At 45.5% G+C, this 144,179-nt stretch overlaps 2 protein-coding genes and 1 long non-coding RNA gene across 7 annotated transcripts in view; 2 read left to right on the top strand and 1 right to left on the bottom strand.

Annotated features, from left to right (window-relative positions):
- C5H20orf194 (chromosome 5 C20orf194 homolog) overlaps positions 1–13,431 on the top strand; it is a 130,564-nt gene extending 117,133 nt beyond the window's left edge. For both annotated transcript variants that reach the window (XM_034772594.1, XM_034772593.1), the window contains exons 33-37: positions 63–137; positions 346–548; positions 3,018–3,083; positions 6,508–6,601; positions 9,325–13,431. In XM_034772594.1, coding sequence (XP_034628485.1) covers positions 63–137; positions 346–548; positions 3,018–3,083; positions 6,508–6,601; positions 9,325–9,437 — 551 coding nt within the window. In that variant the 3' untranslated portion in view covers positions 9,438–13,431. The remainder of the gene's footprint in view (positions 1–62; positions 138–345; positions 549–3,017; positions 3,084–6,507; positions 6,602–9,324) is intronic.
- Positions 13,432–52,593: 39,162 nt separating this feature from the next.
- LOC117878429 (kyphoscoliosis peptidase-like) lies at positions 52,594–82,491 on the bottom strand. Of its 3 annotated transcripts, XM_034772605.1 has the most exons (8): positions 82,386–82,466; positions 79,090–79,146; positions 75,521–76,176; positions 72,049–72,166; positions 71,678–71,795; positions 71,019–71,210; positions 67,212–67,402; positions 52,594–58,657 (listed from the first exon to the last, which is right to left on the bottom strand). In XM_034772605.1, the coding sequence occupies exons 3-8, from the start codon at positions 76,148–76,150 to the stop codon at positions 57,342–57,344; spliced, it is 2,565 nt and encodes an 854-aa protein (XP_034628496.1). In that variant the 5' UTR covers positions 76,151–76,176; positions 79,090–79,146; positions 82,386–82,466; the 3' UTR covers positions 52,594–57,341. The 3 variants fall into 3 exon arrangements, with proteins under 3 accessions (XP_034628496.1, XP_034628495.1, XP_034628497.1); XM_034772604.1 differs by lacking the exon at positions 79,090–79,146 and having other exon boundaries at positions 82,386–82,491; XM_034772606.1 differs by lacking the exons at positions 79,090–79,146; positions 82,386–82,466 and adding an exon at positions 79,898–79,931.
- Positions 82,492–82,666: 175 nt separating this feature from the next.
- LOC117877546 lies at positions 82,667–122,412 on the top strand. 2 transcript variants are annotated; one of them, XR_004645748.1, is made up of 5 exons: positions 82,667–82,763; positions 115,586–115,751; positions 116,560–116,720; positions 120,488–120,619; positions 122,373–122,412. It is a non-coding gene; the product is annotated as an uncharacterized LOC117877546 (long non-coding RNA). The 2 variants fall into 2 exon arrangements; XR_004645747.1 differs by lacking the exon at positions 122,373–122,412 and having other exon boundaries at positions 82,668–82,763; positions 120,488–121,027.
- Positions 122,413–144,179: the final 21,767 nt, after the last annotated feature.

Raw genomic sequence — 144,179 nt, 5'->3', positions numbered from 1 at the left:
GAGCTGCACCAGGGAAGAGAAAAATAAGTTGAATAACCTGTTTTTGTTTTTATTTCATACAGCAATTAAGTCATCAATTAAGTCAAGTCCTTTTTCTGGAAACATATACCACATTTTGGGCAAAGTTAAGTTTTCAGGTAACTGTAGTATACTTCGTATGCATGGTCTTGAGATTACACTACTTGTTTTCACCTACTCCGAGGATACTAAAATATATCATTTGTAGTTGTTTGGTTCGTAAAGGAACCATACACATCTATGCACATATGCTACCTATTAAAATAATTGAGATAAGTCAGCTATATCAGCCCACTATATAAAGAAAATATCTTCTCTTTTTGGTAGATTCTGATAAGATGATAGAAGTCTGTCATAACACATCATCTAATTCATTAAGCCTTGTGCCTGTTCAGGAGGGGCCTACTCCTCCTGATTCAAGAAATGATAACCGAGATCGCAGCGGTCAGCAAGAGTGCTTCCTTGTGTTCATTGGCTGCTCTCTTAAGGAAGAGGATATAAAAGACTGGCTCAGACAAACTGCAAAGCAGGTTTGTGGACATACAACTGTTGGGATTTTTTTCTGTGTTGCCTGGTTTAAAAATCCAAAGAGAAATTTGAGTGTTTTAATATTCTTATTGTTAAAGTAGACTGGAAACTGATTAACTATGTCCTGCATAGCGCGCACATGATTCTACTATTAGAAATGATCTTTTCAACAAGATGGCTGAAAAGGCTTACCGGTGCCACCTGTAATTTGAACTTTATTTTTAAAACATGTCGCAGCATATTCACGGTGAGAACTCTTTGCTGCAGAATACTCCATAGCAAATTGAGTCTGCGAGTATGTCCCAAGAAGACTTGGACTGAGACATGGTTGTCCTTTATATGGGTGGGGTCCAGAGTCGCTTAAGCTCAGACAGACAATTCAGTGTGTGGAATCTGCACTTGGGTATAATGATAATGAGCAGAAGTGACCACTATAGTTAGTGTATAACTGTTTCCATTCCTCCCTCCTGTTCTCGATTGCTCAAATTTTGATCTTTTGGGCTTACACTTTCCAGGCTTGGTCTGTGCTTGACAGTGAAGATTTAAAAAAAAAAAAAAGGTTTTGAGCCAAAACTGTTCAGCTATTTTTCATCATGAGACAATTTTTTTGGTGGAAGGGGAAGTGTTCTCTTCCCCTTTTTAAAACATTTTGCAAACTGCTGTGGAAAGAAAGTGTAAATATAGCATGGAAATAACCTGTGTTCAAAACCTGGTTTTGATTTACACTGCCTTGAAAATCGTATGTTCAGGTTTTTTTGCTACGTTTGTAAAGTGGGCTGTTAAGTAAGTCCAAAATGTGTATATGTGCGTGGCTAACATAGCACATGGTGAAGAGTAAAGGGTTGGGGGATGCACTTTGTAAGATGGACAAGGGTGTCTGGTTTCTGAGGGTACGTCTTCACTACTCACCGGATCGACGGGTAGTAATCGATCTATCGGGGATCGATGTATTGCGTCTCATTTAGACGCGATTAATCAATCCCCGAACGCGCTCCCGGTCGACTCTGAAACTCCACCAGAGCGAGAGGCGGAAGCAGAGTTGACGGGGTAGCTGCGGCTGTCGATCCCTCGCCGTGAGGACCCGAGGAAAATCGATCTAAGATACATCGACTTCAGCTACACTGTTCTCGTAGCTGAAGTTGCCTATCTTAGATTGATTCCACCCCCCTTCCCCCAGTGTAGAACAGCTGAGATAGTATAGGGACTGCAATCAGTGCTCCTGTAGGCTTTTTAGATGCTGTGACCAGTCTGAGCTCCTGAGGAGTATGGGAAAAGATGTTGTTACGGTGCTTTCCAATCAAATAGTTCCAAAGTACTGGCGAGTGACTCTTTGAATTCTTTTTTTAAAGAAAACTCCATGCAAAAACTGAAAATATTACAGCACTTGAACCAGGAACCATTAAAATTATGATTGCACACATTGCATTAACTCTAGCTCCTTGTCCATACACATTTTGGTACAATCTTTAATTAGATGGTCCTGATTTCTCTGATGCAAAAAAAAAAAAAAATGTAATATATTGTAACTATAAATTTGCATGTGTAGCGTCTTGGAATGCAGCGTAGGCTGAGAAGTTGACTCTGCTCCTTCTATTCCTCCAGCCTGGGGCGTGGTTTCTTTTTAAGTGGGAAATGTACGTGCTGTATGTACACAAATGTTATTTCTAAATCATGCTTCTGCTTACATGCCAACGGCATTTGTCCGTTCTGAGACGGAGTTCATGGAAGATTGGACGTTTTAAAAATAAGCAAATTTCTCCAAGGATGAAAAACTCAGCTGTGATTGAGCTGAATTTAATCAGACCTTGAAAATAAAAGCATAATCTTTGGACTGAGAACAAATATGAGAGATTTTAACTCAACCAGTAACGCTCTCAAAAATGTACAAACCTCTGTAAATGGGATTTATAATGAAAGTGCCTTCTCATCCCCAACAACATCAAAAGTAGAGACTGATTCAGGGGTTTTAAATAATTTAGTATTTTAGTTTCTGCATATTGCCTAAAGAATTGAGGTATAGGCCTCTTTATTAAGTCTAAAAACTTGATTGCTCTGCCTCTTATGTGATTTTTGTGTTTTTTACAATAGCTTATTTAACTAGTTTAGTTAAAATACCTTCAGAATTTTTGTTCTATTCTGTTAACTAAACCACATTTATATAAGATTCTTGAGTTTTTTACACTTGTATTTGTAAAAATTGAATCTAGAGTGCCTTAAGTAAACAAAGCAATTCAATAACCGTGTCCACTTATTAGCATTCATATACATTTTTTAAAAATACCTTGTGTTAGGATTAACCACAATTATCTGTGGTTACATATTGCTGCCTTTCTCATATTTGTTGTAGTTGTACTTTTCTGGTTGCTTGCTTTTTTGTGGGGTTTTTTGTTTTTTTTGGTACCTTAATTATAACATAATGTGATGTTGCCATGAGCATGAAAAGCATTATTGGTATCTGAATCTATGTATAGAAACCTCAGAGGAAAGCCCTGAAAACCAGAGGAATGCTGACTCTGCAGGAGATCAAAAACATTCATGTAAGTACAAGCCATTAGCATCAAGGCTTCGTTTTGACCCTCACTTCCTTAAGTACCCATGTATATGATAGAAGACTATAGCAAGAACTGTGTTCTAAGTTTCTGACTTGATGCATGCAAAATTATTTTTCCTGATGTTGTTAAGCTTCCAGGTAAGTGGTAACAGAGGGTCCTGTGGCACCTTTGAGACTAACAGAAGTATTGGGAGCATAAGCTTTCGTGGGTAAGAACCTCACTTCTTGCATCTGAAGAAGTGAGGTTCTTACCCACGAAAACTTATGCTCCCTATACTTCTGTTAGTCTCAAAGGTGCCACAGGACCCTCTGTTGCTTTTTACAGATTCAGACTAACACGGCTACCCCTCTGATACTTGACAGATAAGTGGTGGGAGTGTTGTGTAATTGCATTAGTTTCCAAATAACCCAATTCCATAATAGTTTTGGAAGTGGGAGCATGGGGCTATCACATCATAGCAATAATCACATTTTCAGAATAATGATGGATGTATTTCCATTAATTCTTGGTAGCTATATAGATACATACTGTTTGCTCATCTCTGCTGTCCTCTGCATGTGAGGGGCAAAAATAAACTCATTTAAGATAGTTCTTCCTGTGGACACTCTATTAGAGTGCCCTTGCAGCTGCTACTGTTAAGCTGTGCTTTGCTGGTCTTTCTGCTGGTACAGCCTGTTTTTAGACCAACCGGGAGTATTTACAAGTTACTCTGTGGCTTCCTGTTGGAATAGAAGGTGATTAAACACTAAAACCTCCTATATGAAATGTGGAGTTTGTCAGGGAAGCATTTGGCCATGTCACAGGACTGGAAAAAGATCCTTATAATCATAAGCACTTAGTGCCTCAATCTTAGATGTTTGCCCTTTAGTATATATCTTGAAGTGGTAATGCATCTGGAATAGAACCATATATCTCTAGTCAATAAAAAGCAGGAAAGAAAATGGATTTAAGGATCTGATATGGGAAACTAATAGTACTTGTATTTACATGGCAAGCTATTCAGCATTTTTGAGCCTATACTCTTCTTGCTTTTTAATGCAAGTTTATTTTGATTATCTGTCCTCACAACAAATATATGGATAGTTACAGGAGATCTTTGTGGAGAGTCAGTTTGGGAAATGGCACAGGGTGCAAAGCTGTTAAAGGGACAGCCCAATGATTACGTGCAACTTATTTCAAAATATATCAATTTTAAATTGAATTAAACAAATGTTTGATAAAAGCTTCATGTTACCGAGGTCTATATATGTTTCAAAATTAGTTTGAAATGCAGTGAAGTCTATGCAACAGGCTGCCTTAGGAAACCTGTCATAAGAGACCATCCAAAAGCAACCCAAAACTACCTTTATTATAAGGTCACCTCCATGAAGCAACCTGTTTCTTAGTTCTTTAAATAGTTAAGACATATTTTAATGTGTTTTTAAAGCATTCTCTATTCTGCAAATAAGGACAATTACAATACATTATACTACCATGACTCAGTGACTCCACTCCTCACCCCGCTTTTGTTGCTTAAGGAATTAGTGCTCATGCCACCATTCTCTTAAATGGAATGAGGACTGATGTACAGAGTGCACAGAGTATTTATAGTTGCTTGTGCAATGAGCGTTCCCTCATTTCCTAGGCAATCGTGGAGATACAGTCCGAGATGTTCAGATATTAGGGGGACAGGAGTGATGTAAGCACCCTGGCTGTTAGATCTAGATTCTCAATTAATAAAAGATTAGAGGGTAATGTAATTGATGCAAATCAACATGGGTTTATGGAAAATTGGTTCTGTCTAACTTGATCTCTTGTTTGAGATTACACGTTTGATTGAGAGATCATAGTGTTGACATAATATACTGAGACTTCTGTAAGGCTTTGACAGACATGACATTTCAATTAAAAACCTAGGATGACCTAAAACTAACATGGCATATATTAAATGGATTAAAAGCTGGCTAACTGTCAGGTCTCAATGTAATTGTAAATGGGGAAAAGTGATCCAGGAGGTATGGTTCCAGGGAGGTGCTGCAGGGATCAGTCCTTGGCTCTATTTTATTAGTGATGTGGAAGAAAACATGGGCATCATTGCTAAAGTTTGCAGATGATACAGATTTGGGGTAGTGGTAAATAATGAAGAAGACAGGTAACTGATACGGAGCTATCTGGATTGCTTGGTAAACTGGGCACGAGCAAACAATATGCATTTTAATATGGCTAAATGTAAATATATACATCAAGGAACAAAGAATGTAGGCCACACAATGGGGGACTCTACACTGGGAAACAGTAACTCAGAAAAAGATGTAGGGGTCATAGTGGATAATCAGCTGAACATGTGCTCCCAATGTGATGTCCAAAAGAGCTGATGTGATGCTGGGATATATAAATAGGGGAATCTCAAGTGGGAGTAAAGAGGTTATTTTACCTCTGTATTTGGCACTGGTACAACTGTGTTTGGTGTTTGCAGTTTTGGTGTCCACAATACAGAAGGTTGTAGATAATTTGGAGAGGGTTCAAAGAAGAGCCACGAGAATGATTCAAGGATTAAAAAATATGTTTTATAGTGATTGAGCTCTTTGTGTCTATCTATTTAGCTTAACAAAGAGACGGTTATGGGTGACTTCAGTACAATCTATAAGTATCTACATGGGGAACAAATTTAATAGGGTCTTGAATCTAGCAGAGAAACACATACATTGATCCAATGGCTGGAAGATTTACCAAGGCTCATGATGGATTCTCCATCACTGACAATTTTTAAATCGATTGGATGTTTTTCTAAAATATGTGCACTAGGAATAATTTTGGGGAAGTTTCGTGGCCTGTTATACACAAGATCAGACTAGACGATCACAGTGGTCCCTTCTGGCCTTGGAAACTATTAATCTATTCCAGATTGAGATGAACAGGGCCAGTCCGTGTCTCTTGAGTGGTTTGTCTGGAGACACAAGAAGATAGCCCTGTATCAGTTAACATTAACGGCTTGTTCAGACTAGGATAAAAGGCATATTTTAAAATTATATTAGCTAAAATGGGGCAGGGCTAACTTGCCCTTTCCAAACTAGTGTTGCATTGTTTAGGCTAACAAGTTTTAAGAATATACCATTTATCCTAATCTAGACATGCCCTTAGGGTCCTCTTTTACAACCAAGAGGATAATAAATGTTTTGGGTTTTTTTCTCAATTTTCCTAGTAGAAAATTAAATTACAAGGTAATAGTTAAAGATACTGCAATCATGTTAGTATTTAAGCCTGTTTTGCAAGAGTCTACCTCATTTAAACAAAAGGTCAAGCACTTTTGTACTGGGTTGGTAAGTTTCTGAAAAGAGGCATCCCCCTTCTGTTTAACTGCATAGATTTACATACCCATGTTTTAGACTGCCTACATGTCTAATGGTACAGTATTTGCCTTTGAATGCAGATGAAGCGCCACTTGGATCCACTTCCAGCTGGTTACTTTTACAATGGAACTCAGTTTGTGAATTTCTTTGGGGACAAGATGGATTACCATCCACGTATCCTTTAATATGTATTTAAATTCATGAGTATTTTTGTAGAAAGTATGCTGCAGATGTAGACAAAGCTGACGTGGAATTTTGAGGCAGAGCATTATCCTTAAAAGAGCCAACTGACTAGCTGGTGATCATGCATAGTGAAAGTTTTTGATGTTTTAAATCAGCATATGACCATTTGCCGTATCAGGCTTTAACATTAATAGATCACTCCTACAGTCACCGTGTAAGAAGCTGAATTGAACAAACCATAGGTCATTAGATCATCTAGAAAATCAAGTACACTATAATCCTGATTTTTTCAAAACCCTTGTTATCTGAATCCCTTCTGTCTCCATGCTCCGCATTAGGATAATGTGGAGGTTCAGATGATAGAGCAGAGACCCCCGGCCCTGGTGGAGGCCACCCTGTTGCTGAACAGCCTTTGCAGCAGCCCAGGAAGCCTTGTGCAGCCCTCCTGTCATGGGACTGAGTGAGTGGAGCCATGACAGCAGAGCTGCAAGGGCCCCTGCAGGGCTGGTGACACCTGATCCCTGCATGTGCAAGGGCCTGATGGGGCAGATCGACGCAATGGCCAGAAGTCTCCACTTTGCCCCATCAGGGCCGCAGCCTTCCTCTCCTCCCCACCCCACTCCCCACCCCTTGCGCTTGCAGCAATCAAGAGGGTAGTCCTGGTGTCATGGGAGTGAGTGAGCCCGGCCATGAGCGACAGAGGGCTCCCTGCACTGCCACTCCTGCCCTCTCAATTATCCAAACTCCTGATTATCCAAACAAAATCTGTGTCTTCTGCGGTTTTCAGATAATTGGAAGCATACTTATACCAAAAAAAAAAAAAAAAATCTCAATTTAAACCAAATAATCCCTTAACTACCTTTCAATATAATGTGTCACAAAAAGAATATATACTTGGAGAAACCCCCCAAAAAAGACAGCAAGATCTCTGGCTACAAAAATATCTCATTCTTGTTCCTTGGATGTTGAAGTTTCATTAATGTAAAAAACCTTCTAGCCTGATTGATGTGGAAAAACCTCACATGCCTAGGAACTAATCACTGTATCTTCAGAGTGCGCACACAAATAAAATCAGAAGCATGTGCGTGATTACCCTCCAGTATTACTTGTGAATTAAAATATGGCTGCACTTGCTTCATTATTTAAAAACCCTTGCTTGGGTTCTGCACCCTTTACTTGATACCAGCAACCAGCTATGGCGAGCATACGCTGAACTCTGAAATTAGCTATCTTTGTTTTCTTAGATCAGCAGAATTGGTTCCTTGTCAGGACAAAATAAAATATACCAAGATCCAAGGGGCTTTTTTTAGTTTTTCCTGAATCACGCTGATTACTTTTTTTACCTGAATTGGAGTATTGGATTTTCTCTCAATATTTGGCAATAACTCCAGAGTCATATTAACAGACCCCCCACTGTACAATTCCTCATGTGTTTATCACATTTTCTAATATTTTTGTCCTAAGATTCTCTCTAAACTATTATTATTTATTATTTATTTGTATTATTGTAGTGCCTAGGAACATTTGCATTAGGTGCTGAACAAAGAGACCATCAGTCACAAAATCTTACCTCAAGTCTCCTTTTATGTTCTCAATTCTGTTTTTTATTTCTTGATCTTCAGTAACTGATTGATTGTAATTTACTTGGAAAGCTGCAGGTGGATACTTCAGTTCTTCTTTGAGCAAGAGGGCCCACTTGTCCTTCCACAACTTCTGTGGCACTTAAATTTAATTTTTAAATCATCAGACCTCTCTTCCCTTCTTGGATAAATTCCCTAATCATGGTCATTTGGTAGAACAGTTAAGGGAAATCAAAGCAGCACATATGCTAAAACCTTGTTCATGAATATTAATCTTGATATTTCTGCTGGTGGGATTTAGTGACTTTTTTGCTTATTGAAACCTACTTAATCAAATTCATGTACACCTCTACCTCGATATAACGCTGTCCTCGGGAGCCAAAAAATTTACTGTGTTATAGGTGAAACCGCGTTATATCGAACTTGCTGTACCGCATTATATCCAAATTTGTGTTATCGGGTGGCGTTATATGGGGGTAGAGGTGTAATTCTGGTGTGCAAGACCAAATAATGGATGAGACTATCCCAAATAATGTACCACAGCATCAACCACCCTTTCACAGCCATTAAAACAGTCTAATAACAGGAATAATACCCTCTTTCTCATTTACTATCCCCTCCTAAATGCAATCCAGTACAAATGGAACATACTTCCAGGGTCCAGATACTGTGTGATGGGTCTACATTTTTTTTTTTTGGAGTAAATTTAAAAGCCAGATTGAAAAATCAGCTGGTGATAGGAATCCTGTTTTACAGAACTTTACCCAGGGACATCAGATTGAAGCTTGGGATGATTTTAGAGAGGCAACGGTTGGGGCAGAGACTGGATATCCTGGAGATATCCTTACTGTCACTTACCTGACCTGCTGGTGTTTCACACAGCCCTGATTATTTTTTCCTATTGAGATTAAGAAAGTTACCTATGTAACTCTTGCAGTCTCTTTGAGGAAGCGTACTGATAGTCCGTTCTGACTCCGGAATATGCTAATACATTGTATTATTGCCCACAGAGGAAAATTCATCCTGTTGATATGCAGAGCTAACTAGTTCAATTGCTTACTTAGTCCAACCTGTTCTGATTCTAGTGCACATTTTTATTTGGATGAATACTTTTCCTTAGTATTTCGACATCAGTAATGGACCAGTTCATGAACGACTACTTGGAAGAAGCTAACAGAGAAATCGAAAAGTACAACAGAGAGCTCGAAGAACAAGAATATCATGACCTCTTTGAGCAGAAGACATAAGCATGCATGTTTGTGGTATTAAATACACATAAATGTGGATTTCTAAACTGTCATCTGACTATCAGTAACCGAAAAATGCTGACAGCCTTGCTGGTTAACAAGAAAATGAAAAGTAAAATGTTAGTTTTTAGCAGTTTTAAAATGAAACTTCATTCCTGTAAAGCTGGCATTTTAATCTGGTAACTACTTAGTTGTTTGTACAGTCTGGTTCACATCCACTTCATCTTAATTCCAGATCATAAAAAGCATCACCTGGAATTTCTCTGTTTAGCAGTGGAAATACTACATGTTCAAAACAAAACTATGTCCTAATAGCCCTGTGTATGAGCAGTGAAATTGGTCTGTGGTACAGATAATCAAAAACCTGGAGCTCATTTCTTTCAATGTTCTATCAGACTTCCTGTACAGAATGTACACAGGTGTCCATAAATGAAAAAGTGGCCAACACTGGTTACGCCCTGAAGTATTTCAGTATGAGAGTTTGAGTGTTCCTAAAGCGAGAAATGGGGGAACACTTGAAAAGCTCTGATCACCTGATCTTGCTGCTGCTGTCAATGGCTCATTTTCTCCTGTGATACTATCGTTATCATGCAGAATGCATTACAGGCAGAGTGGTGTAACCTATGACCTGACATTGCTTGAGAGTAAAAGGGTTATCTTGTACATTTTCCTGTAGCCCCAACATCTGAGCAAATCATCTGGGGATGAGCAAGGTATCTTTTGGCTGAAGAGATGAGTTATTCGTCTACTCAATATGTTTTCAAAGGTAAAAAAGAACAGTAGAGAAATGCAAAACAGTACTTGAAGTACTTTATCTGTCAAGCTTTTAGGAGAATCTATGTGCCATAGCCTTCCACATAATTGAAACACTGGGTTTGATTTTTTTTTTGGTTCCGATTTGTTTTTTCAAGCTGATATTATAGTGAGAATGATGGCACCTTGTCCTCTAAATTAAACAAGAACTATTTTGAATATGACAACATAGAACGCTGGCCAAGACTCTGAGGTGGCTAACCTGCAGGCTACTGACCGACAGTATTGTAGAGCTTGTTACCTTGAAAAACAGATTACTGTAGCTCACTGTGTATTTGAAAATTAGTTTTGTGGAAACCAACCACGGCTGAACATTTTAACTTGCATACTCCTTTCCCTCAGGAACAGATCAGGATCAGCTTCTAGTGCATCTGTGACCTTTCTGTTGATCAGATGTATTTGATGCAATAAGAATTTATTGAAGGAATAATTCCGTATAGTATGCTTATAATAATGAAGCATAACTGGTGTTCATAAGCTCTTCTGTTAAGAAAAGGAAAACTAGATTGAACTCCTACAGTCAAGTGCAAGTCCACATAGAAATTTGATGCCTTAGTTAGGAAAGAAGTTCTTTAAATTTGGAATCTTAAATGGCTGAAATTTCAATTAGACCATAAAAATTGGAATACTTCAGATAAAATTTTAGTATACGTCACTACTAGCCTGTACTGTGATCATTAGGGTATACGGATTCCGTAAGAAAGTACAGTTTTTGAATTCCAGGTGGTGCAGCTTAGGATTTAAATGTTTGTAAGGCGGCTGCTTCGTTTTTTCGTGCTAGATGTTAAAAGCTTTCAGAATTTAGGCATTATCTTGCACACCACAGGACTTGAATAGGATAGACGTGTTTTCCTTATAAAGCACAGTGAGAGCCAGCAGTTTAGTTCCAAGTTTTGTATGCTTTCTGGGGCAACCCATATTGCAGGTATAGAGCATCATAATAAGGCTCGAGAATTATCTATGCATGGCTACACTTTAGTCTTTTAATATACTTAGTGCCTGGTAGGTAAACGTAGCTAACAGTTGATTTCTGGGGTGTTGTCAGTGTTTAGAAACTAAGTAAAATTGGCTATGGAAACTGCGTCTTAAGACAGGGTTGTGAAAATATAAAATTCTGTAGGTAATATTGCAAAAGGGGCATTTAGACAATAGAATAATTCTTTGCCAATATAACTTAGCGTAAACACTGTGTGCTCCTTTTTAGCCTAAATTGTCTAATCTGCAAAAGCCATATCTCTAGAATAGCTGTATGACTATGTAACGTCAGACATAAAATACCAGGAGCTGAGACAAATGGCACTCGGTTGACACTTTGTCTCAACTTGGAAATCAGTAACGGAGTAGGTTTTAAGTGCAATTGATAGATGAAGATACTGTAGTTTATACTCTGCTGAACTCTCTTTAAGAACTCTAATTTGTGCAGGTCTTGAAAATAAACATTGCTGGGCTGCCTCATCTGTGTTTAAAACCGAGATGCCCTGTGACCAAAACAGGAAATACTAAACTTATTAAATTGGGTTTATTGCTGCACAAATCAAGCTGTTTTTAAAGCCTGAATCAGAAGAGTTCACCACAACAAAGGCATAGTATAGATATTATATGCTGTACTGCATGCTGGGTGGTAACAATAACTGTGTAATATGATGAAGACCTTTCACCATACTGGTACTATTTCAATTAATCTATTTTGATATTGAAATAATTTGATTACCTCAGCTTTTAATGTTTAACTGTGATTTTTAAAAAAAAATTACCGAAATAGTGAAACTGTGACAATGATACCCTTTAAACATAGCAGTGCCTTGCATATGGCGCCATTGATGCACTAAGCGAATTATGGGAGTGGACGTCATGGGTTGTATTGCTTGCACCCTTTTTTTAAAGGAGAAACGGTTTTGGTGAAAGGACTTAAAATTAACCTAGTGAAGAATATTAGCACATATGGTTAAATCGTTTTTTAAAAAAACTCTTTGAGGACTAAAATGTATAAATACTTGATACTGCTGATGTTTTATAGCAGTTGCTGATTAATTTTACTTCCCACAGTCAGCAGCCCCCCCCTTTTTTTTAAGGGGGGAAATCGTAATTTTTGTATTCCTGTCAGAGATGTATATACCATGCTGAACCCTAACTGCAGGGGAATCTGGTTTTTATTTTTTGAAGTTGAGATAAGAATTGGGTTAATCCTAAATATCTAGTTTTGGAAATTTTTAGCTACTGTAAAACAAAAAAAGCACCATCTCTCGATAAGCTGCAAATGTTCAAATAAGTAAAAAGTGCCATTATACTATCTTTTTACTGTATAATGAAAATGGAGAAGAGTAACTTTGTGTCCAGGCATTTCTGGTATTATGCTGAAGTGCTAAGAGTCCTCAAAGGGTTTATATGCTTTGCTGACCTTAACGTTAGCAGCTTGTGTTTTTTCTCACAGAGAATGAGTGTTGGTCAGAAGTTGCTGAAGTTATAGGGGGGTGAAAAATGTGACAAACTTAGCAAGGGAACACTTGCAACTTGAACTGAGCTGTGACCTAGGATTATTTCTTTGTAAAGCTGTGGAATTTGGTATTCCAGTTTTTACACATTTGTATTATTATTTAGCAAAAATGATTGCAGGGAGGATTTAAGTTGCAATTAAAAGTTCCCTAATAAGTTTTATATTGAGATTTTTCTGAATTTGCACAGATATAAGCTCTGGAATACCTTGTTTGGTATTCTTAAAAGGGAAAATTGTAACTAGTATAGTAAATCGTAAACTGTGAGTTGTTAGAACAACGTTGTTAATCTGATTTTAGATTGTTAAAAATGTACCTCAAAAGGCTAGTGAGAAATTGCTTCATTTTTACACAATTGTCAAATACTAATATAACAAATCTCACTTTACAATGTGCCAAAATTCACTTTTATACTAGTTTTCAATGCTTTAATATTTGCAACTTGTTAATTTAAAACTTGTATTTACAAACACTACTGTAACTTCAGTTAAACTGAATTGTGTGATTGAAGCTTTTTTGCTTATTGTATTTATTACACAACTTGATTCCGTAAATATATAAAATTACCTTTCCATTTATTTTTGTATTGTTTTACATGTTTATACCTGCAGTTCGTGTGATTTTTTTTTTTTTACAACTGTAATTCTAATGTCATGCTAAGAACCAATAAAGTATATCCATTTGTTGTCTTTCATTTGATTCTTTGACAAATTGAACAAGTTCATGGTTATTTAAGTTGTATTTTTTGAGGCTCTCAGCAGTCACTTTTTAAACTGAGGCTACATATAATTATGCATTAGACAGTTAACTAAAACAGAAACAAAATGCCACACGATCACTTGTAACTAAGCTCCCCGTGTACACTTAAAATCTTCATAATGAGTGATCTCTGTCAAGCAAAACAATAATATAAAGCCGCTGGTTTAATTTCAGACCATATAGTAAGCCTCTTAACTAGTTGGGTAAAGCTCATGCAAGTGATTTTTTTTTTTATTGTGCCTACTCAAGGCTTGCTTTTAACCAGTTGCACACTTGTAAAAATAATTATGGCCGTTCATTCTTTGAAAGCAAGAAATTTATTGCAAGTCTCAACAGCAAAATTGATTTTACTGTTTTTTGAAGCAAATTCACTTAACGTTCATCTCAGAATGTTAATAGCGGACTTCGTTGTAGTGAAAGTGTTTACATGTTTATGCACACGCTGGATAAGGGCTAAATCCCGTTCCTTTTATTCATGTAAGTAAGAGGAAGGACCACTCTTTGAGCAACTGATTTTATGTAAAAGGCTTGTCAGAACGTGTTTTTGATAATTTTGATGTATAATGTCGGTGATTGTTTATTCTTTAGTATTTTTTTCTATTTGTATCTATTTAAATTTTCACAGTTGCAGGAAACTGGGGAGGGCTCACACAATTATTTTATGACCGTAGATACTGAGATTCAATAACTCCAACTCTTCAAACACAAATTGTCAACATCACATGTCAAAATTACATTACAAAGTAAGTATCCTTAAATCAAACTCTAATGTCTCAAGCAGCATTTTTCTTTTGCCTTTCTTTGATTATCAATGGAAATATTTTTTCATCTGTGTGTAATGAAATCGACATTTATCGACATCTACTGATTAAAAATCTAATCCTTCCAAGCCTATGGAAATTAAATGTCAAATTCAATTTCCTTTAAGTTCAAAACTGTTCTATATATTCAGCAATATCGTTATTCCATATGCTCAGTATCTTTTCCAGCAACTTTATTTCATATTTGATATTAACTTTATGCAGTATTTTTTTAATTACCTTAATTTAATGCTTATGATTCATCATGCTTTAGGAATTATTTTGGGGAAGTTCTGATCTGTTATGCAGAAGGTTTGACTAATGATCGTAGTGGTCCCTTCTAGCCTGGGAATCTACGAGGTATTGATAGCACGAGCTATAGGGTGTGCTTTTGAACAGTTAGTTGTGCTTCCCATCTGGACCTGTAGTATGCTCATCCTGCTCTTCTTTATATGGGCTCCTCAGATGACCAACAGAGCTAAGGAAAAAGCCGTTTTCATTGTTAACCTGAGAGGGACCGACTACATTTTGCATCCAGTCCTCCAGAACTGAAAAACCACTCTGCTTCTCCCTCTTAAGAGAAAGAAAAGCTGCCCTCCCTTCATCCCCCCCCCGCCTGTATTTAAAAGTTTTATGCCTTTTCTTTCCCCGCTTTTTATACATCATGCTGAACTACTACATAGAAAGAGAGGATGAGCCTGAATATCTGAACACCCCTATCCCATTTGGGGGAAATTGTGAGCCATATGTGAAAAAGCTTTTACCAAAGAAGTGTGTTTTGGGTACACCTTTTTGTAAACAATGAAAAAAACATATGCATGTCCAACAGCATTAGACTGAAAACAGCTAGCTTCTTCACCTCAGCTCTGGATACCTAGTCTCTGCCCTGTCTATCGCTAGGGTTACAGCCATGCTCTCTCTCTCACTCACTCACTCTCTCTATATATATACACATACACACACTCTCTCTCTCTGCAGAGAACAACTGGATGAGAGAGCAAACTATAAAGGAACAAAACAAAAAACCACCCAAGCACTGTACAAACACTAGAGGAGAGACACATCTCAAACCAATTAGACTGGGAAAAGCCAGTGTTTTTAAATGAAAACCAGCTGCTCATTCTTTAAAAATAATTATCCCATTAGCCATTGACCGGCTGGATGACAGTATTGCTTCCTTACCAAATGATATTCTTCATTTGTCATTTTCTTAACCTCATTTTTTTTTTAATTTTTTACTAAAATCTTTCATGTCCACCTCTTTAAAATGGACACTGATCCCTGGTGGATATACAGCATGTTACGTTCTTCTTTGAGTGATTACTTGTGTATTCCACAGGTGTGCGTGCTCGCCGTGTGCACCAGTGTCAGAAGTTTTTCCCCTATCAGTACTTGTAGGGGAGCTCTCCCCATCCTCAGTTCCTTCTTGCTGCCAGTGAAGGTGCGTCGGACCTGCTCTGCTCCACCTTTGCCCCAGAACTCTTACCCATTCAGTGCATGGTGCCTGTAGTTAGTAGTTTGATTAGTTTAGTTTAGTTTTTAGTGTGCCCAGGCCGGGGCATGCCCCGTGCCCCGGGTTTTAAGTCGTGTGACGCTTGTAGGTGACCGATGCCAGTGAGTGATCCACACGTGGACTGTTTACGTTGTTTGGGTGAAACCCATCTCAGCGATTGCTGCAAGATTTGCAAGTCATTCAAGCCTCGCATTATGCGATGGTCTCCCAGACCAGGGAAAACGCCGGGTTCGGCAGGGCTGTGCTCTGTCCCGAATGTTTAACTCCTTTCCACCTCCAACAGATATGGCTTGGAATCACCTATTGTGGAATACACATGAGCAATCACTCGAAGAAGAGAAGACAGTTACCTTTTCTGTACCTGGTGTTCTTCAAGATGTTGCTCATGTCTATTCCACATCCCGCCCTCGTTCCCATCTGTCGGAGTTGTCTGGCAAGAAGGAACTGAGGGTTGGGGGAGTGCACAGCGCCCCTTATACCGTGCCATGGAAGCGCCACTCCAGGGGTCACTGGGGTGCTCCCCTACGGGTACTGCTAGGGGAAAAACTTCTGACACTGGTGCACGTGGTGAGCACGCACACCTACTGTGGAATAGACACGAGCAACACATCTCGAACACCAGTTACGGAAAAGGTAACTGTCTTTTATCCGTTCAAATCAACTCGCTGATAGTAATTTATGCAAGCAAGAAAGTCCCTGCCCTGGAGATCTATAACAAAACAATAAATGAATGAAATAAGAGGAGGTAGGCAGGGGTTGGGAAAGACCAAAATTCCAGTAAAAGGAGCATCTAGACAGTAGTCTTAGCTCACCACCTGCTATCAAGTGAAATTTCAGTTGATTTTTAAAGCAAGATAGATTGTTTCCCCCTTGACCAATCTGCCTTGAGGTGATGTAGCAGTCTGCCTGTCCTCATCCCTTAATTTCAAGTCAAAGGTAAGTTTCTGGTGCCCAATGTCAAATGCTTCCTCAATACCACTCAAAATATAGCATTAAAATTGGTGACAATCAGGAATTTTCCCCAGCTAAACAGGTCACCTTTGAAAGCACAGTAGTAATTTCTCTTTTTAAGTGTACCCTTTCTGAGCCCATTTTACAGTGCTGCTGGGTATGTGCAGTTGGCCTTGCTGTGCTGTACTAAAATCAAGAAGGGGTGGGCGGGGAGGGGAGTTTTCATCAGCTTTTTTGTATAATGGGCAATTTTTGCCCCTTAGTTTCTACCAGCCAGATCAAGAGTTTAGCCAGAATCCACCGAACAGTCTGACCATTACCTTTTAAATATTAGACCTCAGCATCCAGAAATTGTGCTGTTATTTTCAGAAATGCCATAAAGAACTTAGTCCCTGATCTGACAAACGCTTAGGAACGTGTTTAAAGTTAGGACCTTTGTGCTAGATGTAGTATAAGTTAAGTCAATAGGAGGTTTTCCACCAGGGACCAGGCCTTTAGATAGAAAATGCTGGTAAGTTAACGCTCAGTGTGATTTTTATCTTGCCATGTAGTCACTTCTTAATTGGATTTGAATAGCCAGCTTAAGCCATTCATAAAGGAGGATAAATTAAAGGTCATTTCATTCATTAAGTTTGTTTAGGCCTTGCAGAGTCCTCTTTTGAATGTCTACTTAGACAGTGTTTTGATGCTGTCTGTGCGCTTTCATCAATTACATTTTAGCCCTCCATTGGCAGACTTTATTGTCCCACTTGCCTCCTTTCTGCTCCACTTAGTTTTTGCTGCTTGGATTTACCCAACATTTCTATTTCGCTTGTATGCTTTAATCATATGGAGATATACCTATCTCCTAGAACTGGAAGGGACCTTGAAAGATCATGGAGTCCAGTCCCCTGCCTTCACAGCAGGACCAAGTACCGTCCCTGACAGATTTTTGCCCTAGATCCCTAAATGGCCCCCTCAAGGATTGAGCTCATAACCCTGGGTTTAGAAGGCCAATGCTCAAACCACTGAGCTAAACTGAGGTCAAACTGTAGGTGGCTGTAGAGGAAATGTGAAATTGTTTTAACCTGATTGTAAGGAAAATCCTATGCAAGGAGAAATGCTTTATTGAGAAACTACAGAAAATTGTTTTAATCCAGAATGTGCTGGTGCATGATTTACAAGATGCTTTTGGGATTGTGCTGGATTTCTGGATCCCTGGCATCAAGGGGTTAACAGTTCAAAAACCCTTGTTCAAGCTTAATCTTTAAAGGCTTGGAAGCCTGAATGTATGAAAGGATGTAAACTCTGGCAACTGTCAAGCCATCTGGAAGATTTCTAGAAAGGCTGCAACCCAACGTTTGTGTCACGTTTTCCTTTCAAAGGGAATGCATTTTTCTTTTAAATATTTTGATTTTAGGTGCTCCCAGGAAAAGAGACCTGTCTGCTACCCGAGTAATAACCAAAGGCCTGGTGAATAATCCAGTATGCTGGAGTACTTTTTTCTGCCCACAATAAATTGATAATCTTAAACTCCAGTTTCTCTGGCTGTTTCTGTAAATGTCAAGCTATTCCCCTGCCTCAGTTTTTATGTGGCTTTTTTTTTTTCTTGGTAGCAGGTAACTGGATATTATTTCTTGTTTTAAGTTGATGTATACTGATATTTCGACCAGTCGGGGTTTAGAAGTTAATACACTAAAATGTTATCCTTCCCACTTTTTTAAAAAAAAATCTCTACAAAAAATGTTGCCGTTTTGTGTATATGCCTTGGTAGCTGTCCAGTTTTGGTCCAACAACTTCTGCTTCCTTTCCACTTGAGCCATATATGCAGCTTTCTGTCCACTGAGTAGTCTAAAGAGGGTGGAGATCTGTTGTATTGAACTATTTTCCATTGAAAAAATAATCATAGCTCCAAGGGAAACCATTTATCTATGTATCCCAGGGGAGCTTGGGGGTTTACCTGTAACCTTTTGGAGACACGACATTGAATAAAAAAAGGGGTGGGGGGGGGCATTTACACTGGCTCAACCAAAGGGGATAGGGTTCCGTAGCATATGAAATATTTGTCACCGTAAACGCTGGACTCTGCTAGACAATTAAGCCTAAATCTGCCATCGCAGCAGAGCTTTTTGGAAGTGTTCTACTGAAGCTTATATCTTAAAGGAGGCCTGAAATGTGGTGGTCACAAAGGGCAGAGGATATGTGGGGGACCACTAAGGTTTCCATGAGGTCTCATGTTGGAGTCAAACTTGGAAACCCCCATTAACGTGGCCCTGGCATATTTTCAGGCTTTGTGAAAAGTTTTTGCCCTACAGCCTCCATGGTTTGTAGTTCTCAGGAGCAGAGCTGGTGACTTCACTGAGAGCTGCCTGTTGTTGGTTCTGGTTTAGTGTTGTATGAATAGGCAAATAAGTGATCATTGTCTTTATTTAAAATAATATTTAATAAAACCTCAGGAAACTTCCATATAGAAAATTCTTGGGGGGAGGATATAGAGCCCTTTTCAAACAGTCCTGACACTGTCATTAAAAGAAACCACTCAAAACCACAGCAACTCAGGAAATGTGCAACCTTCAGCTTAATTCTGTCCCTGTGTCCTCACCCACTCTTGATGCTTTCTCAGGCCTCCTTGGCCTTTCCATCATGGGCCATGTTCCATAGCTCTCCCCACCTACTTTGGCTAAGGTTTTTGGGAGCCGCACTCCAGGGTACCTCAAAGAGGCCTGGTTGCCAGGTTGGGTGCTTAGCATGTTCTGAAAATCAGGCCCTTTGGCCACCATGATGCCCCTCAAAAAAAACAGAGGCACCCAGAATGGCTAAACACTCTTGAAAATCAGGGCCTACATACACAGGTGGACAACCCATGACAACTATTCCTCCTGCTCCAGGCCATGTCTGGGTGACAGGCTACGATGATATTCCATCTTACCCTTCACATGTGGTCTCATGACAACACCATGCTTCACTCCACTCCTACTGTGGGCTGGAGAGCCCAACTTTCTATGCCTATCCCTTTGGTCCAAATGGAAACTTTGTTTACACTCCTGATAAGGTTCAAAGATCCCACCCGTCCCCTACTGTCCAGAGAGCCATCTTCACCCCCTTCCAATCTGCATATACTGGCTGTGGTCCCCATTCACCTGGCAGCTTTATTTCTTCCTCTCTGCCCCTGAAGAGGAGAGGGACCCAACCTGCGTGTAGTGCAGTTTGACAGCTTCCTGGTGTCTGAGTGTATTGGTGCATCTCGTGCACCTTTTGTTGCTCCATCTGGGTCCTATGCACTGCACTAGCAGCAGCCAGTGGCTGTCGGCCATCTGCTCTGGTGAGGTGAGGTCCCTTTCTGGCATAGGGGAGACATCTGCTGCATCTTAGGAGGGTCCCTATGCAGGGAATCCTTCCTTTCTCCTTCATAGCAGACAGGCCAGAAAAATGGATGCAGGTTATGCCATGCATCTGAATGTGAACTGTGAGCATTCAGCGGAGCATGAGTTCCCAGTGTGATGCTGTTGCCTAAAGGGCTGGGCATGGACTTGGCTGTATTAACAGGGTGGTACTGAGCAGGTGGAGGGAGGTGGTATTACTTCTGTATACAGCCTTGGTGAGACCTGCACTGGAATAATACCATGTCTAGTGATGTTGTCCATGCTCAAAAAAGGAGGATGAATAATTGGAGAGGATGCAGGGAGGAGCTACAAGAATGATTTGTGATGAGGAAAACATCCCTTACAGTGAGAGTCAAAGGATAGGTCTACACTGTAGCTTGGAAGCACTAGCTCTGATCATGCTAGCATGCTAAAAATAGCAGTAGAGATGGGAGTAGCGTGGGTGGCAGCTCAGGGTAGCCAGTGAGTACGTAGCGGGAGGGTCTGAGCGGATTTGCACTCAGGCGACTAGCCCGAACCACTCCCCATGCTTTGCTTGGCCATACTGATATTTTCATACACTAGCTCAGAGTTAGCATGTCTGTCTACTCCTGCTGGGAAGCACATTCTCAGGTGCAGTGTGGACGTATCCTTAGAAAGCTGGAGCTATCTAGCTTACTGAAGAGAAGGTTAGAAAGTGGCTTGATCATGCCGGGATAGCTCAGTGGTTTGAGTATTGGCCTGCTAAACCCAGGGTTGTGAGTTCAATCCTTGAGGGGGCCATTTAGGGAACTGGGGTGAGTATATAAAAAAATAAAAACTGTCTGGGGATTGGGCCTGCTTTGAGCCGGGGGTTGGACTAGATGATCTCCTGAGGTCCCTTCCAACACGGATATTCTATGATTCTATGCCCTGTAATTATTTACCTAAGGAGAAGATACCTGATAGTAATGGGCTCTTTGTGTGCTACAGTAAAGGCGAAGCATCCAAAAGGTAGCCGTTGAAGTCTGCAAGGTGCAGATTTGAGAGGGCAGTTAGCCATTGGTATAGACTACTGAGGGAGCTGCCTGACCTGCCATGACTTGGCATCTTTAAATTAAGACTGGATTTCTCTCTACAAGATCAACAAGGAGTCTGGTGGCACCTTAAAGACTAACAGATTTATTTGGGCATAAGCTTTCGTGAGTAAAAACCTCACTTCTTCGGATGCAGGTTTTTACTCACGAAAGCTTATGCCCAAATAAATCTGTTAGTCTTTAAGGTGCCACCAGACTCATTGTTGCTTTTGTAGATTTAGGCCTGGTCCCCACTAAGCCCCCACTTCGGACTAAGGTATGCAAATTCAGCTACGTTAACAACGTAGCTGAATTCGAAGTACCCTAGTCCGAACTTACCGCGGGTCCAGAAGCGGCAGGAAGGCTCCCCCGTCGATGCTGCGTACTCCTCTCGGCGAGCTGGAGTACCGGCGTCGACGGCGAGCACTTCCGGGATCGATTTATCGCGTCTTAACCAGACGTGATAAATCGATCCCAGAACATCGATTTCCTGCCGCCGGATCCTCCGGTAAGTGAAGACGTACCCACAGACTAACACGGCTACCCCCGATACTCTCTACAAGATAACGCTCTATTTTGACAACTAGTTCTTGAGCTAGATATAGGAATTGGTGGGTGAATTCTATGGCCTGTTATGTAGGAAGTCAGACTGGTCTCTTCTGGCCTTGCAATCTATGAATATACTCAACAGGGCAGAGGTTTTAGTTGTTCATGTGGTGAATGGTGAGAGCTTCCATACTGCAGATGGTGGGTGGGGATGGTTAGTATTCGAACCTTAACAGTGAATGTCATTTAGAATCTTCTTAATAAACTTGAACATGCCCTTTGAAATTAAATTTCTAGTAACGTACTTACCTTGGTACCTCCCGATCTTCTAGGGAGTCTGGTCATATTTGCAGAGGTTCCCAACACTGCTTAGCCATCAGTAAAACATTACGCCTGCCAAAGAACCTCGATTTGGAATTTCTTAGCCTGCACGTCTACATACGAACAGTGCTCTTTATTAGCTACTTGAATTACTAGTGGAATTGAAATGACACATTCACAACAGGAACTGTATGAAAATGGAACGCTTGTTTAAATGAATCGCCCTGTGCTCCCATTGTGCACATTCTGAGAGGTGCTCATGAGATAGCCCTATTGAATTGCTTAAAATAAACCTTCATACTAGTTGGCTGCCTAGGTAGGAAAGAAAACTCCCAACAGCAAGGCCCAGGAGATTTCAATAGCATTATTTCTCTGGTACAGACAAAAAGGCCTGGACTGTTCGTCTGAGTTACCCATTCATGACTAGGAAATCATTAGGCACACAATGTATTATATAGATCTCTGCGAAAGCCCCCAGCTCAAGTAAAACAGGAAATTTATAATGGTTAAAATTGAGCCTTCGGTTAACCCCTCCACAAATCTTCCATTTTTCTGTGTTATCAAAGTTAGCTCAATATTTGTTTTATATACATCCTGTTCCGGACTTTGACTCCTTCCACGGAGTGCACCTTCCTGCCTTCTATTATCTGATTTATTACAGAATCATTTTGCTTTGTAAGATTTCACTCCACCCGCTTTAACTCTTTATCTTGTCAACTTGAAAGCTGGGCCTTTCAATGGAGTGGGAGTCAATGTGTCACTTTTCCCCCTCCTGCCTTGTTGGCTTCTAAATAATCAGTCATTTGGGAGCTTATCTGCCTGCCCTGCTTCCCTATCTCTGCAGAGCCTGGCACCGACCCTACACGATGTGGATCAAGTCATAGCAGGTTTGGTTTTCTTTTAATTCAAGAGATTGACCAATAAAAGGATGTTTGAAAAGCAAAGGCAGATGCACTGTGATTAGTGTCTGCTGTGCCTTGTGAAGGCGTCACTTGCTTCACTGCACATAACACAGCCTTGCAGAATTGTCACCCAAATGCGTCAGCCCAGCCCCACTCAGCAGAATGATGGGGTGGGGGGAAGCTAATGACTTGCTCATCCAGAAAAACGAAACAAAACTTGCCCCAGGCAAGTAGAATTTTGCAAAAGATGACCCAATCCTTAATGTTTTCCATGTTCGTTGCACTGTGGTGTTCTTCATGCATGTGTATTGTGCCTAGGAGTAGCCCCCTTCATGGACCAGGAACCCACTGTGCTAGGTATGGCACAAACACGGAACAAAAAGATGGTCTCTGCGCCAAAGAGCTTGCCGTCTAAATAAAGGTATGAACGATTTGTTTAGCCTTTCATTGGATAGTCCTTTCTGTGCACGTCACACAGTTCTAGTCCACGCAGTCTGGCGAGACAGCCTTCAAACGGTCTGTCTACCCCAGCACTGCCATCGTTACAGCTTCCCTCAGAATGGCCCTGTGAGGTCCTTCTATATTATTCCCGTTTTACAGCAGGGAAAACGGAGTCAGAGGTGAAGTGGTGTACCCAAGGCCCCCAGGGAGTCAGTGGCAGAGTTCGGGTTGGAATGAAGGACAGGCGCAATTAGTGGGTGTATAACACTACCTCTGTTCAGCAGCACTCCACACTTCCCTTTACATGGGTATAAATAACTGCACAAAGGTGCAGCGCAATGGAAAATCAGACCTTCTGTGTACAAACCCACCTTTCTGGGTATAGATTCGCTGTGATCTAGGATTGAACTGGGAGCTGGTTCCCTCACCCAGCCTATACAGGCAAAGGCAAGCAGCTCTGGAAATCAATTTCTCCACCCAGACCCCCTGTGCCTAGCATCCATGCTGGTCTCACCATCTGACCTATGGCCGTATGGAGAACATGGGATGGCACTCCTGCCAGGACTTCTGGGAGTGGGGGTTCCCTGACAGGCAATTCTGAGCAGTCTACTGTTTTTCCTGATTGCTCAGGAGAGGGAAGGGAATTCCATATACAACTGGGACCTGCCATTGTGTTAGCATATACCCCAGCACTAAAATAGTTAAAAATGCCCTTCCTTTTCCCAGACACTGCTCAAGATTTAACCTCCTGCTCCTGCCCCTGGAGTCACTTGGGCAAACCCTGGGTAGCCCCATTGACTTCAGAGGCTCTGCCTGGGTAGGAGGGTCTGCCCAGGAGGGTCCAGGTGCAGCCTTGGGGCCTGAGATTCCTGAAAGATGCATTTGCAAATAAAGCCAGTTGGGAATTTTTTGACACAACCTTTTTAAATCAGAAAATGCCAATTTGTGCAAATGGAAACATTTCATGGGAATATATCCGTTTTGACGAGAAGCTTTCTCAGTCCATGCTGGAATTTCTGGTCAACATGAGAGAGAGACCCCCCAACCTTCACCAGGCCAAGAGCCTGGCAGTCACGGCACTCATTCGGGAGGTGGGAAACTCAAGTTCAAGGCTCCGGCCTGAATCAGGAAGAGCAGGGACTAGAACCTGGGTCTCCAGCACCTGAGGTGAAGGCCACTGCCTGGGAAGATTTTTGAAAGGACTTGGGTTTGTCCTGATACACAATGGGACATTTTTTTGAAATCTCAACCTTTTTTTGCAGGCCGAGCAGACTGTTTCCTGCTCTGCCCTATCTACAATCAAACATTTTACTTATTTAGGTTCCTGGTTTGCCAGTTTTTCCATCTTATTCAAGTTTGAACCCTGCCCTGAGCTCTTTGCGGGGGCTCCCTGGGAATATTTCACAATGTTCCCTGAGGGCAAAGAGCAAACACATCAGCAGCAGCAAAAAAAAAAAAAAAAAAAAAATCAGTGAGGTATTTATTTGGATCTCTACCTTTCGCAGTGTACAGCCGTTAGCAGTCCCTATGCACTGGTACAAAATCGTGGGCTTAGGTTTTTCCCCCCCGTTGACCTTCTTGTGAGAGTTGATTAAATTCAGAGGTGATCGAACACAGTGGTTCTCAACCAGGGGTCCAAGGCCCCCTTGGGGGCTGTGAGCAGGTTTCAGGGGAACCGCCGAGCAGGGCCAGCATTAGACTCGCGGCAGCCTAGGGTAGAAAGCTGAAGTCTCACTGCATGGGTCTGAAGCCTGGGGCCCTGAGCCCCGCCACCTGAAGCCTGAGCCATGTAGCTCCTATGGCATGAAGCCCCAGGCAATTGCCTGCTTGCTACCCCCTAATGCCGGCACTGGCTTTTATATGCAGAAAACCAGTACTTGTGGCACAAGTGGGCCGTAGAGTTTTTATAGCATGTTGGGGGGGGCCCTCAGAAAGAAAAAGGTTGAGAACCCCGGATCTAAGGGACATGCTCCTCGCTAGGTTGGTCTTCTCAGCATTTGTTGCCATGCAACAGAAACTGAATGGAGGTTTATTAACCATTATTTCTACATATAGCACCTCTCATGCACTCTCGCCGCGCTGGAGTTCCGGAGTTGATGGCAGAGCGGTCGGGGATAAACCGATCTGGTGGGTAGTGTAGATGTACCCTCAGCCTCCCCTAATGCAGGAAGTTATCTATTCCTTTGGTGGGCATAACCAGGCAGGCTTTCTCCCCAGCCCGCAAAGGACTCACTGCCCTGCCCATGGCTCTCTTTTCATCTGTTTTATGGTCCCAAACTTAAGCAAAACAAACAAACCTAGTTCCTCCGCTCAGCCTGGGCTGTTACTCCTGGTGGATTTCCCCCATTATGTCTCAGGGTCTCACTGCCTCCCCTCCCAGGGGACTCTGGCAGTCGGGCTGCTCCTGGTTCCTATTTCTGACTCACGACATCGCTTCCCCCTTCCCCAAGCCCAGCTGCCCTCTTTTAAATCTGGGTTAGATGATTGGCACAGGTGTGATGGCCCTGCTCCCTCAGTGTCACCCTGAGCCCAACTGAAAGCAGGGACTCGAACTCTTCTGGTGGCTGAATTGATGCAAACTTTGGTTGTTACAGTTGCTCCTGAAGTCCCCGTGTGAGATACGGGGCCCGTTTGTGCTGAGCACTATACCGAGTAACCAAGTGCTCATCGTACAGAGCCTCCAGTCTGAGCGCACAAAGGAGGTTTTAATATAGAGCCAGAGGGTTCGAAAGAACCACCAGGATTATCTAGTTTAGCCCCCTGCCAACATGCTGGAGTGGTAACTAAACCAGTGGTTCTCAACAGGTGTACGTGTACCCCGGGGGGTACCAAGAGGTTTTCCAGGGGATACATCAACTCGTGTAGATATTTGCCTAGTTTTCCAATAGGCTACATAAAAACCACTAGTGAAATCAGTACAAACTAAAATTTCATTCAGACAATGAGCTGTTTAAACTGCTCTATATTTTATACACTAAAATGTATGTATAATATTTATATTCAAATTGATTTATTATATAATTATATGGTAAAAATGAGTGTGAGCAGTTTTCCAGTACTAGTGAGCTGGGACATTTTTTTTCATATTTTGAGGTCTGATTTTGTAAGCCAGTAGTTTTTAAGTAAGGTGAAATGTGGGTGTACACAAGACAAATCAGACTCCTGAAAGGGGTACAGTAGACTGCAAACGTTGAGAACCACTGGTCTACACCAACCAAGACAGATAAGCCAGTGAAAGACCTTCCCCAACGTTCTTCAGTTTACCCACATTTTGCAGCGGGGGAACTGGATTGCAATGAGATTTAAATGATTTGCTGAGGGTCATGTGAGAAGCATGTGGCGGAGCCAGGAACCGAACGCAGTCGTCCTGAGTGCTAGCTTACTGCCTTAACCACAAAACCATCACTGCTTTCTAGTAAGAGAAGAGACTGTTTGCAAATGCCCAATGAAGGGGTTGTTTTTTTGTGGTGGAAGTTGGTGGCAGTAATGGGATATAGCTGAGTTAAGCTTTTACAATGCTGGATGGATACAGGTGGGACAAGACTTCCTCAACATTCCCCACTCCAATGTGTGTTTTTTTGTTTGTTTGTTTGTTTTAAGATATACATTTTAGATTCTTCTCTTTTGTCTTCTGGTTTTGAGCCTTCAGGTCACATTCCCATGTTTTCCCTTCAACTGCGAAGACTAGAAAAAAATTTAAATGGAAGCTGAGATTAAATAAGGTTTTCTAACGACAGCTGGGGTTATGTGATTGCATGGCTCCAGGTGCAGGGGCTCCACGTAAAACATCAGGTATTGTGAGAGTTAGCAACACTGCTGCTTCACACGGGAGGTCCACCCTGACCCATTTCCCTGATACCAAATAGCAGGCTTGACTTCCTGAATGTCTGCCCTTAGTTTTCCCATTAAACATAAAAGAAGACTGCCTACTTGTGCTATCTCCTTGGGAAGCAACTGGTTCCCTAGAGCTCACTTGCTCTCTGGCTGTAGGGTGGAGTGGTAAGGGCTGATGAGCAGTTCTAGAAGGGGGCTTTGCAGGTGCTGGAGGTAGCTTGCTCCACTCCATTATGCAAGAATGGAGAACCAAAAAGGGGGAAAATCTCATTAAGCGTTTGTCCGCACAGCAAGTTAGCAAGCGGCTAGCCAAGGTGTGAATCCACGGGGTGCTAACCTGTCATGTGGACCCTGCTACGGTGTGCTTTGATGCACTCTGTTTCAAACGTCAAACCACGCTACGGAACTTCTAGCGCACAGTAGCAGGGACCACATAGGAAGTGACTGTGCAGCAAGCTAGCGCTCTGCAGGTTCACACCTTGGCTTGCCACGCACTAATGATCTGTGTAGACAAGCCCTAAAACAGCTTGAGGTGGTGCTCCCTACCCCACTCCCCTTCGCAAAAAAAATAAAAAAGTACTGGACAAAAGTTGTATTGATGTGACTAGCTGCAGGTGGGTGTTCTTGGTAGGGGCTGTTGTGGTAGCTAGTCATGCCTGTAACTATGTAACAGGGTCTCTTGGCGTTTCTATTCACAATCCTTATTCCCTGCTGTTCGTGACCATTTATTCTGGCTGGAGCCCTGCACTTCAAAATCTTCAGTGTGGTAAGAACAAAAAATAAGCTCTCTCTGAAAGGGACGGGTGTCTCCTCCACGGTGCTTTATTTTGTTAAGTTCTGTGGCTGCAAAATAAAAGCCTTATCTGTGAGGTCCCTAGCGTGTGTGGATTTCAAACAAACCCTTAACGTTGTCGAGCATGCGGGTGTTGTGTTTGAATGAGAGAGAACGGTAGACGCTGCAGGAGGTTTGCGTATACTGGCTAATCAAGCATCAACACAAACAGTAGCCTTTTAAAATGTTTGTGTGAACATGCTCTCTCTTTTTATGCCTGTCCTCCTTCAAGTGGGCTCTGCATGTTCCCGTGGGTGCGATCAAAATGCCTGGGCTGTGAGTTTTCAGAACCTTCTGGAAAGCAATTGGATCCACTTGCCCCCTCTCTTCTCCTCAAATCTGGAGGGTTCCTTGGTAGGGTGACCAGATAGCAACTGTGGAAAAAACAGGACGGGGTGGGCGGTAATAGACACCTATATAAGAAAAAATCCCAAAAAACGGGACTGTCCCTTTAAAAATGGAACATCTGGTCACCCTATTCCTTGGGAATAAAAGCGGGGCTGGTCCTAACCACCCCTCAGTTCCTTTCTAACCACTGAACGTTCTGCAAGCTCGGCTCTCACGCAGTGTCCTCAGTGGGAAACCACCGAGGTGGAGAAGGAGGCTCTGTCACAGAACTTACAGACTGTCCTCAAGTCACCTCTTAACCCGCTCTTTGTTAAGCTAACTTGATGGAGCTCCTTGAGTCTGTCACTATAAGGCAGGTTTCTAATCCTTCTCATGAGTCTTCTCAGAACCCTCGTGACCTGTGGGCACCAGAACTGGGCCCAGTATTCAAGCAGCGGCCGCACCAGCGCCAGGTATGGAGGTAAAATAACCTCTCTGCTCCTACTCGAGAGTCCTCTGTTTTCTTTTTGCTCCTTTTCTGCCCTTCTGAGGCAAATGTTGTCCTCAGTCAGGTTTTTCTTTCAAAAGACGAGAGGAGATTCTCACCCAGCACAGGCTTTGTCGGGACCCGCAGGAGCCGCCGGCTGGGCCGCATCACACACCCCAAGGGACTGGGCCTGTCAACTAAGCTGGCACCAAATAAGTGGGGCGTTGGCTTTGAAGAGTGCCCTGCAGGAGCGGGGGAGGGTGGCTTCACTCGCTCCTGCTCATGGGAGAGCTCGTCAGGCTCAGGGTTTGTGTTGCCTGATCGCAGGGTGGCTGTGAGGGGAAAGAGGAGGGGACAGCACCAGGTGAAGCAATAGCTGACAGTAGCCATTGCTGGGATCTGACCCCCGTCTCTGCTGAAGGCTCTATTCAGCACTTTGAATCTTCCAGGCTCTGATCCACCCGTTCCCAGAGCGAGTTGATTTTGTGTGGGTGTGAGACAGGGACAATGGGAGGGTAATGAATGGGTGGGTACGAGCGCGATCCTGCTCCCACAGAAACAGATTGGGGTGGGGCAGAGGGATGGGTCTTGGGAAAACTGGTTCCATGCCCAGCTCTGGCATGGACGAGGTGTTTGATCCTTGGCACGCCACATAACTTCTATGCCTCATTTTCTGGAAAGTGCCGTCATTGCCAAGTAATGATTCTCATTAGTTATTAAACTCCCCGGGGAGACTCCCTTGATTCTATTGGGACTGCCCATGGAAGTGCAGTGTGTGTGTGTGTGCGTGCACACTTGTGGGATCGGGGTCTTATTTGTGGGGGATAGAAGGGGCAAAGCGCAGGATCAGCTGTGCATGTAGCAGCAGCAAAGGCTATAATTTCGCATAGCACCTCGGTTCGGGACAACCAGAGGCAGAATGGGGCTGCAAGAAACCCTATAAATATTCCACTTGAAATGAACCTAGCACGTAAAAAGGCCTCAAAAGGCAGGAAGGAATGGGGCAGTGACTGGGCATCCAATAGGGTGTGACTTGCCCCTTGATAAATACGTTGAATTAAATGAAAAATTATAAGATTTTTTTTTTTACTTTAAGCTGGCAGAGGGCTACGCTCGCCAGAGAGCTGTGACTGTGGCAGCAAGGTGTGGCTGATTCAGTTTTAAACTCAAGGACTAAAAACTAAACCAAACCAAAAAGCTATCATTGCAAAAGCACCACAATGAACGATAACACAGCCGAATATTTTCCCCTTCTCTAGCACCTTCCACTGCAGGAGCTCAGAGCATCTTACAATTAGTAAGCCCTCGTTACAACACTCCTGTGAGGTGGTTTGTAACGTAGGTAGGTCCGTTCCCCCCCCCCCTCCTGGGGGACCACAATCTCCAATTTCAAGAGACCGACTGAGGCACGCAGCAAGTAAATGATGTGCTCGGGGCCACAGGGTGTGAATGGCAGAGCCCACGAATTAGAGCCCACAGGTGAAATCTTGCTTCATTGAAATCAATGGGAGATTTGCCATCGACTTCACTGAGCCAGGATTTCACCCCAGATGCCTAGAGTCTTGCCATGTAACTTTCCTATTCTAGCTCTTCTACTGCCCCAATTGCTGTGGTATTTGAGTGTCCGTTTCCGTGGCATCTTTCCCTACCGGCTCTCCTTTCTAGTGGGAATAAGAGACCGTCATTCCCTTGTGGTGCGAGCGGCTTGCTTAAGATGACAGTTGTGAAAAGTTGGTCAGCACAGTAGCTCCGCTAGGCCCAGGGTGTTCTTGTAGCACTACATTGTGTGTAAAATTAAACGTTTTTACTTCACAGTTCAAGAGACACAGACAAGGTTTTCATCTCGGGGCCAAAAGACCAAAAACATCAAGACACTTTGATCGCAGCCTTTGATAGGCCGAAAGACGAGGTATGCTTGATCTTAGCTCTGAGTCGTCGAGAAGCTATTGTATTGTTCGGCCACAAGGTGGCGCTATGTGCAAAATACCTTATTTAAGCTAACCTCAGCCATACCTGGCAGAGCATTAAAGGATCTTACAGCAAACGCATCTGGTGTGCACCTTGCTCAGAGCTCTGTAGCCAGTCCCTATCGGGTACCTCATTGGGTTGTGCAAAAATTCCCTGTGCAAGACTGCCAGCTAGCCAGTGGCTGCTGCCATACCCCGCCATCCTGCGCACACGGTGTACCCCATTAGCCTGCTGAACCAATGTGACTATAGACACAGTTGCTGCAGAAGCTACCCTATTGATGTGCTACCCTACTGCATGTGAACGGGACACTCTCAGGGCCACCAGCGTGGTGATGGCTCTCTAGACCGTTCTCCTTCCAGATTCTATTCAGGGTCTCCGACTGCCTTCCCCACAGCTCTGAGAGCTGCTCCCCTGCCTGCCTTATGAGTAGACATTAAGGTCCTGCCCCATTTGTTACTAACGAGCCAGCGTGCTCTGTGTTTCTGCTCCCCCCCCACCACCACTAGCAGCAGGGGAGGAAAACTGAGCCCTCACTTCCTCTCTGTGCTCCATTCCCCAGGAAGGCTGAGACTTTGCAAATCATAAGAGCCACATGTGGATACCTAGTGGGCGGCTGGAGAGAAGGTGCTAGGAGTTGCTGGCTGGTAAAAGCAGCGTGGCCTTCTCCCGCCGTGGGGTTCCAGCTCAGTGCTGCCGAGCTCTGCACTGGAAATGCATAACTGCCTTGGCAGGGTGGGCTGAGAAGCGCTTGATGCTTTTGCTCTTGGAGAAAGGGACAGATCTGTTTCCTTCCTCCATGTGGGCAGAACAACTAAGTCCCCCCACCTTGCCGAGGGACTTGAACTGCTAGTTCCCACCTTTGTAAACCTTGACAGCAGCCAGAAACTCACCCAACTAGCCGCTATGCCAGCCAGCAATGCAGGAGAAGCTGAAGGCTGCCACTAACTCACGATCCTTCAAACTGTCGTCATTAAGCTCCAGAGTTGTCAGTCCCATTGAGACGAATCAGTTCACACCTCTCCCAGTTTTTGTTTGTCACCCTGCAGACCAGGCTCAGTTCATTCATCTGCCGTTTCCTTTCTATCCATAATGGCTAGAACTTCAGTGGTTTTTAAAGAAAGTTTTGATGGTGCAGAAATTAGTCGAGTCTCTGGCAAGTGGCATACCTGAGTCCCGCCCCCCAGCACAGTGCATGCTTGAAAGCCGTTGCCCCGCTCGGTTAGCTGTTTGTTCAGGGAGGATGTTGCAATTATCTGCAGCCAGTCTGCCATGGCGAAGCTTGGAGAGACAAGGTGGGGGAGGTAAAATCTTTTATTGAGCCAACTTCTGTTGGTGAGAGAGAGACAAGCTTTCGAGCCACATGGAGCTCTTTGGCTTCTCCCTGGAGAAGAGTTTTGTGTGGTTTGAAAGCTTGTCTCTTCCCCCCCTCCCCAACAGAAGCTGGTCCTGTAAAAGATATTACCTCCCCTGCCTTCTCTTTAATATCCTGGGACTGACACCACAGCTCCGCTGCGTGAACTGTGTCCTGACATTTGAGCACAATGCTAACCCTGTTAAAGAGCTGCTTGGGGCCTGAGTCAGGGCATTGGTAGCTGTGTGCCTAAATCCCCAGGCAGTCCCTTGAAACTGCTGCTGCCCGGGCCTCTCCTGTAGACTTTTTAAATCATTAGCTAGGCCGTTAATCTGTACGAGCACTTTGCATGCAAAACAGTGGGGAGAAATCAATCGTCTATTTAAAAGTTAGTGTCTTTTCCAACCAATGTAAACAGCCCCCCCGCCGTGGCTCTCGAGATGGTGTTCGGTGGGTATGGGCTCCATACCAACACAATGAGATCATTTCTGAGCGGGATTTTTGGCGTTCTCCAGAAAACCACGTCCATGCTTTGGCACAATGACTGGTCTGGAGCTGTAATGCTATGTTTATTAGGCAATGCCTCTGATGGGTTTCAAGTGATTCTGGCTGTTTTGCCTCCCCTAGCTAGTTCAGTTGTAGAAGTGGCTTCTTTCTGCCTTTAAATAAATAATCCTTACTTTTCTAATTCTTTTTAAAAGGAATTGAAAAGGGAAGGCCGCAGATTAGGGAGCTGTGTGTGTGTGTGTGTGTGTGTGTGTGTGTGTGTGTATATATGTGTCACTAAAAACCCAGGTGGAGCTACTATAAGGTGGGTGCATAACTGATTGGAAAACTGTTCGCAGAGAGTAGCTATCGGCGCTTCACTGTCCAGCAGAAGGGCCTATCGAGTGGGGTCCCGCAGGGATCAGTTCTGGGTCCAGTTCTGTTCAATATCTTCATCGATGATTGAGATAATAGCGCAGAGAGGACACTGATAAAGTTTGTGGATGCTACAAAGTTGGGTGGGGCTGCAAGTGCTTTGGAGCGGCAGCTCTCAACCAGGGGTCTGGGGCCTCCTGGGGGACAAGCAGCTTTCAGGGGATCTGCCAAGCAGGGCCAGTGTTACACTCACTGGGGCTCAGGGCGGAAAGCCAAAGCCCTGCCCCGCAAGGCTGAAGCCCAGGGCCCTGAGCCCTGCCACCCGGACCTGAAGACGAAGCCCGAGCACCTTGGTTTTGGGGGGCCCCGGATAATTGCCTTGCTTGCTATCCCGTAATGCTAGCCTGGGCTTTTATATGCAGAAAAACAGTTGTTGTGGCACAGGTGGGCCCTAGAGTTTTTATAGCATGTAGGGGTGGGCCTCAGAAAGCAAAAGGTTGAGAGCCCCTGCTTTGGAGGCTAGGACTAAATTCAAAATGATCTGCACAAACTGGAGAAATGGTTTGAAGCAAATAGGGTGAAATTCAATAAGGACAAATGCAAAGTACTCCACTTACGAAGGAACAATCAGTTGCACACATACAAAATGGGAAATGACGGCCTAGGATGAAGTACTGTAGAAAGGGATCTGGGGGTCATAGTGGAATCCCATCTAAATATGAGTCAACAGTGTAACACTGCTGCAAAAAAAGCAAACATCATTCTGGGATGTATTAGCAGGAATATTGTAAGCAAGACACGAGAAGTAGTAATTCTGCTCTACTCTGCACTGATTAGGCCTCAACGGGAGTATTGTGTCCAGTTCTGGGTGCCACATTTCAGGAAAGATGTGGAGAAAGGTCCAGAAAAGAGCAACAAAAATGATTACAGGTCTAGAAAACATGACCTATGAGGGAAGATTGAAAAAATCGGGTTTGTTTAGTCTGGAAAAGAGAAGATTGAGAGGGGACACAACAGTTTTCAAGTACATAAAAGGCTGTTACAAGGAAGAGGGAGGAAAAAAAATTCTATTTAATCTCTGAGGATAGGACAAGAAGCAATGGGCTTAAATTGCAGCAAGGGAGGTTTAGGTTGGACATTAGGAAAAACTTCCTGTCAGGGTGGTTAAGCACTGGAATAAATTGCCTAGGGAGGTTGTGGAATCTCCATCATTGGAGATTTTTAAGAGCAAGTTAGACAAACACCTGCCTGGCATAGTCTAGATAATACTTAGTCCTGCCTTGAGTGCAGGGAACTGGACTAGATGACCTCTCGAAGTCCCTTTCAGTCCTCTGATTCTATGAATGGGGATGCAGTTGGAGGTTGTAGAGGTGGGGGATGGCGGGTGGTGGTGGGGGCAGGGGAGAGGGAAGAGATGTATGCATTGGTAGGGATACTTTCTCCATATTTCTGACTAGGAGACTCTGGAATAACCCAAGTGATGACTGGCCTCTTCCCAACAACCTCTTGAGCCCAGTGTATGCTGGGAAAGGACTTTGGGTTCTGTTCTGTTCTAAACAGGCTGTTAGCCCACACAAATCACTGTAGTATCATCAGGTTTCAGAGTAGAAGCTGTGTTAGTCTGTATCCGCAAAAAGAACAGGAGTACTTGTGGCACCTTAGAGACTAACAAATGTATTAGTTAGTCTCTAAGGTGCCACAAGTACTCCTGTTCTTTTTTTTGTAGTATCATCCTTACTGAAAGGCACTGATTAAGCAGCATGACCAACAGGGTCAAGAGTTGTTTGTAGTGTTGTAGCCATGTTGGTCCCAGGATATTAGAGAGACAAGGTGGGTGTGGTCATATATTTCATTGGACCAACTCCTGTTTATGGAAGAGACAAGCTTTCAAGCTACGTAGAGCTCCTCTTCAGCGCTGGGGAAGGTACTCAAAAGTCTCAGCTGAATGCGAGATGGAACAGATGAGAGACCATTCAACGTGAAGTGGCTCATTAACACTGCTCCAGTCATAGGACAAACAAAGGGGGAGGAGGGAGTTAGTGGGTTACCAAGTGTAAATAAACTACAAATCCAGTGTCTTTATTAAAACCCATGTTTTTTAGTGTCTAGCAAAGTTTATGAATTTAAACTCCCAGGCTCACCTTTTGAAGGTGCTGGGCAGGTTTCCTTTGAGGATGAGGACTGAGAGGTCAGATATGAAGTGATCGCTTTGTGAAAAATGTTCGCCCATGAGTGATAGGGTGTTTGTCTTTTATCATTTTTCTGTGTGAGTTCATTTGAGAGCGTAGTCATTGTCTGGTTGCACCCAGAGAGTTGTTTTCCAGGCATGATGAGGTACACCACAGTTTTATGATAGGCATGTGTAGGACCCATGGATCCTGGCAGGTGTGTTGTGGGGGATATTGATCATTGTAGCAGTGGGGATATGGCTGCAGGTTTTGCATCTGCTGTTTTGAGTTGGTTTGTCCTGGCCTGTGGGGAGCGTGCTTCTGATGATGAGGCTGGGGGGGTTGTTTGAACGCCAGAAGAGGGTGTTCGGGAAAGATTTCTTTCAGGATGTGGTCCCCATTATAATTCTTTGTTGATCTCCCGTATGGGTTCCAGAGTGGGAGGGTTGTAGGTGACAAGTACGAGTGTGCAGTCCGAGGGTGGTTTTTCTGTATTGTACGAGGTTTTCTCAGAGGATTTGGGTGGCTCATTCTATGATGCAATTTTGTTCTTTGCTGTACCTCATCCAGTGCCCTACATTCCCCAATGACAACTCTAGAGGTGAAATCAGGCGATTGAATGAACTCTCACAGAAAAAAGGACAAAAAGACCTTATCACCCACGGCTGAACGCTTTTCACAAAGCAATCGCTCCATATCTGCCCTCTCAGCCCTCATGCTCAAAGGAAACCTGCCCAGCACCTTCAAAAGACGAGCCTGGGAGCTTAAATTCATAACTTTGCTAGACACTAAAAATCATGGTCTTAATAAAGACACTGGATGTATGGCTTATTACAGCAACCTGTAACCCACTAACCCCCCTTTTTGTCCTATGACCACAGAGGTGTTAATGGGCCACTTAACACATACCGTGAGAGTGAGTTCAATGTGAACCACTTATGCTAATCAGTGTGTTCCACCTTGTATTTAGTTGTGACACTCCATTTCCCAGAGCTCTGTGTAGTTTGAAAGCTTGTGCCCCTCTCACCAACAGACCCGTCCAATAAAAGATATGACCTCCCCCACCTTGTGTCTCTAATGGTCAAAAGTGGCTGCTCCTCTCCCCAGAGAAAATTGTGTGAAGCATCATGTGTGTCTTGGTTTGGTAGGGTTTATTTTTAATATGCACATGCTGTTCTGTGTGTGTTTAGAGAAGGCAGATCAAAGAAGCACCCTGTGATGTTGTACCCCATATTCTTCATAGAACTATAGTTATGATATGAATAGGGCATAAAGATGTTTTATGCAAGATGGATCGTGTGAGGTATTGAAAAGATTATGATCTACTGAATGTGTTTCTCCAATTTGTGGGCATGTATCATTTCTGTATCTGAAGTTTAGAATATTGACTATGTAACAATTACAACAGTGTGTGAACTTGGGGGAACGCCCACCAGACTGTAGGCAATCTGCCTCAGTGGGCCATTTAAGAAGGACAATAGAGCTTTGAAGATTTTTTTTTAATGGAGATATACCTATCTCCTAGAACTGGAAGGGATCCTGAAGGGAAATCGAGTCCAGTCCCCTGCCTTCACTAGCAGGACCAAATACTGATTTTGCCCCAGATCCCTAAGTGGTCCCCTCAAGGATTGAACTCACAACCCTGGGTTTAGAAGGCCAATGCTCAAACCACTGAGCTATCTCCCTCCCAATTTATCCCTCATCTTCCTGAGAAGCTTCCTGGGATGATGCTTTGACACTGCAGGGTCATGTGATGATTTCACCTGGTAGAGAGTACCATCTTGGACACTGCTGGTACTTTCCCACTGGAAACAAAGGATTCCTGCCTTATGTAAATCCTACTTAAGGCTGGGAAGGGAGTCATTCTACAGTTGGGTGTCCCCCTACTTGTGTGTGTGCTGGAAAGAAGCTGGTCACAGCAACACGGTGTGAGGGAGACCCAGGCTGGGGGGCAGGCAGGCCCAGTGGGACTCCAGCATATCCGGTGGCACCTCAAAAAGGGGAGTCCAACCCATCACACGCCCCTTACACTTGCAGTGAAAGGTGGGAAGATTTGTGATGGTCCCTTGTTCTTGGGAGAGTTTGTTCCACAGCCTTGGACTGGTCCATGACACAGCTCTGTCTCCTGCACAGACAAGCTGTATCTTCACTAGACTTTTAGTCAGGAGCAGTGGACGCTCCCTAAAAGTGTGTGTGTGGGGGGCCACTGGCACCTGAACCAGGGCCATGTCCCTCATGCTGCCTCTTCCTCCGAGGCCCCAACTCCACACTGCCTCCCCCCACAAGACCCTACCCCCTGCTCACTCCTCTCCACCCCCTCCCCCCATTGCTAGTCCTTATGGCCAGTAAAAAGTGGGAGGCCCATGGCCTCCCCCCCCCCCATTCCAGCACCTCTGCTTTTAGTCACTGGTAGGTGACTTCCAGTCTGGAAGCAGGGAGTAGGTAGGTGACAAGAAAACACAGACCAGGAGGAATAGTGGGAAGGCATTGAGGGCTTGCCAGCACTCAAATGGCTTAGCCATGCATCCACACTGTCGATTGGTCATGTTAGGCCAGGTCGAACTACAGACCTAGGTCGCTAGGGTGTGGATTTTTCATACACCTGAGTGATGTCGTTATACTGACCTGACCCCATGTGTAGACAGTGCTATGTTGACAGAAGGGCTTCTCCCATCAACCTAGCTTCTGCCTCTTGGGGAGGTGAATTAACTACGCTGATGGAAGACGCTCTCCCATTGGCATCGTAGTGTCTTCACTAAAGGGCTACAGCAGGACAGCTGCACTGGTGTACGTGAAGACAAGCCCTGGGCAACTCAAGTGAAAGTATCACTTGGGCTTTAGCCTACAACCCAGGACGGGCCGGCTAGCTTCAGTTTAAAGCACCATCACACTTGGATGAGAGGTTTTTGTGTGAAGATGGGAGTGGGGCTGGGGGGAACACCCAGGTTAGAACCTAAATTAACTCAGCAGTCAAGACAAGCTCTCAGTGCTGGGCGGGTACCCACGTAATGCCTGTGTGATCCTTAAAACTCAGACTTACTTCACTGTGTCTCGGCATTGATTGAGGGAGATTCCAGTAACCCGGGACCTAACCCAAGGCATGTTGTGTCCAGGTTCTATTATATCTCTGACTTCTTATCCTCTCCACTCAGATCTTGCTGCCTTGGAACATTAGTTTTGCTGGAAATTTGCCATATTTACTCTGAAGGCAAATGAGAAGTTGTCTGCAAACTTGAACCCTCTCGTGTCTGTATCCCTATCGAAATAGGCAGGACAAGTCATGTTATTTCAGGGACGCATTGAATGACCATAATTGTTAAATTTTGCTTTTAAGGCTTGAGGTTGCCAGGGTGGCAGCAATTTCAACTTAACGCCAGTCTCGTTTATGGTCAGCACTCAAAAGGGTTAAGCAACAGCAGCGACAGATTTCAGCTCACAAAATCTGGGCGGGGGGGATGCATGTTCCAGGCTGAAATCCAGCCTGACCCTCTGGCCTGAGGCAAACACTGTCGTGCTAGAGTGCTGGGCCGTCATTCTGGCTGCTTTTTTAAATTAAATTTGTTTTGCTTTTGTGTCTTTTAAGTCAGAGCCTTCCCATTAATTAAACATTGTAATTAGTCCAAATTGCCGTTGGTTTCCTCTCGCTTTTTTTAAAAGAAAAGCGAGTTCAAACGGTCTCCTTTTAAAGAAACAGAAAAGCAAAATGCACGCCGCTGATTCTGTGCACAACAGATGCTGGATTGCTGTCGAAGGCGTTTGTCAGCCTGGTATCGGTCTGTCCCCTCACCTGCACGGCACCCGTCCCGGTAGAACCTAAGCACCATTGCTGTAGTGTAAGCCCAGCACTGAAGGTGGATTTCTAGTTTCCTATTAATAACTTTTGTCAGTTGTGTAGCTCAAGGCTGCTTAATACTGTACACGTTCCTTTGACATCATCACTTGTCTTTGTCGAGGCTGTACCAGAACAGCAAATGATATCAAACCCCCCAGACCCCGATTCCGTTCCAAAAGCACTGATTTCGCTGCCTGCGTCTGCCGGGAACTCGAAGGGTACTGCTGAGCCCATATGCCTCATGCTGGAATGGTGCTTTGAGATCCCTAGCGGCTGAACCCTCCTTTCAGTATTGGAGGGAATTTCCAGTCGGCGCCGTCTGGAAGCAGCCACATCATTTCGCAGTTGGGCCCCGAGGCCAGGGGCGGAATGGAGGCAGAACGCCCTTGTCACAGTTCAGGGCAATTGCACCTATATTTCCTCTCTGTGATCCACAGCAGCTTTTCTCAAATCACTGCTCAGCATGTCATTTTAGTAAGATAACGTTTTCAGGGGAGCGTTTGACTTGGACAAGTGTGTGTGTGGTGGGGGGAATAGTTACGTCCTCTTTGTATTTAGTCATTTGGCCAGATCCTAAAACCCTCTTTGAGCAGTCGTGCTTTGACTAGGAAAGAAGATTTCCCCCTTATTTTACAAGTTGTACTAGAATTTGGAGATTGTAAACTGTCATGGTGTATTAAAGGTGTGTTAAAGCTATCACTTTAAGAGTAGAGGGTTTCCTCGTCCTGCTTACAGGCTAGGGTACTCTTGGCTTTTGGGCAGCCAGTCTGCAGAGAGCCAGCCTACAGCAAGGTGTAGGGTGAATTGTGTCTCTCTTTTAGGGAGCAGCCTGCTTTTCTCTCTCCCTGTTTTTGGGCTTTTTTGTGTTCTCATTCTGAATGCTTAAAAATTAAGGTAGTGTTACAGTGTAACCTTCCAGCAAGAGAATTTTATGTTTGTGCCTAACTTCTCTGTGTGTATGACCTGAAATATAATAGCTGTCATTTCAAAGAGCTCCTGAAGGACGAGGAGGACCAGCAGCAGCCGTCCACCAGGAGCCTATGGGATCAATCCAAAAGGAATGAACAAAGGCAGCTTAGTGCAACTCCCACACCCCCGCAGCAGCGGTTCCCAAACTGCAAGTCGCAACTCCAAGTGGGGTTGTGGCAAACCCGACTGCGTGGCGGATACCACAAATGCCATCCTCCATGCAGCATGACCTCGCCCGCAGCACACGTCTGCGAGGTCACACTACACGGGAGGTGCCATTTTGTAAAGCCTTTTTAAATGGCAGCCTCCAGGCCGTCGGGGGTCATGGGAACCAATGCATCTGAAAATGGGGTCATGCGGGGAAACGGTTTGGGAAAGCCAGGAATTCCACATACAGTCCGGGCTTTGTTCAGGCCACATTCTGACTCCCTTCCACCTCCATCAGCGTCTGCTCCACGTCACTGAGCCCTGCACAATGTAGCAGACAACCTGCAGCCACACGGCGCCCTGGATCCCTCGCTAGTGACTTCGGCCAGCAAGCGAACGGAGTCTACGGGACATTTGGCTTTTTTGTCACTCACTCCTGTATACTAGGCAGGAAGGAGGGTGTCACGGGATGAGCCGGCCCTTTAAGAGGGCTGGGGCCCAGGTGCACCCTGTGCCTGTCTCAGCCCACCTTCCCAGGTGAAGGAAACAGGTCCTGGGGTCACAGGGTAGAAGACTGGGGCTCAGAGCCAGGCCCGCTGGGGTATAGAGCATGTCCTGTGGGCAGGGAGGGGGCTAGAGACAAGAAGGGGTCTGAGAGAGGCAAGGGGAAAGCCCCTGGGGCCGCAGCCTGCACTGGGCTGGGGAGTTGCTGTTTGGGGGTTACTCATTTGTTTTCTGTCCAACCAGTAAATTATGCCCTGAGGCAAGGGCCCGAAACAGACTCTGGCATGGCACTGGTTCCTCGTTGGGCTGGTGAGAGAGCCCACCGCCTTACAGGGTCTTGTGGTTACAACCCTGGACTGGGACTCGGGCGTCTGACTCTGCCACAGCCTGCCTGTGTGGCCTTGGGCAAGTCATGACGTTTTTCTGTGCCTCTTTAAAACAGGAATCCTCCTTCCTTTGTCGTAACCATTTAGACCGTAACCCACTGGGGAAGGGACGGCCCCTCTGTGTGTTTATTGCCCCTGGTGCTGGGCGCTGTACGGTCCATAACAACTTGAGGGCCGAGGCATGGTGTGAGCAGAGCATCCCAATCAGGCAGTGTTGCCCAGAGCGGGGCTGTCTCACCTGTGAACTCACCTGTTGCTCAGATGTTTGCCAAATGCAAGGTGGATTGCGGTTTACAGCTTTAAAGAGCTTGAGTCTCTGGTGGCATTGATGGGAAATGCACAGGGCCCTGCTCGGTGGGAGGAGGGCTGGAGGGTACATTGTAAAATGACTGGTTCAGCCGAGGTAGGAAAATCAAACCAGACGCAGGAAGCGTTCCATAGGGGGTTATTGGCTGGGCAGGCAGCGGTGACTGATAACATTATGCCTAGTGTTTGGAGGGCTCTGAGACGAGACCACGAGCACCGATGCTATTGAAAGCTGAGGTTGGGTTTAATGATTTTATCCGTCGATAAAGCCCTTCCCAGACGCTGGTGGAGGCAGCTCATCTCGCCAGCAGACGAGTGAGAGGACAGAGTTATTTCTGTGCCACTGACTTCTTATGTCTCCAGTGTCCTGAATAGCAGGAAAAGTAAATGCGATGGGTGTGTGTGTGTGGAAACAGGGCTAAGGCCTTGTGCTAACTCCACACAGCCCATGACATGAGGCTGAATCAAAAGCCAGTTTCTGCTGCCTGGGCTTCTCAACCTGTCCCCCTCCGCCGTTCCCAGTACGGCAAGAGTAGGGTGCTTGTGCCACCTGCTGACACCTCTCTGACCTCCCTGGGGATCCTGGCCCCGGAACTGAGAACGCCTGACATAACAGAACACCACAGGGACTGGAGCTCATGGCTGGGGATGGCTCTTTCAAGGTAAAATAAAATAAAGTAGGAGAGCAAAAACAAAGCCAGTAAACACAATTGTTGCCTACCTCTGTTTTACACGTCCTTTGGTATCAGACCCCAGAAATGACTATTATCAGTCATGTTTTATTCACCCTTATTGTGGAATGGTCCATCCAAAATACACTGGCAGCGCATATAAAAAGAATGAACTCATCAAATGCATATCTAGCAAATATCTATCAATATTCAATACATCCTTAATTAAGGAGCTATGACTGTGCCATCATTATATAAGTTAAAGCAGTACCAGCATCTTTCCTTTCCCCCTTTAAAATTCCACCTGTCCATAGAGTGAGTTCTGTTGAACAACACACAGTTCCTGTAAAAGAGACTCGCCCTCTTCCTGCAGGAAAAGTGGAAATTGAAGACTCCAGTGCTGTTAAAACAAACCCTCCTCCTAAACTGTATTGAAAGTGTGTGGGTGAAAGTGAGGTCTGAGTATGGAAGTCAGCCATGTGCATAGGTTCCAACTCCGTGGATGCTCTGGGGCTGGAGCACCCACGGGGGAAAAAAAAGTGGGTGCTCAGAACCCATCAGCCACAGCTGTTTGGCGCCACTGCTGCCGATCAGCTGTTTGACGGCACCCCTGATGGAGCTAATTGGGGGTGCCACCAAACAGCTGTTTGGCCGCGCTGCTCAACAGCTGATCAGTGGCTCAGGGAAGGACTGGGGGAAGTGTGGAGGGGATGGGGGGCCGGGAAGAGGCGGGGTGAGGGTGGGGCCTTGGGTGAAGGGGCGGAATGGGGTGGGGCCTCAAGGCAGAGCGGGGGGTGGAGCACCCCCAGGGAAAACTAGAAGACAATGCCTATGATGTGCCCTCATTCTCTAAATTGTAACTGGAAAATGGAGTCGAACGCCTAGATTCATAGGGTTTAAGGCTAGAAGGGACCATTACATTGTCTTGTCTGAGCTCTTGTGTAGCGCAGGCCATGATATTTCACCCAGTTACATCTGTACTGATCCCAGTCACTTGTGTTTTGGCTAAAACATCTTCCAGAAAAGCGGCCAGGCTTGATTTGAAGACATCCATAGATGGAGAATCCACCACTTGCCTTGGCAGTCTGTTCCAATGGCTATTCACCCTCACTGTTAAAAATGCAGGCCTTGTTTTTAATGAGAAATTATCTGGCTTCATCTTCCAGCCATTGGACCTTAGGCTTTTCTCTGCTAGGTTAAAGAACCCATTCGTACCCATATTAATTCCTGTGAAGATACTTAGCCGTTGTAATCCAGTCACTTCTCAAGCGTCTTTCTGATACGCTAAACCGACTGAGATCTATACTTCTCTCTCTCAGGCATATTCTCCAGCGTTTTGCAGCCCTTTTCTGTACCCTCTCCAATTTTTGCCACAGCATTGCCCTGAGAGCTCATGTTGTTCCTTTTCCTGTATGACCGCTAAATCCTTTTCAGAGTCAGGGGGCAGGGGTGTGGAGAGAGGTTGAGGCAGGCAGGGAGCAGAGGGGGTTGGATGGGTTGGGAGTTCTGGGGGTCCTGTCGGGGCGGGGAGCAGTTGGATACGGCATGGGAGTCCCGGGGGTCTGTCTGGGGGCGAGGATGTGAATATGGGGTAGGGGTGTGGATAAGGGTCAGGGCAGTCAGGGGACAGGTAGCGTCCTAGGGGGCAGTTAGGGTGCGGGGTTCTCAGGCGGGGGCAGTTGGGACAAGAAGCAGGGAGACTTAGATAGGGGGTGGAGTCCTAGGGGGCAGTTAGTGGCAGGGGTCCCAGGAGGGGGCAGTCAGGTGACAAGGAGCAGGGGGGGGTTGGGGATTCTGAGGGGGGCAGATGGGGAGGTAAGTGGGAGGGAGTGGACGGGGGCAAGGCGGGGCTAGAGCAGGGCTCACCCCCCCTCCCCCGAGTGTCCTCTTTTTTGATTGTGGAAATATGGTAACCAAAGTACCCTGTGCTTGGATGTTTATAAGCTAAGAAGGATTGGGCCTAATCACCGCTTGGCTAGGAGACTCCTTAAGAAACCCTCCCTGGGTCACTGCTGATTAAATATGTGGCATTATCCAATAACACCTTGCCCGCTTCCTTTGGTGAGTGCTGTTTCTGGGAGACGCTGCATCTGCATTCCCAGCGCAGTAACCTAGGGCAGGCCTATACTTAAAACACGGCATTGACGCAGCTGCGCTTAAGGGAAGATGCTTCTATGCTGACAGGAGAGACCTCCCTGAGGTTAATGCACTTCCCTGAGAGGCGATAGCTGTGTCGGTGGGAGAAGATCTCCTGGCAACATAGTGCTGTCTACATGGGGGGGTTAGGTCAATCTATCTACGCTGCTTAGGGGGATGGAAAAATACACCCCCCTAAGCGACGCAGTTATATCAACATAGGTCTGTGGTGTAGACCAGACCCTCATTCCTGGAAATTCTATCACTTCTGCTTCCGGGAATGTCATAATCTGGTCGCGACACCCAGGGGCAAACGTGGTTAAGGCAGCGTCAACTATACCATACTGGAAGAAGATGTGGTCGCCTGCTTATCTCACTGGTCATGATTATCTCAGTGTTAACTTGTGCTCCTCCCGTTAATTGCATCCACCTCGTATCTCTCATCTTACTGTAAGGTTTATGGGGCAGGGTCCATCTCCAGTGTTTAGCACAATGTGGCCCTTACCTCTATGGGGCTTCTAGCTGCTACTGCAATATAAATAATATATTGTTGTGCCTTCGTGCAGGGTGGGATGGAGGAAAAACGTCCCTTCCTAGGGCAACACAAACTCAAGAGCGAAATCCAGCTGTCCCTAGTTACTAAGCTTTTATTGAAGGTAAACCAAATGGTGGATTTCTGCAAGCTACTTTCCTACGTAAGTCTTGAGAGGTTGACAGCCATGCACGATAAGAGAACACAGCAGAGCTAGCAGTGTAGGCTAAGTCAAAGATTTTTGTTCTGAAAGCTGTGTCAAGAGTCTGTTATCAGTTCAGCCCGTTTCGCCCATCTTACATCAAATAGTTCAGCTCTTAGTTTAATGCAGTCTGGAAGTTCTGCCATTTCTCTCTTATTCTCGTCAACCACCTTTCTGTAGCTATTTGGTTATGTAGCCATAGTGATGAAACACATGCGTTGGCCGCTGTTGCAAGAATGCTAAAGAGGCGTCTGTGTTTGGTTAATTTTGCAAATTGGGTTATTATCTTACATCATAGGCACTGGAATTTGGGAGACCTATTTGCATAGTGCTTACCTTAATGGGAACCTGATCTCAATCGGGTCTCTGCTTTCTACCATTATGCCAATGATAACTATTTGTTCTCATCCCAGGGGATTGTTCCATACATCATGGCACTCCCTCAAGCATTTGGCTGTGAATTTTGAGTCCCTGGTTTTGCAGAGTTTATGTGCAAAAATACCTGATCATCATTCTCCCCTGGTATTCTCTTCACAAGGGAGTGAACTTCCACTGCTTGTATCAGCAGCTGGCATTATATCCACCCAGTCGTCTGCAGAAATTTTCTGAATCCTCTTTTCCACTTCGCCTCACATCGTCAACATTGCCATACAGTTTGGGGTGGGAGTTGGGGGAGGAGAGTGTATCTGTTGGTTTGTTTTTACCAGAGATTTGATTATGTTGATATTTCCTTACATAGTCACTTCCTAGGGACTCATAGATTCCGAGGCCAGAAGGGACCATTTTGATTGTCTAGTCCAGCGGTTCTCAAACTGTGGGTCGGGACCCTGTTTTAATGGGGTTGCCAGGGCTGGCTTAGACTTGCTGCGGCCTGGGGCCGAAGCTCAAGCCCCACCGCCTGGGGCCCAAGCCCCACCGCCTGGGGCCGAAGCGGAAGCCCAAGGACTTCAGCCGTGGCCCCTGGGGCTCAGGTTACAGGGTCCCTGCGTGGGGCTGAAGCTCTTGAGCTTTGGCTTTGGCGCCTCCCCACCCAGGGCAGAGGGGGCTTGGGCAGGATCAGGCTTCAGTCCCCCCTCCTGGGGTCATGTAATACATGTTTGTTGTCAGAAAGGGGTCGTGGTGCAATGAAGTTTGAGAACCTCCTGGTCTAGTCTGACCTCCTGCACAACACAGACCAGAGAACTTCTCCAAACACCTCCATCCAAAAGATCTCCCATGGAAACGCCAAATAAAATTCCTCTTTTTCAGATAGATGTGGCTCTCGTAGTATGTGCAAGAGTTGAGCTCTGTTTGAACAGATAACATTTCTTACATATTTTAATCCTGTTAGTTTCTCTGCACCAGTCTTTTGTGAAATAAAGAACAACATCTGGGCTATTATACATGGGGTAAGTTTTGAAATATCTGTTGCAAGTGCTAGATGTTTCCCCATTTCTCTTTCCATGTTTTTAAAAGATTTTGACAACCCATGGATTTTTTTGGGGGGGAGGGAGGGATAAAGGGGGGGATATTTCCTTATTTGGTTGACCAGTAAATAGTCATTCTTTTAGTAGTAGTTGGACACCAGGTAACGCTAAGTTCCAAAATATCTGCTTCATGGGTATCTGCAAATCTTTGTTGTGGAGGTCCAGAGGGTTGTCACTGGAGATGAAGAATGGTCTTGTGTTTAAGGCATTCAGATGGGACTCGGGAACTCTGTGATCAGTTCCTGGCTCTGCTGCAGTGTGTAATTTGGGGCAAGTGGCAAGTCACACTGGGTATGTCTACACTGCAACTAGACACCTGTGCCAGCTGCCTTTGGCTCGGGCTAAGGGGCTGTTTAACTGTGGTGTAGACAAGGCTTCGTGGTGTAGACAAGGCTTCGTGCTGCAGCTTGAACTCTGGGAACATCCCACCTTGCAGGGTTCCCAAGTCTGGGCTCCAGCCCGAGCTGAACGTCTACATTGCGATTAGCCCGAGTCAGCTGGCCCTGGCCAGCCATGGCTTTTTAATTGCAGTGTAGACATGCTCTTAATCTCTCTGTGCCTCAGTTCCCTACCTGTACCACTGGGGTAGTAATAGTTCCTCTGTCTGCCTTGTCTATTTGCTTTGTACTGTCCATGGGGTAGGAACTCTCGATGCTAATTCTAATGGTCAGGCTGCTTCGCTGCTGAGATGTGCTGAGATGGCGGCTTGTCATGCTGACCAATATTGTCACATTATTTCCTGGTGTTTCCTTGTCGATCTGTCTGTATCCAGCTGTTGTCTTGTACATGGGTTATAAACTTTTGGGGGCAGGGACTTTTTGTTCCGTGTTTCGTACAGCGCCTAGACCAATGGGTCCTGCTCCATGACTGGTGCTCCTAGGTGCAATAGAGATAATGTGTCTGCACGCTGTCTAGAACAATGAAGCCCCGATCTCAGGTGAGGGGCTCTAGGTGCTACGGTAAATAATATATAATAATTTGTTACATTATGTTGAAGTGGAAAAGAAAAAAAAACAAAACCTGGTGCCAGGGACTCCAGCAATTGAAAGCAGCAAAGATTTCTCAGCAGTGTGTATCCATCCCTTAAACTGTCAATCATGGGAAGAACTGTCAGCCTGGGAGCTTTATTTTATTTGTGCGGTCACCTCACGTCTCATGCTCCCAGCATGATCTCATGGCGTAGAAAGCCATGTCGCTGGACAGGGTTGCACTTTTGGACTGTGAGTCATTCTGAGAGAGCCAGTCCACAGACCCTTGCTCCATATATTCTCCTCTGCAGCTCGTTAACAAAATCATTCTGAGGGAAATAGATTAAATTACATCTGCCAAAAACTCGGATCAGAGCGATTAAGTGTTGTATTCATGTTTAAACAAAGAAGTAAATAGAAGCCAATAAAAGCACCCAGAATCTCATAGACTTCTTCTTCACACCTCCTCAGTCCGCATTTCAAACCTCTGATATGCACATTTGAATGTGTGCAGCGTTGTTGTAGCTGTGTTAGTCCCAGGATATTAGAGAGACGAGGTGGGCAAGGTAATATTTTTATTGGACCAGTTTCTGTTGGTAAAAGAGACAAGGTTTTGAGCTAAACAGAGCTCTTCTTCGGGTCTGGGAAAGGTAACCAGAGTGTCACAGCTAACGACAAGGTGGAATAGATAGTTTAGCATAAGGAGTTAACATGTTCTAAGAAACCATTCAAGGAGAAGTGGCCAGTTAACATCCCTGTAGACATAAGACAAAAATAAGGGGTTAGTGGGTTACAGATGGTTATAATGAGCCATAAATTCAGTATCTTTATTAAGCCCTGTATATTTAGTGTCTAGCAAAGTTATGAATTTAAGCTCCTAGGCTCATCTTTTGAAGGTTTGTGCAGGGTTGTTTTGAGGATGAGGACTGAAAGGTTAGATGTGGAGTGATTGCTTTGAGTGTTCACCCACAGGTGATGTAGTATTTTTGTTTTTTATCACGTTTCTGTGAGTTCGTTGGAGAGTGCAGTGATTGTCTGGTCTCACCCATACAGTTTTTATTGGGACATTTAATGCGCTGGATGAAGTATGTTGTGATAGGCATGTGTAGGACCCACAGATCTTGAAAAAGGGTGTTGTGAGGGGTGTTGATCATCATAGTAGGGGAGATATGCTACAGGTTTTGCATCTGTTCTGGTAGGGTCCGGGGCCACTTTGAGTTGGTGTGTCCTGGTCTGTGTGGAGCTTGTCTGATGATGAACTTGGAGAGGTTATTTGAAGGTATTTTGTTCCCCAAAAGAATACAGTCAGATCCTGCTCAACATACTTGTTGCTACAGTACTCGTATATAGTGCCTGCCCCAAAGATATTAGGGGATCTCTGATTCAATGGGTGTTTCATAAATTCATAGAGTTTAAAGCCATAAGGGATTGTTAGATCATCTACTCTGATTGCCTGGATATCAGTGGCCACTAAGTTTCACCCAGTCACACTCTATACTGAGCCCAGCAACTTGGGTTAGATCCAAGCATTTCAGTCCTCAGGAGTGAACTGTTGTGCGCCCCAGGCGGAGAACAGGGGAGATTGAGGTGCTACCAATGGCAGGGAACTGACTAAGTGAGTCATGCTCAGATAATCGCGCGTTGGCCTGCTAAACCCAGGGTTGTGAGTTCAATCCTTGAGGGGGCGATTTGGGGATTTAGGTGGGGATTGGTCCCCCTTTGAGCAGGGGGTTGGACTAGATGACCTCCTGAGGTCCCTTCCAACCCTGAGATTCTATGAAAAATTGCAACAGGTGAACCACACCCATGCTGCAAAAGAAGGTAAACCGCCAAGTTCCCTGCCATTCTGATGTGTGGAGGAGATTCCTCCCCATCCCCAATCTGGCTATCAGTTTGATGCTGAGCATATGAGCAGTGCACATCAGCCCAGACATCTAGAAAGAAGATTCTCTATACCGCTTCAGTCCACGTACCCCTCTGCTGGCTGCTCTACGTAGGAGGATAAGCCCTTAATACTGTTACCAGCTAGTGGAGTTACTCCTTTAGCTTACACCCCCTTTCTTTTTAGCACTGAAAGTCCTGGGTTCAATTCCTGCTAGTGCCCCAAAGTTTGGACTTTGAATCAAAAAGAGGGGCACATCTAAGATGGTACCGTGACCAGCCTGGAGCTGGGGATAATATAGTTGTCTTGCCCCATCATACTTATTATAAGATTGCTTCTTTTGGACACCCCTTTGACTGATTTGGCTCACTCATGTGCATACGGAATCTTGCTAGGGACTCCTTGAACTAAAATCATAGAAATGTAGAGCTGGAAAGGACTTTGAGAGGCCAGTCCTCGTCACTGGGGCAGGACCAAGTACACCTACACCATCCCTGACAGGTGCTTGTCTAACCAGTTCTTAAAAACCTCCAATGACGGGGATTCCACAACCTCTGTTATTTCAGCCCTTAACTATTCTTAGACTTAGAAAGTTTTTCCTAATATCTAACCTAAACCTCCCTTGCTGCAGTTTAAGCCCATTAGTTCTTGTCGTACATTCCGGGGACAAGGAGAACAATTGATCACCATTCTCTTGATAACAGCCCTTAACATATTTGAAGACTGTCAGTCTTCTTTTCTCAAGACTAAACATGCCCATTTTTTTTAACCTTTCCTCAAAGGTCAGGTTTTCTAACCCTTTAGCATTTTTGTTGCTCTCCTTTGTGCTTCTCCAATTTGTCCACATCTTCCTTAAAGTGTAGCACCCATAACTGGACTTAGTACCGCAGCTGAGGCCTCATTAGTGCCAAGAAGAGCAGGACAATTATCTCTTGTGTCTTACATACGACACTCCTATTAATAAACCCCAGAATGACATTAATCTTTTTCACAACTGCATCACACTGCTGAGGCATGTTCAATTTGTGATCTACTGACTCCAGATCCTTTTCAGCAGTACTACTGCCTCGCCAGTTATTCTCCTTTTTGTAGTTGTGCGTTTGATTTTTCCTTCCGAAGTAGAGTGCTTTGTACTTGTCTTTACTGAATTTGGTCTTGTTGATTTCAGACCGATTCTCCAATTTGTCAAGGTTGTTTTGAATTCTAATCCTGTCTTCAAAGTTCTTGCAACCCCTTCCAGCTTGGCGTCGCCTTCAAATGTTGTAAGAGTGTGCTCCACACCCTTATCCCAGTCATTAACGAAAATATTGAATAGAAACGGCAGAGAACAATACGTGTTTCTTAACTGCAAGTACATGCTGTAATTTATAGTTACGTAACTTGATCCTAGTGCGGAGGTGGGGACCGCTGTAGAGGTGAGGATTTGATCTCTCACTGACTGGGTTTTATTTTTTCATGTGGAATGGAATTTGCTCTTGCTTTGTTATTTTTGGGCACGTAGTGTGTATAAGCTTTGTCAAAGCACCTAGAGCCTTGGGCAAGTGCTTTTGAGGTGTCTAAATCTAAATAAAAACAAAATGAAGACTAGGTGTATGCAATGCCTACGTCTACATAGAGAGGCAGTATGGTCCCATTGATGTCAATGGGAGTTGGGTGCATATATGCTTTCTGAAAACCCCACTAGGTGTCTGTCTGTATCTTTAGGTGCCTAGATAGCTTTAAAAATCTGGCCTTTTATTCTCTTTGTACCTCCGCTCCCAACCTGTGTAATGGGGATAATAGCAAATCACTTAAGGCTTGTCTGGCCTGAAAGTCTAATTAAACTGCCATAGTTATACTGCTATCACGCCCCGTGTGGACACTTATTCCAGAATAAGTCCACCTTCGAGCAGTTTTGCTTAAACCTACAGAATGGGGGAGTTGTCTCCTGGAAATCAGCGACTCTGAAAGGATTTAGGGGTTATAGTGGACAAGCCATGAAACGTGAGATCCCAGGACAATGCTGTGGCAGAAAGGGCCAATGAGGTTCTTGGCTGTATAAACAGGAATAGGAGTATTCTGTACTTGGCATTGGTGAGACCAGTTCTGGAGTGGCTGTCCCACTGTCTGGAGTCGCTTCTGATTGTGAATGCCAATCTCAGGGGCAGACTGTTACAAACCAGGGCACAAACCCCAAACTGGATGTGGGTTCTATGGTTAGATTTAATCAACTAAGGGTAGGTCCACGCTACCCGCCGGATCGGCGGGTAGCAATCGATTTATCGCATCTCATCTAGACGCGATAAATCAATCCCCGCTGTGCTCCCCGTCGACTCTGGAACTCCACCAGGGCGAGAGGTGGAAGTGGAGTCGACAGGGGAGCCGCGGCCGTCGATCCCGCGCCGGAAGGTAAGTTGAAATAAGATACGTGATATAGATGGTCCTTTACACCAAAAAAATCACAACAATATTCAGGTTACTTCCAATCCCAAAGGACCAGTCACTTATCCCAGGTCAATTGCACCTTAGAACTCACACCAAAGACAACGCTAGTAGCCAATCCTATAATAAACAAACTAAAGGTTTATTAACTAGGAAAAATAAATGAGTTATTTACAAGGTTAAAGCAGGTCAACATACACACACAAATGTTACAGTCTTAGGCTATGTCTACACTGCAGAGATTTGTCGCCAAAAGTTATGCCATTTTAATTAAAGCACTTTGCAAGTCCACACTATACTCCTTGTGCCAGCGGAGCATGTCCACACTAGGAGCTCTTGCATCAACATAGAGAGCTGTGGGGGAAGGGATAGCTCAGTGGTTTGAGCATTGGCCTGCTAAACCCAGGGTTATGAGTTCAGTCCTTGAGGGGGCCACTTAGGGATCTGAGGCAAAATCAGTACTTGATCCTGCTAGTGAAGGCAGGGGGCTTGACTCAATGACCATTTAGGGTCCCTTCCAGTTCTAGGAGATAGGATATTTCCATATATTATTAAAGAGCGGTGCACTGTGCAACTGCCCGCAGGGTGCTTTGAGAAAGGTTTGCAATGCCTCATGGGGCAGGTACAGTGTCACATGATGCAAGTTTTTCAAGTCCATTGTTCCATGGGTATCCTACTAGATTGCCAGCAGCTTTTAAACTTAAGTGTGAGGGGTGGGGAGGAGTGTGTGAGACAGGGAGTGTGTGTGTGTGTGTGTGTGCAGGGGTGACTGTGTGTTGGGGCAGTGTGTGAGAGAGTGGGAGGGTGTGTGAGAGAGACACAGTGTGTGTGTTGGGGGAATGTGTGTTGTAAGAGAGTGAGTGTGTCTACATGCTGTCTTGTAAATTCAGACAGCTGCCGGAAGCAACCAGCCCTGGGGGAGAGGGGCACCCCTGACATCAGCCCCTGGCTCTGCACAGCATTCACACACACACACACACACACACACACACCTCTGTCCCTGCCTGCCTCTGTGTTCGTAGTGTGGGAGAGAGCAGGAGCGTTCCATGTTAATGGTTTGCTCCTGGTTGCTTGGCGCCGAGCAGCAGGTTCAGCTGTCAGAGTGGAGCTTTGAAAGGGGAGGGGCGCAGGCCTGCAGGGCAGCTGAGTTCAAATCAGTGCGCAGAACGGTCACGGCAGGCATTGTGGGATACTGGGGGAGGCCAGTTCTGGTGGCATAACGAACGGGAGTGTCTACATTGATACTTTGTTGTTTTAACTTTGCTGCAAAAGACTTTATGCCTCTCGTCAAGGTGGTTTTATTTTGTCGTTGAAACTGAAGAGTTTTGTCGCCAAAAGTGGCATTGCGGTGTATCCAAAGCTGCCTTTTGGAGACAAAACTCTGCAGTGGAGACAAGGCCTTAGATTCCCAAAAAGCGATAGAAGCTGCTGTAATGTGCAAGCTGTGAGTCCTTTAGGGTTAACGCAAGCTAAACAGCCGGGGATCCCTTGCTTATGCTTAGAAGTCTTGCCCTCTCCCTGAGGTCCAAGCAGCACAAGGATAATAATTTCTTCTTGACTGGGATTTTTATTCCCTTTCCCCAGAGCTCAAGCTGATGGGATGAGCGTTCATGCACATCTCCTCTTCATGGATGTGGAGGGAGCAATCAACATAGTCTTTTGTCCACTGATGGTCCACAATGGCTTGTCTGATGTCTATAGTCCTTCTTTTGTTGGGCAGGAGATGACATCTCTTGTGGTAAACGAATGACTGCAGGGGTTTTCCAGTTTCATTGCAAACACTTTTATAGTTATAGAGAAAACATTTAAATAGTACCTTATAACATGGGGTACAAAGACTATAAATGAGATTAATGCATGCAGCAACTTACAAGCATTTCATAAAGTCTAAATACATTTTTTATAAATCGAATACCATTTTAACAACACTAATACACGGGTGAGCCAGTCTGGATTCCAGCTGTGCTTTTGTCAGTGTTCAGAGGCCAAGGGGCCTTGGCATGAGCAGCATCACAAATACTGTGTGCAGTTCTGGTGTCCACGTTTTAAAGAGGACATTGAAAAATTGGAGAGGATACAGAAAAGAGCCACAAAAATGACCGGAGGGTTAGAGAAAATGCCTTTTGGCGAGAGACTTTGTGCTCAGTGTGTTTGGTTTATCAAAAAGAAGCTTGAGAAATGGCTTGATTACAGTGTCAAAGTACCTTCACAGGGAGAAAATACCAGGGACGAAAGAGCTCTCTGGTCAAGCAGAGAGAGGCAGCACAAGAACTAATGGCTGGAAGTTGAAGCCAGACAAATTCCAACTAGAAATCGGGGACACCTTTTTAACAGTGTGGGTGAATCACCACTGAAACAGACTACCACAGGAAGATCTATGGCGACTGGATGCCTTTCTGGAAGATGCACTTTAGCCCAACCCCAAGACGTGCTTTAGTCAAACCTACCAGTTACTAAGCTCAACGCTGGGCTGCCTGGGTGAAATGGAACGGCCTGTGCTCTACAGGAGGTCAGGTTAAATGATCTAATGGTCCCTTCTGGCCTTAAAGTCTACAAAATTGACTAGACAAAAGGGGGAGGGAAAACAGAAGCACAGGGAGATGAAGGGACTTGCCTCAGGTCACACACCAGTTAAATGGGAGAGCTAGAACTAGAATCCGGCCTACTTGACTCACAGGCGACACCCTGAACTCTAGGCTATGTTGCCTCCTGAGCTGTCTCTGCCTGTGTAGATCTGCTTGCAGGATTTGAGCCTGTGAGATCATTTCTTTTTCTGACTAGATACCCCTTTTTTCTGTTGCTCTTCTGGTCCAGTTCTGTACTCCTCTCTAACCATCCAATTTTAAGCGCTTTAGCGCTTTTACATAATCTTTGTGAGAGAGACAGGTAGAATAAATGGTGACATTTTAGCCTAGTGACTCCCACAAAAAGGGATCTGAGCAGAAGGGAAAGCCTTACATGTGAAGGGTAATACCATGCAGGTTTGGTGCACAAAGGAGATGACAGATCTCCTTTATACAGAGGAGAGTATGAACATGACACACATCAAATGTCCTTGGCGACTCATAGGTTTTTAAGGCCAGAAGGCACCGTTATGATCACCTTGTCTGGCCTGCTTGGGCAGCTCATTTCCCTCTTCTTCAATTGATTTTTTTGGGGGGAAGAGGGGAAATATTAGGCCTGATCGACAGCTGGTAAAAGTGGCACCATCCTGTTCAGTTTAATCAAGGTGTACTGCGAAGGGTTAAGGAGCAGCTGTGGGCCCAGAAAGCCCTGCCCAGCTGCCCCTGCAGGGCATACTCACAGTGGAGGCTGAGCTCAAAAGGGAGCAGTTCAGCTCAGTCTAGGTGGACGGAGCAGGAGAGTAGTTGTGTAGTGCAGGCTCCTGCCAAGAAGCCACTGAGGCCCCATGCGGCCGGGATCAGGCGTTGGGGTGGCCATATTTTGGAATCATATTTTGAACTACTATTTACTGGGCCCTGGCTTGGAACGCTCTGGAGCAGGAAGGGCCCAGGTTCCCCTACTCTCAGTCATTGACTCTCGCCGCCGTGTGACACAGCCCAGAGTATTGCCATTAGGCGGTACTGCCCGGTTTGGACTTCAATGCATTTATGCCAGCTGAGAATTCAGCCCATTGTTTCAAAACCAAAGGAAAATCCTCTTGATAGGATGCACCTGTTGAGAAACCATCAGGGTCTCAAACATTCCCATCTCCAGTGGTGATTCCCTCCCCTATCCAATTATTTATAGGCTGTCCTGTATCTGTGGTACTCTGACTGTTCTCCCTTTTGGGGTACGTAGTTTCCTACTTTCCTTGAACTATATCTTTAGCACCCTGGACCCAATTCTGTTCTCGGTCTGTCCTTACAAGCCCACTGTGGGATTGTGCGTAAGTGTGAGCAGCGTCTGTCCTTGATCCTCATCTTTTTGAAAAAGAAACCTAAATGTGTAACGAATGCCCATGTGCATCTTAGGAGACCTACTTTATTGACAGATACTTGTCATCACAGCCACACCCAGGGCTGACGAGGGCGGGGGGGGAGCCGGTACAAATTACCGGGGCCTGGCGGTCTGGAAGGGGGCCCTGGGCCTGGCTTCCCCCCCTCTCATTGGCCTTGTTTAGCCGCTCCGTCCTTGCTGGGGGTCCCGAAAAAGTTTTTTCACTGGGGCCCGAACCTGTTCTCGGTGGCCCTGGCCACACCTCCTTCCTTGCCAGGTGCTCTATGCCTCTAGCAATGTGTACGCTGCCTAGGCAGATCCATCTCGGTTCATAATTATCCTTGTATCATGTTCCTTGGCAGGCTTTTCTCCCTATTATTCCAGGACTTTTGTGCTTTCCCATTTAATTCTTCGGCTCCTGTAAAATGGGGCCCTTGGCTTTCACCGATGTACCAGCTCAGAAGTTTGATTATTTTCCATGCCCTGGAAAAGCTGGCTGAAGTTAAGTAAAAGCCATTTTTATCCAACTTCTTCAGTAAATCAAACAGAACATTCTGCCTCTGAATAACAGTGGGTAGTGCCCCCTGTCTGTTTCTTTAAAAGCATCCCGAAATAACCCTAGGTATTGCAGCCAGAATTTCCATTTAAAACATCAGTGCAGAGTGGGTGTGGAGACGGTTTCACTGGATGTTGTGCAGAGACCCACTGCATCGCTCTTGCCCTCTCTAGTCCCCCAGCAATGACAGCAGCTTCTAAAAGAGGGTCAGTTCCTATGTTCCAAACAAGGTGGAAATGCTGAGCTAAACTCTGCTTTAAAGAGCCCTTCTGGAGGTGCAGCTGGATATAGTTGCCAGCTCTTCCTATCCAAAACTGTCACATAATATTGTTGTGCAATGTTAAATTGTCTAGCACCACCCCAGAGGTGGCTGCATTTTGGTGGTTGGTGATGTAGTTACTCTGTGTTTATAAATGATACACGTGTTCTGGAAGAATATGAGACTAGTAGAATCCATTCTGTTATATGTAGCAAGCTGCCAGTGCAGTGTTCTTAGCTCTGCTACAAGGGTGTCTGTTATATGATTATTATTTATATGATGTATCTAGGCCAAGGAACTGCTTTCCTGACTGCTGTACCTGCTCCCATTCCAAATCCTCAGCACACACATGTACACGACACTTACACATCATGCTGGCTAGTGAAGGACTGGTAGACTCCATTCCTCAGCTCCTGGAAGAAATTTTAAAGCAGCAGTTAAAAATGACGCACATTCTCCCTTGATAGTATGGGCTCCATCAGGAAATGCTGAACTTCCTTTATACATATTTATGTTTTTAAAAATATTGCTACCACCTGATGCTTTTGGCGCCAGGTGTTTTGTTTGTTTGTTTTTGTTTTGCTCTTAAGAGGAAGAAAACCTTGTTAATTCCCGAGATCTTGAAGAAATGTCAAATAAAACAGGCTGAACCATTATTCAATCTGGTAATAAGCAGTAAAACAATCTTCCTGGAGAGGCGTCGAACAACGGTTTCCCCCGATACATGTAGACTATTAGGAGTCTTCAGTGTTCTGGTTCTAATTAAATTGCTGCATCATCTCTAAGCATCTAAGCATATCTTGCGGGAAGTGATGTGCAATGTACAATTCTGCAACGCCACCTGACGTGCAGGTACTTTGGACTTATTTCTGTGTCTTATCAGAGCCCCTCAATTTTGAGAGCTTCTCGCTTGCTTCCATCACTCTCCTGATCATTTCCAGCTTCCCCGTATCTCTGGATCATTTACCCCGAAGCCCCCTCTGAACTGGGGGAGCTGCCTTCTACATCGAACAACAGGATGACATCCATGCTGGTGGAGTGCTGACTGAACTTCACCGCCAGCTTGAGCACGGTCCCAGCGAGCCCGGTGTACACCTCTCCCTCCCAGATCTTGCTGCGAGTTGGCTGCAGTTCAGTCCTGGATTGCCCGACCACGAGAGCTCTGTAGGCTTTTGGCAGCTTGACTCTGAACCTGATCCAGCTTCGTTCCTGGAGCACTCCCGTCCTGGGCTGTAGCAAGATGCAGCCTCTCCTCCACGTGCTGTACACTCGGGGGAACGGAAGCCACCGTGGCTCGGAAAAGCAGCGGACGACGTAGTCGCAGACGTGAGCAAAGTCCTTGTGGTCCTGGTTCCTGCTGAAGAGCCCCACTTTGTAGAGGCCCGATTCAGGAAGCAGGATACAGATGCTGACCTTGTTTCCCAGATGGGTGAGCAGGATGTATCTCTCCATGGGGTACTTGGTGTTGGTGACTTTGTCCTTACTCAGGATGGCGGTCACTTCGGTGTCCGCCCGGGTGTGGAACGTGATGTTGCACTTACCCTGGTTGGTGTTGATGATGGCGGCAGGGTGGCTGGGGTTAGAAAAGCCCCTACAGCCGGTGCTGATCCCTGTCCCACAGTGCATGCTGAGGCCAGAGGGGAAGAGCTCGTTCTGGTTGATGGGACCAGAGCAACAAATGAGGAAGTTGGCTGCATTTTTGAAGAGGTCACCTTCTAAATCTTTCACAAACACCGAGAGCCTGTAGTAACCCAGGAAAGGACACAGCACGTGACAACTCAGCTTCTCCTCCTCTGCTTGAGAGGCCAGGCACTTTGTGCTCAGGGAGGTGTCTAGATCTTTATTCACCAGCTGGTACGTGGCCAGCAAGGGTCTAGATGTCTGTAGTGTCAACAGCAAAGTTCCTGTTGCAACAACAATCAGGTCCTCTCCGCAGTTGCATTCCTCAATCCCAAAGTCTTTCCCCTTCGGATGGAGGCCCCAGAAATGAAAGGGGTTTTCAGGCAGTTCTTTCTTATGTGACTCTAGGCACTTGATCTGATAGGAACACACCCAGCTATAGGGGTTCTGAGCATCCGACGGGCGTGCAAAGACCATCAGCTCAAACAAGCCCTCCGTAGGGGGGAAAACTTTGAGAGTCATGCTCTTCTCAGACACCGTCAGCATCCCGTGAGTCATGCCTAACACTTCTTCGCTAACGTCGCCACAGAGCTTGGAGAGATGGTAGCTAAATTCTGCTGGATGTGTGCTCCTCAGAGACACTGTTGCTTCCCCGTGTTCTGTAGGAAGGGAAAGGGGTGAAACACTTAAGATCATAGTTCAGTGTGAGCATCATAGTAAACTTAATTCTCAGCCCAAAGCCTCTCTCTTTAGTAACATCAATAAAACCCAGGAAATCTGGGTTCTACACCCAGCCCTTACTGAGCAGGTGAGTCACTTCTCCTCTTAGTGCCCCCTGTTTCCACGCCGGTTAGATGGGAGTGAAGAAATCCCCTCGCCCTTGTAAAGCACTTCAAGGTCTACACATGGAAAGTGCTTTTAGCGTTATTAGGTCGTTTTCCAGAGTGCCCATTGTTAATGGGAGCCGTTCCCTGAACTTATTAGACTTACGTGACAAACCCCGTGTCCCATCCAGAGCATTACTTTTACAGTAGCTCTCCCAACGGGATGCAGGAATCGGAGGGGCAGATCTGGCGTGCTGCTATCATAGCAGCTGGGAAGCTCAGAGGATTGCAGCACAGCTGGGAGAAAATCCCACAGCAGTCAGCCAGACTGTAATCAGACAAGTTCCCACCCTTTTTGGGGGTGTGTGTCACCTTAAATAGAAAAATTCAGTGGGCTGTTGTCTGGGAGGCAGCTCTAAACCAGCAGGAGGGGAAATGCAGGAGTTTCACAGAGCGTACCTGACGAATGACCTGGGTGAGGTTTGTTCTGATGATACAGCTTAGAGCTCAGCTACACAGCACAGAGGAGTTGTGCAAATTTATTAATTGCCTGAGGCAATTTATACCTCTGCGTCCCTTACTTTTCCTTTTCTGAGTCTTTCTTGTTTGGCTTTTTAACTTTCTTTTGACACGGATACGTGTGCATATCTTGTATTTTAAGGCAGAGGCAGAATATCTTTTAGAAGAAAGCATTATTAATGAGAGAAAGATCTTTAGGAGGATGGATAGTGTGTGTGTTTGTACAGCACCTAGTGCCGTGGACTACTGGTCCATGCTGGGGCTCCAAGGCATTACTGCAATACAAACATATAATCATAGCTACCCAGGACACCGTTAAAGACCCCTGGATCCTACACATCCCTATCACAACAGCAGTGTACCTTATCTGTGCAGTAAATGCCCCAATAACAACTGTGTGGGTGAAACCAGTCAATCACTATGCGCTCAAATGAACGCATTTTTTATCATGAAAAAACAAAAACAAAAAGCCCACATCACCTGTGGGCAAACACTTGCCACAAAGTGATCACTCCATATCTGACCTCTCAGTCCTCGTTCTCAAAGGCAACCTGCACGGTCCTTTCAAAGGATGAGCCTGGGAATTTAAATTCATAACTTTGCTAGACATTAAAATTATCCTGGGCTTAATAAAGACACTAGATTTATAGCTTATTATCATAATCTGTAACTCATTAACCCCCCTTTTTTTGCTCCATGACTGCAGGGCTGTTAATGGGCCACATCGCCTTGAATGGTCCCTTAGAATACATGTTAACTACTTATGCTAAACAGTCTGTTCCACCTTTTGTTTAGCTGTGACACTCTGAGTACAATTCCCAGGCCAGAAGAAGAGCTCTGTGTAAGCTTGAAAGCTTGTCTCTTTCACCAAAAGAAGTTGGTCCAATAAAAGACATTACCTCACCCACTTTGCCTCTCTAATGCAGGGGTAGGCAACCTATGGCACATGTGCCAAAGGCAGCACGCGAGCTGATTTTCAGTGGCACTCGCACTGCCCGGGTCCTGGCCACCGGTCCGGGGGACTCTGCATTTTAATTTAATTTTAAATGAAGCTTCTTAAACGTTTTAAAAACCTTATTTACTTTACATACAACAATAGTTTAGTTATATATTATAGACGTATAGAAAGAGACCTTCTAAATATGTTAAAATGTATTACTGGCACGCAAAACCTTAAATTAGAGTGAATAAATGAAGACTCGGCACACCACTTCTGAAAGGTTACCGACCCCTGCTCTAATATCTTAGGACCAACATGGCTACAACAGTAGTCCTTTCTGGCCAGTCATTTCCCATTCTGTATTTGTTCTGTTGATTATTCCTTCCTAAGTGTAGTACTCTGCATTTGTGTTTATTGAATTTCATCCTATTTATTTCAGACCATTTTGCCAGTTTAAGATCATTGTGAATTCTAAGCTTGTCCTCCAAATTGCTTGCAATCCCTCCTAGCTTGGTATCATCCTCAAACTTTATAAGTGTACTCTCTATGCTACTATCCAAACCATTTATTGAACAGAACCAGACACAGGACAGATTCCTGCAGGGCCCTACTCAGTGCCCTTCCAGTTTGTTTGTGAGCCACTGATAATTACTCTTTGGAAATGGTTTTGCAACCAGATATGCACCCACCTTATAGCAGGTTCATCTAAGCTATATTTCCCTAGTTTGCTTATGAGAAGTTCATGTGAGACTGTATCAAAAGCCTTAATAAAGTTGAGTTATATCACATCTACTGCTCCCCACCCCCCAACCACAACGTTTGTTTCGCTGTGAAAGAAGGATATTAGGTTGGTTTGACATTATTTGTTCTTGACGAATCCATGTTGACTGTTACTTATCACCTTATCTTCTAGTGTTTACAAACTTATTTGCTCCACTATCTTTCTGGGTACCAATGTTAAGCTGACCAGGCCAGGATGACTATGAGCCACCAATGTGACATGGCCATGCAAAAAGCTAGTGCGGTCTTGGGATGCATCAGGCGAGGTATTTCCAGTAGAGATAAGGAGGTGTTAGTACCGTTATACAAGGCACTGGTGAGACCTCCTCTGGAATACTGTGTGCAGTTCTGGTCTTCCATGTTTGAGAAGGATGAATTCAAACTGGAACAGCTACAGAGAAGGGCTACTAGGATGATCCAAGGAATGGAAAACCTGTCTTATGAAAGGAGACTCAAAGAGCTTGACTTGTTTAGTCTAACCAAAAGAAGGCTGAGGGGAGATATGATTGCTCTCTACAAATATATCAGAGGAATAAATACCAGGGAGGGAGATGGATTATTTAAGCTCAGTACCAATGTGGACACAAGAACAAATGGATATAAACTGGCCATCAAGAAGTTTAGACTTGAAATTAGATGAAGGTTTCTAACCATCAGAGGAGTGAAGTTCTGGAACAGCCTTCCAAGGGGAGCAGTGGGGGCAAAAGACATATCTGGCTTCAAGACTAAGCTTGATAAGCTTATGGAGGGGATGGTATAATAAGATTGGTCTTTGACTATTAGCGGTAAATATGCCCAATGGCTTGTGATAGGATGTTAGATGGGGTGGGATCTGAGTTACTACAGAGAATTCTTTCCTGGGTGGTGGCTGGTCAATCTTGCCCACATACTCAGGGTTTAGCTGATCGCCAGATTTGAGGTTGGGAAGGAATTTTCCTACAGGGCAGATTGGCAGAGGCCCTGGGGATTTTTCGCCTTCCTCTGCAGCGTGGGGTATGGATCACTTGCTGGAAGATTCTCTGTACCTTGAAGTCTTTAAACCATGATTTGAGGACTTCAATGGCTCAGACACAGGTTTGATACAGGAGTGGGTGGGTGAGATTCTGTGGCCTGCGTTGTGCAGGAGGTCAGACTAGATGATCATAATGGTCCCTTCTGACCTTAAAGTCTATGATTCTATAATTCCCTGGGTTGTCCTTATTCCTCTTTTTATAGGCTGGCACTCTATTTGCCCTTTTCCAGTCCTCTGGGATCTCTCCCATCCTCCATGAGTTCTTAAAGATAAAAGCTCAGAGATCTCTACAGAGCATTCCTTAAGTATTCTAAAATGTATTTTGTCAGGCCTAGCTGACTTGAAGATATCTAACTTGTCTAAGTAATTCTCAACATGTTCTTTCCCTATTTCAGCCGCAGAGCTTACCCCATTTACATTGGATGTAAGTGGTCTGATCACTGCTAAACTTTTTGGTGAAAACTAAAACAATAAAGGCCTTTAACACTTTGGCCATTGCTGTAGGATAAGAGGACCCGTTTTCTTGGTTTGGAAGTGTGGGATGATGGGGTCTGGATGTCTCTGATGTTTAGAAGTTTGAGGGTTCCATAAGTTAATTCAAGCTGCACTCTTTTGAATTTGCTGACATAACATACTTCTCAGAGTCCTTCCAGCAACTCGCAAGTCACCTCATCCCATCAGCAGTTATTTACCCCTGTGCAGTTAAACATTAACATCCTGGTTTAATCGCATTTTGCGCGCCCCCCCCCTCTCTGCATAGGTGTAAAATATGAGACAAGACGAAAGGCTGTGGAGAATCAAAGCTATAAAGTCCCTTTAACTCCTGAAGGCTATCGAAGTGCTATACTGCCTGTGATCTTGGTTCAGCCAGGTGCTGAAACACATGCGTATGTTCCATAGGCCTCAAAGGGATTTAAGCATGTGAATAAAGTTAAGCAGATGCTGAAGTGCTTTGCTGAATGCGGTCCCGCATACATCTGGATTATTCAACCCACTGTTAAATGCAGCTGCCTCAGGGCAGCTGTGCTGCCCCCATCAGAATTTACTACATCTTTTAAGTTAGTGAAACGTAAGTAAGAAATTGTTGATGTTCTAAGCATTCAAACAATATAATTATAACATAGTATAGGAGAGCTGCCCTAGGTTCAAAAGCTTTTCATATAAAAAGAAGCTTTTTGTTATCAAAATAATTAATGGACATTTTTAGTGCAAATCCTGAGTTTTGGTATTGTCACAAATACCCAACATACGTGTGAAAAGTGTGAAGTGGCTGGGTTTTGTGTTTTGCCTTGATTTGTTAAAGTTGTGACTTGGCTCATGCAGTAAGTACAAACAATAATCCTCTGGCAAGTCTCCATCAGAGACCTTACTGATGACAGAATTTATTAACTGCAGTTTTGCTTGTTATTAAATTCGGCCAACGTCAGTTTCCTAAACTGCTGCCCTGCCTGGTGAATCATATTAGGATTTTTAAACAGACAGAAAGAAAAGAACATTGTATTCAACCAAGCCAAAGATGGTGAGATATAGAGAACAACACATTCTGCTTTGGAAGGGAAACTCTAAAAGATAATTAAAGGATACGTTTGAAACATATCTGGGGAATACTGAATTTATTCCATTGGTGTTCTGAAGATTCCTTTATATAGGAGAAGGCAGGTGAAACCACAGATGAGTTCCAATGCAGTTTCTGCATATATGTATTTTAATTCCCTATCCTACCATAGGAGGGGGGAATTCTTTGATAGGCCAGAGTCTAGTAACATGCCTGGACCACTGCCCGCAGCCGGAATACCAGTTGTTATACTCATTGCTGAAAGCAGTTAGAAAGGCCGTTTGTGTAACGTTAGCACAACTAACACACAGAGAGTGAAGTGAGTGACACCCTCCTGACTCGAGCTTTTTGCTGAAGAATACAGTAGTGCAAGATGGAAAGTCGGCCAACAGTAACTATTGCTATGTGAAATACAGCTGGTTAACTGATAGAAAATTCTCTGCCTGACAGGCTGGAAAACTCCACACTTAACTTAGTTTCTGCTCAGCAGTTTTTCTGATGACTAACCTATGTAATACTAACAATTGGGGTATTAAAGGAGGAAGAGATCTGAGGTCGGTGGATACATGAACACTTGGAAAACCTTGACTGTTTCTTGGACACCTCAAGTTCCCCTGCAGACGGAAGGCTGGCCATTGGAAGTCTACAGACATCCACCCAAGACCTCCTCAAGTCCTCGGGTAAATATTAATCTGGGGTTAATGTGGGGTGCTCTCCTAACCTGTTGCGACGTGTGTAAATCCTGGAGACTAAATAAAGCAGAAGCTTTGAGTGAACGCACGTTTGTTTGCCTGCTTGCATCAACTATTGGCCAGACAGGCCGTGTCCCGATTGATTTATTTCCTGCCACCGCCTCACAAATAGGACCCTCTCTGCTATTGTATCTAAGGCATCTGCCACTTAACTGACTTAGTACAGGAAAAGGTTAAATTCACAGGGCCAAATTCTGTTCTGTTACTCCTGGTGCAAAATAACACTAGGCATTAAAAGGGCATGATATGTAAAGGGTCGATGCTCAGCATTTTCTCAGCGTCAGGTCCCTTTGAGGTATCTCAAGCTGAGTACCCAAATATGGAGACAAACTAATAGTGACATGTGACAATATTGGCCATTGGTGTTGAACTATTAGGGAGAAATGGGCAGCCTTTGTAGTAGACACCTCACACGCATTTGCACTGACATTGTTTTAGACTCTTAAGAATACATTTTCAGACACTAGCCTCCATATTTTTATACTTTTAACTTTGCACATGCATAAAATGAAGACCTATTTAAGGTGTAGCTCACAATTTGGCTTTTAAGCGTATTCATGATAAAAACATGTTTAAAATGTTCTGAGGTTTAATGGGGAAAATGTGAAATAAAAAAATGAAATTTCTACTTCAAAATGAAGTTTTGATTTCAGCTCAAATTTTTTAATGCTAAAGGGATTTTGACATTTTTACTTTTTTCCCCTTTCTCTTCCTTTTTTCTCACTGAAGCCAATAGAATGATATTTAGGAGCTCTCCCCGTCCCATCCTCCCCACATGCACTTTTTCATTTTTAATTTTCCACTCTAATTTTTCCCAAACTTATCTAACTTTGGAGAAGTTACAAAGCAGAAAAGGGAGAAATGAAACTCTGCCACTCTGCAACCTTTAACAACGTACTCAACTTTTGAAACGTTGCCGATTAGCAAAGTTAGCATTTAATTTTTCTAACTTTTTCAACAATGTAGACCTTTTCAAAAGTTAGAGTGGGAAAAGGGTGGGGGACCACAAAAAAAGGAAATAGTTTTTTTTTCCCCTGGGGATTTTTACTTAACCTCCTTCATTCTGTTGCATTCAGTGGTGGTAAAGTTGGGAGAAAGGAAAAATCAAAAGGTTGCAATTTTCCAATTTGAAAATATTTTTTCAAAAACCAAGCCAAACAATTTCAATTTGATATAAAATAAAACGTTTTCCTTTCATTTCGTTTTGACATTTCCCCAGTGAAAACTAACAAAATTTAATCAAAAACAATGTTTTCCTGTGAAAAGCTTTGTTTTCGGTGAAACTCCATTTTTCAGCTGGAAAATGTTTCAGTAGAGAAATTTTGACTAGCTCTGTAAATTATACGCCGCATGGTGAAATATCTGGGAGAGTTTTGTAACCATGCTTTTCTTCCTGACTTTATATAAACCTTAACTAGCATTAACTTGGCGGTCCACTGTACATATCGATTTGTATTAACACAAGGACGTCTTCAAAGTGCCTTAGAATGCCTATCCCTATGCATGCTGGGCCTGGTTGCATGGTAATGAACTACCTAACATGAGCAGAGGTGGCAGAATTGAATTGAACCCAACTGTTAATCAGACGAGTTAGTCCATGATTATGAAATTATATAATTATCTAAATACTTAAAATGGAAAGAATGGATAACTCATGCTTGGGTTCTGTATGCATATGTATAATACATATCTATGCATAGGTTAATTTTGTATTTGAGCAGTACATCACTCAAGTAGGGAAGGGAGCCTGTCTGGTGGTTTGAGCAGGAGACTGAAATGCACAAATTCTGGGTTCTGGTCCCATCTTTGCCACTGTTTGGCCTTGGCCAAACACTTATGGGAGGTAGTAACACATGTCTACCCCACGGGGCTGTTGTGAGGCTTCATTACTTGTAAAGCACTGTGGGGGTCGGGGGAAGGAGGGCTATATCTTCTATCTTTGATTCAAGGTATATGCCCAACACTATCAGCAAAGCCCAGACCTCCTGAAATACGGCGTGACTTGGATTTCCGGGTAAATGTCTCCTCTTGATCAAAAGCTTGACGTTGTGCTTTGTTAGCAATCCACTGATTCTTCAGAACGGTTTCTTAAGCCTGGTAATAATTTCTAAGATTACTTTTCCCTAGAAGCCTTCCCGGCTGATAAAATAAATGGCAGAAAAACCTGACTGACTGCCAAGGACGATGGACACGGGGAAAGCTAACTAGCTACACAAAGGATTCTCCGGCAGGTAAAGGTCATATTGTATCTGACCCAGAAAGCTATAAAACTACCACTGATTGGGGAAAAACCCTTCTCCCTCAAGAAATAGGACAGGAATGTTTCAATCATCCTTTATATTGTAATCTCGCTGCACCAGCAATGTTAGAAGAAAGAAAACTCATGTCTCACTCTTTTGTTACGCTGCTGCCTACAGCAGAGTGCTTTGTGAACACTGAAATGATGTTTCAGGGATCTTACAGCTATCTACAAATAATTAAGTAGAACTTATTTGTACTGTGAGATAGGGAAGTAGTATTGTACCTACTTTAGAGATGGGGAAACTGAAGCACAGAAGGGCTTAAGTGACATGCCCAGGTTAAGTACAATTCAGGCATCTTCACTCCTGGTTCTCCAGTCCGTGTACCACACAATGGCTCTGATTCGGGAAAGCACTTAAGCGCTTGCTTAAGACCCATTGGCTTCCATGTGACATATGCATGTGCTTAAAGTTAAGCACATGCTTGTCCCCCGTTCCTGAATTGGGGCCCATATCTGCAAAAAGATATCACCTTATCATCAGGATCTAGGAGTCAGTGGCTGTAAACGGAGGTCCTTGCTTTGCATTTACCTGTTTTGAGAAGGGAGCGGTTTGGAGAGAGAAGGGAGAGCTGCAGTTTGAAAAACTCCGACGTTTTAAAAACTCTCTGTTCAAAGTCTTCCAGCGAGACACGCGGCTGCACAAGCTGCCATTCTGGCTCATCAGGCCAGTGGGTCTCAATGAAATCCTCAGGCTCGGGTAGAAAGAAGAAGTCGTCATACCTGCAAGAGTGGGGAAACCAGGCCACAACATGAGGACGCTGCAAACGTTCATATCCCAGCCCCCTCCTTCAGCACTGAAGTCTGAGGATACAGCACCATGGACTTCAGCAGAGGTGGATCTGCTTACACCAGGGGCGAATGCGGCCTCAGGTTTAGCGCCCAGACATGTAACGGCATTTGGAACGTGTGCAAGATCATGCTGCTTCCTGGGCTTCAATTCAGAATCCAGGGCTTTGGCCTTTCATCTCCTCATCATTCTGAACCCATTTCCTCCAGAAGCTCTCTCCAGAGGCCCCACTAGAATTTGTGCCTTTCACACCTATCTGGTACGTTAACTCTGAAAAATCTTTGCAGGCCTAATAAAATCTTTATTTTACTTTGGCTAAGTATAATACCACAGAATCATCCATGTGAGCGTCACCTATGGGCTCATGAAGTCATCTTGTTCAGTTCCCTTGGACGGTACGGTAGGGACTGTGGGGGCTCCAGTGATATTTTCTTCCACAGTCCATAAGATCTCACTGTCCGGAAGTTTTTTCCCATACTTCCTTGAACTATCCTAAACAATTCCTCTCCATTTAGGGTTTTATCACCCTTCAAGTATTAAAGCAGCTATCTTAATCCTTCTGCTTAATTGAAAAGAAAAAACAACTCGACTCAATGCATTCAGCGAGCAAACTGGACTGAAAATCAAACGCAATAAAACAGATATCACGATCTTTAATATTGCCTCACCATCACCAGTACAGATAGAGTACTGGTGTACTCCAATGTAGAAACATTCACATACTTGGGCAGCACCATCAGCCAGGATGGTGGAACAAGTCAGGACATCTGGAACAAAATCAGTAAAGCCAGGAACACCTTCAAGAGCTTAAATACAGTCTGGAAATCATCAAAATATAACTCTTAGTTAGGAATTAGTCCTGCTTTGAGCAGGGGGTTGGACTAGATGACCTCCTGAGGTCCCTTCCCACCCTGATATTCTATGATTCTAACACCAAAACCAAACTCAAGATTTATCAGAGCTGCGTACTTTCAATGTTACTTTATAGTGCAGAATGCTGGGGAATGAGAAAGTATGAAATGTCCAAATTGTCTTCATTCCATACAACCTGCCTCAGAAAAACTCTCCATATCTTTTGGCCCAGAACAATCTCAAACCAAGATCTACTGACACAGTTCAGCCAAGGGGATCTGAGCACCAGTCACGTGCTTCGGATGGAAACTGATTCCATCACCAGAGTAGCAACAAGATGGACACCTGAAGGCCAGGGAAACGAGGCCACCCAAAAACAACATGGTGAACAGCTGTGGAAGCCGAGCTGAAAAACCTGGGGCACAGCTGGGGAACCATGGAAAGACTTGGCAGAAACAGACAGGAGTGGAGGAACTTGTCACTGCCCTAAACGCCAGAGGCATAACAGGAACATGATGATGAATTGTTGTCACTCAACCACGCTTGATCAGATATTTTAGTAAGACATCCCATCTTGGTTATAAATCACTCCAACAGTTGATCGTTCTCGCTGTTCAAAATGTGCACCTGATTTCTGGTTTGAATTTGGAAGCTGACGCTAGATGGCCATTGGATCTGGTTATGCTTTTGTAGAAGCAGAACCAGATTAACAAATAAAGCCTGTACATCAGCCACCTTGACTCATTCTACTGTGACCTGTGAGTCACAGCAGGAGATTGGGAATCAGTATTAAAGAGCAGAGCAGGCTTAGTGCTCAGGTTAGGGTCTGATCCTGTGATTTGCTGAGGGCCCTCTACTTCCATTGACTTCGACATGAGCTGAGGGCACTCATCACCATACAGGATAGGTTCATCAGGACTTAACCAACTGGACCAATGCCTACTACTTTCAGTGAGCTTTGGACTGGACCCAGAGGAAGCAGTTATTTGCTTGTTCCCTGAGACAATAGCTGTCTATTCCACTCTTTCCCTCTCCACTCTTCAAAAACAACCCAAACAAGCTGATACTTTTAAAAAGTTGTTCCAAGTAAAAGAATTGACAATTGGTAATGGCACAATGCCTTCATTATGCAGCATTAGAGTAAAAAAAAGTCAAGTTTCTAACATCTCATGGAGTATTTCTAAATTTGATAAATAATTTTGACTCAATCATTATTTACTTAGAATGGGCTGAGAAACCTCCAGCAATTCTGTCTAGAGCCTCATAATAATAAAATGGCTGTGGAACTGGAGATTAATTACTTAAATGCTGACACATTTTTAATCAAAAACTAATGGAGTGAGAAAAGGTATTCTTTGACTATTCTTTAAAAATCTGTATTTACAAAACACATGACTTTTAAAACTGCATTTTCAATAAAAACATGCATTCTGGTGCTAACTCTTCAGATTTTCCCCTGTCAGATGCCCAATATTGTGTTACAAAATGTGGTGTGTGTGTGTGTGTGTGTGTGTGTGTGTGTATACACACACACACACACACACACACACACACATACACCCCAACACCACATTTATACACATACACACACATACACCAGGTTGTGTGTGTGTGTGTATATCTATCTATCTATCAGGATAGAGGTGTGTGTGTGTGTGTGTGTGTGTGTGTGTATATGTATATATATATATATACACACACACACACACACCTCTATCCTGATAGAACGCTGTTCTCGTGAGCCAAACAATCCTACCACGTTATAGGTGAAACTGCGTTATATTGAACTTACTTTGATCTGCCGGAGCGCGCAGCCCTGCCCCTCCCGGAGTGCTGCTTTACCGCGTTATATCTGAATTCGTGTTATATCGGGTCGCGTTATATCGGGGTAGAAGTGTGTGTTTATAATTTATATAATTTATTTTTAGGCTCCCACCTCTGGCTTGATCCAAATCTCATTGAAGTCAATGTGGCAACTCCCTTTGATTTCAATAGGCTTTGGATCAAATCTCTAAGTATTTAGGTCCATGAGGCACTCCAATCATGGGGTGCAAATCCATACATGCAACATCTGTTTTAGGAGAGCTATTTGTGGGTGGACAGAGGAAACTGGTTCATCTACTTTAGTGGCTTAGAGATGGATTCCAAAATGAATCCACCTCTATATGCCATCCCTGACCGTCCCCATATAGGGTTTGATTCTCCTTCTGTTCAAATCAGTTGCAAAACATTAATTGTTTTGAATGCTGGGGGATCTAGCTCATGAGTCTCTTTGCAGAATGGTGGGGGAAGTTATATGGGCAGGGATAGCAACCAGAAATACTGATTCCCAATTTCCTGCTGTAACTCACAGATCACCATAGAATGAGCCAAGGTGGCTGATGTATTGGAGTTACTGATTTACATATATTAAATAAGTCTCTCTCCAGTGTTCTAGGCTATGGGGTCTCAACCATGGGGGCCTGGTGATCCCTGGGGGTGAGGTCTGTGTTCAGGTTTCAGGGATTCGCAGTTACCAGCCCTTTCTTGAGGACTAGATGAGAGGGAGGGTGGGGACCCTGGACCTTTTTTCTGTTGTAACATGGAGTCACCGTACGGAAAGGCAGAGAACGGCTAATTTAGTCACATCAGAAATAACTGGATTTCTTTATGTTTGGAAATGAGAAATGAGAGGTGGTGAAGGGGTCAGTGTCTCACCTGGGTATAAACAATCTCTTCTCCGCATCCACAATGCCTGCACCCCAGCATGCATCCAGCAGGTACCACTGCCCGTCCAGCTGAACTGCGTTCCACATGTGGTTGGATTTCTTTTGTTGGCAGTTTTGCCCTTGTTGGTATCCAGTACCTCTCCCATAGCCCGACACTTGAATGCAGCTCAAACCTGCCTCCCTGTAAGGATGGAAACATTCATGGTAGGAAAACATAGATTAGGCTGGAAACCCTTCAGAGTTGGTGCTTAATTAACTGCTGGCCACTCAGATGACGTGATAGCTCAGACTTCTGTAATCTCCGTTCCAAGATGTTTATGGTCATGTTCTTGCTGTTGAGCTCAGGGCACCTCCATTGCTTTAATAGCCCCTTAGTGGAGCTTGCTGGCTGTGAAGATCGGCAATGACCTTCCCAATTCTTTATTTGTTCTTTGCCTAGGTCACGGTTCATTCAGACAGAATGGCTTTTATTTTGGAATAAGAGAGTGACAAAAACAAGAAAGAACAAAAGTCAAGTCTTCAGGAGCGAGCAGGGCACCCTGTGAACAGCCACAACGTAGCATGGAAATAAACACAACACGTTTTGTTCAGCAGTGCCAGCCATTCTCACAGTGTTGGTGGGAAGGTAATACCTAGGTTAATTTATACCTGCACATTTCTTGGCATAAATGGGCATAACCGGAGCACACGCCTCTTCCAGTCTGCAGGACCTGTTCTGGGGTATGGATCTTCTGAGATAACCCTAAGAAGCCATCCACATCATATCCTAAGAGGAGGAAATGAAACCACAACCATTATCCAGAGGCTTTGGCAACTCCCCAAATGAAAGAAGAATTGGTAAAACCTTGGGGACAGATCCTCAGCTGGTGTAAATTGAGGGTACCACTAGCAAATTTTCTGGTGAAGGAGGGGAATCAAGCCTGGGGTTCCCGAGGCCTAGGCTAGTTCCTAATGACCATCCTCCTCAACCGAGACAAATCACCCTACTATGAGTCGAGCTGAATGAAAAACGTACTCACGGATATTGTGACACAGCCACATCCATATTGCTCGCACGGTCTCCAGCTTGCTTCGGGCCTTGTCAGTAATCAACTGAACAATGGTCTGGACTGACAGCAAAGCCGGCTTTGATTTTATCTGGTGAGGACAGGATTTTATGTGAGCAAGTTGAATGTGTATCACGAGATACATTTAATGTCTGTCTATCTGTCATTTTGTATGGTGCTCACGGTAGAGCCACTTGTAAGTACTGGTCCCTTTGCATCCTCCCGTGGTGTGAAAGGGTCAAAATATGGCTAGAACTTGCTAGCTGGGGATTCACACAGCATGAGTGAGTCAGCACATGGCATGGAGCAGCCCCGAGGTTGCTCTCAACTACTTGGGCCAGACCTGGCTAGGAACAGATCCCAGAAATGGGCATCTGCAAGCAGGTCCTCGGCAGTCCCTGCTCCTGATCATGCCTGTGGATACTGGGCACAGCTAAGAATTTGGGCCCCGGTTTCTAGGTGCTAGGTAAACGGGGCCAGTGGCTCCACTTGACCACTCAGGATTGAGTGACTGGGTTCCCTCCTCCCAACCCCCCCCCCCAAGCTTTAGTCACAGGAGAAACCCTTATGTGTGTAAATAGCCCCACTGAGGTCAACAGCACTGCTCCCAGCTGGCTTAAGGCCTGATTTGGCTTTGAGTCTAAAGTTGAAGGGCTCCCTGTTGGGTCTCTTGCGGAGAGAAGCTCGTTCTGGGGAGCTGTCAGCTAGGCTGGCATGTGGGGAGAGGTGGAGGCAGTTCCTGACCCCAGGGAAGACCTGTGCCATTGAAGAGTGGTGATCCCCAGAGGCAGAACGTACTGGACCCACGCACATCTGCAATGTAGATGGTTGCCTTCCTATTGTCGGCATTCACAATAATAATTCCGGAGAGGGGAAAATGACAAAGTGCACCAGATTGCAGTACATTCAGTATTTTAAATAAGCAGGTGGGTGGTTTGTACAGCTCTCTATTCCCAGAGGCGCCTTTATTGTTTTTGTTACTGTTGCCTCCACCTCTCCCAAGCTCCGTTTTAGCATATGAGGTAATCTCCATGGTCCTGAAGCCAAGCTTGCATGGAGACAAAATTAATTGCCTCCAAATCCCAAGCGATGTTAGCCTGCGGCTGGGTATGAATGACAGATTTCTACAGAACAGGGAAAGCAATTACTTTCAGCACCGAGTAAATAACTGAACTTTTGCCTTCTCTCTACTTAACCTTTGGTGTGTAAGTAACAAAAGGTCGTCAATTAAACTGTTGGATCTTTGACACATTATGGTGGTCTTGAGGCTAACCTGGTGGTGTTTAGTGTAGGTAATAGTGCTTCATTATAATTTGTTTGTGTGCCAATCCCTGGACCTCTTATGCAGTCAAACATGTATCATTGCACAACTGCAGTTAAACTTTAGACCTTATAGAGCAACATTCTCTAAACCTCATGTGGTGAGATGTGCCAGGGAGCTGGCTTGAATCTTACACCCAGTTTAGCGTTTATTGGCTTCTGATTGTCAGTTCAGTGGTTGGCCTGCAAAGAGGACCCAGTAGAATGCCTCATGGTTGAGAATGAGCAGGACTCAAGTGTATTGGATAAAAAAGGGATTCTTTATTGCAGCTGCTGGACACAGGGGCGATGCTACCATTAAGGCAAACTAGGCAGTTGACTAGGGTGCCAAGGTTTGGGGGCGCCAAAAAGCGGTGCCCCCAATTTTTTTGAACAGTGTTCCTACGCCCCCTCCCTGAGCACGTGGTCGCCGCTCCACTTCTCCTGCCTCCCAGGCTTGCAGCACCAGTCAGCTGTTTGGCGCCGCAAGCCTGAGAAGGGAGGAGAATTAGAGCGGGGGTGGCGTGCTCGGGGAGGAGGTGGAGCAGAGGTGAGCTGGGGAGGGGAGCTGCCACATGGCTCCTCGGTGGTGGAAGCTGCCGTGGAGGGGGGGCCCCTCAGGGCAGAGGGGGGGAGCTGCCGCGGGGGGGGGGGGGGGGGGAGCTGCTGCATTGCTGGATGTGGGGGCACAAGGTGGAAATTTTGCCTAGGGCGCAAAACTTCCTTGCAACGGCCCTGGCTGGACACAGACAGACCCTGTGGTTGTCTCTGGTGCTCTCTCTTGCTCTCTCTTTTCTGAACAAGAAAGACACTGGCTCTCTAGCCCCAACTACTTAAGCACAACTTTTTGCTGCCTCATTTTATCACATAGGATCTCCTTAAGCTCTGGCCCAGACTTAAGTCATGTCATGAACTGCTAAATAAGGTATGAGGCTGACTACAAGTCTCTCATGGAGACTCTTCTTGGCTCAAGCCAACTGGGACCAAGATTTCTAGATGTGGCTGGTTTGGGGTGCCTTCCCTGACACCTTAAAAGGGACCTGGTTTTTAGAGTACTCGGTGTTTTCAGGCATCTCAGGTTGGGCACCTGTTGACCTGTAATCCCGACCTGATTTTAGGGTGCAAACTTAAATTATAGCCTGTGTTAATGCATATTAAATTACAGCTCTACTAATTTTACTATCTTAACACATTTTAACATGGAAAGCAAATGTAAAAAGATTTGTTAAAGGCTTTGCAAGCATGAGGCCTAGCTAGTTAGCCCGAAGTGCGTGACCTAGGGTTATAACAGTTGGCAATATGCCTCTTGTGATAAACAAGTACACCACAAAAGGGCAGCTTAAGCTTGAAATAACACTTCTAGGGGATTGATTTTTTTTTTTTTTTTTGGTACATGTAACCACAGAGAAACCACATTCACGTATCCAAACTGTTGGAAATGAAGTGACGCAAATGAGCCGTACCCCTGATTACGGTCCCTCGTAATACTAAACATGGGCACATGAGACCTAAATCAAATATTATCCCAGATGTGGGAGGGATACAAGGAAAATGTGTATGAAAAAGATGGTCAGACCAACCCCTACTTGGGACACCAGGGACAATCGAATGGCGGAATACGAACAAGCTATCTGGTGGTGATCTCCATTTACTATTTTTTTTCATCTTTGTCTCTAATGGCCACCATAAAGTTGTAAGTATGCACAGGGCTGTAAGTATAACAACTTGGGTGGGGGGAATGTTTATCTATATATATGTATGATCCAGGGGGTTATATTTATTCTACTCTTTGTGTAATCTTCGCTTACAATTTCAATTATGCTTGTCAGTACTAACCAAAGCTCATACATTTGTGCATACTTCACCGACTCAATACAATTTCTTATGTAGCCGCCTCAGTAAAAGAACCTGTTATTAGCAATAAGGACGTTTGCATCTTAGGCTGATCCAAGGTTACACACCTTGGCCCTTGTTTTAATTTTGCTGGAGAGGAAAGCCATTTGTTCATGCCCACAGCAGCCTCCCGCTGTGATTTTTGTCTCGACTCATAAGACAGGCTCATCATTAGCCAAAGCATTAAAAGGCTGGTTTCTCATTCACAATATCTATATAGAGCTTGGAGGAAGCTTGTGCCTACAGTACTTACCTGCTCGCTCACACGCAGAACATGAGCGTCTATGTGGCTGAAAACCTTTGAGTCTGGGAAAAGGTCTCGCCTTTTCTTTCTCTGGGTCACGCTGGACCATGCCTGCCTCTCTCCTCTCAAGCCATCCATCCCTTCTCTGGAAACAGCTAGTGGAGAACAACCCTTCTCAGGCGGCTTATGGATGGTAGATTTCTTCAGGGTCACCTTGCTGCCATTGTCAATTCTTTTTGCCCCAAACAGGAAAGTACGCTTGATGGGGGAATCCTTGGGGGCATTGGCTATGCTCTTTGTTGCCATGATTTCCTTCGGAGTGGTCTCCCCATTCCACCGGCTCTCCTTGGTAGTCCTTTGGTGGAGCTTCTCTGAGGCATCAGAGGGGCACCCCATGGCCACATTGCCATTATAGAAGTCTGACATTTGACTCTCTCTAGCAGCAGCTGACATGATATCTGGGGACGGGGCCAGTTTTTCACTGTGGGTCCTACCCCGTGCTCGCCTCACAGGGCCTTGGATGGCGTGGCTTTCATGGCAGTTGGCATTACTTGAGGAAGAGCAAATGGTGGAAATTGATTTGCTCACTTTGACACCCTGGGGTTTGGACGACTTGCCACAGTCACAGTCCATCTTCATTTGTGCAGATGGCGGTCCAGTGGAGTCTGTGAGGGAAAGATAGAAACTCCTGTTCAAAGGAAATATTTACTTTACCTCACCTTCCTTCAGAGCCTGTGTGTTGTAAGTAGAGTGCCTCTGTATTTGATGGTTTGGAGCTGCAAGCCACAGCACTGAAGGTTCCCGCTGGTACCAGAAGAGCAAAGGTGGGCTAGAATCACCCATGTACAGTCTATTGCAAAGCCATTTCCAGGCACAGGACATTTTTTAAGGATGTCAAACCATGGAAATTTAGCTGGGAAGGAAGAGTCAAAGGGAAATTGAAAGAGGTATTTAAGCTTATTGGGTGTTGTGGGTCCCGTACAGGGCTGAGATTTATTCCTGGCTCTGACAGTGTCTCTGTATGCATTTGTGGGCATAATTGTGTCTCTGTTTCCCCACTGAAATATTAGAATAATAATTTTTTACATCCCCTATGTCAGAGCCGGGGGTGAGCCAAGCCAGTACTCCATGCAATTAACGCTTGAGTGCCTGAAATGGGTACTTTGGCACCCAGGTGTGAAAATTAACCCATAAAAGTTTATTTGTTGCCTTCTGTTTCATTAAGCTGCTTGGTATCTGTAGAACAGCATTACCTCTTGCTCCATCACATTTTGGTTTAATCTATTGGTTTTGTTTTCTGTTACTGCTTAAGGCTGGTAGGGGGAAAGGAGGTATGGGTTGTGGAATGAAAGGCCTGACCCTAGACTAACAGGATAAGTGGGTTAAGGATAGACGGGAAAGCACTCCCAGAACTTGTTCCTGTACATTTTAAGCCTTCCCACTGGTGCTGGGGGAGGGGGGAATTTTCAGCAAAACATGCAGGTTTAGTGACACCAAAATATTTTGTGAATTCATGTCAGTTTTGCCAAATTTGTGTAAAAATAAAATATAAAAAAAATTCTGAAATAAATTGACACTTTTGAAATGGAACATTTTGATTTTTCCATTCTTTTCCTTTCAAAACGTCCTTCCGTTTTAGTAAAATAGTCAAAAACCTTTAAAAATTGTCAAAATAGAAACCAAACATTTTGTTTGGTTTCATTTTGACAAAATTGAATCAAAAGGTTTTGTTTGACCACCACATTATTTTTTTCCAGTTCTTTGATTCACCAAAAATGCTGAAAAATTTCATTTTCAGTTTGCCCCAAAACAATTTTTTTGTGTGGCTTTGACAGTGAACTGAAAAATCCACTATTTCCCCAGCTCTACTTCCCTCCGTGACTGGAGAAGGCAGCAAAGTGCTTGTTTTTATTAGGTTGGGTTTGTTTCTGTTTTTTAATAATAAAATGACTGTTTGTGAAATGCAAATAGCACGTCGTGCTGTGAACCACTTACAGAGCAGCCCAGAAATGTCACTCGCTGGATCCCTCCGGCTCCTTGCATGCAGAGGCAGAGTGGATTTTCAGCAACTGCTCTAACTCTTGCCTGACTCTTCCAATGAAGCTACAGGTCAATCATCTCTATGCTACCCTGCTGTCCGCTTTAAAGGGGTGATTCTTTCCCCTGCATGGGTGGGTGATGGAGGTGGCTGGTCATCACAGCAAGACTTGCCAAGAGGGTCCTGCATGTGAGACAAGCTTGATGCAGCTGGTAGAGAATCAGGATGCTCCCCGTCCGTATCTCTGCTGCTCTGACATGCAGGGCGCACACAACCTGCATCCCACCACCAGATGGGAGACACCACTAATGAGTGACGCCTGTTCTAGGGGTTAGTGGAATATAACTAATAATCTAATACCTAATCCTGGAGCTGTCCCTTACACTTAATTTACCTGCCCATGAACTGGGCCAAGTGCAGAGCTCAGTCTAAGAAAATGTGAGCTCCCAGAGGAGTCCAAACGGGTGTGATTTACACCTTCTTTCGGCCCTTTCAATGCGCATATCTCAGCAATTAAGACGCCCCTTACATGTTAGTAGGGTATTTCCCCACCATCTTCATAGTAGCTGCCATTTTATTAGCTAGTTGCACTCTTCCCTATGGAAGTGCTTTACAGTAACGGTTCCGTGTGAGATGCTCTGAGGAGCTCTCTCTGACGCAACCTCTCCTAGAGGGTGTCCAAGAGCAGAACCATTCACCTTATGAGTTGACCCCGCAGCCTGAAGACACCACATGTTCTCTAGTTACTTTAGGACCGTCTCTAAAGCTGGTGGCCACCCAGCTTCTAAAGGTACACAGGCAAATTTTTCATGCCCACCTGTTTGCATGTACAAGTCGCCCGTTTGTAGTGTGAACGCAAGCAGCTAGTGGTGCAGTTTGCATGCACAAATACCAGCTAGCGCCTGGAAATACAGGTTGATGCGTGAGAAAAGAGAGCCCACTTCTGAAACCTTGGCCTGGGCTAGCTAGCAGGTACAGTGCCAATCGCCAGCTGTCAACTTGGCAACAAAATCACAGCAAAATAAGCCCAATCTTTCTCAACTTGCTCTCTCTGGACTTGTTCCTGCAAGGTAAAGGAGGCAGCGTGGGTTGGTGGGTAAAGCACTGTCCTAGATAGCTGGGGACTGGGTATTAATCCTGGCTTTGCTGCATGATCTTGGCTTGTCTGGTTAGACTGTAAGCTCTTTAGAGCAAGGTCTTTCTCTAACTATGCATTTGTGCAGTGCTTGGAACAATGGAGCCCTGATCTTGGGTTGGGACCTTTAGGTGCTATGGTAATACAAATAATAAACAACAACTATCCCTCCCGGGGGGGAGGGATAGCTCAGTGGTTTGAGCATTGGCCTGCTAAACCCAGGGTTGTGAGTTCAATCCTTGAGGGGGCCACTTGGGGATCTGGGACAAAATCAGTACTTGGTCCTGCTAGTGAAGGCAGGGGGCTGGACTCGATGACCTTTCAAGGTCCCTTCCAGTTCTAGGAGATGGGATATCTCCAAAAAAAAAAAAAAAAAAAAAAAAACTAGGAGCTGAGCATCCTTACCTCTCACTGAGAGCAGGGGGCACTGAGGACACTCAACATTTCACAGGATCAGTCCCCCTGAGAAGAAGGAATTAGAATTATATGAGTAACCAGGGCCAGCTCCAGGCACCAGCAAGGGAAGCAGGTGCTTGGAGCAGCCAACGGAAAGGGGCGGCATGTCCTGGTCTTCGGCGGCGGGTCCCTCAGTCCCTCTCGGAGGGAAGGACCGGCCGCCAAAGAATGAAGCGGCGCAGTAGAGCAGCTGCCAAAGTGCTGCCGATCGCGGCTTTATCTTTTCTTTCTTTTTTGTTTGCTTCGCTTGGGGCCGCAAAAAAACTGGAGCTGGCCCTGGAGTAACACTCTTGTTCTTATCTACGTTGTATAGTCACTAGGCTGACCTGGGAGACACTGGAGTGCTCTTTGTGAAATGATATCATTCTGTGCTTGCACAGCCTGCAAGCCAGTAGCAAGAATTGTGGGGGTTACTTCCTGTTAGGTGAATTGTGCCTTGCACCAGCTTTGTCACTGGTTCCCAATAGGGCTGGCCGGAAAACAAGAATTCTGTTTTGCCAAAAATGTGACGATTTCAGAATTTGATTTTGTTCTGATGCAGAACAAAAATGAGACCCTTTAAAAAAAAAAAAAATATATATATATATATATATATATATATATATATATATATATGAAAAAAACACTAGAGAGACTGATAGATCGACCTAGTGTTGCGAAATTTTTCGGACAGAATTTTTTCACCCAAACAGCAGGGCCGCCCAGAGGATTCAGGGGGCCTGGGGCAAAGCGGGGGAGCTGCAGCACTTGTACTCACCCGGCGGCGGTCCCGGTTTTCGGCAGCATTTCGGTGGCGGGGGGCCCTTCAGTTGCTCCGCGTCTTCAGCAACACTGAAGGTAGGGTGACCAGACAGCAAGTGTGAAAAATCGGGACAGGGGATGGGGGGGTAATAGGAGCCTATATAAGAAAAAGACCCCAAAATCAGGACTGTCCCTATAAAATCAGGACATCTGGTCACCCTAACTGAAGGACCCGCCGCTGAAATGCTGCCGAAGACCTGGACCGCCGCCGGGCCGGGGCTCGCGGGGTCCCTGTGGGGCCTGGGGCAAATTGCCTCACCTTCCCCCCCCCCTCCCCGGGGGCCCTGCCAAAAAGGCAGATTCAGATTGATTGAAACATTTCACAAATTTGAATCAAATGTAACTCATTGTTTCAATTAAAAAAAGAGAGAGCGAGAAGAGATTTCAATGGAACCTTTTCAAATTATTGTTGCCAAATGCTTTGTTTCAAATTTTACTTCACTTTTGTTTTTAAAAAATTAAAAAAAATACCAAAACAGGCTTTGTTTGACCCAAAATAATTTTTTCCAATTCTTCAGTTTAGCCACTGAACCAAAAATCCATCAGCTACAGACAGACCATCCCATCCCACAATAGCCCAGTGAGTATCCTAATCCTCTCACTCTGTCACTGTGTCTCTATTTTGACCAGAAATTCTATCCTGGACCCAAGAAGCCTCCCAACAGAAGTTTTGCCCAAACTGATACATTTCTGCAGAAAGTTTTGGTTTCAACAAATTCGCGTTTTCTGACCGAAATAAAAAAAGAAAAATGAGTTGAAAAATTCCAGGCCACCTCTAGTTCCCAGAAGCGGGACAAGCTGCTGGTTTTGATTCTTCAGCCTGATTCCTGGTGAATGTAGTGTCCCGGTGCCCACAATGTGCTGCACGAAAAGTGTTTGTTCCAGCGAGCATGTAGCAAGGAGACAGTGCTGCATGCAAGAAACCAGTTCTCACTGGTGGGAACATTTATGTTAGTGGCTGTTGGAGAGTGACATGCAACCTCCTTCTTGACAAGTGACCTGCTGTAGCCCCGTTGCCTTTGGCAGGCTGGCAGCCTCCAGGATCACCTCTTTCTACACCCACTGTGCAGCTGCACATGAAACCAGCACTGCAAATGGTCTTTCTCCTGCTCCAGCTGGGGCTGGAATAACACTGAAATACTGGTATGAATATGAACACCGTTGCACACAGTCGTGCCCTCATCTCTGGCGATAAGGGTGAGTTCTAAGGGGACTGGCTGCTATTCGAATTTGAAAAATAACTCCGGCGAACCTCCTCCCCTTCAACAGGGAGGAAATGCCGTCTGCGTTATCTTTTGGCTCACAGCCAGTGGCTCAGTCTTGAAGCTTCAAAAACTACAGGTGGGGCTTTCCCGTTTCCTGCCTTCGCCTTGTAGGAATCGCAGAGCTAGAATGGCTTTGCAATTTGCCTTAGGGTATCTAGCCAGCGTGGAGAGGCACAGGTGTCCATCTCCCAAAGACTCGCCATCCCAGGCAGCACTAGCTGGCTCCCTTATGGGCAGCCCTCCCGGGGGGCTGGAAACAGCTATGACTCTTGCCCCAGAGATCAGGACCAAACCATGTTCCTGGGGCCACGTTGGGAGAACTTGCACTGCTGCTCATGCTGTATCTGAGCAGGGCGTTAACAGGACCTTGGGGGAACAGCTGTATCGCCGGGGGAGAAGGGAGACGACCTACAGCCCTTCTCCATTTCTGTGATTCAATTCCCAGGACAATCAGTCCGATGCCTGGAAAGTCACTTAGAGAGAGCCTATAACAACCCTCTCGCAGCTAGGAGGCAACTCGATGTATTTGCTGTTTGTGGCAGGGGGCAGCTCTGTCACAAAATGGGTCATAGCAGAGACAGCTTATACATGTACATAGCCCAAGGAAAAGAGCCCCGCCATCTCTTAGGGTGACCAGACAGCAAGTGTAAAAAATCGGGACAGGGAGTGGGGGGTAATAGGAGGCTATATAAGAAAAAGACCCAAAAATCGGGACTGTCCCTATAAAATCGGGACATCTGGTCACCCTACCATCTCTCGAGAGCTGTCTGACTGTGGAGTACCGGTGAGTTCTGGGATGGGGCAGGCCGTTGGCCAGCCCGTGAGCAGAAGAGAGACCCACGGGGATGCAGAACGCTTGAGGTTAGTGTGTGGAGTGATAGGTCAATGAAGAAACCAGCTGAAATGCGAAACGTCAAGCAGCAGCCATCCGCCCCGGTGCTGTGGGAATTAGTTTGTATCCGAATGACAGCACCAGCTAACATAGCTTAGAAAACAAATATAGAACAGTGCCTGAAAGCCCGCCTTACGCTCCATCAATCACAGTGAACAAGTCGGGCCTCTGCCCATTTTTCTTCAAAGACAATGTGCTAAATAGTCCCGTCCTGCTCCTTGAGGACGGGCAAGTGTGCTGCAGTCATAGGTGGAAGCCGAGGTTTAGCAATAGTTGGTTTGACTTACCTCCCTAGTTGCTACGTGTCCGTGTCTCGCTGCGGTCTGCCAAGGTCAGGCAAATGCTGGTGCTTCACAGATCCCTTTTATATGCTTATTATCAGGCCTGGGCTGTTCTCATCTGCACCTTGCCAGTGCCAACTGAGCTAAAAATACTACAAAGAATTGGAGAACACAGCAGGCACTTTGCAGGGTGCAAGCACTCCAGAGGGCCTGAGAGTTCTGCAGAATAATTGGCCAGAGAAGTATTTATATCCATATTTATATAGAAAGCGATTCTAGTGGGAGAGATAAGCCACTTTTTCATAGCAGCAGCCAGCACCTGCAAAGGCAGCGTTTGCCTTCTCTCCCCAGCCAGCTCTTTAGAATCACTAATTGGAGAAACAGGTGGGTGCATTCTGGGGGAGAACAAGAAAATGGATGGGGGTTTTGTTTGTCTCAGGGTGGTTTGAAAATGAGGATCATGCTACTCCCCCACCCCCAGCCTCTGTTTGCAAATCCTATATCTCCCTTGAGTCCCATTTTCATAGCAATCTCCATTCGCTCTGGGAGGGACCTAGTTTCATAGAATCATAGAATATCAGGGTTGGAAGGGACCTCAGGAGGTCATCTAGTCCAACGCCCTGCTCAAAGCAGGACCAATCCCCAACTAAATCATCCCAGCCAGGGCTTTGTCAAGCCTGACCTTAAAAACTCCTAAGGAAGGAGATTCCACCATCTCCCTAGGTAACCCATTCCAATGCTTTACCACCTTCCTAGTAAAACAGTTTTTCCTAATATCCAACCTAACCCTTCCCCACTGCAACTTGAGACCATTGCTCCTCGTTCTGTCATCTGGTACCACTGAGAACAGCCGAGCTCCATCCTCTTTGGAACCCCCTTTCAGGCAATAGAAAGCAGCTGTCAAATCCCCCCACCTCCACTCTTCTCTTCTTTCATCCCAGTCCAGCTTACTTCTTGCAGGGAAGGGACGTTCAGCCAAGAATACCTTCTGTAGCAGCAGGACTAACAGTTGCAGAGGTGGAGAGTGAAATTACTTCTCTCTTTAGATTCTTGGCTCTTTGGGGCAGGGGCTGTCTGTCTGTCCTGTGTTTGTACAGCGCCGACCACAATGGGGTCCGTGTCTGGAACTGCTAGGTACTATTGTAATACAAATACTATCTCAGGACGATGCCTTGGTATCTCCAGGCATGGATACACTTTATCGGTATTATTGTCTAACTGTCTTTCCCTAAGGGTAGGTCTATACTTAAAGCTGGAGGCGTAATTGCCAGCACAAGGAGACGCACACATGCTAGCTCTGAGAGAGCTAGTGCACTAAAAATAGGGTTGCCACACCATCATGAGTAGCTAGCTGCCCGAATACGCACCCTGTGTCTCAGAGAGGACTATTCTCGGGCTGCTAGCCCATCCCGCTGCTTGTGCCGCGGTGCCTACATTCTGTTTTTAGTGTCCTAATTTGATCAGACCTAGCAAAAGAATGTCTCCCCTTGCTGAAATTTACAGCGCCAGCAGCATATCCTATGTGGCATAATCTCCCCTGTTCCTGTTCACACATAGAATCATAGAATATTAGGGTTGGAAGAGACCTCAGGAGGTCATCTAGTCCAACCCCCTGCTCAAAGCAGGACCAACCCCTAACTAAATCATCCCAGCCAGGGCTTTGTCAAACCTCTAAGGATCGAGATTCCACCACCTCCCTAGGTAACCTATTCCAGTGCTTCACCACCCTCCTAGTGAAATAGTGTTTCCTAATATCCAACCTAGATCTCCCCCACTGCAACATGAGACCATTGCTCCTTGTTCTGTCATCTGCCACCACTGAGAACAGCCGAGCTCCATCTGCTTTGGAACCCCCCTTCAAGTAGTTGAAAGCAGCTATCAAATCCCCCCTCACTCTTTTCTTGTACAGACTGACTAACCCCAGTTCCCTCAGCCTCTCCTCGTAAGTCATGTGTCCCAGCCCCATAATCATTTTTGTTGCCCTCCACTGGACTCTCTCCAATTTGTCCACATCTTCACTCCATCCACAAATATCCTGCATCATCTTGATCAGAGTTGTGGTCAAACAATGTGAAAATCTTAGTGGCCAGCTGCATGGGAAAAATGTCATTGGAAGAATATTTTCCAGGGCTCTACTGCAGAACTTGGCAGAAAAGGAGAAAAATTGTTTTGGAATTGATGAGAGAAATGCGTCAAAGAAGCTTCCACGGATATTAGTGCATCAGTTCTGCTCTGGATTTCCTGTGTAATGAAATCACGGTTTACTGAGGCGGCAGCTTGTTGTGTGTTTCCCTTCCTACTTATGTAGGCTCTGATGATGCATGTGGCAAGGGGGGGCTGCACGCACACACACCTCGGAGCAGAATGCACATTAAATTACTAGTGCTGCGACTTGGTATTTGCAGAAAGTCAGTAAAAAGGAAACTTTCACAGTTAGCAGATCGTTGCACCAAGGATTTAGCGAGGGAAGATTGCTGGACCCATGGCAGACCGCTAAATATGCAATGGCTACATGACGGGGTGTCCACCCCACACAAGCCCTGAGCGGGGCCAGACAGGATTAATTAACCTTCGATGCTGCAGCTGGAGGGGAACCAGGGCTTGATAAGGCCTATGGCAGATTAAACCCAGCTGGGGAAGGAGCTTAGCTAAGAGTATGAGCCAGGAAGTGAGAGCAGAAAGAGGCCGCAGGGATGAGGTCTGTGGTCACTCCCTAGAGGAAAAGAGAGCTGGCCAGGAATAGGAAGGAGAATCCTGGGGGTCCTGTCTTGGACTGGGGAGTCTGGCAAGAGGCTGATAACGGAGAAGTAACCATGGGGAGCAGAGGAATCTCCAGGGTAAATCCAGAGATAGGCAAGGAGCCCAGGGAAACAACAACAGGGACTGAGATTGAGCAGACCTAGGTTGCTAGTCACAGGGTCCCTGGGCTGGAACACAGAGTAGGGATGCACCCAGGTTCCCCTACCAGGCACGGGGAAGTGACACAGGACCTGGAGACCATCTGAGACAGCATTCAGACAGCTTGTCCAGTGGGACGTTGTTACCCCGGAAAAAGGGGATGATATAGTGACCCGGTTGGAGGGCCAAATGGTGAAAAGGGAGGTCCCTGAGTTATGAAGAGAAGGGCCACAGTGCTAACAATGGACAGAAGGGGGCACCAGAGGAGGCCAAAGCTAATTCCCAGACCCAACCACAAGGAGGCGCTCCTGCAGTGAGTGGAACTCCTTCAGAAGCTAAAATACACTTTCAATCCCTCTAACAGGGCCGCCCGGGGGGGAGCAAGTGGGGCAATTTTCCCCGGGCCCCACGGAGGCCCCCAGGAGAGTTTTCGGCGGGTCTTCAGCGGCAGGTCCTTCAGTGCCGCCGAATACACCCGGAGGGAGTGAAGGACCCACTGCCGAAGATCTGGAGCTCCTTCCACTCCAGGTCTTCGGCAGCAATTCGGCGGCAGGTCCTTCACTCGCTCTGGGACCCGCCGCTGCCGAAGTGTCCCGAAGACCCGGAGCAGAAGGACTCCCGCTGTCGAAGACCTCAGGCCCCCTGAATCCTCTGGGCGGCCCTGCCCTCTAAACGTTAATGACACTAGCACAGACCCCTAGACACTGCAGAAATCCAGAGGGTTCTGCATGGGGTCTATGCTAATTGAACCGGGGAGGGGGCTATAAAAGGAATAAATCTTAGAGCATCTTCTCCATCCCTCTGCCAGCACAAAATCATTCCCTAGCAGTATATTCTCCATTGTTTTGTCCAGCCAGGTTTCCCAGGCTCTTGCAGAGAAAAGCAAACCACTGCAGTTAGTTACTGTTGATGTGATCTGAATGTACCGTATGTGCACTAATGAAATGGGCATAATGAAAGGAGGATTCTAACCGGCTTACAAGTGCCCACCTATGCAGGCATCCCATGAAACTGGCTGGGTCAAATGTTGATTTCACTTCAGCAAACTCACTAGGAACATAGGAACTGCCAGGATCACAGCTGTGATCCATCTAGTCTAGTGTCCTGCCTCTGACAGTGACCAGCAGCAAATGTGTCCTACAAGAACTGTGCAGTAGGCACTTTAAACCCCTCCAAAGGGGAAAATAGGTGGCGTGGTAATTTCCTGTGCTCATTCATTTTAATTGCGAAACCCTTCCAGCCTCTCTTGGCTCCTGAAGTGCGTAGCTGCTTTTTCACAAAGCCCTCAGCAAGAAGCCAAAAATGAAGAGACAAGGGAGAATTGCTCACGCTTCGATATTGGCTGCCGGCTGCCTTTCCATTCCAATTCCCTGGAAAGCAAAGTTGAATCCAAGAAACGAGGCCAGGGAGAATATTTTTAAATAGTCCATTTAAATGCCTTTACCTGGACTAGAGTTGTACTTTCCAAATTAAGTGTACACTTAACTTTCCCAAAGTGATAAATCTGAAGACCAGGAGGGTCTATCATGACTCTGTAGTCTGACCTCCAAGCAGAGCACACGGAGAATTCCACCTGATGGTTCTTTCGACAAGCCTAGCACGTTGTGATTGCACTCGAGCATATCTTTTTAGCAAGGCATCCGGTTTCCAATCAAAGACTCCCAATGGTAGTAAATGTCCCACAGCCTTTTGTAAACTGTGCAAGTAGTGAAGCTATCCTTACTGTTAAAAACGTGTACCTTATTTCCAAGTTGCCTCCTTCTGTCTTCAACATCCAGCCATTGGACCTTGCTCCTTTGTTGTCTGCTAGATTAATCAGCCCTTTTGTGTGGATTGCAAGGTCTTTGGAGCAGGGACTTTTTGTTCTGTGTTTGTACAGCACCTAGCACAAATGGGTCCTGGTCCATGACTGGGGCTCGTTGATGTGACTGCAATACAGATAATAAATCATACCACTGGATAGCGTCTTGCTGTGCAGGTAGTTTTATTCTGAGCTGCAGTGTTCTTAGAAAATTTGCAGTACACTGGGCCTGTGGGTTGATCACTGAATTAAACATTTGTGCAGGTGGGGAAAGTAATGGGGTCATGGTTTTCTAAAGGAGTCATATGGCCAAAATCCTGATTTGCCCATGGAAGAGCTTGTTATGTAGAATTCATATGGAACCTTCTCCTTTTCCACTGAGATCCAGCTGTGCATCTCTACAAATGTTTCTTCTATTTTTCCTTTTCCCGTCTCCCTCCTTCCGCTTTCCCCCATATCCTGGTGATGAATTTCTAACAGAAGCATGACATTTTGATTAAAGAACTAGAAAGATATAAAATTAACAGGGCAAAAATTACAAGGATTTAAAGCTGGCTAACTGATAGGTCTCAAAAGGTTATTGTAAACGGCATAATCAACAAGTGCATATGTTTCCAGTTGAGTCCTGCAGGGATCGGTTCTTGGCCTTATGCTATTAAACATTTTTATTCGTGCCCTGGAAGAAAATATAAAATTATCACTGATAAAGTTTGCAAATGGCACAAAAATTGGGGGAGTGGTAAATAATGAAGAGGACAGGACACTGATGCAGAGTGATCCACATCTCCCGTTGAATTGGCCACAAGCAAATGATATGAGTTTTAATATGGTTGAATGTATATATCTAGGAACAAAGAATGTGGGCCATATTGACAAAATGGGGGTCTCTATCCTAGGAAGTAGTGACTCTGAAAAAGATTTGGGGGTGGAAGCGGATGATCAGCTGAACATGAGCTCCCAGGCAACTCTGTGGCTAAAGGGCTTGTAGTAGGAAGACAGCCTGAGACATAAGCCCTTGTATCAGAGGCCTGAGGCCTGGGCCAAAGTAGTAGTCAAAGATTTACTGATATAAAGCAAAGACAAGCTGTGAGCAAGAGGCAGGACATTCCTAAGAAGTGCTAGGCACAAAGTACTCACGCAAACACATCCTGATATCAAGATGGTACAAAAATATTCCTAAATGATTACAGGAACATGCTGACCTCTCCTAAAAGATAAAGTCAGGATGACCGTATGTAATAGAGATGTTTTGATCAAACCAACATGTACAAGATGATGGATGATAACTAACCACATCAGGGGGCAGCAACTAACTATGTCAGAGGAGCAGTACATAACTTGTTTGTATCAGGGTATAAAGATACATCTCAGAGGGAGTGTTTTTGTCGACCTAGGGAGAAACGGAAAGTTCCACCATTCACTGAGCTGATCCACTGTTATGGGCATACGTGTATTAGTGGTCCGGTAGAGTCTGTGGGATACTAGTACCATGCTTCGTTGACAATAAACCTAGCTGGGTATCCTCGTCCCTTAACGGATCTTGTGGTCATTAGGTGGTTCATTCAAGGTCTGCTGTGCCGGCTGTCTGTGCAGTGCTGGGCAGCACACAAGGAGAATATAGAACACACACTCAGCCGAACATCTAACCACTGGGCTAATGTGATCCTTGGATTAATAAACAGGGGAACATTGAGTAGGAGTAGAGAGGTTCTTTGGCACTGGTGTGACCACTGCTGGAATGCTGTCCAGTTCTGGTGCCCACAATTCTAGAAGGATGTTGATCCATTGGAGAAGGTTCAGAGAAGAGCCACAAGAATGATTAAAAGATTAGAGAACCTGGCTTGCAGGGACAGACTTGAAGAGCTCAATCTATTTAGCTTAACAAAGAGAAGGTTAAGGGGTGACTTGGTTACAGTCTGTAACTATCTACACAGGGAATGAATATTTAATAATGGACTCCTCAGTCTAGCAGAGAAAGGTATAACACAATTGTAGCAAAGAGGCATGGCCTCCCTCGGAGAGTGACAGCGAGGGAGGACCAGATGCCCTCGGGTGGGCAGAACCAGGAAAGCCATGCCCTCCATGCCGGAAGCAGAGGGGGTGAGACAGGAACAGGAAGTATAAAAGGCAGACCTTGTAGCTCAGGTGGGCCGAAGCCACCAAGGGAGGCAGACGCTTCCACCCTGCTGCTGGAGCCAGAGCCAGCTGAGGACTTCTGCTGTCCCAAGGACTTGTCCGGACTGCCTGAGCTACCAGACACACCCAATACTTGCAGTGTACCCAGAGGAGATGGATGACAACCCAGAGATCCAGGTACACCCAGAGAGATGGGTAGGAAGTGGCCTAGGGACAGCCAGCTATGGTCCAGCTGGGTTGCTGCCTGAGATCAGTTCAGCGTGTTGCAGCTAGATCCCCGCTGACCCAGTGGCAGATCACTCTGCCACTGTTAGGGGCCTGGATTGGGATGTGGGGGAGTCGGGCCTGTATCCCTCTACTCCCTGCCACTCCTGGGGTGGCAGCCTCTCCAGCTTTGGCCAGGAGGCCTGTGGGAGTCTACAGTATGCTGGGCCCCCCTAGACTGTGTTGGATGCTTGCCCCTGCCTGAGGGCTGGAGCCCTAGATTGCTGGTACCCACCCTGCTTACAGGCCAGGGTCCCCAGTTTGTTCACTGGTCTGCCCTGCCTGAAGGTTGAGGCCCTGTGCTTGGTACCCCGCCCAATCTGAGGGCCTGGTTTCCCAGACTATACCTGGCTTTACCTCCCTGAAGGTTGGGCTTTAGACTGTTTGGTTCCCTGCCTTGTCTGAGGGCTTAGGCCCCTGGATCATTCACTGCTCTATGCTGCTGGAGGGATCGAGCCCTGAGACTGCTAACTTCCCCCTTAGCTTGGACTATTATTCCAGGGGCATGACAGCAAAGAGGTGTGGCCTCCCTCGGAGACCGACAGCGAGGGGTGGCCACACGCCTACAACAATCCAATGGGTGGAAGCTGAAGCTAGACAAATTCAGACTGGAAATAAGGTGCACATTTTTAAGTGAGAGTAATTAATCACTGGAACAATTTACTAAAGGTGGTGGTGGATTCTCCACCAGTGACCATTTTTAAATCAAGATTGGATGTTTTTCTGAAAGATCTGCTCTAGGAATTATTTTGGGGAAGTTCTCTGGCCTGTGTTAGACAGGCGGTGAGACTAGATGATCCTTCTGGCCTTGGAATCTATGAATCGATCTATGATTGGGACTGTCACAGGATGAGCTGGCCCTTTAAGAGAGTTGGGGCTCAGTTACCCCTGTGCCAAACTTGGCTCACCTCCCCAGGTGGAGGAAATGAGTAAAGTCATGTGATAGGGCCCTGTGATGAGGAGCAGGTTGGATCAGCTTGAGGGGGGAGAGCCAAGCAGAGAACGGCTCTAGGGAGAGGAGCCCTGGGAGTTGATGCTCTATAAAACAGTAGGAGGGCTGATAATTAGGAAGAGGCCCTGGGAAGGAGAAGCAGGGAAGGTTAGTGTGAAAACTCTGTTAATTTGAAGTGATAGCTTATAATTTTATCAGGGTTTTCCTGATCCTGCTTGCAGGCTAAGGAGCTCTGTAAGGAAGCATGCAATCTTGGTGCCAGCCAAGAACAGGTGGGGTGAGTTGTGTGCCTCTGCCTTATGGAGCAGCCTTCTTTACCTCTCTCTGGTTTTGGTTCTTGTGTGTTAGGATACTGGGTTTTAAGAAATAAACTAGTGTTATGTTGCAACCATTTAGAAAGATAAAAACATAAAATACTCTGTCTGCATATGCTGTTAACATAACTATGGTTTTGGGCAGGGAGGCAGATGGCCCAACTCTTTGGGGTTGCCAGGGCTTGGGAGCTCACAGAAGAGGCACATGGATTCCCTTTACACTGCCACCCTGTGGTGGGGGGTGTAGTGATCCCTCTTATAAGGGGGAAGCTGCACTGATTAAAGCCCAGGAGTTGCTGGCTGTTGAGCTGGGAAGCATGGGCTGGGAATGAGTTGAAGGCAAGGAAAGAGAAAACAGATGCTCAGGGGGGAAGGGCTGTACCTGGCGAGATAGGCAGAAGATTGATGTTGATCCATCCCCATGTGATTTAGGTGGAGAGCCAAGTCAGTGTGGTGACCACATTGTGCTAGAAAATACAGAGATCCAACCTGTGTGAGGAGAAACTGAGGCAGTGGATGGGCCTGAAACCAGATTGAGACAGGAACTTATTTCAAGACCCATAAATACTGTTTCTTAATAGTATTTAGGAGTAGAGAGAGGATTACAAATAGGAATATTCTCCCTTGGGCTCGCTGTCAACTTCAGGTGAAAAATGCCATTATATTTCTCATTAAAATAAAACAATATTAAAATCTGGACAAAACCTTGGGAAGGGGGGGTAAATCTATGTGCAATCCTCTTCCCGCAAAAAAAACCCCCAGCAACTGTAAGTGAATGTTATGTACTATGGGAGAAGGCTGGTCTGGTAGAAAAGGTACTGGACTGTCACTCTGGGGCCCGGCTTCCATTCCTAGCTTCAACACATTCTTGATGGATGATCTTGGCCAAGTCGCTTCCCCTCTCGGCCTTATGGCAGGTGGGGTATTCCTAGGGCTTGGAGAGGGGTCCCAGCCAAGTACCTCTGCACAAACACCAACCCTCCCTCCGAGGGGAGGGGTTCAGATTTAACCCCTGAAACAAACACCGCCCTTAACTATAGAATACTTCTATCTAACCCAGGTAAAGCCAGGAGTAGACCTGGGTCAACATCTCTAGCAGGGGTTATGCAATCTCTCATGCCCCTGATGCAACATATAGCACCCACCCCTTCCCCCATACTTGGCTTAGAGACGCACTGATTCTCTGCCCCATGCCAGTGCAATCCCCTCCCTGCCTTTGGGTCAGCCCAGCCCGTGTGCGTGCTCCAAGGTGGACATGTAGTGTGAGCTCAGAATGGTGGGTCCTGTTGTGCGGTCTCAGCTCTCCTGCCAGCTCCAGGCTGAGCGTTTATAAGAGTCCCCTTTTCCAAGCCGCACTGAACATGAGAACGGCCATACTGGGTCAGAACAAACGTCCATCTAGCCCAGTATCCTGTCTTCTGACAGTGGCCAATGCCAGGTGCCCCAGAGGGAATGAACAGAACTGGTAATCATCAAGTGATCCATCCCCTGTCGCCCATTCCCAGCTTCTGGCAAACAGAGGCTAGGGACACCATCCCTGCCCATCCTGGTTACTAGCCATTGATGGACCTATCCTCCATGAACTTATCTAGTTCTTTTTTGAACCCTGTTATAATCTTGGCCTTCGCAACATCCTCTGGCAAAGAGTTCTACGGGTTGACAGTGCGTTGTGTGAAGAAATATTTCCTTTGGTTTGTTTTAAACCTGCTGCCTATTGATTTCACTTGGTGGCCCTAGTGCTTGTGGTATGAGAAGGAGTAAATAACACTTTCTTATTTACTTTCTCCACCCCAGCATATCCCCCCTGAATCATCTCTTTTCCAACTTGAAAAGTCCCAGTCTTATTAATCTCTCCTCATACGGAAGCTGTTCCATACCCCTAATCATTTTTTGTTGCTCTTTTCTGTACCTTTTCCAATTGCAACATATCTTTTTTTGAGATGGGGAGACCAGCGCTGCAGACAGTGCTCAAGATGTGGGCGTACCATGGATTTATATAGAGGCAATATGATATTTTCTGTCTTATGTATCCTTTACTTAATGACTCACAACATTCTGTTCGCTTTTTTGACTGCCGCTGCACATTGAGTGGATGTTTTCAGAGAACTCTCCACAACGACTCCAAGATCTTTCTTGAGTAGATAGAAGCTAATTTAGACCCCATCATTTTATATGTTTAGTTTCTGTCTCTGCCCTAGCTCAGAGCTCTGGCTTCCTGCACCTGTGTCTTTTTGTTTCCTCTCTCTGAATTTTCCTGGGCTCATCCCTTGTCCCACCCCCATCTGGTCATTGGCTCAAACCCTCCCAGGGGTCACAGTTAATTCTGTTTGTTAGCTACAGAAGGATAGCGTTTAAGTGACTACAAGTAGTGACACACACAAGTCAGAATTGGTTACAAGAAAATAAAAGGTAACACACAAAGCAAAGCTCTCTCTCACCACCTGTTCCAGCAATCTTACCGACTGAATCTCTTTCAGTCAAGGTCTCTCCCTTGTCCAGTGTTGCTTCCTTTGTTCTTCAGGTGCTGATGATGCCATGGGTAAAGAGCAAGGGAGAGATGAGTTGGGGTGTCTGCCCTCTTCTCTTATTGCCCTTTTTCTTGTGCAGGAACCATCTCCAGCTGATGTTCAGGAGATAAAGTCCGTGTGGACAGGAACCTTAAACTGCTTCTTTGTCAAAATGTAGATCTTTTGCCCACACCTTCTCTCCTGCCAAAGAAAGGCCACTCAGTCAGGTGATGGGGCCCTTGGATTCTGTTGACACCTGGCTGAGGCATTGGCTAGCCTTTTGTCTCTGGAGAACTTGTTTGACTGCCCTGCAGAACATGTTGGAACACATCCCAGTAATATCACACAGTGGAATCTTATAACTTTACATACAATGTTCCTGCAGATATTTTACCTGGACAATAATGATCAGCAAACCGTGAGTGTTCAAATGATACCTTACACGGTATGCTTTGTACAAAATTTAACATAATCAATGTAAAAGGGGTGAACATATAGGGGTCAGGGCAGTCCCTAGCGGGGGTGAAGGGCCCAGGACACAGGCGCCGAGTTTCTAATTTGCTGGGGGTGCTCCCCCCAGGCCTAGTCCCCACTCCACCCCTCCCCCAAAACCCCACCTCCACCCTGCTTCTTCCCACCGCTGCTCTGTCCTGCCTCTTCCAACCCCTGCCCCTCCCCCTCCCAAGAGCGCACTGTGCCCTCACTCCTCTTCCCCCTCCCCTCCCGCACCTCCTGATGCCATGAAACATCTGATCCGTCGTATGCGCTGAGAGGGAAGGGTGGGGGAGGTGCTGATTGGTGGGGCCCACCGGCAGGCAGGAGGCACTGGGGGGGCGGGGGAGATTTTGGTAGGGGGGCTGCCGGTGGCCGTCATTCACCTCCTCACTGCCCCCGACCTGCCCGCCCGCCTCCTCACCCCCCTCCCGCCTGCCTGCCACTCGCCTCCCCGCTCTTCACAATTTTATCCAAGCACGGGCCCCCCCAAAGTGCAGGACCCGGAGCAGTCACCCCGATTCGTCGTACCCAAGGGGCGGCTTGGATAGGGATACAGACTGTCACCCTCTGTGGATATGACCAAACACCGAGACCATCATCCTGTGTAAGACTAAGACTGGCATAGGGGGCAGGGATTATACTGCCCAGGTGGAGCCAACTCCTGGCACCTGCGCAAACCCGACCATGGTGGCCCACAGCCTAGTCACTGTCAGGAAAGTCAGTTAGAGTCCTGCCAGTCAGAGTCCTGTACCACACCCATCAGTCCATAAGGCTGTACTACAATCAGGTCATTGCATGGGTACTCTGCCTTGACTGGGAAGATGTGGTGATGCCAGGAGTGCCTCCATTGCCCGGCAGAGCAGCGTTAGAGAAGGCCTAGGAGAGTCCTGGCTCCAGGAGATAGACATGAGCACTACGTAGGTTACCACACAACAGAGGCAGCATCTGGCCCAGCTGATTTGGAAACATTCTGCCACTTTCTCCAAGCAGCCAGCCTACTTTAGGTGTAAAAACAACGAGGAGTCCTTGTGGCACCTTAGAGACTAAATTTGTTAGTCTCTAAGGTGCCACAAGGACTCCTCGTTGTTTTTGCTGATACAGACTAACATAGCTACCACTCTGAAACCTGTTACCATACTTTAGGTGTGTGACCCACATCCAGTATCAGATCACCACCAACCACGCCCCGATCTGAGAGAGGTCCCAGTCGGTCCCACCTGCCTTATACCAACCAATGAAAGATGCTCAATGAAATGAAGGAAGCAGGTGTTACTGGAGTAAGTTGCAGCACCCATTGTCCTGGTAAAGAAAGACAGGGAAACTCCACTTCTGCGTGGCCTACTGGAAACTCAACCATGCATAAGGATATTTACCTACTGCCCTGCATAGAGGAGGCGTTGACTGCCCTTAAATCCACCTCCCTAGTCTCCACCATTGACCTGGCTAGTGGGTATTGGCAGATACCGATGGTGCTGGAGAACTATCCATGTGAGAGACAGTCCAGGCTGGAGAGTTAAGGGGCACAGTGGTCCCACAGTCCCAGGCTAGGTCCCGAGTGTCAGGTTCAAGTAGCCTGGTCCCAGCAAGTCGGTGGCAGTCTAGCCCTGGCTCTCTGTTTGAGATCTAACCATGTCCCCAGCCATCTCTTTAAAGTCCATATTGGGGTATTTTATTTTATTTTTTTCTTAACGAAAGCTGAGATTCTGGTATCATCACATGACTTCAAGGCTCTTAGTAAAAAATCAAATATTGCGAGACATGCTAAAATTGCAAGAGTTGGCCACCCTCCACCCTTTGTCTGACTTAATTATTTAGACTTCAAGCTCTTTGGGGAAGGGACTTTCTCTTACTATGTTTGTCCAGTGCCTAGCACAATGGGGCCATACTCTTGGTTGGGGCCTTAGATGCCACAATCATACAAATATGAAAGGTTTCTTGATGAAAATGTTACTCTAGATTCAACCTAGCATGCCTACTGCATTTATCTCTAGTTGCTATGGTGCCAGGGTAATTTTTCTAGCACAATAGAGTAAATAATACATCAAAGGTACCTGTCACTAAGCGTCCCTGTCTTGTGCATCTTCTTCCTTGATGAATATTTCAAGGGCATTCTTTTAGTTAACAGGCTTCTTTTTCATACTGAGGAAGCACACGTTGTTTTTGACAACTCCCCTCCATTATACTATTTTTTTTCTTTATAGGTGACTACATGAAATTAAAATAAGTTGATGCCTTTTTGATCAAATGCATGAAAGTACCACAGGGATTGTACGTTCTGCTTCATAAACTGGGATGAGAATTTCACAAACAGTGGCAAAGAGCTTGATGTGTATTTTGGTAAAAGTAAAATAAGAACCATCCCTACCTGAAGCTTTCCTGCATAACACAAATCCAAAACTGGCATCTTTGTTGAGACTTGAAAAATTTTTGGCTGACTTCACTATGTTATGCTGGGGGTTGGGCAATTACATTGCTTTATTGAGGCTGTTGGGCATTGTGGCTGCTTTCTATTCAGGCAAAATGGGGGAACAATTAAATATCCCTGTGTTTAGTGATAGCTGAAACTATGAAAAACCACCGCCCAAGCACTAGACCTCATGCGAACGTGGGCAATGGGTGTGCATGCAGTCCAAGGCGTTTCCGGGGGGAGGAGTGGGGGAGGGCTCTGATAAAAAACACAGGGGAGGGGGACTGATTTGATTGCGTGTGTGTGTGTCTTTGTATGCGCAGAAAAAGAAAGAAGCAGACAGAGAAGGCATCAGAAAAGCCAATGAAAGAGGCAAGGGAAGCATTGGCAGCATTGCCGAGAGAAAGCATGCTTTTTGGGCAGAGTGCTGGATGAAAAAAGGCTTGGAACTGTAACCAGGGAAACTGCCTCCCGTTTGATTCTTTTTGTGTTCAGAGAAACAGGGCTTTCTTTGTAAATAAACAGGATTGTAGCAAAGAAATACCCGACTCTTATCAATTTTTCCTTATGGAAACAATCTTCAGAATCCCGAATATTCGTAACAATTATTTTTCATCTGTATTTCCAGATTTCAGACAGGAGTAGAAGCATAAGAAAACATGTGAGAGAGCCTGATCTCATCATATCTCCAGCTTGCGCAGAAGCAGGAGATCCCGGAAATCTGTTACGGCATCCTGTGCTGCAGAGATTTCCAACTCTGGAGAAGCTTTTGAATAGCATCTGAACTAAACCGCTAAGCCTTCGGGGGCTTGCCCCTTTAGGCAAAGCATTGGTCCACATATTGAATATGGGAGCAGAAAAATATTCTGTTTTGAGTTGTCGGTGGGCCTCCACATGTACCATGCAACTATAATAAGGTAGCAGAGAAATGAACTGGCTGGTGTAGCTGCCCGAGGCTCTGTCAATGTGATGTTCCACATTGGCCATGATGAACAGCAGCACGGTGACATCCTAGAAGTCCTGGTGGCTCCCAGATTTATCATCATGTGTATCCATTACAGTCCGCTTCAGGGATGCCCATTGTGTGTGTCTCTTCTGCATTCACTCTGGCTCCTTTTTTAGTCCACCTAAGTTCAAGTCTGAATAATGTGTTTTCCCCTGGAACATGCACTCTTCAGGCTGCCTAGTGACATATGTTTCTAGCACACTTGTGCTGCCATTTGTTCTCACTTTTCCTGGTTTTGTAACTATAAAATGTGTGGGAAGCGCAAAATGTACATGTTTTGCTGTTTTCAAGACTAGTATTATCATTTGAGATCTAGTTTTAAAATGTCCAGTCCCTGCCTTTACTCCTTGGTTTGAGGAAGGGGTGGCCTGGATTAGCAGAGCACTACTAAGAAGGTGATGGGTGGAGTCCATGGAACTATGCCTGTGAAGGAGACACAATCCTCAACACTTAGGGAATTAGTGGGGAGACAAAACAAGGAAGTGTGGGGGCAAAGGAAGTGGCTGGGATCATAGAATCATTGAAGATTAGGGTTGGAAGAGACTTCAGGAGGTCATCTTGTACAACCCCCTGCTCAAAGCAGGACCAATCCCCAACTAAATCATCCCAGCCAGGGCTTTGTCAAGCCGGGCCTTAAAAACCTCTAAGGATGGAGATTCCACCACCTCACTAGGGAACCCATTCCAGTGCTTCACCACCCTCCTAGTGAAATAGTGTTTCCTAATATCCAACCTAGACCTCCCCCACTGCAACTTGAGACCCTTGTTCTGTCATCTGCCACCACTGAGAACAGCCTAGTTCCATCCTCTTTGGAACCCCCCTTCAGGTAGTTGAAAGCAGCTATCAAATCCTCCCTCACTCTTCTCTTCTGCAGACTAAATAACCCCAGTTCCCTCAGCCTCTCCTCATAAGTCATGGGCCCCAGCCCTCTAATCATTTTTGTTACCCTCTGCTGCGCTCTCTAATTTGTCCACATCCTTTTTGTAGTGTGGAGTGGGGGGAGGCAAAACTGGATGCAATACTCCAGATGTGGCCTCAGCAGTGCCAAATAGAGGGGAATAATCATATCCCTTGATCTGCTGGCAATGCTCCTACTATAATAGCCTTCTTGGCAACAAGGGCACACTGCTGACTCATATCCAGCTTCTCATCCACTGTAATCCCCAGGTCCTTTTCTGCAGAACTGCTGCTTAGCCAGTTGGTCCCCAACCTGTAGCAGTGCATGGGATTCTTCCTTCCTAAGTGCAGGACTCTGCACTTGTCTTTGTTGAACCTCATCACATTTCTTTTGGCCCAATCCTCCAATTTGTCTAGGTCAGTCTGGAACCTATCCCTACCCTCCAGCCTATTTACCTCTCCCCCACAGCTTAGTGTCATCCGCGAACTTGCTGAGGGTACAATCCATCCCATCATCCAGAAGATCATTAATGAAGATATTGAACAAAACCGGCCCTGGGACAGACCCTTGTAGCACTCCCCTTGATACCGGCTGCCAACTAGACATTGAGCCATTGATCACTACTGTTGAGTCCGACAATCTAGCCAGCTTTCTATCCACCTTATAGTCCATTCATCCAGCCCATACTTCTTTAACTTGCTGGCAAGAATACTGTGGGAGACCGTATCAAAAGCTTTGCTAAAGTCAAAATATAGCACGTTGTAGCGGGGTGATTACCCCGCTCCTGCCCTGAAGGGCTGAAAACAGCCCTGGGAGAGGGCTGTGGCAGGGGAAAGGCTGGGCTGATTGGAAAGCAGCCACAGGTGCGGCTGGCTTAATGAGGGCCCAGCTGGCCCTTATAAGAAGGCTGTGAGCCAGAGGCCCAAGAGGAGTCTCTCTCCAGGCTGGGAGAGAGCAGGGCCTGGCTGCCTGCAGAAAGGGTACTGGGAGTGAAGCAGGGCTGGGGAGAGCCAGAGGAGCAGGGGAGCTCCAGGCTGGTAACTCCCCAGGCTGCAGGGCCTGGTCCAAGGCCTATAGAGGTACTGGGAGGCAGAGGAAGGCAGCAGTTCTGAACCCCCTTGCCTATAATGAGTGGCTTTTACACTGCAGTCTGCCCCAGGGAGCGGGGGCTTAGTGATGACTGGCAGTAGCCCAGACTGAGGCAAGGTGGGGATTAGAGGGTTGGGGGTTTCCCAGAGGGGGGAGACCCATAGAGACTGGTGGGGGTATTGCCAGGGGGAAGCCCCCGGGTAAAGGGGCACCGGGTCCGGGAGGGACACGGGGGCCAGCAGCAGAGGGACACCGGCCTGCAGAAGGCGCTCTGAGGGCGGGAAGCTAATTCCCTGAGATGACCAGCAGGAGGCGCCACAGGGGTGAGTCCTGCACCGTTTACAGACGTGCACCACTTTCCCCATATCCACTAAGCCAGTTATCTCATCATAGAAGGCAATCAGGTTGGTCAGGCATGACTTGCCCTTGGTGAATCCAGGTTGACTGTTACTGATCACCTTCCTCTCCTCCAAGTGCTTCAAAATGGATTCTTTGAGGATTTTTCCAGGGACTGAAGTGAGGTCTGTAGTTCCCCAGGTTCTCTTTCTTCTCTTTTTAAAATATGGGCACTATATTTGCCTTTTTCCAGTCATCTGGGACCTCCCATGATCGCCACAAATTTTCCAGGGTAATGTGCTAAAATAGTTTGAGTCCTTTCTGGATGGGAAACTTGACCTTCACGACTAGTCCCCTTGCTTGTGGGGTTCCACAAGGATCCATTCTTTCTCTGGTCCTTTTCAACATCTATATGCAGTCACTAGGTGAACAGGTCAGATGACATGGACTCAAGTACTAGCAATATGCAGATGATACATGGCTCTACCCATCTTTCACCATATACAACCACACTAGTACCATCAAGATGGCCCAGAGCTTGGATGAGATCAGCTCATGGATGCAGAACAGCTGGCTGAAGCTGAACCCGAGCAAGGCAGAAGTGATGCTGGTGGGCAGAGGAAAGCATTCTGAAGAGCTTGCATCCATCATGCAGTCTTCTTTGATGGAAGGTTCACACCCGCAGTTGGTCAATTCAGAAGGTAGTGTAGGAGTGCTCTTGCATTGGAGATGCTGAGCTCCAACCTAGCAGCATCCACGAATATAATTTTCTATTACCTCCAGCTGGCCAGGAAACTTTGGCCCATCACGGTGTATGAAGACCTGGCTTCAATTATTCATGCCTTTGTCACCTCTTGGCTGGACTATAGCAATGCGATGTACCTGGGCATGAAACCTGTAATACTTATGGCACTTCAACCAGTACTAAAGGCAGAAGCACGTCTCCTCAGCAACACAGGCTACCATGAGTTCGAGGCCTCTCGTGCTCTCTCTGGTGGCTTCCCATAAACTTCAAGGTCTCTGTTCTTATTTTTCAAGGCACTAAATGGCCTGGTCCTGGGATACCTAAAAGATCCTAAAGCTATAGACCATAGTCAACAACTTCACTCCTCTGGCACAACGGAATGTGCTCTAATAAAAGTGCAGGGGAGAGAGCTTTCTTGGGGGCTGGTCCGAGACCGTGGAATGAACACCCCCAGGAACTAAAGACCATCCCAAACATCACCACATTTTGCTCCAACTGTACGCTACATGTCTTCTGAAGATGTTCAAATACTCTGGTGCGGTGCAAGAATCTATAGAGAATAGAATTTTCCTGTCAGTTTTGTGGGATTTTGCTTTCATCCGCTACATCCTGATGCGTTAGGTCGATGCACTTCTGTTCCATTTTGACAACCCATGATTCTGACTCATGCACCAGTGCAGATGCTGCTTATCAGACCAAAAATCAGTTTGCTCTTTCATTGCTCACAATTACATCCTAACCCAGCCTGATGCAGTCACATTGGCCTTTTCATGCTGTTGAAAGCTCCTTTTATTTTCTGGGAGACTTGGAGCTACGCTGATTTAAGTTGAGGAGGGGGCAGCTGTTCAGTGTGATCTTGTTTTCCTTTGCATCAAAACCAGTCTGGTTTTTCTGCGAAGCTTTCTTCTTCTTCTGTTCTCCTTAAGTTCAGAGCCAATTTGAATTTTTCTGCTTTTATGGTTAAGCTTTGTTCCTTATCAGTCCTTGCAAGCAGCCTGGGCATGTTTCTTAGCACAATCAATGGAAAGAATTTGGGTGGAGCTGGATCAGGACCGGATTGTGCAATTGTGAGCACGGTGACTATTTTCATTAGGCCAATTCTTGTTCCTCATAGACTCATAGAATATCAGGGTTGGAAGGGACCTCAGGAGGTATCTAGTCCAACTCCCTGCTCAAAGCAGGACCAATCCCCAGACAGATTTTTGCCCCGATCCCTAAATGGCCCCCTCAAGGATTGAACTCTCAACCCTGGGTTTAGCAGGCCAATGCTCAAGCCACTGAGCTATCCCTCATCTAGCAAACAATCCCGTGAGCTTGTCTCAGCCTTCCTTATAGACCCATCTACTCCACCCTAGTCAGAGGGAGTTCAAATGTGGGCTGCCTGTACCATCAGGCCCTATGTGTTCTGATGAGAGCTTGTCTTTTCTGCAGGAAATTCCAATGTTTCAGAAAAGGTTTTATTCCAGTTTGGAATGAAAATCAGAAATGTCTAAATTTCCTACTTTAAAAAAAAATTATTTGAAAAAAACGAAACATTTCATTTAGAAAAAGCTCCTGGGGTTTTTCAGGCTCCGAGCTCCGTGGTAGTCTGCTTGGCTTGCTGGGGTCACCTGGGCAGCCTGGCCCTGCTGACTATCTTGATATAGCTATAGAGATATACAAATAAAATGAGGGCTGTCAAGCAATTAAAAAAATTAATCGTGATTAATTGTGCGATTAAAAAAAATTATTGTGAGTAATCGCAGTGTTAAACAATAACAGAATACCATTTATTTAAATATTTTTGGATGTTTCCACATTTTCAAATATATTGATTTCAATTACAGCACAGATTACAAAGTGTACCGTGCTCACTTTATATTTTTATTATAAATATTTGCACTGTACAAATAAAAGCAATAGTATTTTTCAATTCACTTAATACAAGTACTGGAGCGCAATCTCTTTATCATGGAAGTTGAACTTACAAATGTAGAATTACTTACGAAAAATAACTGCACTCAAAAATAAGACAATGTAAAACTTTAGAGCCTACAAGTCCACTCAGACTTAGTTACTTCTTGTTCAGCCAGTCACTCAGACAGACAAGTTGGTTTACATTTTCAGGAGATAATGCTGCCTGCTTCTTGTTTACAATGTCCCCTGAAAGTAAAAACAGGCATTTGCATGGCACTGTTGTAGCCGGCGTTGCAAGATATTTACGTGCCAGATGCAATATGTCCCTTCATGCTTCAACCACCATTCCAGAGGACATGCGTCCATGCTGATGATGGGTTCTGCTTGATAACGATCCAAAGCAGTGCAGACCGACACATGTTCATTTTCATCATCTCCGTCAGATACAACCAGCACAAGGTTGATTTTCTTTTTTGGTGGTTCGGGTTCTGTAGTTTCTGCGTCAGAGTGTTGCTCTTTTAAGACTTCTGAAAGCATGTTCCACACCTCATCCCTCTCAGATTTTGGAAGGCACTTCAGATTCTTAAATCTTGGGTCGAGTGCTGTAGCTATCTTTAGAAATCTCACATTGGTACCTTCTTTGCATTTTGTCAAATCTACTGTGAAAGTGTTCTTAAAATGAACAACATGCTGGGTCATCATCGGAGACTGCTACAACATGAAATATATGGTGGAATGCAGGTAAAACGGAGCAGGAGACATACAATTCTCCCCCAAGGAGTTCAGTCACAAGTTTAATTAACGCATTATTTTTTTAACCAGCGTCATCAGCATGGAAGCATGTCCTCTGGAATAGTGGCCAAAGCATGAAGGGGCATACGCATGTCCCTAGGCCAAAAGTATAACTAAGTTAAAAAATGTATAAGCTTTATACAGGGTAAAACGGATTTAGTTGGGTTTAGATCCCACTGGGAATTGGGCATCTGAGTGTTAAAGGCAGGAACACTTCTGTAAGCTGCTTTCAGTCAAGCCTGCAGCTTTGAGGCAAATAATTCAGACCCTGGGTCTTTGTTGGAGCAGACAGGCATGTCTGGCTCAGCAAGACAGGGTGCTGGGGTCCTGAGCTGGCAGGGAAAACAGGGGCAGAACTAGGCTTGGCACATTGGGTGGCAGCTCCCAAGCAGGGGTTCTGTGATCTAACCCGTCACACGATCAACGGAGCATCATGGCACAGCCATAGCACCTCCAGTCAGGGGCATCCTGGAGGCACATTTATATGCTCATCAAAGTACGTTATTGCATCCCACATACAGCAGTGCCTCTTAGACCCCAATGGCATGGATTGTGTCCCTTGGGCAAATGGGTCTTCTTTTGAGGTAGACCAGATGAGGGAGAGCAGTTCTCTCTGAATTGTGGTGCTGGCAAAATTACTGGGCTTGAGGACTTAGGGGGGGCTCCGAAGTCAGTTCTTCACTTCTCTGCTAGTATTCTTCCTTCCGTGGTAGAGCATTGGCTTTCCCATTTTGTTTTTCTGGGCATTAGGTAATAGTAAACTAAAACCAAGAAAAGAACAAGGCCCACCTTAATTGCCTCTGGTTCTTGCAGAGGTACTGGAGGTTCTTATGGTCAGTGAAAACCTGTAATGGGTGCCAAGGTGGTGCTGTCATTCCTCAAACACAGTTTTCATAGCTCCATCTGCAGTATTTCATAGCTCAACTTTGCGGGGATAATTTTTCAAGAGTAGAATGCACAAGGGTACAGAACTGACTGGGGTCCAAGACGCTGTTAGAGTACTGCCCCTCAGGCTACATTGGATGCATCTGCTTCCATTATAAATGGACAGGTTGGCTTAGGGTGTGCCAGAATTGGGGCCATGGTGAAGGCAACTTTTAGCTGATCAAAAGAGAGCTAAGCTTTGAGAAGCCAAGTGAACCGCATGGCTTTGTGAAGGAGGGAAGTCAGGGGAGTTATTAATTCGGAGAAGTTGGGAATGAATCTCCTATCAAAATTTGCAAAACCTATGAAGTGCTGAAGTTCCCAGAGAGTCTTGGGTGCTGTCCAGTTATGGATAGCTTCCACCTTCTGAGGGTCATCTGTATTTTCTCCAGGGAGATGGATGTACCCCAAAAATTCAATGGCAGCCTGTCGAAGCTGCACTTTTCCAGTTTAACATAAAAACTATGCTTCCGTAGTCTCTCCAGGACAGAGCAGACATGGTGGTAATGCTGCTCAGGGTCCTCAGAAAATACTAGTATATTGTCAAAGTAGATAATCATGTACTGGTCCAGGATGCCCCTGAACAGACAGTTCACAAATGTTGAAATGTGGCAGGGACATAGGTTAGGCCAAACAGCATCACCAAGTATTCAAAGTGCCCATATTGGGTACAAAAAGCAGTCTTCCATTCATCCCCAGGCCTTATGTGCACTTGATTATATGCCCCCCGAAGATCTAGTTTCATGAAGATACTGGCAGTCCTCGGGCAATCCAGAAATTTCAGAATGAGGGGCAAGGGGTACCGAAGAGTCACTTGGTTCAATATGTGATAGTCTATACAGGGGCATAGTGACCCATCCTCCTTCTTTGCAAAGAGGACTGGTGCTCCCACTGGAGAGGTAGATTGCTGAATGAAGCCTGTAGTGAGGTTTTTCTGGGTATACACACATAGTGCTTCCAGCTGTGGTTCAGAGATAGAGTATATCTATCCGTAGGGCACCTTTTCCCCTGGCTGCAGGTCTATTGGACTGTCGTATTCTCTGTGTGGAGGTAGTGAGTCTTCATTTTTATTTTTGAACACATCCAGGTAGTCACGGTACTTAACAAGGAGGCTGAAGTTCTGGCCTGGAGCTGCTCCTGTCTGGCTAGCCCCTGTTGTCTGGGGTTCTACTTCTGAGGCCCTCATCCAACCCTAGGGCCCTGGGTGCAGGTCGCTTGGAGGTTTGTTGGAGGCACACTTTCTGACAGTATTCAGAAGAGAAACTAATGCTCCTTGGCCACCAGGAGATATATAAATCATGCCACTCCAACCAAGGAATGACAAGGATTATTGGGAAAAATGTGGAGCGGATCACTTCAAAGCATATTATTTCTTGGTGCCCTTCCATTATGGCCTCTAAGGGGATGGTCTCTTGAGTTACCTATCTTGACAGTAGGGTGACCCATCAATCGTCTCCACCAGGTCCAGTGTGAGTTTCAGCTGGAGAGGGATCGGAAAGGTTTTGGTTGCCTCAGCATCCCCAGAGTCTACCATTGTTAGTGTTGGGGTGATCTGCTGTGCTTTCCCCAAGACCTGCAACGCAATAGTAACTGGAAATGCTGGGATACTCCATGATTCCCACGTCAGGTTCTATTTGAGGGAAGGAGGGGTAGTTCTGGAGCATGAAATGCTGCTGGTACCCACGTTGTACTGGGCCTGGGCTGGTCCATTTCCCAAGTTCTTCTGAGCTGGGCACAAAGCAAGGGCCTTATCTATGAGCTCACGGAGAGCGTGCCATGCTTACGGAGCTGCCTGGAAGAAGGCACAGAAGTGATCTCATGGGAGGCTGACAGGTGGGCAGACAAGGATGGAAACAATGGCAGGGTGTGTGTGTGAATCTCAACAAGGGAGGATGGGAAGGGATGGCAGGGTTATGTAGAATGCTGAAGGTGGTGATAGGAAGCTTAAATCTATATTGGTAGCTGCATTTTGTATGGCTTAAAGGGAGACCATGTATGCATTTGGGAGGCTAAAGGGGTGGATGTTACAGTAACTGAGGCAAGATACAATGAGAGCCTGAATGAGAGACCTGACTGTGGATGAAAAGAAAAGGGTAGATCTTGTAGCGCCACTAAAACATGCTGCCTCTAAGAGTACTGCAGACATGTACCATCCAATAACTGCGATTGCCATGTGGTCTTGTGTCTTGCCATGTGCCTGCCATCCAGGACTCAAACGATATCAGCTGTTGCATTCCAAATTCTTTTCTGAAGCATTTACTCCTGTGGCAGTTTCTGCCGCCTTGTTCTACAGGTGTAGGGCATGGAAGAATTCCAGCACCTGCACAGGCAAATGTTAGAATCTGTCTTCCGTATGGTCAGGTGTTTGTGCAGAAAAAAATGCATGTATGTGCATTGGCAAAGTAGTATGTGTAATCCACTGATTAGAGGTCCCTTCTCTATGTCCCATTCTTAGAGGATGTGAATCTGTTACAGCCCCAGCTATGGAATGCTGGCTCCTAGCTCAAGCTGTAGCAGGTCAGGAGGTCTCTGGTTTAATCCCTGACGTGTCGACCAAGAAGGCAGCCCATAGCACATATGTAGTAACCATCTTGGTCACCACTGGGGAATGAATCCAGGACCTCTTGATCTAATTCATGAGTCTGCACAGCTTGAACTAAAGGAGCAACTTTCCAGCTGGTAGTTGTAGCAGACTCTGATTCCATGTGGGAACATGCGGTGGAGGGTCAGGGGATCCATAACGCACTAAATGGTGAATTATGCATACAGGCAAATAGAGGCCAGAAGTCTGAATATCAGGTGCATAGTAACTAGGAGTGAAATTAATTTCCTGAAGTGGACTGATTTATGCAATACCATGATCTCTATTGCTTGGGAATCTGAAAACAGCTGCAGGCAGTCTGTTCTCCTACCACTCCTATTTTGATCTCTCCTTTTCTTGTTTCCCTTTTTAGTATTAGACCGTGGTCCTGCGGGTGGAAATTCTTGCTTAAATTGCTTATTTAAGCATTCGGTAGCTCTTCTTGGTATAGTTTCCACCCCCTTTTTTGGTCATCTGCATTTCACAGCTATAATGAGGAAGAAAACCGGAGTGTGCCACAGCCTATCTTTGTTCTGTGAGAGAATCTGTCAACTCATCATATATCATCCTAATGTGTGGTTGAATCATCACCATTACCAACAATGCTCAGAGGAAACTTTCTCCTGCTTTGCACGTCTGCCATGCTCTCTGGGTTTGGAGATGTCTTTCCTCCAGTATGTAGACTAACTATGGTATATTTTACGTAGGTGAGACTATTTCGAAGGCTGTGAAAACAGCTGAGTTGAGCAGTGGTTAAACACTGTTGTTAGTGTTTGTCTGACGGTAGCGACAAAAGCCCTCAAGGGCGATCAGTCCCATTGTGCTTGGCTCTGTACAAACTATTAAGCCTGGTTTACACTTAAAAGTTTTGCTGGTACAGCTATATCAGTTAGGAGTGTGGGGAAAAATCACCCCCCGGACGGATATAGCTGTGCCTGCAAAAGCCCTAGGGTAGATGCAGTTATACCAACATGAGTCCTTTTAGCCAGACTAAACTGTCTCTCCACTAGGAGGCCTCACCCGTACAACTATACCGGCAAACCCCTTCTGGTGTCTTGTAAGATGGACTCCCTGCCCCTTAAATTGTAAGCTCTTAATAGACAAGACAGACAAAGGGCAGGAGGCGAAACTTGCCCAAAACCATGCAGCAGGTCAGTAACAAGCTGGGAATAGCTCCAAGGCCTTTTGACTCCCAGTCTTGTGCTCTCGCTATTGGACCACATGGCCCAGCTGGGTGATACAATCTGTGTGGATGAGAGAGACGTACGGGCCAGCTCCGCGGCTGGTGTGAGCTGACGTAGCTGAGGCATGTCCTGCTGTCTGAGGATAGCGTTGCTCTGTTTCTGGCCAGGTTACGGCCTGATTCTCTGTCACCTTGCGTGGTCACTTAGGTCTATGTAGAATACCACTGCTCTGCACTGGTAGCATTTTACTCTTTGCTTTGCACAGGTATAAATGGCACCACCCAGGTGCAGGGCAGCTAAAGGCAAGTCCTTTGAGTTTGAGGGCCCAGTTTTGTGCGGGGGTGGGCACTCTCATATCTCACTGCATAGGCGCCAACTCCGTGGGCGCTCTGCGGCTGGAGCACCCACAGAAAAAAATTGGTGGGTGCTCAGCACGCACCGGCAGCTCCCCGTGGCCCCACCCCGCCCCCCTTCTCCAACTTGCCTCCGCCTCCTCCACGATCGCGCCGCCGTGTCCTGCTTCTCCCCCCTCCCTCCCAGCGTTTGCACCACGAAACAGCTAATTTGTGGGGCAGGGAGGGAGGGGAGGAGGAGGGGGAACGCGGCGCACAGGGGGAAGAGGCGGGACTGGGACGGGGATTTGGGGAAGGGATCCAATAGGGGCATGGAGGGGGCGGAGTTAGGGCGGGGACTTTGGAGATAGGGTTGGGATGGGGGCGGGGCTAGGGGTGGGGATGAAGTGGGGGCGGGGCCAGGGGCAGGGAAAGGGAAAGGGGCGGGGGGGCCTGGGCACTCTCTGGCGCCGTAGAAAGTTGGCGCCTATGTCTCACTGAACTCCTTGGCCCGGCACCAGACAAGAATCTGGTCCTCACCGTTAGGAAGCTAACATCACAGCTGCTTGAAAAAAAATTGCAGTGGGCTGAATCTTGGCACTTAATTTTTCAGTGCATGAACATCTGAAAGATACATGTCAGGGAACACCATCTAGTCATTTTAATCTACAGGACAAAACATCCACTGCCCGCAAGCTGTGTGCAAAAGACCACAGCCTCTGACTCTGTAGCAGGCTGGCCTACCTGGGAAGCGACCGCCTGCCTCGGGCTGTATAAAAGATGTATTCGTTGAAGAAGCGGAAGAGCAGAATGGTGTAGGGCCGGAGGGGAGGAAATGCATGTTACAGCGGTAGCAGTGTGCCAAATTAGGCTGAATTTAGAAGTCGCTCTTATCTATAAACCTCAGTACTTTACAGAGGAAGGCAAAGGTTTTCCCAGTGGCTGTGAAACTTTCGCATGCATAAGGGCACTTTCATGGAACTTTGGGGGAAGCTGGGGGAAGGGGGAGGGTGGGTTCCTTACAGAGAATGAAGGGCTGCTCAGCTTGGCTCCACTTCCCCTGCCCCACACCATTCAGTTCCAGTTATTGCCTCCCCATTGGCCCATTGTTTGGGAACTGAGAGCCAATCCAGTTTTGGCCAGCCTCCCCCACCCATGCCTCCACCAATGAGGAGGCAGTAACTATGTGCATGCAGGTGGAGATGAGCAGAGCTGGAGTGACCACTGCAGCGCCAGGGAGCAGGTAGGAGCTGGGGTGATGGGCTCCTATCCCGTCCCATGCAAGGCATTCTTCCGCCTCTTGTGTTCCAGGGGCAGAGGAGACTGTACAAATGGGATGGCCTGTATCTCACAGGTAGGGAAGCTAATCTTGGGTACAGACTAGCTGGAGCAGCCAGGAAGACGTCAAGCTAGTAACCCAAGAGGAGGGTGCTAAGCAGGCAAATGAAGTTCAAACTTAGCATGTCGCAGACAAAAGTGATCCGGTGCAGCAGAGAATTTTTCAGGTGCTCATATACCAACACTAGACATCTGGGTAACAAGCCAGAGGAACTGGAAATTCTCATTGATGAGAAGAAATTTGATGTAACCGGCATTACTGAAACCTGCTGGGTCGATTAGCATGATCTGAATGTTACAATCATTGGTTATAACCCTGTTCAGGAAGGCTAGAGTGGGTAAAAGAAGTATGTGGGGCATGACACTCTGAATTAAAGACACCTTTACCTGTTTCAGAGTTATTGATAACTCAGAACCACAGGATCTTGAATGCATGTGGATCAATGTGCCAACTACCAAAGCCCAGAGAAGGTAGGGGCGGGTTCTCTTACAATCCACTGAAGAAAGTGCTGATCAGTTGGAGAGGGTCAGAGAAGAGCCACAAGAATGATTAAAGGGTTAAAAAACCTGCCTTATAATGATAGACTCAAGGAGCTCAGTTTGCTTAGTTAACAAGGAGAAGGTTAAGGGTGACTTGATTACAGTTTATAAGTATCTACATGGGAAATAAATATTTAATAACAGGCACTTGAATCTAGAACCCATTAGAGTTTTCTAGAGCAGTGGTTCCCAAACTAGGGCCGCCACTTGTTCAGGGAAAGCCCCTGTTGGGCCGGGCTGTTTTTTTTACCTGCCGCGTCCGCAGGTTTGGCCAATCACAGCTTCCAGTGGCTGTGGTTCGCCGTTCCAGGCCAATGGGGGCTGCAGGAAGCGGCCGCCAGCACGTCCCTCGGCCCGCACCGCTTCCCGCAGCTCCCATTGGCCGAGAACAGTGAACCACGGCCGCTGCGAACTGCGATCGCCTGAACCTGCGGACGCGGCAGGTAAACAAACCGGCCTGGCCCGACGGGCTTTCTCTGCACAAGCGGCGCCCCTAGTTTGAGAACCACTGCTCTAGAGAAAGGTATAATGTGATCCAATAGCTGGAAGTTGAAACTAGACAAATTCAGACTGCAAATAAGGTGTAAATTTTTAACAGTGAGGGTGATTAACTACTGGAACAATTTACTAAGGGTCACAGTGCATTCTTCATCATTGGCAATTTTGTAAATTAATATTGGATGTTTTTCTAAATTATCTGCTCTAGAAATTATTTGGGGGGAAGTTATCTGATCTGTGATATACAAGAGGATTGCCTAGATGATCACAATGGTCCTTTTTGGCCTTGACATCGATTAATGAAACCAGAGACCAAGATAAGTTATTCCTTAAGCACCTGTTTCTAATGTATAGAAAGGAAAACTGTGTTGTTATGGGAAACTTCAGTATGGGAGATATATTCTGGCAGTTTCTTACAACCAAGAGTAAAACATTAGAGATTCTAAAAATAATAGATAATTTTCTATCAAAAGAGATATTGCACCCATCATCAAGTAACTCTCTTTTGAACTTCCTTATGACAGATAATGATGAAGTAATCTCTGGACTATAAATTGGTGGTTGCCTAGGGACCAGTGATCATGACCTGATTACATTCAACATGGAGGAACAGAGGCCAGTTTCAACTACTAATATATATATTAGGTGCTTCAAAGGGTATAATTACCCAGAACTGAGGAAAATTATAAGCAAATATGACTGGTAGGAAAAATATATACAGAAAAATGTGAATGGTATTGGGCGCTCTTTAAGAAGATTTTGTTAAATGGTCAAAAAGCTATGATTCCATAATCAAGAAAGAGAAGGATTTTAGTTAAAAGGTCATACTGGTTCAGTTGTTAAATGAAGACAGAAATAAAAAAGCAACATATAACACATGGAAAAAGGACAAATAAAAATCAATATAAGTTAGAAGTTATGAAGTGCAGATAATTGATAAGGGAAGCTAAAAATAGGGGAAAATCATGGCTGTCAGAGGCTAGGACAAAAAAGAATTTTTAAATTTATTAGGAACAAAATAAATTCTAGCAATGGTATAGGCATATTATTAGATGGAGATCGTCAAGTTGATAATTATGCTGATATTGCAGAAGTGTTCAAAATATTTCTGTTCTGCATTTGAAAAGAAGTGGGATGATGTACTCGTAGCATATAAAGATGATGAAGTACTTTCCAGTCCATCTGTAGTCAAGGAAGATGTTAAACAGCAAGCACTAGGGATAACACAAGAGATATTGCACCCTGTCAGGAGGCCCAGATAACTTGAACCTAAGAGTCATAAAAGAGCTGACTGAGATCATCTCTGGCCCACTGATATTAATTTTTAATTAAGACAGAATTGGAATTCAATTGACTTGTACTGTCAATTACTTGGAATACTGGGAAAATTCCAGGAGACTCAAAGTGTGCTAATGTTGTGTCAATATTCAAAAAAGGGCAATTGGGATGATCCGGGTAACTCTAGGCTGGATGCCCCGACATCAATCCCAGGCAAAATAATGGAAAACCTGTTATAGAATTCAATGAATAGACAACATGGTTTTTATGGAAAATAGTTCCTGTCAAACAAATCTAATTTCATTTATTGAGATTACAACTTTAGTTGATAAAGGTAACTGCATAGATTTAATATGATTACACTTTTGTAAGGCATTTCATGTAGTACCACACAACATTCTGACTAAAAAATGTGCACTGCCTAATATCAGTAAAACACATTAAATGGATTAAGATCTGGCAGATCTGGGTTCTAGTGGGGTTGTGCAATGATTGGAAAATAAATTTAAAATCACTGCTGATTAAAAATTGCAGCTGACACAAAGACTGGTGGAATGGCAGATAATGATGAGGACAGGACAAAATGTGTTCTACTATGGCCAAAGGCAAAGTTACACATCTAGGAATAAGGAATGTAGGCCACACCTACCGAATGAGGGATTGTAGCCTGGGAAGTAGGAATCTACCTGGGAATGTTAACAAGGTGACTCTTGTGGTCTTGAGGCAGCAGAAATCAGCTGTGTCATCTCAGAATGTAGGGCTCGAAGAGACTTCAAGAGGCCCCTAATCCTTTCCCCTTGCACTGAGGCAGGATCAAATGTACCTAGAGCATCTATGACAGATGTTCATCCAACCTGTTCTTAAAACCCTCCAATGACAGAGATTCCACAACCTTCCGTGTCCCAGTGCTTCACCATCCTTAGTTAGAAAATGTTTCCTAATATCTAACCTAAATCTCTGTTACGGCAAACTAATCATAGAATTGGAATGGACTTCAAGAGGTCATCTAGTCCAGTCCGCTGCACTCAAGGCAGGACTAAGTATTATCTAGACCATCCCTGAGAGGTGTTTGTCTAACCTGCTCTTTAACATCTCCAATGATGGAGATTCTACAACTTCCCTAGGCAATTTATTCCAATTTATAACCACTCTGACAGGAAGTTTTTCCTAATGTCCAACTTAAACCGCCCTTGCTGCAATTTAAGCCCCTGCTTCTTGTCCTATCCTCAAAGGTTAAGAAGAATAATTTTTCTCTCTCCTTGTAACAACCTTTTATGTACTTGAAAACTGTTATCATGTCCCCTCCCAGCCTTCTCTTCTCCAGACTAAATGAACCCAATTTTTTCAATCTTCCCTCATAGGTCATGTTTTCTAGACCTTTAATCATTTTTGTTGCTCTTCTCTGGACTTTCTCCAATTGGTCCACATCTTTCCTGAAATGTGACGCTCAGAACTGGACACAATACTCCAGTTGAAGCCTAATCAGCGCGGGGTAGAGTGGAGGAATTACTTCTCGTGTCTTGTTATAATACTCCTGCTAATACATCCCAGAATCATGTTTGCTTTTTTTTGCAACAGCCTTACACTGTTGACTCATATTTAGCTTGTGACCCCCAGATCCCTTTCCACAGTACTCTTTCCTAGGCCGTCATTTCCTATTTTGAATGTGTGCAACTGACTGTTCCTTCCTAAGTGGAGTACTTTGCATTTGTCCTTATTGAATTTCATCCTGTTTACTTCAGACCATTTCTCCAGTTTGTCCAGATCATTTTGAATTTTAATCCTAACCTCCAAAGCACTTGCAACCCCTCCCAGCTTGGTATCGTCCACAAACTTTATAAGTGTACTCTCTATGCCATTATCTAAATCATTGATGAAGATATTGAACAGAACCAGACCCAGAACCGATCCCTCTGGCACCCCACTCGTTATGTCCTTCCAACATGACTGTGAACCACCGATAACTACTCTCTGGGAATGATTTTCCAACCAGTTATGCACCCACCTTATAGTAGCTCCACCTAGGTTGTATTTCCCTAGTTTGTTTATGAGAAGATCATGTGAGACAGTATCAGAAGATACTTGACCATTCCTGATGTAGTCTACAATATTCTGTTAATATGCTTGTGATTCCACAATATTAAGTGGAAGCAGGAGAGTTATGCTGCAGAATTGAGACTTGCAATCAGCTTGGGAGATCTGAAATGCCTCAGATGTGCACAGAAGAATGGTGTGGTGATTAAAGGAGTGGAATGGGATTCAAATTACCTTCAGCAAGTTATGGCCTCTCTCCGTGCCTCAGTTTCCCATATGTAAAATGGAGATAAGACTCCCTTCATCTATTGAGATTGTAAACTCTGGTGGAGGGGCTGTCATCTGTTACTATGCATGCACAGTGCCTGCCACAATGGGGCTCCAATCTCAGTTGAGATCTCTAGATGCAATTGTATTACAAATTAGAATTTTATTAATATTTTTTTCAGTTAAAAGAAAAAAGTAGACCTGGCGCCCAGGACTGCATCAATTCTAAAAGCGGCAAAAACCAAAATAAAAATCAAGAATGTGTTTCATGCTTGAAACTTCCTAACCTCAGAAAAACGGTCCACATTGCAGCTTTATTGGATTTGGGCTATTCCCTTAGGTCCTACGCTCCCAGCGTGAGTTCATTAGTGCAGCTCAGTTTTCCTTTATATGAAGGTATCTTCTCTCAGTCCCGAGCTGCAGTCTGAAGACGCTTACACAGAGAGACAGAGGCACGGAACCCAAGAGGAGACAGCAGAAGCCCAGGGAGAAGAGACAGGAGGCGAGCGTCAAGCCTGCAAGACGAAGGAAATGGATCCAAATGAGAGAGGCGCGTTGAATGACTTGTGGCGTGGTCTGGCCCTGGAGATCAAACACAGACGCGGTCCTCGCAAAGTTGAAATGAATTGTGTTGGGGTTTGGATTACGGTCACAAGGATGATTGTTTTCCAAAATGATCCCTTGCTTTACTGCTCTCGCTGGCTGAGTCGCCTTGTTTGTCGCTCGCAACAAAATGCTGGATTGATTTGCTGCTGCTTTTTCCAGTCCAGTCTTCTCATGCTTGGCAGTAGGTTGGCACCTGCGGTTAGTCCCTTTGCAATGGCCAGGCAAAGCTATAACTCACTGCCCCTATTTTAGAATGGCAGCCAAAGTTGGAGTCTCTTGCAACTATCGTGTGTGTGGGGTCTCCGCCGTGCTATGGTCCCAAACTCTATCTTCAAATGGTCCTGGCTCATCTGCCAGCTGCCCCTGGGCTCAGGCAAATGCTGTAGGTGCCTCCGCTGCTTAAGGTTCTAGCAGCTGATGGGGGGCCACCACACTTCTCTCAAGGTTACCCTGACAATGTGACCCATTTCTCCCCAACTGCCCTTCCACCTGGCCACCTCCCTCCCTCCCCAGCCCAGGGAGAAAAGCAGCAGCAGATTCCCCTTTAAAAGGTTCCCCCCTTAGCAGATTCCCCCCAGCACACTGCCCACTGAAGCCCCATTGCTACTCAGCAGATTCATCGCATGTTTCTCGGCATGTCCCTCTAAGAAGGGCAGGACAGGGGAGACTCCCCAAAGCATGGCTCCCTCCCCTGCCTCCCTTTATAAGAGCCCGTTTACAGCCTGGCCTCTCCTTGATGTTAACCCAGAAAGTGTTCCCCAGCCCACCAAGGGGCCCGAGGGGCACCTTAAACCAAGGTGCCTGATAGGAACGGGAGGGGTGGAGGACTTACCCCTTTCTTCGCATCACATTGTGGCGCCCTCATTTAAATTGATGAGTCCCAGGCCTGCTCGTCGAGTAAGGTGCTGTGCAAGGGGCCGGATGCTCAGCTGGTGTAAATTGATATAGCTCCATTGGCTGAAGATCTGGTGGTAGGTTCTAGCCCTCTGTTACGTGTTAACTTCCTAACCTAACTGGGCCATTTGAATGCTAACATGATTGAGGGCAGGCGATTTCTTTATCTTTGTTTTTTTGTTTTTTTTTTGTAGCTTCTAAGGCCAGAAGGAACCACTGTGATCATCTAGGCTGACCCCCTGTATAACCCGGGTCATAGAACCTCTCTGAATTCATTCCCATTTGAACTAATCATTTAGAAAAACATCCAATCTTGATGTAAAGGTGTCCAATGATGGAGAGTCCACCACAACCCTGGCGGTAAGTTGATCCAATGATTAATTCCTCTCTCTGTTATAAATATGTGCCTTATTTCTCAACTGATTTTGTCACGCTTCACAGCTGCTGGATAATAGAATCATAGAATATCAGGGTTGGAAGGGACCTCAGGAGATCATCTAGTCCAACACCCTGCTCAAAGCAGGACCAATCCCCAATCTTGTTGTTCCTGTGTTTGTTAGACTGAAGAGCTCTTTATTATCAACATATTTGCTTCCCAGGAAAACACCAAGGAAATTAAATGCAAAAAAACCCCAGTCAATGTCAGTGCATCTTAAGTCTGAGATTTTTCAAAGGAGGATGTGGGAGGAATTAAGCACCCAAATCCCATGGGATTTCAGTGGGATCTGCACACCTAATTCCCAGAGGTTCCTTTGAAAATCCCAGTCTATTTTGGCAGCCTTGAACTTCAATGAATTTAATTTATTTTTTTGCATTTCCTACTTGAATATATTTATAGTTTGCAACACAGCGAGTTACTTGTGTAGATCCCCTACCACTGAGAGAATAATGTACATAGTCATTTCTGTATGTCTGTTTTTCTTCCCTTTTTAATTTAAAGCCTGCTGCTAAGAATTAAAAATGACTTCTTGGAATATAGTTATTTGCTTGGAAGCAATAAAACTCCATTAGCCTTCAGATTCTATATAGGCTTCCAGTTTTTTATCACCACTCTGACTACTGTCCAGAGCCTTGGAGTTTATTATGGATCTCTTTGCATTTCATTTGTGGTTGTCTGGATTCTATTAGTGATTAACTCTGTGTGCTTCCATCTTCTTAATAATGCCAGGGGCCTCACTGACTCTTCTTCTCCATGCCTGGAGGCTCATCAGCTTTGATCCAGGACCTGCTCACAGATGAACAGAACAATCATCAGCATCCTCTGTCTGTTTCATTCATCCACTCATGGTTGTCATCTCACCGGGCCGGCTCCAGGCACCAGCTGATCAGGTAGATGCTTGGGGCGGCCAAGGGGAAGGGGCAGCACGTCGGGCTCTTTGGCGGCGGGTCCCTCTCGGAGGGAAGGACCTGCCACCGAATTGCCGCCAAAGAAGAAAGCGGCGCTGTGGAGCTACCGCCGATTGTGATCGCGGCTTCTTTTTTTTTTTTTCCCACCGCTTGGAACGGCAAACACCCTGGAGCCAGCCCTGTCATCTCATCAGCCTCCTTGGAGCGAGGTGTAAGAAGCTGGGGATAAACAAGACAGGAACTCTGACAGGAAGTGAATAGTGAAGAGCAGGGAGGATTGGTTTACGCTGGGTTGGAGGGAGCTACCATTAAAAAAACCAAACTGAACCAAGGGGAGTTGCACAGCATTTGAGCTTGCCCAGGACATGGTTTGGCCTACGGCTGTCCTTAGTTTGAACAAGGTGGGCTATTGCTGGAGTTGTAATGTTTGATACTGCCATCCCTTCACTGTGTCAATCTCCTTATGGACATGCCGGCGATTCTTGGGAGGGGAGCAATTTTTGCAGCCGTGTGCAAAAATAGTCAGCTAAAGGACAAAGCACAGAATGGTCCAGAAAAGCCAGTGCATTATTTGTTCTTGGATAATTATCTTAGGGCTGGTCTACACTTTGGGGGGGGGGTGTCAATGTAAGATACGCAACTTCAGCTACGGGAATAGCATAGCTGGAGTTGACGTATCTTATTTCGACTTACCTCCCATCCTCACGGCACGGGATCGACTCCGGGTGGAGTTCCGGAGTCGACGGGAGCGCGATATATTGATCCCTGATAGATTGATCACTTAGTACCCTTAGTGTGAATGACCAATCAACCACAACCCTGCTATGGTACCAAGATTTGGGTATCCCCATCACTTTAAAATTTAGGGCCAGATCAGCAGATGACATGAATCAGAGTAGCTCCATTGGGTGAACTCCCAGTTTGCCCCAGCTGGGGTCCTGGCCCAGTATTGCTACTGCATTTTACTACATATAATCCAACCTCCAGCCTGCAGAATTAGCAGAAGTGAAAGTTCTCTCCCAAAGATCAGGTCGATGGCAAGCCAGAGGCAAGAGGAAAGGTAGGAGATTCTGATGACAAAGGGAAGGGACATGTGAGCAGAGAGGTAAGTGAAACAGAGCAATAATGTAATTTATTTCCTCAGTTATATTATAGTGGTATCAGTAGCAGACTAATGGCCGTATGGTTCCAGATAAAACATGGAATACAGTTTCTAGTGTCTGCTATGAAGATGTAACTGTTATTCCCTTTGGCAAGTCAATTCCTTTTATATCTCATGTCTCCACCTGCAACAGGGCTTCAGACTCCCCCCACCAATAACAGTCTAATTTTAAAAGTCAAGCAAATCTGTGCCTGCATGTTGAGTCTTTTGCTCTTTAGCCAACAAATACAAATATGCAGACACCACGTGGGCTCAGCGAGGTGCCAAAGAACAGTGCTTACTAACTGTCCACAAACATACTAGGCCTTGCTGAGTGATAAAGCTCAGTGGTTCATGAGCCAAATTCGCAATCACCATTACCCAAAAGAGGCACAGTGGTGTGAAATCAGAGTAAAAGCAACCTGATTGGTTAATAACTTAGAGGGGTTAATAATTAAATCAGGCAGTGTTTTAATATCACGTGCTGCAAAGAGCCGCAGGAGATGCATTAAAGAGCCACTTGCACTCCCGAGCCTCGGTCTGAGTATCACTGGCCTAGCTATATACACATGGCTGCTCTAGTACTTTCTGGCAGCTTCTATAACTTAGAACACAGTGAGCACCACTAGAGGGCTCACAAACTATGTAAAGGGGTACAACCCTATTCCTATAAACTACCCCGCAAAACTGATACATCAGGCCGACAAGGGGCTTGCTTCTGATCTCACTAATACTGCTGTAAATCAGGCATAACGACATTGAAGTCAGTGCCCAGCTAGCGTTAAATCAATCAGGCCTCAAATTCCTGGCCCGTGTTAATAAAAACACCTGTGGCCATCAGCATTTAGATGATTGTTTACTTCTGATTCACATCTTGAGCGCCTGTACAATCTACTGCAAACGGCGCCCCCTTCTGTTGAGAAGGGGGCGGAGCCTGGCCTGTAGGCGGGCCATGAGGAGTACCACCACTTTTTGTTTTCCAATTTGAGCCCAGGTTTGGGGGGGATGATGACTGGAATAGTATAGAATCACTGACCCCGTCGGGCATCATATTATGTCAGAGGATCTATGTAATGTGTCTGATTCCTTCCGCCTTTCTGTTACATTATGACATCAAACGTACACAACGGCTGTAGAATTCTTCCCTAGCAAATAGCACGGGCTCTCCAGACTATGCCATGCTTGTGCAGACCGCCAAGCACTAATTCTGCAATCTCTTCCTCTCATACCAACAAACATCCAATTAAAATGTGCAGTTACCATGGTTTCTTCAGCACCAACCCAGGTAGCTTATCTGTGAAGCGGAGTTTCGTGAAGTGTATTTTCTCATTAGAAAATGTATTCGTTAGGTGGCTGCTCCTTCAAAATGTTCCATCCAGTCCAGTTTTTTGCTTGTTTATTCCTTGAGTGTTCTAACTCAATGCACGCACAAATGTCCTGAAACGGAAGGGCCTGTGAAGAACTTGATGTGACAGATTTTTTTAGCTGACATTAAGCAAACAGAGATGAGGGCTGGGGACAAGGAATGTCCATTACTGGGCGGGGTGATGATCTGTATAAACACAAGAAGTTCCTGCAGAAAAAGATGGGTTTTATTGCATTCTCTTTCAATTCACTCCTCCTCTCCCCCCCCCCCCCCCACTCCCATGTAAAAGTAAATTTCAGACTATTTTACAATGCAGCATGGATTTTGGGGTCAGAGTTTAAAATTAATATACAGGTTAGGAACTCTTATGATTTGCTCATTGGAAGTTTCAAAGCTCTTCTTTTACAGCCAGTAACAGATTATAACCCTGGAGACAACTAGGTCAGACTTGTTCATTAGGGTAAGATTTCAATTTGAAATTCAAACGTATAGCACCAGGCACTGTGCTACAAGGCCACTACCAAGATTTTTAAGTTGTGAGACAAGATGTAGAAATGAGGTTTCCTAGCCACCAAATCCAGACCGCCTGCCTGCCTGTCTGTCTGTCTCTGTCTGTCTATCTGAGCTCTCCAGTGCTGTGATTTCATTTCCGATTCTCGCCCTTCCCCCATTTGCTGCACCGTCCAGCTCTCTCTCCTCACCATGTTTCCCCCTCTTTGCTATTATTTCCAGCCTTCCCTTCCTCCCCTGATTTTCTTTTCCTGTTCTTAATTTTACTAGACCGCTGAGGCAGGCCAGTGAAGTGTATTGTACTAGACAACTGAGGGGGCCAGAAAAAGAGGCTGAGGTGTTTCTGAATAAATAGCAAAGAGCTCTCGCCACCACTAGCTGGCTATGGTCAGGGTCTTGTGAATTCCATGATTCTACTGTGGCAGATTTTACCCCTTCCCAATGACTGTATTCCAGAATCTCAGCTTTCATTAAAAAAAAAAAAATCCCAGTGCTTATAGTTGCTGGGAGAACCTTGAAAATGTGACCCAACTTCAAGCGGCTGCAATGATGCCTGCCTGAGTCTGCAGAGAGTCTGAAACAATAGGTCTGTGAGGTGTGAATTACCCCCTTTGTCTGCAGCCAGAGAACATGGCATTTTCCCAAGATGCCCTAGAATCCAGCATTCTTGCTGAGGGATTTGCCATTTTGCTATAGTTTGGCATTTTGTTTTCTGTCTCCCTTCTCTCCCAGGACCTGCCTACCACTGCTTCTTGCTCTCCTGCTTTCCCTGCAAGGGGAAGTTAGTCGGGTTATGGGGCATGCTCCCCATACTGCTCCATGGAGCCAGAGCTGGAGTCCATCTTGCAGCCATGGAGTGGGGAGGTGGGTAGTCAGAAGCCAAGGCTTGTGAGTTGGGTTGCTGCAGAACAGTGCAGCATTCAGGTCCCAGAGAGATGAGCATTTTATACTCCCCTCTTCCCCGTCAAATGTGAGGTAGGAAGTGGGGGAAGAGGTTCTGAGCCGAGCCTCCTTGACAGCATCATGGGCCTGGGGAGTGGAGACAGCTGCCTGGAGAGCACAGCGAAAAAAAACATCCCCAGAAATAATTACTGTCAAAAATAGCCAGGCAATCTGAATAGCTGAATTCATCGACAGTTGTGTGTGTTGGTGGGGGGATGGGATGGAAGGGTATTCCATGGCAATAGTACAGCGGTTCTCACACTGTGGGTCAGGACCCCAAAGTGGGTCGTGACCCCATTTCAATGGGGTCGCCAGGGCTGGCTTAGACTTGCTGGGGCTCGGGGCTGAAGCCCGAGGGATTCAACCCTGGGCGGTGGGGCTCAGGTTACAGGCCCCCGGGCTGGGGCTGAAGCCCTGGGGCTTCGGCTTTGACCCCTTCCCCGACCAGGGCAGTGGGGCACGGGCTTTGGCTTTGACTCCCCACCCAGGGCAGTGAGAATCACGCAGGCTCAGGCTTTGGTCCCCCCCCCCCCCCCCCCCCGCTGGGGTCGTTTAGTAATTTTTGTTGTCAGAAGGGGATTGCGACGCAATCCAGTTTGATAACCCCTGTGCTAAATCAAGCTTTCTCAGGGATCATTTGGTACTATCTGCTCACCCAAGGACAGCCCCTGCTTTCCGGGAAGGTTGGCATGATGCACAATAGTCTGCTGAGTGTATGTGCCGTAGAGCACCATTGACTTTAATGAAAGATTTCTGGAAAGCTGACAGATCTGTGATATATTCTTGCATCATAGAGTGGCAACACGGTCTGGTGCTAGCAGGAGCGGCGCCAGGGTTTTTGCCGCCCTAGGCTCCTCCTCTGAGCATTCGGCGGCAGGGGTCCTTCCGCTCCGCGTCTTCGGGGCACTTTGGCGGTGGGTCCTTCACTCGCTCTGGGACCCGCCGCCGAAGTGCCCCGAAGACGCGGAGCGGAAGGACCCCCGCCTCCAAATTTCCGCCGAGGACGGCAAAATGCCGCCCCCCAAATCCTGCCGCCCTAGGCGACCGCCTAGGGTCACCTAGTGGAAGCACCGGCCCTGGGTGCTAGGAGTAGGGGACCTGCAGGCCGAAGATCCTGATTCTGTTCCCAGATCTGTTACTATAGGGCCTGGGGTATGTCATAGAATCGTAGGACAGGAAGGGACCTCGAGAGGTCGTCTAGTCCAGTCCCCTGCATTCATGGCAGGACTAAGTATTATCTAGACCAGCAGTTCTCAAACTGGGGGTTGGGACCCCAAAGTGGGTCATGATCCCATTTTAATGCAGTCGCCAGGATCTGCATTAGATTTCCTGGGCCCAGGACTGAAGCTGAAGCCTGAGGGTCTCCGCACTGGGACAGTGGAGCTCAGGCTTTGTCCCCTCCCCGCCCCTCACCACCGGGGCCATATAGCAATGTTTTGGTCAGAGGGGGTCACAGTGCAATGAAGTTTGAGAAACTCCGCAATAGTATAAATTAACCGTGCAGTGCAGTTTGGAGGTTACTGCTGAAGGATTTGGTCCCATTCTGCTGCGGAATACATAGGGCCCTAGCTAAGGTATTCACCACTTCGTCCTGCTTACCGTTGCACTCTGGGTGGGATGAGCTCTGGGCTGGCACTCCATGACAGTGTAATAGCTCTCTTGTCTTTGTCATCAGCAAGGCTTGCCGGATCTCTATCAAGCGTTCTTAAAACAACAGTACCCACCTGCTGAAGTGAAGAAACAGATTGACAGAGCCAGAAGAATACCCAGAAATCACCTACTACAAGTCAGGCCCAACAAAGAAAGTAACAGAACGCCACTAGCCGTCACCTTCAGCCCCCAACTAAAACCTCTTCAGCGCATCATCAAAGATCTACAACCTATCCTGAAGGACAATCCCTCACTCTCACAGGCCTTGGGAGACAGTCCAGTCCTCGCTTACAGACAGCCCCCCAACCTGAAGCAAATACTCACCAGCAACTACATACCACACAACAAAAACACCAACCCAGGAACCAAACCCTGCAACAAACCCCGATGCCAACTCTGTCCACATATCTATTCAAGTGACACGATCATAGGACCTAACCACATCAGCCACACCATCAGGGGCTTGTTCACCTGCACATCTACCAATGTGATATATGCCATCATGTGCCAGCAATGCCCCTCTGCCATGTACATTGGCCAAACCGGACAGTCTCTAAGTTTCTATTCAAAAGAATAAATGGACACAAATCTGACATCAGGAATCATAACATTCAAAAACCAATAGGAGAACACTTCAATCTCTCTGGTCACTCAATAACAGACCTAAAAGTGGCAATTCTTCAATAAAAAACAAAAACAGACTCCAACGTGAAACTGCAGAACTGGAATTAATTTGTAAACTGGACACAATCAGATTAGACCTGAATAAAGACTGGGGGTGTTGGGTCATTACAAAACCTAAACCTAATTTCCCCAATACTAATTTCCCCCTACTGTTACTCACACCTTCTTGTCAACTGTTATGTACCACTACATAAGTTATTTTTTGTCCCTTGGTATTCTGCTGTTAAGTGAATTATCTCATTAGACTGACCTCATACTTGGTAAGGCAACTCCCATCCTTTCATGTATTTATACCTGCTCTTGTATGTTCCACTCCATGCATCTGATGAAGTGGGTTCTAGCCCACAAAAGCTTATGCCCAAATAAATTTGTTAGTCTCTAAGGTGCCACAAGGACTCCTCGCTGTTTTTGCTTTTAGCAGAAGGCTGGTATCCTTTGTGGACCAGCCACTAGCGGGACATGCGTAACATGCTCTACAAGTGTATTACAATGGCACCATTGTGTAGCACTGTGGTCCGGCACATCTAAGGAGCCCCACGCCAACCTTCTCTGCTTTTCCTGTGCAGAGTCGGTGTGGGACCTTTCCAGGTTCTCTAGGGCTTACAGCAAGTGGCAGGGAAAAAATGCACCATACCAAACAAGTAGAAGACTTTTGCTCATTCCTCCTTCAAAGGCCTCTGCTGAGCCCTTGTCAAAACTGCTTCGACTACATGGCCGAGATCCTTTCCCGTATCATTTCTCCTATGTGGATGCAGTCTCTGGTAAATCTGGCTCATGCCGTCTCAACACACGAGATCTTCTGCTTCCCCCAGATTAGGCTGGAACAGTGTTTCACCACTGGTGCAAACCTCAAAGCAAAGCAAACCCACTCACCCCATAGCTAGGGCTGTATTGTTCCAAGGCCAAGCCATGGCGGACTGGCTTTGTGCCATTCATTATGGAGAGATACTCAGATCATACCAAGTTACACATTGTGGGCAGGGGACTGTAGCTTCATTGTAATGCTGTGGCGTCTCTCCACTCAGATCACACGCTTGGAAGTGCCTGGAGGAGCTATGAGGGCCATTTGGCTCTCAGAAGGAAGGACAGGGTCAGGTGGAATGCGTGGAATAATGTAGAGAGGCTGTGTGTACCATAGCAACAAGAAAGCTATTGCTGAGACTGAAAGGGCAAGGAAGTGGTGGCTAGAGGTAGGTAGGAGATATTGCAAAGACTAATATTAGTTCAGCATAGAGAAGAGGATGGTTTTATGGTATAACTACTAGGGAAAATGGATGTGTCCCCCAAGCTTCTACTAGCTTTCTGATTCCTTCCCTCCCCTTTCAGCATAGCTGTAAGGCTTCTGCCTTTTTACTCCGATAATTTTATACGCAATTGAAGGTTTATAGTGAAAACTATTCCATGGCTCCTTTTTTTACATCATCTCAAAATATTGTTTTTTATAAAAGGGGTAGGAGGAGGGATGGCAAGCAGGTTAACTCTGGAATGTGAGAGTGTCTTCACAAAAGCATGTAGCCAGCCTGCGGAATTCACCACCGCAGGGAATTGTGAAACCAGGCAGCTGAGTAATTTTACAAGCATTCAGAACGTTTGCAGTTATGCACCCTAGGATTAGGGCAATCAAAACTCCCTCCTCAAGGCATAAACTTAACCTCTGCAAGGACCAGAAAAGAATTCCGCCTGCCCTGTATAGCAATGCACTGCTGGCTAAGAATGGTACAATGGGGGAGTCACCTTTCTTTGGCGCATCTGGCGTTGGCCACTGCTAGCCGCAAGGTGCTAGATTTGATGGATCAATGGTCTGATCTAGGTTGGCAATTCCTACATTGAGCTGGAGGGTGGGTCATTGCAACGCAGAGTTTCTGAGGATGCTGATGGGGTGAAGGACAGGGTAAAATGGCAGGGCTCTGGAGAAAGGGAATGTTCTTAGCTAGCATAACACATGAGGCACAAGTCCTGGACTTTTGGCCCATGTGTGTTTCAATGAGAGCGTACTAAACAAAACATTTAATTCCTAAATATATACTAAATCTGCCTTAAGATCAATGGGTCATGCTGGTCTTCAAACAGAAACTATGAGAGCAGCAAACTGGTTCGAAAAAGAAAACAAAATGTAGGGTGTGTAAGGCCTGGGACGGAAAATAAAGATGAAAATGTTAAGGTGCCATTTTATAAAGCACCTGCTCTGGTACACTGCATGTAGTCCTCGTAAAGAACATACAAAAATAGACGGGGGTTCAGGGATGGGTGACGAGCTTAAGTAGAAGCACAGAAAGACTTAGGCTGTGAAGAGAGATTGAAAAGACTGGGAGTGCTTAGTTTAAAGAGGAGATAAATAAGGAGGGACATGATAGATGGATACAGAATAATACCTGGGCAAGAAGAAATAAATTGAGTACTCCTATTTACTTTCTCATAGTACAAAGAGGGGCTAGCAGTTGAGGTGCCAGACTGGACCCAAGACATCTGGCCTCCATCACAGACTCCGCTGTAAAATGTGGGTATTAATGCTTCTTTTGTCTGCCTGGTCTATTTAGATTGTAAGCTCTTCAGGGGGTAGCCCATCTCTTGCTATGTGTAGGTATAGCACCTAGACACTTCCGTAATATAGCAATAGTAACAAAGGACAAGGAGCAATGCAATGTGATGGGAAGGCAGCAAATCTAAATCGGATCAAAAATACTTTTTTACACAATGTACAATTGAAAAGTGGAACTCCTTGCCACAAGATTTTACTGAGGTCAGGAGCTTAGCACGATTCCAAAAAGGATTATGTATAATTTAGACAGGAGGAAGAAATGTAAGGGATATATAGACTGTCATGATCAGGGCATAAGCCATCCACTAACAAAAGAGTGTCAAGAAGAAACAAAATGCCCTGTGGACAGATTATTCCATAACGTTATAATTTTTTGTCCTTTCCTCTGAAGCCGCTGTGACAGACCATTGTTGGAGAGAAGTTTTGGGCTAGATGGACCCCATGCCCAATCCAGTCCAGCAATTCCTATATTCTCCTAACGGACAAACGCTTCCCATCCATATTTTCTTATTGCCATAGAGCAACATCAAAGTTTTTCTTAATAGGGGAAATACATGGACAAATCTGTCACATTAAGGGCAGAATATTTTTGAATGCTTGCTTTCATGCCCTGTGCCTCGGCTAATCTTAGTTCAGGCACAGGATGTATTAGCATTGTTGCCATGGCAAATAATATACATGCACCATGGTTTAGTACAAATCTTCAGACACTTTAATGCCGGAGGACTGTAATTTTGCTTTGGATTGTGGCAAATAGATTCTGAGAACAACTGAACAGTAACTGATTAAAGTAATTCAGCAGTGGTCTCCCTGCATCTCTTGTCTCTGCTATAGCAACATCTAGAATTATTTGAGGGGGTCAACATGCATGTGGACCAAGGGGATCCAATGGAGAGAGTGTATTTAGATTTTCAGAAAGCCTTTGACAAGGTCCCTCACCAAAGGCTCTTACGCAAAATAAGCTGCCACGGGATAAGAGGGAAGGTCCTCTCATGGATTGGTAACTGGTTAAAAGATAGGAAACAAAGGGTAGGAATAAATGGTCAGTTTGCAGAATGCAGAGAGATAAATGGTGGTGTCCCCCAGGGGTCTGTACTGGGAGCAGTCCTATTCAACATATTCATCAATGATCTGGAAAAAGGGGTAAACAGTGAGGTGGCAAAATTTGCAGATGATACAAAATTACTCAAGATAGTTAAGTCCCAAGCAGACTGCAAAGAGCTACAAAAGGATCTCAAAACTGGGTGACTGGGCAACAAAATGGCAGATGAAATTTAATGTTGATAAATGCAAAGTAATGCACATTGGAAAACATAATCCTAACTATATATGTAAAATGATGGGGTCTAAATTAGCTGTTACCACTCAAGAAAGAGATCTTGGAGTCATTGTGGATAGTTCTCTGAAAACATCCACTCAATGTGCAGCGGCCGTCAAAAAAGCAAACAGAATGCTGGGAATAATTAAGAAAGGGATAGATAATAGGACAGAAAATATCATGTTGCCTCTATATAAATCCATGGTATGCCCACATCTTGACTACTCTGTGCAGCTGTGGTCACCCCATCTCAAAAAAGATATATTGGAATTGGAAAAGGTTCAGAAAAGGGCAACAAAAATTATTAGGGGTATGGAATGGCTTCTGTATGAGGACTGATTAATAAGACTGGGACTTTCAGCTTCGAAAAGAGAGAGCTAAAGGGAGATATGATAGAGGTCTATAAAATCATGACTGATGTAGAGAAGGTAGATAAGGAAGTGTTGTTTACTATTTCTCATAACACAAGAACTAGGGGTCAACAAATGAAATTAATAGGCAGCAGGTTTAAAACAAATAAAAGGAAGTATTTCTTCACACAATGCACAGTCAACCTGTGGAACTCCTTGCCAGAGGATGTTGTGAAGGCCAAGACCACAACAAGGTTCAAAAAAGAACTAGATAAGTTCATGGAGGATAGGTCCATCAATGGCTATTAGCCAGGATGGGCAGGAATGGTGTTCCTAGCCTCTGTTTGCCAGAAGCTGGGAATGGGTGACAGGGAATGGATCACTTGATGATTATCTGTTCTGTTCATTCCCTCTGGGGCACCTGGCATTGGCCACTGTCGGAAGACAGGATACTGGGCTACATGGACCTTTGGTCTGACCCAGTAGGGCTGGTCTTATGTTCTTAACAAGACCTAAGAATGGCCTATCTGGGTCAGACCAATGGTCCATCTACCCCAGAGGTTCTCAAACTTATTTGATTGGGCCCTCCTTCTTTGTGTCTGTAGTCGCTTATGCCTCTCCCCCACAAGTACATATACTATTACCCAGCTCTGAAGGCAGAGAGGAGAACAGCGGCTGCTGACCTGGTGCCCAACTCTGGGGGAAGGAGAGCCCAAGCCCGTGTGGCGGGGCTCCGGCTGCTGGCCGCAGAGGTGGGGCTCTATCTGTCCCCTCTATCCCTGTCTCCTGTGTGTGCACAGCCCTTGTGTATAAGCCCCAGCCACAGCTCTGAGAGCCAGTGCTCTTCAAAACCAAAAAATATATGGAGATATACCTCCTCCCCCCACCACATTCCCGCGCCTCCCTTGTGAGGCCTGCCCCACAGTCTGGGAACTGCTGATCTAGCCCAGGGACTTGTCTCCAGCAGGGGCCAGTGCCACTGTCAGTTCAGAGGGGATCAACTGTCTAGGGCAATTATCCAATGTCCTCAGTCAGCCATACACAAGCCAGAACAATAAGAAACACACTAGTTGCTTCTTAAGTATCTTTAAACTGAAATTGGATTCTAGACATGCTAGCAAGGCGTCTGCTGGGGATGAGGGCTTAGTAAGAACTAACGGGGCTAGTGCATTCAGCGTCTCTCTCCATGATTATTTATTGAGTGCTGACAGTGTGTTTAGATCCCTACATGACACGGGAGGAGGCCCAGTCCCTGGTGCTGACAGTTTAAATAGCTACACGTGCAGTACCAGAGTAAATGTTTAACGTGCTGAGTGTTTGGCGGATTCAGTGGGCGCCAGGCAGGGAACTCCCTCATAGATGCTTTGAAAAATGTATCCCTCCAACCGCTGCGTTGTACTAATTTGCCTCCTCACTGGCAGACTCTCCAGAAAAGATAAGGTGATTGACGAAGGCTGAACGGACCCCGAGGGGTTCTTGTGCTAGAGAGTGGTGAGCTAGTGGCTAAGGTCCTGGACTGGGCATCCACTCTGCCTGGGTTATGTTTTCAGCTCTGTCACTGACCAGCTGGGTGATGTTGGGCAAATCACATCTCTCTGTGTCTCTGTTTCTCCTTTGGGCAGGTCCTTTCTCTCACAGCCCGTCCCTCCAGCACCCAGCAAAATGGGACCCCAATTTCAGCTGGGGGTCTCTAGGGGCTACTGGAATACAAGTGACCGACACATTTAGGCCCAAGGGTTGGGAAGCTTGTTTTGCTGCTTGTTCCTGCTGCATCTGTTAAATCTCCAGAGCTTTTGTGCCAGCACCTTTCACTAGCGTTACATTCCCTTTGAAATTAAAAGGCATGCCAAATAATACTAATCCCTCTGGGACTCCGTTCTGAAGGTGTCTCCTTTATCTGCACTAACCCTGGTGCACATACAAGCCAGGGAGAGCTAATGAACTGCAGGGGATACCAGAAAACCCTCAAGAATACGCAGCCTGAAGAAGGAATTGCCCAGGCTACCAAGCGGCCTATTAGATACAGGTGGTGCCATTGAGGCACTGAGCTGAGATGGATGTGGAGTAGCACGGCGTCCTCTTGTCGGAGTAGGCCTACTGCACCACACTATAGAAAGGGGGTAAATTGGTCTCCCATCTGCAGCCACAGAGCTCTACTCCATGCCCCAGTAGGAGGGATAGCTCAGTGGTTTGAGTATTGGCCTGCTAAGCTCATGGTTGTGAGTTCAATCCTTGAGGGTGGCCACTTAGGGATCTGGGGAAAAATCAGTACTTGGTCCTGCTAGTGAAGGCAGGGGTCTGGACTCGATGACCATTTGTGGTCCCTTCCAGTTCTATGCGATAGGTATATCTCCATATATTATTATTATTATCTACTTCCCTCAGCTAACTTGAACACAGAAGAATAAGTCCTGGAAAGGAAAGAGAGGCAGAGATTTGCAAAGAACACAGAGCTCTCATCTTTATTAGGCTTTTTTGGAAGGCTCACTTTTTTACAGAACTACCAGAGTGACTCATTTAGAAAAGGCGGTGTACAAGATTTGCATGCAGATCTGTAAGGTAGTCACGCAGGGGATCGCTTCTCTCCCTGCACCCTGGGCTTGTCAAAAGCTGACAGGTTCTTTACATTGACGAAAGAACAGCAGCGGGTCTCCAAAAACGTCAAGCCAGCAGTTTCTCAATGAGATTTCTCACTCGTTCTGGACACAGACGACACGCAGAATCACCTAGCCAACTGTGGGGTTTACTTGTGATGTCTGCTTTTCATTCCTTCCCGCAGCTTAGACAACTGAGAACATTATTGAATTCCTGATCTTCCCCCATCTCCAAATCTTACTGTCACAACAGGGGTTTAGTTGATACTCATTCTTCCTCTGAGTCCTGTTCCTTTTTAATAAAACCAGGGGATTTAACCTTCTTATAGGCTTCTGTGGTGCACCACATGCTCTTAAGTAAAACTCCTCCTCTCTAAGGCTGGGGATGAACTTGTAAAGCAATCACTCACTCACTCACTCACTCATGCCTGTCACCCCAATCGGGGTATGGGCTGCCAACCCCAGATCTCCAGAGTCCTCTATCCTGGGCCATTGGCTAATCAAATGATAATTCTTTACATTTATCTATCGCTGAGCATCTCACAGCTCTTTGTTTATTAGGGCCTGATTCTATGAAGGGCTGAGCACCCTTGAATGGGAATTGATGACATTCAGTGCCTTACTACACTGGGCGCTTAATGAATTAAGCGTCACATCACCCCTGTCAAGCACGTGGATGGTGTTGGGCTGGATTCTCCACTTCGCTAACACTACTTTTTGTAGCATTAGTGGCACAAGTAGCCTTAATGCAACCAGAGATGGTCAGTGGAGGATTCCCCCTGGGCAGGTGTGACAGAATGTACTCCTGTATTCACAGCCCTACACACTAGTGTAGTAATCTTTGTACAAAGTATGTCTTGTAAGGTATCATTAGAAAACTCATAATTTGTTGATCGGTGTCATCCTGATGATATATGTGTGGCAACATTGCATGTGAAGTTACAAGATTCCAGTGTATGGTGTTACTAATACATGTTCCGAACACAATAGATCTGTCTCAAACAAATGAATGTGTACTCTGCTTAATTTGCATTTAAGTAGTAAACAGAGTCATCAAGCAGGAAGGGAAACAAAGGAAGCTCAAACAGGTGAGAAAAAAGCAGCAGGGAACATCCTTCCCCACAGACCTTTTGTCTCCTGGAACCCAGCTGGAAATGTTTTCAAGAGGGGGATCGAAAGAATAAAAAGGAGGGACAAACACCCCCAGGAACCACCACCTTTCCCCGGCCAGTCAATTCACTGCACCTGAAGCATCTGGCGGTCCAGATTTGGCCCTTGATCCACCTATTGACTACCCCTGTTTAGATCTGTTCTGGTGAGGCTCTAATTGGCTGAGGATCCAGGAGCCACACCCATTTTCCTACAATGACCTTCAGGCAGGGTGAGAGGAACTTTGACCCACAGCACCCACAGAGTCTGGGAAGTTTGCTGGCAGTCAGGGTCATTGGGGCCTAATTCATAGGCTGTTCCTTGTATTTTTTCACAGTGGGGATGCTTTTGCCCTGTGTAAGGCCCAAATAGACCAAGGCACCTGTCTGGGCACTGCTTTCAGATCTCCTTACATCACAATCCACACCCTCCAACCTCGCTCTGAGGCTTTAGAGAGCCATAAAATTTGGGTATAAAAAGACACACTCCCAGTTCCAATCTGCCCTTTTATTTTAAAGGAGGCTACAATCAACTGGCTCTCAGGAGGGAGAATATTTCTTGGGGAATAACCCTTTGAATATTTACAGCATGCCCCATCCACGGATCCTAAAGCACTTTCCATCTCACCATTGAGAGATATTCTAGATATAATTCCCTCCAAATATCATATATTTCATTCTGGGGCTGAGGCCTGAGAGACCCTAAGCAATTCCCCTGATGTAGAGAGACAGGGGAGAGCTGGCAATATGTATCCATATGCCTAATCCCTTCTTCTACCAACTAGGCAGCCCTATCTCTTTACTCTTTGTTCATTACACACCACCTGAGAGCTGTAGCTTTATTATTCTGTCTCTCCTCAGCCCCTGGCACCATTTGCAATTGATTTCATCTCTTGCTTCTAGCAGCGCAGTTCATTCCCTACACAGAGATTATTGTGTCCTCCCCCCCCCATCCCCCGAGCAATGATGCCTGCTCTCGGGTTTGTGGCTTGGACTCGGAATGTCTCTGAGAAGATTGACGAAGCTGGCAAGAGCTTTCCCTACAATTGTGCAGAGAACTCCTGCCTCGTTTATTAGCGTTGCTTTAAAGTCACCCGTGCACAATGAAACCCGGCCAGCAAGGGAAGGTTGTCAGGGACTGTGACTAGTGGAAGCCCAAGGATTCCCATGGCGGGTGGGTTGCTTTAGCTGGCCCTTGAGGTGGGTTTTCATTATGTGGAAAGCATGTATCTCAGCAGGGGGGCATACGGCTGGTATTTACAGTGTCGGCAGCTTTCAATAGCGTCTATTTTTAATGAAGCCAGGCTGGAACCTCGTGCCAGAGCCTTTGGGTTTAGGCAGATTTCTAAAGGGAAGAGTTACTCAGATTGCTTGATTGGAAATTTATCGAAGCAGTCAGGTTCAAGTCAAGTAATCGCACACAGACGGCCGCATGAATCAGATCATTCTTGGTATGGGAATCACAGTCATTTACTTTAGTTGTGTTTCCATTGGGAAGGATTCCTAATTTTGGAATGAGCATAAGGCATCAAACTGAAAAAAGGCATTCCTTAGGTAGAGTCTTATGGAAACAAAATCGGTATTAGCCTGACTTACTGTCTCTCTCTTTCAAAATATTTCCATGTCCTTATTAGCTGAGAACTGATTTATTCACTGAAGCTCCACCCACAAAGAGGCTCTGTATGAGGCCTGTGGCTATTATACGTCAACAGGGCAAAGTATTGCAGTTCTACTGAAATCAATGTGAGTTTTGTCTGAGGAGGAATTGCTCCATTTGACCCACTATACCTATCCAACTTTGAATGGTCACTGTCAAGCAAGGTAGACCCCAAATCTGATCTACCATAGTATTTACAGTCTCTAAGTATTTACACAGAGAACAAATATTTAAGAACGGGCTTCAGTCTATCCAGGAAAGGTAGAACATGATCCAATGGCTGGAAGTTGAAGCCAGACAAATTCAGAGGCGTACATTTTTGACCAGTGAGGGTAATTAACCACTGGAACAATTTGCATTCACAGTGGTGGATTCTCCATCACTGATGATTTTACAATCAAGACTGGATGTTTTTCTAAAAGCTCTGCTCTAGGAATAATTTCTGGGAGTTCTCTGGCCTGTGATATACAGGAGATCAGATGGGATGATCGCAGTGGTCCCTTCTGGCCTTGGAATCTATGAATTCTTATTATGGGATAGGCTATGGTAACCTGAAAATAGCTTTTTTAACACAGGAATGGCCAGATTGGATCAGACCAGTGGCCCATGTAGTTTATTGTCCTCACTCTGATAGTGCGTCCAGGGAAGGTGCAAGAACCCCATAGAAGCAGAAGTGGGAAATCTGCCCCCACATTAGGTTTTATTCTGGTCTCAACTGGTTAGAGACTGGATGAAGCCTTGAAACATAAGGTTTAATATCCCTTCCAACATTTTTGTTATCATTCATTAGGATAATTCTGGTATTCTTGGGGTCTATATAAATGTCCAAGCCCTTTTTAAATCTTGCTAAATTCTTGACCTCAACAACGTCCTGTGGCAATGAATCCCACAGTCTATACGTTCCATGAAAAATATTGGGTTTGGTGGTGGTGGTGGTTTTTTTTTTTTTTTTTTTTTTTGCTGCTTTATGAAGTATAACATGGGCCTAAAAGGAGTTTTGGGGACAAAACAGTTTGGTGTTTTTACATTCAAAATTCAGGCCCTGACTCTCTGATGACTGGAGACCTAGTGGAATGATGACATCATAAGCGCCAGTAGAATGAAAGTTAAGCAGTTAACACAGGAAGGAATTTTCAGTCAAGAATGCTTACAATTCTTGTTTATTCTTTGTTAACAGCAATTTAATGTCAATAATTAATTCATATGAAAAAGGGGGCCCTGTTTGAAAGAGTCAACACTGTCTCAATTAAGGCATTATCTTCACAGTTATTTAGATTCTTATCTTCCATTGAAATAAGTGGAAGTTAGGAGGCTAAATATCTTGGAGAATCTGGACCTAAGAGCTAACAATAAACATCCTTTATATCTCCCAGTGGCTCTCCAGCAAAGCGAGGAAAGACCTGACTTAAGTTTCTGATATTTCTAATCTAAAAAACGAAGCAAAAAAAATACTATTTAAAAATCCTTTCTGGATTACACATCATGAAGGATGGGAATGTGAAAAAAAGCACAAACCCATCTTAAAAAAATTCTACACAGGCCATATTAAAAAAAGAATTTTTCCATTACTAAGAAAACAGTAGCCACTCTGTATCCTAACAAGCCAAATGAATGGAGTGAGCATTGGGCAAAATTCTGCCCTCCAGTACATGTGCACGGCTCCTGCTGAAATCAATGGGAGTTTGGGATGTGGATAGGTGGGCAGAATTTGACTCAAGATTTGAAATCTTGTGTTCCAGCTTCTGGCTTTTCAGCAGCCGTCTTCCCGAAGCCGTACTGGCATTTTGGCTGAGGAAGAGGATGCAATCAAATTTAATGAATTGAGTAATTAAAAGGGGCCATGTTAATTTCAACTCCCTGGAGGAAAACAAGGGTGGGAAAGATTACCAGTCTTTGCCAAGCAGAACTCAGTGAAATTAGCTATGTTTTGTGTTTGCAGAGCTCCTAGCACAATGGAACCAGAGCCCCTGATTGGGACTCTAGGTGGTACCATAACACACATAATAAGGATGATGAGACAAAAAGCCTGTATTTTTCAGCTTCTTCTACCATAAGATACTAGTACATGTAATGAATAACATCAAACATCATTTAAATCTCTTTCTAGAAAGAGGCCACCAGCATCTTTTTACACTAATCAAAATAATTCTATATGGTTTTCTCCTGTTTGAAATTAGCCAAGGTAATTTTATAGATATTTAGGTCACTTATAGTGGCAGGCACTGTATTTAGCAACTCGGGAGTTTTACTAATGTAAGTGTCCTTGTCTGAGTCCATGAAACTCAACCAATTTTTCTTTGTAGACAAATTTATCCTTGAATGGAAGATGAAAGCTGAAGTTTCAAGGATCAGTTCTGGTTTGTTCTAGGCGATGAATTTACAGGCTCATCTGGGCATCACAGGAGGACACGTGTCTTCTCTGTTGCATGTAGGATTATCATGCACTGTGATGTGGAGTGGATAGTCCATTTTGGGGATAGAAATGCTCTAATTGATTTAGCACTGCTATTCAATGGGACATTAATGTCCTACTTAGCTGGAGCAGGTGTCAATGCTGACATTCAATCTGTCAGCTGCCTTAGACGCTGCTGATCACAAAGTGTTGCTGACTTGTCTGTGGCTTCAGGCAGGGGAAGATGGGCTGCCTTGGTGTGGTGTCATTCTTGCCTCGCTGAGAAGTCCCAAAGGCTTATGTTGGGCAGAAAATGTTCATCAGCCCTAAGTGTTCCATATGGTCGACCCTCTAGGTCAATGGGTACATGGAGCTATTGCAGGGCTGTGATGGGGCATACAGACCCCACACTGGCCCAGAAGGGGTTAAAAGCCAATACTGGTCCCAGGTATCCTGCACCCCCAGATCTGCCGCGCATGCTCCAACTGGAGGAGCAGGTTAAAAGGATGTCAGAAGCCCAGGCTCAGGGTGATGGCCAGGCTGCAGGAGAGCGGAATCCTTTTCTAGGAAGCCAGACAGAAGAGTGAGCCTGAGAGGGGACCATAGAGCGGATCTGGCGCTCAGGCAGAGCCTTCTCTAGCCAGCCCCACTTTGAGAACTCACAAGTCTGACAGGGCCCTGCTCCTCTGGACTTTTTTGTTGTAAGGTGATTGGACTATAGGGGCAACGCCCCAAACTCAATGGATCTATAGGTAGGAAGTAGCCTAGGGAAGCAACCTTGACTCATTGCAGGGAGGAACCCACCGGTGTTGCTTCCCACAGGGTCCTGGGCTGGTACCCATTGAAGAGGGAGGGCTCGGGTCCCCCATCACACCCTTAAGGGCCTAGACCCAGATGCAGGTGGGAAGCCAAAGATCCCCGGCTTAAGGTTAGGAACTAGGTACCTGTACCATCCTGACAGAGAGGCAAGGGGCCGGAAGTCTGACTAAACACTGACCACTAGGCTTCCCATCCCTCCAAGTTCCCTATCACACATGGTGAAGAATGCAGGCAGCATAGTGGCCCAGTCCTGAAAGTAGGCCAGAGAAAAGAGAGAAAAAAGCAAGACAAGAGGAGCAGAAATGGATCTCGAGACGTTGCTGAAAGGGGTCCTGGAAAACCAACAGCAGAATCAGCTGTTCCAGCACTTGCAGCAGCATCTGATTAAAGAAATGGTGACACAGCAGCAGTGGCTCAAACAGCAGATGAGGACGCTCCAAGAAGTCTGGGGAAGCAGTGAGTTTCACCACAGGAGGGGGAGGTACTGCCCCAATGCCATCCATCCTGGGCCCCACAGACAACCCTTTCGGTGCCTAAGTGTGTGGGGCACTCACAGACTGGCGTGCCCCATTTCAATGCCCTTGTCTCAAGAAGGTAAACTCCCCCTTCGTCAATTAATAATTAGATCAGGGAGATAAGTTTGTCATTCATCTGAATTGTTACAGCCATTGCCCTGTGTCCCACTGATCCCAAGACATACCCCAAGGACCTGACTCAATATGTTATTTGGTGTAGAAGAAGTGTCTAAGAATGAGATTTTCAAATAGGCCTAAAGTAGTGAGGTGCCTACTTATCATAGAATATCAGGGTTGGAAGGGACCTCAGGAGGTCATCTGGTCCAACCCCCTGCTCAGAGCAGGGCTAATCCCCAGACAGATTTTTGCCCCAGATCCCTAAATGGCCCCCTCAAGGATTGAGCTCTCAACCCTGGGTTTAGCAGGCCAATGCTCAAACCACTGAGCTATCCCTCCCTGATAAGCAATGGGAGTTGGATGCCTAGCATCCTTGGGCCCATTTAAAAATCCCAGTCTATGGCTTTCACTCATCCTTTCATTCTGGCTGGTGTCTCTACTCCAGTGACGTCAATGGGAATTTTGCTATTGAATTCAATGGAAGCAGAATCAAGGCACAATATATTCCTATCCCTTCCTCCATTATAGCAGCAGCTATGTCTGCTGCACTTACCATTTCTCCCAATCACGGAGTAACTTCTTTTGAGACTGCTACGTTGTCCTGGAAATTGCCAAGACAGAATGGAAAATTATAGTGAGACTCTGGTCTGACGGTCCTACAGTCACTCTTGAAACTGAGTATCTCGCTGAGCCGTAAGATGACGGTCCTGGGCAGTCTATGATAACCACTGTATTTATGGATCAGGCTTAGGACTAGAATATTTGGTAGCAGGGGAGAAAAAAATCCACGGTATAATCACATTGAAAGTATTATGAGTGTTAAAATACAGTTTGGAGGAATTGGGTCAACTGTCCAGACTTCCATTTCTTTGTAGAGTTCCTAAGAAGGATATTCCATTACAGGTAGATTAGATTCCGCCCACTTGTCATGTACTTGCACATCAGACCGGAAGCTACTGGCTACATTGCCTGACATCTCTAAAATGTGTTGATTCTGAGCAGCTCCTGTCATGTTATTAAGGGGCATTCAAACTGCTATTAATAGCTAGGAAATTGATGCTTATTATTTTAGTTTTCTTCCCAGGATCATTTCCCCTGAATGGAGTGAATCCATATGCAACTTCCCTCCCTCCACCCACACACTTCCTAGATGGCATCTGTAGTGACTATCTCTCTCTTCTCTGGGTTAGCACCTGGGGGTTGATCTACCCATTCAGTGTAATCTTTGTAAGCAGCCTCTGTGTTTGTCTGAACATCTGTACTTGTTCCCTGGAGGGCCCATCTCTCCAAAGGAGAGCTATGATATGTAACCTAACCCATGGGAGAATTGAAACTGTATAGGACATAGGTCCCCAATCTGTGGGGCATGCCCTCCTTGGGGAGCATGGAGGAACGTTTGGGGTGTGTCGGCTGGGGCCTGGGCCAGCCCCCAGGGCGGGTGGAGAGGGAGCGCCACACAGCTGTGCTCCTGGCCCCGGCCTCACGGTGGGGATCCACTCCTGGCCACTGGTCCTACACGCAAGGTTCCGGGTGCCAGCGCTGCACCTGGGGATCTGCTCCTGGCCCTGTGCCCGGGGATCTGCTCTCAGCCACAGCTGACGGCTGAGGCTCCAATCCTGCTCCCAGATGTGGCCCCAGCCTCAGCCCCTTTGCTTATGTCTGTGTCTCCCCCTCCCAGAGTCATGGCCCCACTCCCGTCTGGGTAAGGAGGGACCATGAGGTCAAAAATGTGGGGACCACTGGTATAGGAGATCATACTTAGATTGTAAGCTCTTTGGGGCAGGGACTGTCTTTTTGTTCTATTTGTACAGAGCCCAGCACAATGGGGTCCTGGGCCATGACTGGAGCTTCTAGGTGATATGCTAATACAAATTATTAATAATTCTCCCAGGAACCACAGAGGAATTATTGTTTATTTTATTTAACATTTTTTATATAGTGCCATAGGTGCAGGTTTAACATTAGAAAAACGAGACATTGCTCCTGCCCTGAAGATCTTAAAATTCAGTATGACAAGACATGAGGCTGGGGAAGATGACATCAGTCAAAGCAGGAGGTGTAAGGATCTACATGTCTAGAACCTGACTTGCTACTGCTACAGACCTTGTCTTTCACATCGCCTTGCTCCTCACTCCTGCCTTCATCCCTGGACTGACTTGACCTTGGTACCTGTCTCCTGACTTGGCTTGGTAACTAGTCATTCTGTAGTATAGTATTCTGTCATTTGCTCTGATAGACATGGCTTGGTAACTAAACCCGATTCCTGCCTTTGATCCCATCCCAGCTTGACCATGGTGCCTATTTCCTGATTTGGCTTGGTAACTTGTCTCAACTCCTGCCTTTGACCGCAGCTCAGCGGATGCTTCTGGCCTGTCTGCCTACACCCCAGCCATTACATTGAGGGAGGAATATGCTGAACAGGGTTACACAGTTGATAGTTTGGCATAGTTCACATCATGCTAGTTCTTTTTAAAAAAATTAACCAGAAGTAGAGCAAACAGCAACTCTGATAGAGCCTACATGAACTAAACTAATAACTGTTATCAGACTGTTCTTACTCCTTTGGGCTTTTGTGAACCTCCTGTAGGAGCACATTACAGTATTCTGTGCATATGTGTGTGTGGATGTAGGCCACTACCACTGAAATCCAGCTCTGTGGCAGGCAATTTTAGTCAATGGATGCATCAACACCAAACACAAAGAGTAGTAATATCTTATTAATTAGTAGGCCTGACTGGAAGATGGGATTTTTTTTCCAACTGAAAATTTTAATTCTTTTCAATGAAAATTTGAAAACTAAAACCTTTTGACTTGAAAACTCCAAAATATTATTCGGATATGATCCCACAGTGCCTGATGGAAGTTGTAGTTTAGATGCTTCATGCCCCATTCTCTTCTGTAGGCTTGTCAAGCTGGTCAGAGCAATCTCTGAGGGTGCATCATAGTCTAAGGGGGCTGGTTGCACCTCTCTGGTGTATCATGGGAGTCCTTGACTGTGGTGCATCATGGGAGATGTAGTCCATCTGGGGGGTCCAGCCCATAGAGGAGAATAAGGTCATGAGCGACCTGAATTACAGTTTCAAAGGGGCACTGCGGTGGCACTTACAAATCAAATTCTTTGGGGTTTGGGTGTTCTCGTTTCATCAAAAAACAAAAATTTTCCACAGAAAAGAGATACTTTGCATGAAAAAATGTCATTTAATCAAAAAAGTTTTGTGCTGAAAAATGACTTAGATGGATGACTTTCAACTGGCATTACTAATAATGAACAGCTTTATTTGTGGATACAGCTGGTTTCTTTAACTCAATGCATGAAGCTGTTATGGCCCTGAAAATGCATAGATGTTCATAGACCTGTAGTTACTGCCTTATAATTGTGTCTCAGTGCAAGCTCTGTCTTCCTGTCAGGTTGCTCCCAGGGGCAGAAATCCTCTTGAGCTGTAATCTTTGTATCCTTTGTTGTAACCAAGGCAACAGCAGCAACCACTTTAGGAATCTGCACAGACATAGCTTTAGCTGTATCTGTTTGACTCCTGTAACATTTTGTAAACTGTCTTTAATCTACTTCTATTCTCTATGATGTTCCCACTCATTTTTTAATTGCCTGCTACTCTATGGCTAGGCTAAGGGGAATGAGATTTTCCCTTTCTAGACCCTGATGGGAAATTTATCAGAAACTGATTTAACCTTTTTCTGGTGCATTTGAATCCCCAGAGTTTTAATTATTCACTTGACAGTATCGGAACTGCCTGAGTGCACCAGACTAATGGTCCATCCAATATCTTGCCTCTGATATTGACCACTACCAGCTGCTTCAGAGAAAGGTGCAAGTAACTTATAACGGACAATGAAGGAATAACCTGCACATGGGGGAAGTTTCAGCCAAACCCCGAGTGGTTGTTAGTTTGTTTATGGCCTGCAGCAGGAGCACTTATATTCTTGTTAATCCTAGCTAAATTTAAATCTATATCGGAACTTCTTCTAAAAGATACACTCTAGTTCAAACAGGAATTAATTCAGGGAAATCTTATGGTCTGTATTATACAGGTCAGACTAGATGACCACTATGGTGCCTTCTGGCCTTATAATCTGTCTAGTGTAACGATGGCTGCTCTCTTTATCATAGAATCATAGAATATCAGGGTTGGAAGGGACCTCAGGAGGTCATCTAGTCCAACCCCCTGCTCAAAGCAGGACCAATCCCCAACTAAATCATCCCAGCCAGGGCTTTGTCAAGCCTGACCTTAAAAACCTCTAGGGAAGGAGATTCCACCACCTCCCTAGGTAACCCATTCCAGTGCTTCACCACTCTCCTAGTGAAAAAGTTTTTCCTAATATCCAACCTAAACCTCCCCCACTGCAACTTGAGACCATTACTCCTTGTTCTGTCATCTGCCACCACTGAGAACAGTCTAGATCCATCCTCTTTGGAACCCCCGTTCAGGTAGTTGAAAGCAGCTATCAAATCCCCCCTCATTCTTCTCTTCTGCAGACTAAACAATCCCAGTTCCCTCAGCCTCTCTTCATAAGTCATGTTCTCCAGCCCCCTAATCATTTTTGTGCCCTCCGCTGGACTCTTTCCAATTTTTCCACATCCTTCTTGTAGTGTGGGACCCAAAACTGGACACAGTACTCCAGATGAGGCCTCATCAATGCTGAATAGAGGGGAATGATCACGTCCCTCGATCTGCTGGCAATGCCCCTACTTATACAAGATAAATGTCTACTCCTTTTTTTTTTTAATCAGTTCTTTCTAGGCCTTAATAAGAGCCAGTGGCCAGGAGTTCCACATCTTAATTGAACATTGTGTTTTTTTTTTTTTTTTAAGAGTTCCCTCTATCAATTTTAAACATCACCTTTAAATTTTACTGGGAGTCCCCTTTTTTTGGTAATAAAAGCGAAGTAGGAATTACTAGCTTTATTTTATATGCCGCTATCATGTTACCTCTTATTCATCTTCCCTCTAAGCTATGCAAGTCCCCTCAGGTTGGAGAAAGCCTTTGCGTCTCTGATTTCAAATCCTTTCACCACTAGTCAGAAAATTCACCTTCTTCATTAAGAGGATCAATCCAGAACTAGAGGAAATACTTGATGGGTGCTTTTTCAAGTGCTTTTTGTATTTTCAAAGCTGTTCTTCCTCTCTTTTCACTGACGTTCTAGAAAAATGAGAAGGCAAACTACCCCTTAGAGCAGGGGTCGACAACCTGCGGCATGCGTGCCAAAGACAGCACATGGGCTGATTTTTAGTGGCATGCTGCTGCCAGCCGGTGTCCCGGCTGCCGGTCCCGCTCAGCCCGCTGCCAGCCTGGATGGACAGAACCCGATCGGCAGCAGGCTGAGCGGGGCTGGCAGCCAGGACCCTGGCTGGCAGGGGCCAGCGGATGGAACCCCAGACTGGCAACGGGCTGAGCGGCTCAGCCCGCTGCCAGTCTGGGGTTCTGTCTGCCGCCCGCGCTGCCAGTCTGGCATGTGAAACCTTTTACTGGCACGCAAAACCTTAAATTAATGAAGACTTGGCACACCACTTCTCAAAGGTTGCCGACCCCTGCCTTAGAGGAAGATGTAAACTCAAAGTACTGTTTTACTTTGTTGCTTACAAATAGAGTTGGTAGATAAATTCTAGGCAGAGCAGTTTTCTGTTGAAAAATGCAGTTTTGTCAAAAATCAAAAGGCTAGCCAGGAATGTGTCAATTTTCATGAGAAAAAAACTAAAATTGTTTTGACATTCTCATTTTGTTTTGATAGGGTGATTTTTTTTTGACAAATTGCGATTCATCTTGTTTCAACTTTTATTTTAACATATTTCAAAATGAAATCAATCAAAATAATAAAGTCAAAATGAACATTTTTACCTTCTCAAAAGACACGGTTCTACGTTATTGAAATAAAACATTTCAACATTATTGAAAGGAAACTATCTGATGATCCCAGATCTGAAATTTTCTTGAACTTTCAGGTCACAGGAAATTTTAAAGTTTTGTTTTTTTTATTTGATTTGTAATAAAAAAATGTTTTATTATTATTGAAATGTTGGAATTTCCATTGGAATGGAAATTCTGGTTTCCAGCCAACTCTACTCACAAGCAAGGGCCTACTCTTAGTAATGTCCCAATCAGTGCATAAGAAGAGGGTCTTGTGGCTAAAGCAGAAGGCTAGGATTCTAGGTCTGTGTGTTTTTGAGGTTTTTTTTATTTTTCTCCTGGCTCTGACACAAACTTTCTGTCTGATCTATGGAAAGTCACCTTGTGATGGGATCCCTGGGATGCATCCTGAAACTGTGGGACCTCCTTGTCACCAGGAATCTCATGAACTTCACACATCTTCTCAAAAGCGGTAACGTATTCCAGGATATCACCCGTCTCCTTGTATGCAGGACATAGTTAGTCCCAGTTGTGGATTCTTGGGTGAGGGGAATCGTTGGGGTTTGGAGGATTCTGGTTCTGCTTGTCTGCCAGATTCAGTTGATGTTTCTACTCTCTCTTTCCTCAGCTTCTTTGGCTTGGGCTGCTGCCTCTATCTGCTTCAGTTCCAAGACCCTCTGATGTGCTAACTCCTTGGTTTGCTTCTGAGCCCTTATTTCCAGTTCTTTTAGTTCCAGGGCCCTTTTATATGCAGCTTCGTCTTTGGCCTTTTCTGCCTCTTTTAGCCCCAAGGTTTGTTGGTGCACTTTTTCCTTTTCTGCTACTTGTAGTTTGTACAGCGCTAACCTTGTAACTGCACCACTCTCTCTCATTGTTATGCCTTTCTGTTCCTATTTCCCTTTCCTGAAATAAGGAGACAGAAAATAACAGAAGTCTAACCTTTTCTTAACTGTTTCAAGCCTCTACACTTAAAATCTCTACCCCAGTGTCTGAAGTGCAAATCTTGCTCAGAAAAAGCCATGCGTTTCACAGCTCACTGTGCTACTGTGATCGGACAATCTGGAACGGTGGGACCGCTGGGCTCCCTTAACTCTCCAGCCTGGGCTGTCTCTCATAATGCTATGCCAATGCTAAGCAGCAAACCCCTCCACACACTGTGATCACTCGGCCATCAGCGTGTGGAGCCCCACCCACAGCTAAATTGCACCAATGCTCCGAGTCACTCATGAATTCTGCAGAGAGAGGCACCAGCAAATCACCCCAGCTTGGCACCCCAGCAATATACTGTCTTACTCTGCTCAAGGGTCCCTTGGAAAGTGCAAGCTCATTAATTAGTTCACGACGCCAACAAAGGGTAGACATCTGCAACAGCCCTTGTTAACCTGAGCTGAGATTCTCTAAGCACCTCAACCAAATGCACACTGTGCTAGGTAAAAAGCAACAGAGGGTCCTGTGGCACCTTTAAGACTAACAGAAGTATTGGAGCATAAACTTTTGTGGGTGAATACCCACTTATAAAACAGATTTATTAATGACAGAAGGCGTTTATAAGTAGCAGGCATACAGATCAAAGTTGGTTACATAAGAAATTGAAATAAAGTCACAGTCTAAATTCCACAGACTATACAAGAGTTGAATCAAGCAGTTTCTCACCCCTCTGGATGTTTCAGACAGTTTACAGTTCTTATTACACAGGCTGGATTTCCTTCTCAGCCTGGAACCAATCTCCTCAGTTCAGCCTTTGTCTTCCAGGTGTTGAGATGGGGGAGGAGAGAGGCCAAGTGGTGATGTCATCGACCCTCATTTATACTTTCTCTCCAGGTGTTAGAAAGATCCTT

Source organism: Trachemys scripta, chromosome 5 (genome assembly GCF_013100865.1).
Source record: "Trachemys scripta elegans isolate TJP31775 chromosome 5, CAS_Tse_1.0, whole genome shotgun sequence".
Classification (NCBI taxonomy): Eukaryota; Metazoa; Chordata; order Testudines; family Emydidae; genus Trachemys; species Trachemys scripta.
Note: the sequence above shows the minus strand (reverse complement) of the source record. Positions and strands in the feature narration are given on the sequence as shown.

What these genes read in the sequence shown, in the direction of transcription:
- LOC117878429 (XM_034772604.1), bottom strand. Translation starts at nt 76,150, where the DNA reads ATGAAGATGGACTGTGACTGTGGCAAGTCGTCCAAACCCCAGGGTGTC. An exon ending in TTCTGCGTGTGAGCGAGCAG is followed by an intron (nt 72,167 to 75,520) that starts GTAAGTACTGTA and finishes TGTCCTCACCAG; the next exon opens with ATAAAATCAAAGCCGGCTTT. An exon ending in CCGCTCCCTTCTCAAAACAG is followed by an intron (nt 58,658 to 67,211) that starts GTAAATGCAAAG and finishes CCCTTCCTACAG; the next exon opens with AACACGGGGAAGCAACAGTG.